The following is a 115,946-nucleotide window of genomic DNA, read 5'->3' as shown; positions in this document are numbered from 1 at the left end:
GGTACAGGAACAATGGTGGACGTTTTGAAGCATGTGGGGACCACAGACAGGGAGAGGGACAGGTTAAAAATGTCCGTGAAAACTCCAGCCAGTTGGCGCGCGCACGCTCTGATGACGCGGCCGGGAATCCCGTCTGGACCCGCAGCTTTACGGACGTTCACCCGCCGGAAGGATCGGGTTACATCCGCTTCAGATACGGAGAGTGCACTAACCTCTGTATCTTCAGCCGCGAGCTCTCTCTCCGCGAGGGCGGTGTTATTTCCCTCAAAGCGAGCATAAAAGGTGTTGAGCTCGTCCGGGAGAGAGGCAGCGGTGTTCACGGTGGAGTTTGTGTTCCCTTTATAGTCTGTGATGGTGTTAATTCCCCTCCACATGCTTCTGGAGTCGGTGGTGTTGAACTGTCCTTCAATCTTGTCCCTGTACTGGCGTTTTGCTGCTTTGATTGTTTTCCGGAGGGCATAACTTGCTTGTTTATGCTCCTCCGCATTACCAGAGTTAAAAGTGAAGGTCCGCGCATTGAGTGCCGCGCGAACATCCCCATTTATCCACGGCTTCTGGTTTGGGTACAGCCGAATTGTTTTGGTCGGAACAACGTCATCTACGCACTTCCTGATGAAACACGTTACGCTATCAGCGTAGACCTCGATGTCGTCATCAGAGGCCGACCGGAACATCTCCCAGTCCGCGTGATCAAAACAGTCCTGTAGCATAGAGTCCGATTGGTCTGACCAGCACTGGATGGTTCTGAGGGCGGGTGCTTCCTGTTTCAGTCTCTGCCTGTAAGCGGGCAAAAGTAGAATGGACGCGTGATCTGATTTGCCGAATGGTGGGCGAGGGAGGGACTTGTAACCCTCCTTGAAGGGGGAGTAGCAGTGGTCTAAAACACGGTTCCCTCGCGTGTTGATGCTAACATGTTGGTGGTATTTGGGTGCGATGCGCTTGAAGTTGGCTTTGTTAAAGTCCCCGGTCACAATAAACGCAGCCTCAGGATGCGCGGTTTCCTGCTCACTCACTGACCTATACAGTTCCTTTAGTGCCCGGTCTGTGTCGGCTTGTGGGGGAATATACACCGCTGTGATGATGACCGCGGTGAATTCCCTCGGTAGCCAGAATGGTCGGCACAGAACCATGAGAAATTCCAGATCAGGAGAGCAGAAAGACTTGATAGAGTGTACGTTCCTCTGATCACACCAGGATCGGTTGATCATAAAACACACACCCCCGCCTTTGCTTTTCCCGGAGAGATCTTTTTCTCTGTCCATCCGATGCACGGAGAACCCCGTGGTTTCGATGGCTGAGTCTGGAATCTCAGCGGACATCCAAGTTTCTGTAAGGCAGATAATGCAGCAGTCCCTCGTGTCTCGTTGGAAAGAGATCCGCGCTCTCAGCTCGCAGAGTTTATTGTCCAGAGACTGAACATTTGCCAGTAAAATACTGGGAAGCGGGGGTCGGTTTGCGCGGCGTCTTAATCTGACGAGTACGCCAGCTCTACAGCCCCTTCTCCGGCCGCGTCTCCGCGGCCGGGCCACCCAGACAAAGGGTTCCGCTGCTGTGTTTGTAAACGGCGTGTCGTCGTTGATGAATTTAAAGTCCGGTTTTCGGTGTGCGATTGCCGAACCAATGTCCAAAAGTGTCTGTCTGTCGTACGTAGTAAGGCAGACAACATCCAAGACAAAAAACACAAAAACTATAAACAGAACAAACAAAAAACTACAATGCTTCAGCAGAGCTTGCGACGTGAAGTCCACGTCGAGTGTGACTGAGTGTCTCAATGACTGGACTGGCATGAAACTCAGTGAGAAGATGTGAAAGAGGCTTCAAAAGTGTACCTACAGTGATGTGTTTTGTTGATTGATGTATCTGTGTGGTCAGTATTCTGCTGAGCTGTCTCATGGGATGCCCCCACCCTAAAAATCATTTAAATTTTTTTATTTTTTTTAAATGATAACTTAAAAAAATGTAAAAGACAGACTACTGTGAGTTCAGTGGTATCAATCAATACTGTATATGGTATATTTTGAAGCCATCTTCAACTTATTTTAAAATGAATTATGTTTAACAGTGGAATTCTTGGTTACGTACGTAACCCTCGTTCCTTTTAGGAGGGAACGGAGATGTCACATCGGAACATCACTAACGTATTGGGATATCGCATGAGTGCCAAATCATCTTTGAGTGTCAAGTCATTCGCTGCTATTCTGCATGACCCAATCAGCAAGACTTGTTGGATAAAACTGGAAAGGAACGCTACGGAGGTCACATCCTGGCCATAGGTAGGTAACATGTGGAAGTTACACATATGGACTAACCATCAGGGTAGTACTACATATGGAAGGTCTCTGGGGTAGCTTCAGAGAAAACTCTGTCGAAGAATAGACACAGGCTCATCGAACAGGTTCCACCAATGCATACAAGCGTTAGGCCGCGTTTCCGCTAAGGAGCTTTTAATCAGCTGAAATTGCTAGGCGCTCTGCTGAAAAAGCCTTGCTGAGGGTGCTTGAGAGCGTTTTGGCAGCGCTGCATTTTTTTCAGTTGAGACTCTTTGCTTGTTATGATACGGAATATCCGCAGAAGTGTTACTAGTATCTCATTTCACATTCACTCTGGCTCTTGTTTTGAATTATTTTGTTCGGTTATTATGCTTGTTGTTGTCATCTGTTGACATTGTACACACAGAATGTGGTGGTTGGTTGGTGTTGTATTTGTCCCGCCCCTCCTCCAATGAGATTGGTCGGCTGGGTAAAAAGTGACAGTGATGAGCGATGCATTTTATTCAAAGTTGAACATTCTTCAACTCTCGGCGACCGGTAAAAAACACCCAGCGCTCAACGCTTGAGTGTGAAATACCTGGTCCCTGAAGGAAGTGGTGGGAACCTTGGGCACATAGGTCACAAGATGAAGTGAGAGTCAGCCAAAAATCGACCAAAAATGCATCCAGGTCCGCGACCCTCATGTAGTGGACAGCACATTCCAGGGCCCAGTTTATGGCCGGGGCACTCTCTGTCCATAACAGTGGACAAAGGTTTGCTACATTTTGATTGGATCTTGGTAGACTGAGACAAACAAACTGTCCAACGCCATCAGATAAGATGCTATGACAACATCCAGACACCTCTTAGAGGCCAAAAAGACCAGCTCTTGTACCAAGCCCAGGAAGGACAAGACATCTCATTGGCCCAAATGCAGTACCTGCCCTTCATCCACATCGCTAGTGTTCTGGTCTATGACTGCCATAAAAATTCCACAGGACCTTAGCAGTACTGGGTGAAAGAAAGACCAAAATGATCTATCCAAATCCAGTCATAACTATGTTTGGAAACCTTAAGACTGATGTAAACTACACACATCCATTTCATACTTATTCAGAGAAATAAGTATTCTCAGTGACAGCTATTTGTCATGCAACATCTTACACAGAATCAGCTGTTAATGAACAAATTAATGAACAGTTCAATCTTTTCCCATCATATTTGGTTTCTATTTGTTTAGAATATTGCCAAGGGTATTCTGATGGTGGTTTGGAAAGTGAGAAATGCATTGGTAACTTTAAAGACAATTTAAAGACTTCTAACTGTGTACAGTATGCAAATGAGTTCCACAGGAGAAAGGAGGGAGAGTCTCACTGTGGACCCCCTCTGATGCCAGCAGCCAATCGCAACACTGGAATGGGGAAGTGACAAATTGCAATCTCCTCCTATTCGGAAAAGGATAAAGGTACCCATTACACAGACACACCTTGTTCTGAGTCTCCCTTCAAGAGAGACATAACAGATACACCGTAATGTTCTGAGTCTCCCCAGCAAGGATGAGACTGTAACAGTTCACCACGTTCTGGGTCTCCCTTCAAGAGAGACATAACAGATACACCGTAATGTTCTGAGTCTGTCCGGCGAGGATGAGACTGTGACAGAATGAAACCACGTTCTGAGCCTCTGGTTAATCCAGAGAGACAACAAAAGATCCAAGGATCTGAATCTACAGCTTGTGAGGCAGCAACAGATACGACCACGTTCTGAGCCTAAAGCCTGTGAGGAAAGAGACATTAACAACCACTACGTTCAGAGTTTTAGTCCAGCGAGACGACTACAGCACGTCCCGAGTCTCCAAGCCAGAGAGACCAAAGCGGATTGACCAAGTCCTGAGTGTCTGACCCACAGAGTCAGAAGACACACAGAGACATTTGCAACAAGGTTGAGCTCAGGAGAGCAAACCTTCACTTCGAGGTTCCTTCGTCTGCGTGTTCCAGATTAAGGACCTTCTGCACCTACTTCAGGGCCTCATCTGCGTGTTCCAGATTTTAGGACCCTTTGGTGCTCCAGGAGATCAGCATCCCACAGATCTTCGTGTTCAAGACTGTTGAAACGGATTCCAGCTCCTTTCCCACTGCATTTGTCACCCAGCACAACCAGTGGAAGAAGTCACCTCCATCGGACTGCTTACTCAACCACGTGGAACGTAAATATCACTTAACCAAACCTCTTTCCAGAAACCTTGGCATTGTTGTATATTATCAGTATATGATTTTCAAATTTACATTAGAGTTAATTTAACTGATGCTAGTTAATACCAAATAACCTTTCGTTATTTGTTTGATGCATACATATAAGGTTCTTCACCTTAGTTTCAGAGAAACAACAGTTTATCTTTCCATAAGATAACGCAACTCTTCCATAGCCACACTCAACTTAATCACATGTATTTTAGCCACACTCAACTTAATCACATGTATTTTATGTATCTTATGCACTTTATTCCTTTATCATTCATTGTATTCATTTAGTAGTTGTGTTAGTTATTCTTGTTTATCTTTTGTTAATAAAATCTATTTTATCACAATTGTGTCTTACTTGTGCTGATAATACAGAAAAGGCTCTACAAGTTAGAAATCTCACCAATCTTTCAGATAAATCAGCTGACCAACTCTCCCCACTTTACATTCAATATAAAAGGATTGAATAGCCTCCCATTTGGAGTGTTCTCATAGAGCCAAGGTAAAAGACCTTGACTAGTGTCCAAACTAAGAGAGGGGGAAGGTGGTCATCTGATGTACTCATAACCACACCTTAAGTGACGTGTGATCCAAAAATCACAAAGTCAGCGGTGACGTGAGTACCAATCACTACCTTACTTGACGTCCTTGGATGGACGAAGGTAAAATCACTACATAATTGGCGTCCCTTGTTTGGGCCCAAAAGTGAAATTATTACACTCTTGATAGAAGCCAATGAAGTCAGGAGTACTGTCTTCATAGAAAGGTTCAAAGGGCACTCTCAGCAGTGCTGTGAGCACCAGAGACAAGTCCTAAGAGGGTACGGGGTGAAATCGAGAATTTAACCTTCTCACACCCCTCAGGAACCTGGCAATCGGGTTGTGCTTTCCAACAGATTTACCATCAACTGCATCGTGATGTGTGGCAATAGCAGCAACATACGCATTTATGGTGGAGGAAGACAGCCTTCGCTCCAACTAGGGATGAAACGATTACCGGTTTCACGGTAAACCACGATAAAATTTAGTGACTGTTAGTAATATCGTTTAAAATTTAATTATCATTAAAACTGCGTGTGATTATCACGATTTTGAAAACTCGCGGTAAATCTTGTCCAGTCAGTCTGACGCAGGCACAGTGCACCGCTGTTTTTTGAATGAGAAGAAATGGCAGAAGGCAGTGACAGCACTGGGGGGATTGTTCAGACTTCTAAAAGGACCAAATCTGAGGTGTGATCATATTTTGGCTTTTACAAAAGTCCTGAGGGAAACTTAATCGAAGATGGTCACCCTGTCAGCAGAACATGCCAGAAGAAAGTCGCTGTAATAGGGGGAAACACTTCCAATCTGCGAACCCAAGGCAAGTGGACTTTGACCTCAATACCAAAACTATGTCTGGCAAATATTAACGTGAAGCGAACGAACAAATTAAGTCAAGACTAGGGTGACATTTAAGGGATAATAATCAGGGCTTGACATTAATAACCGCCATTTGCGCACGACACTAGTCACTTTGGCGGTTGAACTTATTATAGTCTTCTCAGAAGCCATCTGTTATAATCGCCTTGCGCATTATAACCACTCACACGTGTTTCTATTGAGTTTATGAATGCAATGTCTCATAATCAGAGGAGTTCAGATTAGCCGGAGTTTCGTTCAGAGCACGCACCGCTCTCACTCGCTGAAATCTTCACTCAAAGCAGAGATAAACATGCGATGTATGCAGGAGATTCATTCATCATACAGTGATTGACTGTTTTTGTTCTATTTCAGCAGCGAAAATAATTTCAAACAAACACAGCAGAACCACAGCGCATCTGATATGACTGGAATAAAGTTGGCGAATTTTGGGACCGTCTCTAAAGTTACATACAACATTGGTAACGTTATACACGTTTCAAACTTCAATAGCATTTGAAGGGAATGACAGTCATAAAACTGACTGTAAAGTGTTCATCTAGGTGTCAGGTATGATGCACACATTTTGATATTTAATAAAATAAACTGTCAAATCAAATGGAAATATGGATATGCATTTTTTCACCAGGATACTGTTTGGGATCTTACACAACATATGCTAGATTTAAATGCATCATTGCTGAACACTGATGAGAACATTGCTTGAGAATATATTTACAGAGATAATATTAGAGATTATATTTACACCAAATTATTATTATTTATGCGTTGCTATTGACGACAGCCATTATAATGAAGGAAATCCCACAGAATTGAATCTAGCTTAAAAAAGTCCATAGAGCTGCTTGATTTATTTGTTGTTTGTTGATTTTCAAATATAAAACTTGTTTAAATGTTTTAAGTGTGTGCATCGGTTCTTTTTTAACACTTTCATCTCATTTGAACAAAACCGTGATAATATTGATAACCGTGATAATTTGGGTCACTATAATCGTGATGTGAAATTTCCATACCGTTTTATCCCTAGCTCCAACCCATCTTGCAGGAAGGACAGCACGTTTCTGATCGGGCATCTCCATGGGTTTTCCTGGCAAGAAGAGCACCATTCAACAAACAGGTTCCACTTAAACGCATAGAGACGCCTCGTGCAGGGACCGACTCAAAACTCACAGCTCCAAGATTGGCTGTAACCCACCGCCTTTCTTGGGTACAATGAAGTAGGGGCTGTAAAAACCTGTCTTCTAATCGGCTGAGACCTGCTCTATTGGGTCCTTTGCGCTAGCCAGGCCCCTAGACTCCGTGCAAGGGGGACCAACAGGACCACTGACATACCCACAGGCCCCTTAGTTCCAGTGAAAGGAACTCTTAATGCTTCAACATACTAAGCCATTTTGGACAGTTTCATGCTCCCAACTTTGTGGGAACAGTTTGGGGATGGCCCCATCCTGTTCTGACATGACTGAAAAACAAAGCAAGGTCTATAAAGACATGGATGAGCGAGTTTGGTGTGGAGGAACTTGACTGGCCTGCACAGCGCTTCTAGAAGTATTGTCAAAAATTCCCATGAACACTCTCCTAAACCTTGTGGAAAGCCTTCCCAGAAGAGTTGAAGCTGTTATAGCTGCAAAGGGTGGGCCAACTCCATATTAAACCGTACGGATTAAGAATGGGATGTCATTAAAGTTCTACCCGAAAAACATTTGAAATATATTTATTTACAGTTTGTATACAATGAGTATCAAACAGATGAAATGATAAAGTTCTTTGCCGTAGGCCCCGTCCATAATCTGACTACTATAGTAGTCAACTGTACCATGTATTCTTCATTGTTCCAGGTAAAGAGGTCTGAAGCTATCACCTGCCATGGTCTGGTTGGTATTTTGTGAGGAATCATGGGCTCCTTGGTGTTTGAACAATGTCTCTCCAGGCAAGTATCGCATCTTTCGATCATGTGTTCTATCTGTTTACACATTCCTGGCCAGAATACACATACACATCTTGTGCTCTTTTTTTTCTTCTTTCTTTGACTTCTTAATACCCATGTGACCGACATGAATGCGTCTGAGCATATCTTCTCTGAGTGAGGTAGGTATGACTATTTTCTCACCTTTGAGGATGATTCCCCGTTGATAAATGAGAGTTTGTCTCAGAAATTCCAGAAGTCACTGATGTCTGCTGGGCATTTTCTCCTCTCTCCAGGCCATCCATTCAGAATCACCTGTCTGAGCTGATCTAGCTGGCTGTCTGTCTCAGTCTCTGCATGGAACTGTTGCAGCTTTGTGTCACTGACGGGTAAGCTTTTGTATACCATGTGTACCTGCATGTCCATTCCTTCGCTGAGATTGTCGTGTTCTGTCTCTATGAACTTTCTAGAGAGGGTGTCTGCCACAGGAATCTCCTTTCCTGGCCAGGGTGTGATGTTGATATCATATTTCTGGAGTTGCAGAATCATTCTTTGAAGTCGCGGCGGAGATGCAGCTAGAGATTTTTTCATCACTGCTTCAAGCGGCTTGTCATCAGACTCCACTATGACTTTTTGGCCATACACGTACTGATGAAAGCGCTTGCAGCCGAATAAGACCGTGTAGAGCTCCTTCTCTATTTGAGTGTAGCTAACTTCACATTCGGTCAGTGACCTTGATGCATAGCTGAGCGGCTTCCCGTCCTGCAGCAGGACTACTCAGAGGCCATATTTCGATGCATCCACTTGAAGGTGGAGTTCTTTGTATGGATCATAGTACGCAAGTACTGGTCCAGGTTCCTTCCTTGAGATCTTTTTTTGAATCCGGCATCGTGCTGGGAATCCCATATGAACTCGCTTGACAGTTTGAGCAGCTGACGAAGTGGTGCATTAATGTCCGCTAAGCAGGGTGCAAATTTGGATAGGTAATTTACCATTCCCAGGACTGTTTTGAGCTCCGCTTTGCTCTTTGGTGGCTCCATGTGCTTGATCACTGAGACCTTCTCAGGGTCTGGCTTGACTCCTTCAGCAGATAAGCAGTGACCAAAGAAGTGAACTTCAGAGGCACTCACAATGCTTTTATCAGGGTTGAGTTTCACACCTTTATGATGGGATTTGTCGTCATGTTCCTGTTTGGTTCACCCATATACCAGAATATCATCGACGATTGCACCATTTAGACTTTAATATGTCTTGTCGATTTTGCGTTGAAATTCATCCTGAGCTGAAATTATGCCAAATGGAAGACGCCAAAATCTGTTTCGTCCAAATACAGTGTTGAATGTCGTCAGCTTGGATGATTCCTCTGTTAGTTTTATTGCCCAGTACCCCGAACGGGCATCTAAAACACAAGTATTTTGCACCCGTTAGCCTGGGGCGTGATATTCAATTCAATTCAATTCAATTCAATTCAATTCAATTCAAATCAAATTTATTTGTATAGCGCTTTTCACAATACACATTGTTTCAAAGCAGCTTTACAGAAAGTACATTTCATAAATGTACATTAAAAAATGTTAGAAAGAGAATGTTAAAGCAAAATGTTAGAATAAGTTAATCAATCATGTATTTTAGGCCATAACAACGCTGGCGTTGAGTCGTCTCTTCACAGGCGTCGAGTCGTCTCATCACAGGTGTTGGGGCATCTGAAGTCTCCATGAGAGGCTGGATACAAACTGGAGCTGACAAACTAGTTACCTCGGGACTAGTGTCCCGAGATAACAACAGAAAAGCAGATGGGAAATAATAAGCATAGCTGCTGTTCAGAATATTAATGCTTTTGATCCGATTTAACTGTAGTATAAAAGGTAATTATAATGTGAATGCTTGGCTAAAGAGACGCGTCTTTAATCTAGTTTTAAACTGGGACAGCGAGTCTGAACCTCGAACAATATCAGGAAGACTATTCCAGAGTTTAGGAGCTAAATGTGAAAATGCCCTCCCTCCTTTAGTTGACTTAGATATCCTAGGAATGACCAGAAGCCTCGAGATTAGTGATCTTAAAGAGCGCGATGGATTGTAGGGCGATAGAAGATCCGTTAAATACACTGGAGCTAAACCATTTAGGGCTTTATAGGTCAGTAGCAATACTTTGTAATTGATACGGAACTTAATAGGTAACCAGTGTAGAGATGATAAAATTGGTGTTATATGATCATATTTTCTTGACCTAGTAAGAACTCTAGCAGCTGCAACTGTAGATTGTTAATTGAGTATGCAGGACAACCAGCTAATAAAGCATTACAGTAATCTAGTCTCGAGGTCGTGAATGCATGAACTAACTTTTCTGCATCAGAAATAGATAGCATGTTACGTAGCTTAGCAATGTTTCTAAGGTGGAAAAATGCCGTTCTTGTAACATATGAAATATGATTTTCGAAAGACAAGTTGTGGTCTAATATAACACCCAGGTCTTTTACTGTAGTGGATAAAGTGACAGGACATCCTTCCAAGTTAAAGTTGTATTGTGAGAGGTTTTGTGGGCAGTTTTTTTGGACCAATAAGTAATACCTCCGTTTTATCTGAATTTAATAGCAGAAAATTACACGTCATCCAGTATTTAATATCTTCAACACACGCTGTCAGTTTAGATAATTTAGCGTTTTCATCTGGTCGTGATGAAATATATAATTGAGTGTCATCAGCATAACAGTGGAAATTAATTCCATGTTTTCTTATAATATTACCAAGTGGCAGCATATATATTGAGAATAGCAGAGGGCCTAACACGGATCCTTGCGGCACCCCATAGTCTACTGACGTTATCTTTGATTTTTCCCCATTTAGACAGACAAAATGGTAGCGGTCTGATAAGTACGATCTAAACCAGTTTAATGCCTGTCCCTGAACAGCAGTGTAATTTTGAAGTCGATCTAAGAGTATTTTATGATCTATAGTATCGAGCGCAGCACTAAGATCGAGTAGAACTAGTATTGAGATACAGCCTTGGTCAGAAGCTAGAAGTAAATCATTTGTGATTTTAACGAGCGCAGTTTCTGTGCTATGATGCGGCCTGAATCCTGATTGAAATTTTTCATAGATATCATTTTCTTGCAAGAAAGAGCACAATTGAGCGGACACAACTTTTTCTAGTATTTTAGACATAAATGGAAGATTTGAAATGGGTCTGTAATTTGCTAGGTTATTATGATCTAATTGTGGCTTCTTAATGAGAGGTTTTATGACTGCCAACTTGAATATTCTTGGAACATGACCTAAAGATAAAGACGAGTTAATAATATTGAGAAGAGGCTCTTCCACTACAGGTAACAACTCTTTCAGTAGTTTAGTGGGTATTGGATCTAATAAACATGTTGTTGGTTTCGATGCAATGATAAGTTTATTTAGCTCTTCCTGTCCTATAGTTGTAAAGCGGTGTAGTAGTTCTTGAGGGGCGATAATTGAGGTTGAATAATAAGACATCATTAAAGATTTCATAAAATCATTACTACTAAACTGTAACGGAATATTTTGCTCAGGCGATGCTTGTTTATTTGTTAGTCTAGCCACGGTGTTAAATAAAAACTCGACCAGACTCCTGTAGTCCTTCTTCAGAACCTCCGTCTGCCGCAGCCTGATGTCGTTCGTTCCCGCGTGCAGCACGACAGCTCCGATGCGCTCGTCACCATTCAGGATCTCGGCAACCTGCGCAGCGACATCGAGAACACGAGCACCAGGAAAGCAGTGAGTGCGCACCTTACCTGAGGTAGCGTGGACATGCCGGACGATGGAAGTACAGATGACCACAGCGTCGCGTTCCGTTTCGCGAAGAGGGGAGAAGCGGTTCCGGGTGGAGATCTCGAAGACCGGGAGGGGCGGAGAGGTCCTTGCTCTGGTCCTGGCTCGCGTCTTCCGCTGTGGAAACACCCAGGGTCCATGGTGCTGTGTCGGTGCCGGAGTGAACGAAACCAGGGATGATCACGTCCTGGGTGCTTGGGTCCTGTGCAGAGAAACACACGGAGTAGACGAGGTGGGAGTCAAAAGGTTACTAACCACTGACTTGTGAGCATCGCCGCGTGATGTTTCAAGCGCTGATCGTCGCTCTCTCAGCATGGCTCGTCTGTCTAGTAGGTCGCGAATCTGCTTGTCCAACGACTCCAACTCCAACTGCACCGAATGCAGCTAGAACGTGTCCTCACCTGCACTCAAAGGTAACATTAGACACACATCCGAGTTATTCGCCATTGTAGCAGATGTGCTTCAATGGCGAATTGTAGGTTTCAGTGGTTACGGGTGTAAATAAGTTACCACGCGTGCAATGCTAGCGGGCTACGGCTAGTAGCGGAAGTTCGGATATAAGTAGCGATATCAAAGCAATCCGATTGTTTTTTATAGAGAATCGTATCGGAGATATGTTCACACGCTGTAAATAATAGAAAGTATTCATTTGTAAGCGAGTGTTAAGAAGAAACTCAAGGATTATGAATCAATTCGACAGAGCTCCAAACACAAACAACGCGCTCACAACCTGCGCATGCGCCGTCTCATGCATCCATGATATCTTCTATTGTTGGCAAGGGGTAGTGTGAAGGTTTGATTCATTTATTGAGATTAAAAAAAAAGTAAAATATATTGTTACATATAGACTATTGATATAATCAACAGCATAAAATGAATACTTTTATATTTCATCATTGTTTTTAATTCAATTATATCATTTGTAATGCATCATTGGATTGTATTGCTTTCTCTCACTAAAGCCTTAAAAGTTAAATCCCTATAGCAGGGGTTTTCAAAGTCAAAGACTGTGGGCCTCCCTTTTGACACAACATACACAATGCCCCCCACCCTCATTTTTACAGTAAATTTTCAATTTAAAAAAATTATATTCATAATTAACAGTGTATGTCTATAGTGCGACAACAAAAACTGTGAAAGGAAAACATTTGTAAAGCATTTTTAATACAAATAAGCACAAGTCAAGCTGATATACCAAACAAACCACAGGGAGATGGCAAAACACCACTAACCCAGCTGCCTAGTCTTGACTGCATTTGATACGGATACATTCAGAATTACTAATCCACAGACGCATACTCTAAAATACACCTCTTCGGCCATCATTCATTATAAAAAACTCATGAGACATGAATTTTGACGGCTACACAAATATACTATTGTGTTCATGCAAAAATACGATGTTATAACAATCAGTGCACAGAAAGCCCACATACACAGTTTGTTTGCACATCAATAATAATGGACTCTCGCTTGCCTAATGTACAACTCATGTATATCACTGTAATCGCCTTTACCTTGATTACCTTGAACAATCACAGAATACGAGAACTGTCCTGCTTTGAAGTGAAATACATGCTGAAATGAATCATTTACTAAACGTGAGTCACTATTCTCTCTGCCATCTCTGCTGTAATCGTGCAAGTTTTTCTCTGCATTAACAATGTTTTGAACTCACTGCTTGAATACATTCGCTTACTGGATACTTGGACTGAAAACTTACCAGGAGTTTAACAGTTTAAAATGATCTGATGGCAAACAGTCGAACGGAAACATAATGATGTCTCTTGTCTAAAAACCTGCTTCTTTTCACTTTTTAAAGTATTATTTCTGCTGTAGGCTAATGTAGGCTATTGATTGAAATATATTACTGCGAAAGTGCAGAGGATAGAGCAAAACAAAACACCGGTCATGAATTAGAAGTCTAAAACGAGAATTTTTAAAGAGGAAGTCTGGCAGGGTGACTTAGTGTCTCGTTCCCTTCTCAGGAAACCATAGTTATAGTCGTAAACTGAGACGTTCCCTTTCGAGGGAACTTGTGCTCTTTCGGAAGCAGCGATGCTATAGGAATGATAATACGCACTCCGCCATGCTGACAAGTGCCTGTCTAGTGTGAATCATAGCGAGCACAAATCTAGGACATGAGCACCTGGGGTCCTAGTGTTAAGTCCAGGGGTCCAGATGAATTAAACAGGGCAGATTAAAGAGCAAAACAAAACACCGGTCATCAATTAGAAGTCTAAAATGAGAATCTTTAAAGAGAAAAGAGATTTCGAAGAGAAGAGGGGCTTGAGTTTGTTGCCCAGGCCTATTTGTTTGAACCACGAGAGGCATCAAAAATTGCGATACTCCTATACATTGCGTCAGGTTATTCTTTTGTAGTAGTGGGAAGTTCAGATCATTTTACGGACTCTGATCTTTGAATCTCGTTCAGCAAAATGAACAAATCTTTTTTCAAGTCAGAATTCGTTCATTTCAGCCGAATATAATTAAAATGTCACATAAAGTTCCCCAACACATCTAGTAATTACGCAAACATTGATCACATTTGGATTTTTTTTTTATTATAAGCTAATGCAGCCAAGGCCAAACTTTGAGAAAGAAATTATTAATTAATTGCTTAGCTGGGTCTTCAGGCTATGCAGTCTGTTAGTTCACCTCACCTCTGAATCCGGGTCATTATTTCTTTTGTCACTTCATTTTCATTCATGTCTGTTCCCTGGAAAGATTTGTACACTTCTTGTGTCTTCTGATTCGAGTCGTTGGTTCCGGTTAGTTTTTGGGTGAACTATCCCTTTAACACAGCTGAAAAAGTGGGGAGGCACTAATGCACTCTAATGTGATTTCATTGGTATATTGTGTTTTGAAGTTACTGACTCTTAAATGTTTTGTAAGCACATTTATTTTAAGACATGATTACAGATAAAGCAAATGTATGTCTTACAGGTTCTTCTCAGTTAACATAATCCATAGCATAAAAATAAATGCTGGTTTACAATTCAGGATAAATGTAGATTCCTTTGCTGTAGTGACATGGAATAATTAAATTCCCCCAAATTACAGTTCAGACTACATGTTACACCCATCAACTTGGTACTCTTTCACAAAATCTTTCAGTTCCTTGCAGTAAATCCTGTTGACTGATGCTTTGCATGTTGAGATTGATAGCTTCTGCTCAACCCATGTCTTTGAATCCAGCAGGTACTGCATGCTGAGAGAGAAAGAGTTCATGTCTATTAGCTTTAAGTTTTTCTATATGCTAGTGCAGCTGTTTTCAAAGTTTTTATGCCAAGGACCCCGAAATATAATAATCTTAATTCAAGGGGTCCTACATTCTCTGAGAAGGGAGAGAGACGCTGCTTCTAAAGTAGCCATGCTAATGGGAACGTCTCTGTGTGATTGCATTTTGAAGCATGCGTAAAATCAGTTCAATGGCATAGCGGAACGTCAGCCTGTAGGGCCTGTAGGGCTGACTTCATGACCAGGAAGTCAATCACAAAAGTCAATCACAGGCATGCAGGAAGTATGGCAGGGTGACTTAGCGTCTCTTTCCCTTCTCAAGGAAACGAGACTGGGTAACAGTTGTAACCCTAGTGTGAAGTCTAAGTCCAGGGGCCAGATTTATTAAACAGGGCAAATTAGCGTGAGAGCACAATTCCAAAAAAGCACCAATGGGAGTGGAAAGTTATGTGCCTGATATACGAATTACATGCAAATTAAAGAACACAGACAGCCATATCATTTTCATAATGACCAACGCAATTTACTAAGAGCAGCGCAAATTTGCGTCTGGTTTAAAACGTTCTTTTTTGAGGCGGTAAATGCTGCAAATACCAGTAAATCGACTAATGCAAACCTTAGTAAATCACCTTGCATGATTCATTTAAATACTCTCCTCCCATACATTTTCCCCTAAAAGGAAGAAACTTCTACAAATGCTTATGCCATAAGGTCAGCAACAAAAATTACTTTGTCCACGCCTTATCAGTGCTAATTTTTCACTGTGTGTCTTTAGTAAATCCTGACAGTAGTTTAATGATAAAAGAGGGTTTGCGTGTGCCTTTTGAAAAGGTACCGCCCCAGTTATAGCTTTTTTTCTGAGAGTGCATGACGGGAAAACCGACAGAGCCTGAAGATCTCATATTCTTGTAAGGTGGAAAATAATCAAAGATACAACAAGATAGAACAAAATCATCTGCTTTGCTGTTAGCAGCCATCGTCGTGATCAGGATATTGAAATTGACTCAACCCCCTCCCCCTTAACGCCATCAGAAGGGCCAGTTGGAGATAGAACAACAAAAGAATGGCTGGCTGGCAAACAGGTTCTTACACCTTTGATACAATGGGGGAAGTTTTGTCTGATTGGTTATTTTCAAATGTCTCACGGTTTGGTCTGATTGGTCAGTTTTACAAGAGTCAGGTTTGAATTTGGTGACATCAGGAAAGAGGATAAAAGAGAATTTCAACTGTAGCTCGCTCTCTTTGGATTCTCTGGCTTTCTCTGGAGAGAGCTGTTCTTTAGCTCTCTCTCTCTCTCTTTCTCTCTCTCTCTCTCTCTCTCTCTCTCTCTCTCTCTCTTTCTCTCTCTCTATCTCACAGGTAACATTTTAGGCAGAGGCCTACAGAGCATAATTAAGGGTTTATGTTTTACATTTATTTGAAACTATTTTAAGTGTAACCATAACTAGAATTTGTGTTTCCTTTTAGAAGAGATTTATGTCTATTATGTAATTGACATTTTACATTTACTTGATTGTTAATAAATTGTTACATTTTGATCCTTTCTGAATTAATCTGTAATTATTAACTATCTCCAATGTGGAACGGTATAATTGTAACAAAGGGTTAAAACGGAACGATCAAATGTATGATTAACTATCAAATATAGATGACCAAACAACCGGTTGGGATTCTCTTCTAAATGCAATAACTATGATAAATGGAGTCAGATAAAGAATATTATAATCAAATCCATTCTTCCAGCTGAGACACTGAACGCGTGCGGCCTTCACCGCGGTTCGCTACCGATCCTTGGAGCGAATTCATGCGGTCTTACATTCTCTTAAGAGATGTGATAGCCAACAGGAACATAAGGTGCCTCCAACACATGACCTTGAGACAGGACCATCACCATAGTACGAAGATACTTGAACGCAATCTTGATCGGGACTTGCCCCTCAGGGAAAACCCCTTGGTCTTGAGCCACCACTGCAAAGGTTTCATGTACAGCAAGCCAAAAGGTATCACTTTGGATGCCATCAGACCTAACAGTCTCTGAAGCTGTTTCACAGTGAGCGACTACGGCTGCCAGGATTGATTCAACACCCGCTTGTAGAAAACGAGGACTGCTCCCACCCAGCAGCCCCTGAGATGGGTTCAGTGAGGATGGTATCTTTGGATTATTACCACCTGCTGTTTTGTCTCCTGAAACCTTAGCATCACCGAAGAGGCCAGGAGAGGACAGCGGGGTGTCCAACAGGAAGGCTTTGTATTTCTCTTTGATTCCAGACAAATTTAGTCATAAATGCCTCTACTGCCATAGATCGACCAGGGCTGCAATAGATCTACCAATGTCTCTGGCTGTCCCCACTACCTTGCCTTCATCAAAGTCTTTTAGTAGGTCGGCCTGGTATTCCTGCGGGATGGCCATGGTATTCAGACACGCACCAGCCTGACCTGCTGCCATACATGCCACCAAGGCCGAGTTGTTCTGCATGGCCTGGTTGGGTAATGTCAGGGCCTTCAGGGACGATGTTGTGTCAGGGGAGAGATAGCTCACAAGTGTCTGCTCCACCTTAGGCATGGCCCCATATCTGTGCTTCTTTCAATCCTATACTAGATGAAAAGTTTGAGACTTGGGGTAAGGAGCCTGGTGGAAAACGGTTTCCTCCATGACCTCGGCAACTCACTGTGGAGATCAAAAAATAAATAAAAATTGGGCGCAGACGTGGAGGTTGCACTTTACTGGGCAAGAAATGCTCATTGAACTTGCTTTTAGGACTAGCATCCTGCCTCTCGGTCAGCGAGTCAATGTTTTTTTTTGGCCACGACAGTGACAACCTCCCCCAGCTCCTCATAAGCAGGAGAATGAGGTGTAGAGTCCTCAATCTCGATGCTGAGTACATCCATCTCCTTAGAGCTGGATAACTGCAGCACCTGGCCTTCACTCAGGGAAGAAGAAGCTGCAAAGCATGCTTCCAACATCTGAGAGAAAGCACTGTATCTAGACAGTGAGGGCAGAGAAAGCACAGCACCCATCTCTAACCCCTCCACTAAATCCATCTGAGATCGCTGCTCTGCCTTGGCAGCAGACAAACAAAAATAAATATGAAAGACAGTTCACATAGAATGCTTGCTGAAGGCACAGAAGCTGACATTGTTTGGTCCGGGTGTGCTATGTAGCTTCCTGGTCGTGATATCACAAGCTATGGGCTGACGTCCCGCCATGCCATTAGACTGATTTCACACGTGCTTCAAGACGCAATCATCCAGAGGTGTACCCATAGTGTCGCTACTTCAAACTTTTGCTGTCACTTTTAATTAATGTAATGTATCCTTGCTGAATAAAAGTATAATTATTATTATTATTGTTAAAAAAATATGATGAAGCAGTTTTACAGAAAACAGCGCAGTGCCTACCAATAAGTTAAAAGACAAAGGCAAAGAGAAAATCTGTAGAAGTATACAGAAATATGACGTGACATTTACAACCCCAAAAACAGAAAAAATTGGGACATTTTGAAAAATGCAATATATCAATAATTCAAACATTTATTTAACTGACAAAAGTACAAAGAAATGATTTCCAATGTTTTCACTGAACAACTTAATTGTATTTTGTAAATATTAAACAAATTTGATTTTGATGACTGCAACACACTCCAAAAAAGTTTTGTACAGAGGTATGTTTACAACTGTGTCACATCACCTTTCCTTTTAATTACACTTTTTAATAGTTTCGGAATTGAGGATACTAACTGTTGTAGCTTTGCTAGTGGATTTTTTGCCCCATCTTACCTGATACAAGGCAGATGCTCGATAGTCATTGAGGTCATCCATGTCTGATTCTCCTTTTCATGATGGGCCATACATTTTCAGTAGGAGACAGATCTGGACTGCAGGCTGACCAGTCAAGCACATCCACACTATGGTGTAGAGTGTCTACAAAACCACTCTGTTGTAGCACATGCTAAATGAGGCCTGGCATTGTCTTGCTTCCCAGGAAAGATGTGATCTTGATGCCATTAAATGTCTCTGTACAATCCTAATAAATGCCACGTCAGTGGTAAAGTGGACTGCAGCACACATTTCCACTGTGTTTTGGATCATCTGAGATGAGCGCAGGCCCAGAGAACTCTTGGCATCTCTGCATAGAACTGATGTATAGCTTTCTCCTTGCGTAACAGAGGTTCACGTGGCATTCCTTGATGCAGCAGCAGACTGTTAATTGGCAATGTTTTTCCAAAGAACTCCTGAGCCCATGTGGCTATATTTAACGGAGTAGCATGATGGTTTCTCATGTTGTGCCGTCAACAGGTCTCAAAGGTCATGCACATTCAACAGAGGTTTCCTGCCTTGCCCTATGTAGCGACTATGAGTCAGATAAAATAATAACTCAACGGGGAACTGAATTAAAATGAAAGACTCGAATGACACTATGTATTATAAATAATTCAGAATTAATGTTTACACCTTAACTTATTCGTCCGCCGATATGTAAGGACTTAAAGGGGGCTCTGTTAAAGGGAAACATGTATATTTAGCTCGAATGAATGAATTTAATGAATTCATAGGGAATTTTGAGAGTCTATTTTACAGCCGAGCAAATGACTCTTCTAGCGTTCATTTGAACGGGCCGTAAATATCAACTCTGCAGCGGATATTAATATCCGAACAATAGTGAAACACTATTTAACAGCCAGGTAACTTAGATCGGCAGTTCAAGACATTAAATTGATAAGCACATAACACAAGAACAGTTATCTTTGAATACAAACGGAACTTTATTGATTAATCTAACACATCAAACTAATATCTAACATAAACACACACGCACTCGCACATTCACACGTTGCAGAAAGGAAGAAGGTGAGGAAAGAATAAGTTCTAAGAGAGAGAAATTATGAAATCCTAAGCAATCCATGCATTTATGAAACATGACCTGAAGAAACCATTGATCAGTAATTTAACCTCCTATCGTTTCTTAGGCAGGGTTATTACATTTGATCTAATGCACCAGTTCAGCTTGGAATCAAAAAGGCGTTACTTGCGTTTGGGTTTCGCGTGTCATCTTACAAGGGGGATTCCCTTCTCCTGGCTGTACAGGGATTTTCCCGGATCTTTGATTCGCTGAAGGTCTGGTTGACGTCTGGAGAAGCCGAACACGTGGCGTGTTGGTGGCTGGATGAAAGTCTTGTGGGCGTTGTTTGAAGTTGGAGCGCGCTGTTAGAATCTCGTTGTTGAGAGACTTTTGCGGCGTAACTTAACAGACCCGAGACTTAGCGGAAATAAAATAAACTTTAAGTAAAAGAAAGGAAAGTGAGAGAAAAGCAGATGGCCTGAATGAAATCGTTGTTAACCCATTTTCTCTGAAGTTGGTCTGTCACGATCGTCAGATCGTCTCCTGGGAGCTCCGTTCAGAACTCTCTCTGGTCAAACTGCTAGGACTTAGATCATCTCTGAACTGCGAACAGGCCGCGAACCAGCTCGAACCGAACTGGAACCGAACTTGAGCTGAACTCTGCACTGCTTCTGGTCTGAACTGTACAGAACTGTAGACAGAACTGCAGACAGAACCGTACACAGAACTGTAGACAGAACTGAAGACAGAACTGAACTTTTCGTTCGTGTTCTGAGACTAAACTCAAACATTTGCCCATCCCCTGGATGGGTTCTGGCCAATTAGGCTTCAGGGGTGACTGTGTCTCCACCCCTCCCACAAAATTGGGTTATCTATAGAATTTAGTTTCCTGCTCTTAAGCAGAGAGTAAATTTAGACCTAATTTCTTACTATAAGGACATGATCAATTCTATAAAGATTTCATTCAGCTCATCTGTTGGATTATACCCATACGAACACACCGGTATCAAACACAATGCTTTTTCATCCACTCATTCAATAGTTACATAATTGCATGAATTGTGAGTAATATACATGCCTAATAGTCTAACTAACGTGTATTAGTTGTAAACACACTAACAAGTTATGTCGAAGGCTATTTGAATGAAAGTCCAATAATCAGTTATTTGATGTACTCCATAAGCTAACAGTTTCTGTGAGCTTACTCTGAGTTTTAGCTGTCACGTGGAGTTCATTTGCTGGTCATGCAAAGACAGAGATCTGGTTGTTTCTTTGTCTTGTGACAACCACGAGCCCTTTGTCCTCCTTTAACTGAATTTGGTGGCGAGTCCATAGGAAGTCAGAACTAGTAGCTCAGGGGCAGAATCAAACCCCCATCTCCCTCGTGATGATGATGATTTCCTGGAGCTGAATTGTGCTTTGTTGAAAAGGATGTTAATTTGATCGAATCATTGGAAGATTAACTCATCTATATGTCTGCGTCCATAATTGCTACACCTACATGTACTGAGATTTCCCTGGATTCCCTTAATCTTTTCACAATATTATGGTAGATGGTGAAAGATCTAAATTCTTTGCAATCTTGCATTGAGATTGTTTGACAATTCTCTCATGGTATTTGGAGCCATGACCCATCTTTCCATGCAAAGACTGAGATGCTCCTTTTACTCGATCACAATACCCTCACCTATTACCAATTCACCTACTTATTGTGGACTGTTTTAAAAGAGTTTAACTTGGATATTCTATAAGTTTTCACTTTTATTTAGCCTCTGTCCCAACTTTTTTGAGGTGTATAGCAGCCATCCAAATCAAAATTTGTTTATATTTATGCGGTGTTCAGTGAAAATATTGGAAATCTTTTCTTTGTACTTTTGTCAGATAAATAAAGTTGAAAGAGAATTAACAAATCACATATTCTTCATTTTATTGGATTTTAAAATACTGTCAAAAAAGTAAAACAATTGCTATTAATCTCATGATTTCCATATTTTGAAAGCAAAATTAAACTATAACTCAATTTAGTTTCAAATTAGTTGGCATTGTCTTGCTTCCCAGGAAAGATGTGATCTTGATGCCATTAAATGTCTCTGTACAATCCTAATATGTGCGTCAATGGTAAAGTGGAGTTATAAAGTCCAAATTGTGAGATACAAACCCAGAATTATGAGGAAAAAGTCAAAATTTGAGATATAAACTCGCAATTACTCACAATTTGTATTCCCTGGGGGAAACAAGCTTCTATAACTTTGACTTTTCTGCTAATTGAAAACTGCTAATTGAATAAATGTACTTACTTTCCATTCGAGTCTTTGGTGGGGCCATCATTGCCCATGATTATGTACGTCTCGCCTTTTTTCAGCTCACCCTTGCAGTGCTTTCTCTTGGCAAACACCCGTGTGCTGTCTGGGCTCACATCCAAGTCTCCGGCTGAGGTTTAGAGGTTAAACTCTTAATTTATCTGAGCATTTCTAATAAAATAACACGCTCAGCACAGTGTCCTTTCTTCATTTATTTTTAAAATGCTAATTTCTTGATCTGTATCACTCATGATTACTCATGCAACACTCTTACTATAATTCTCAGGATAAATCATAAAAAAAAGGATTACTTACTATTTCGGAGGACCACATTCACAGATGTTGAATACAATATAAAGTTGCTCTCTTCAGTAACTGAAACCACAGTGACTTCAAGTGCTGTCAGAAAAAGAATATGAATTAAAGCTGCGAGCAGCGATGACGGGCCCAAGCCGGTGGCACCGCCACCCCGGTGGCATCAGTTTAACTGTGCACGGCAGGCAATAGGCATTTAAAATGGGAAAACATAAAAGGACTATGTCAAAGTCATCTGAATTCACCACATTAACTGCAGCAGTTGGTGCTGCTATGACCACAAACCACAACAGCCACATCTATGAGATCAATTAAATTTATATGAATTTCATGTCAGATTATGTCAAAGGTCAAATTGGAATGAGTTCAGAATACCATTCGAATGCTGATGTTGTTTTATTCTAACACTTCTCTTCATGTGTTTTTGAGCTACCTTAGCTACCGTTTGTGCACCAATCTTATGCACCATAAAACATGCTTTCATTTCAATATGGGTGGTCCAATACATTTCTTTTAATAAAAAATGTATAAATGGAGCCAAATCACAGAAACTGCAAAGATGATTTTAATATCAGTGTCAGGTAAGAGTAAGATGCGTGTCTACATTTTATGGAAGTTTATTATAAATAGCCACTTTTATAAAATCATGTGAAATTTATGTTTTAATACATTTATATTATATCAGTAAATAATTAATTTAAAGACATGTGCATCATACGTGATCTTGGCAAACACATCACATGACGTTTTTATTTCAAGTGATAGTTATTTGTGATAGCCTATATGAAAGGGTTAAATTATGATCAAGAGAGAAAGTCACACACACACACACACACACACACACACACACACACACACACACACACACACACACACACACACACACACACACACACACACACACACACACACACACACACACACACACACACACAAACACAATGATAGAGTGAGAGTGAGGGGGAGGGTAAGGACTGAGAGAAAGGCACACACACAAACTCACAGGGTGAGAGAGAGACCCCCCCCCCCCCCACACACACACATACACACACACACACACAGATAGAGAGGGGGAAGGGGAAAGACAGGCAGATGGCATTCCATAGACTTAATGGTTTGTATACTGTACAAACTGTACATTCTATCCCCCTACACTACCCCTAAGCCTACATATCGCACACACACACACACACACACACACTACCCCTAAACCTACCATCACAGAAAACATTCTGCATTTTTACATTTTTATTAAAAAATTGTTTAATATGCTGTTAAAGCTATTTTGATTTACGGGGACACATGAAATGTCTTCATAAACCATGATTATGTTGTAATAAACACCCCTCCACCTATATATGTTATATATATATTATGTTATATATACCATGATTATATCCCAAAATAATAAATGTTATATTTACCCATGGCCTTCCCTGTTATACAGAAATGTAATAGTTATCAAACCTTCCTTAACTGCATAAATAATAAATGAAATATAGATGAATCATCATTAAAGCTACAATTTTCTCTATTCCCGTTGTTCTTTGATGAACATTAATGACAGGCATCATCAGTGCTCCTGTCACTTTAAGAACAACCGCGGATCTCACGCGCGGTCCCGCGCATCTCATTTCCTCACAACTCTTTAAAGTTCATTTAAGACGTTATTTAACTAATTTAAGACTCTAATATGAGAATACTCAAAATCCTCTGTGTTATTGTTTGTTCAAGAGCAAAAGAGAACTCGATGTGAGCAGGAAACTGACGCGAGTCTATCTATGCGTCGAGTGTGTGTGTGTGTGTGTGTGTGTGTGTGTGTGTCAGTGTCCCTTGATTAGCTGACATGAGACGCATCCACACAGATAGGACACTGACAGACACACACACACACACACACACACACACACACACACACACACACACACACACACACACACACACACACACACACACACACACACACACACACACACACACACACACACACCGCAGCATAGCCATACAGTTTAAGTTCACCCACACTATATATTAATAAAAAGGTTTACAGTGCAAATACTGTTGTTGCAAATACTGTGCATAAAATTTGAAAACATTTGCAAAAAACACCACTGTATCATTACATTTTTTTTTAAAACCTTTAAGTAACCATTTTTTAAACATCTATAAACATTACATTTACATAGATAGACGGACCAGATATTCCTAACACTTTGGGAATACTTTAGGGTTACTAGTTGTTTTGTAAACTGTCTATAAACATTATCTGGATGGTTATTATAAAGTTGCAACCGATGACTATAATACCTTGTTAAATAGTTTAATAAACAGTACCAGTAAAACGTGGGCAGTACCAGTAAAACATGTAAACAGTACCAGTCAAACATGTGGGTTGTCCTGATACTGTACTTCAAAATGTAATAGTGTAAAAATTGCCACAGAATAAAGTAATTGTTCAAGATCTATTGGTAACTCATAAAAATAATGTCATATTTGCATAAACTGTCACTACCGTATATCCCGACACTAGCACATTAAGATAAGCTATGAAAAAAATCATGTTCCTCTGCCTCTTTCTGGTTAAATAATGTTTATAATAATTGTTAATATAGCATGCTATATTAACTATTCCAGGTTATTTATGCATAGCATAAATAATAGTTAGTATAGCATGCTATGCCACTTTCATCAAAACATATTACAAAGCTATAGCAATCTCATGTCATTCCGTCTGTTCGAAAAAAAAGTTGCACTAACTGTTCGTTACAAGCAGCATTTGCCATCAGACAGGTAACGATAGCTAACATAAATATATTTTTGCTAGCCTACCTGCTGCAAACTTACACCATTTTTGTACAAGACAAGTAGAGCTATTTTATCCAGTGTAATTTATCACATACCACTATCTTGTTTTTTCTTATCCTCCTCTTCCTTTCTCTTTTTTCTTTTCTGGCTTCCTGAAGCATAAAATTCCGCTTCAAATCCGAAGATTTTGTATTTTGCCGACAGCAGAGATCGCGTTGTTGGCTGGCTGCTGTCAGCGACTTCTGAGAGGGGCCCCTTAAGGGGGATCCCGATAACAGTGTCATTGCACTTTACTGCATTGACTATCAATGGGGCGCTCACACAGTTTGTCGTTTCATTTTATTCTTAACCTGTCGCTGTCTTGGTGCCCCAGGCCAGCTCGAGGCCCCAAGCAATTGCTTGGTTTGCCTGCCTTGTCGCGACGGGCCTGCACACACACACACACACACACACACACACACACACACACACACACACACACACACACACAGACAGGACACTGACACACACACACACACACACAGGACATTGGCATACAGCGTGTTCTCTTGTGTCTTGTCGCGCTTGGAAGCATTTACATGAATAGGAGCGTGATCATGTAACGCTAAGCAAAAATGGATATAAAAACGGACGCTGCGTTATTTGCGTTAAATATTTTTAATGCGTTAAGCTTCCGTTTCACGTTGACCGAGTTTGGTGGAGATTGAATAAATCGCCTACGAGGAGAACGTAAAAACTCAGAAACTGAATTATACAAATATTCACGTTCAAACAAACTTTCTGTGAAAAAAGACACTTATAAACAGACACTTGTAGAAAATAATGTGAATTTTTTTTTTTTTTTATAAATTTGAACTATGTCAGTAAATAATGAATTTAAAGACAAATGTGTCAAAAGTGATCTTTGCAAACACAGCACATGACCTTCTGTAAAGCACATGTATAGAAAACACACTCACACTCCTCTGTTTTAAAAAAAAGAGTTCTGTCTGAATGAGTACATGAAATCACGGCTGTCAGGTGAAAAGAATTGTAACTCAAATGTCATTTAGAAAATGAGTTCTGTAGTGATATAGTGTCATAGTTCATGTCCACATTAACCACTACGTTGTAATACCAATAGCCATGTCATCATACACATTTGTGTCCTCATAAATCACATAAGCAAGCACAGAGAGAGAGAGAGAGAGAAAGGGAGTTTCAAAAATAATACAACACTGCCCCCTTTTGGTGATAGAGGGGAGGGCACACAAACAGTCAAAAACATTATTAAACTTTGACATGTTGCCATGGCAGCATTATTTGAAATATCAGGAATTCATTCATATGTCTCTATCTGTCATGTTTTCACATTATACTGATGAAGTTTGAAGTCAATCGTGTGAAAATAAGATGGTGATTCAAAGCATTTTTGAAAGTGACACACTTCCTGCTGCCAGTTGGTGGCGCTATAACTTTGACTCACAAAAGTCATATCCATGTGATCGGCCTCTTACAACGAACACACAGCTGAAGTTTCATCCAAATCAGTCAATGTTTTCACAAGTTATTACACACTTCCTGTTTACCTTTTCTCGCCATAAATTCGTTGCTTCGCCACGGCCAAACCGTTTAAGATATCAAAAATCCGTTCGCAATTTAGCATCCTCTGTGTCTTGACTTCATGCTGACCGAGTTTGGCACTGATTGAAACAATGGCCTCGGAGGAGTATATTAAATTCCAGAGCATGTGTTTTCAGAACAACCCATATTAGCTCACTTCCTGTTGGGCTGACACGTAACTTAGAGCACGAAAGTTGTTTGGCCCAATGAGGTCTATATGTGTACCGAGTTTCATACATGTACGTGCAAGTGTGTTTGATATATAGACCAAGTTTTCAGACACCACTTTAGGGGGCGCTGTCGAGCCCCCCTGCCACGCCCGGGTACCAGCTTCAGCCCGGCTCTGATGGCCGCGCATTCCGATGTGTGTGCAAAGTTTCAAGAGTTTTTGAGCATGGTAAGGGCCCCAAAAGTGCCCGAGAAGTCGATAAAATAATAATAATAATAATTAAAGCTGCGAGCAGCGATGACGGGCCCAAGCCGGTGGCACCGCCACGCCGGTGGCATCAGCTTAACTGTGCACGGCAGGCAATATGCATTTAAACAGGATAATTTTTTTAAATCGCTCGAATATGTCACATTTACTGCAGCAGCTGGTGCCACTATCACCACAAGCCACACCCATGATGTAATTTAAATGTAGATGATTTTTAATGTCATGGGATGAAATAGATCTCTTTCAAATATGTGAAAAGTTATCTTTTCCTGCTCAAAATGTTATAAGTCCAGAAGGCCAGTATTTAATTCAAGGTATTTGTATAGTTCTTTTTTTACTTATTCACAAGTGATAGTTATTTGTGATAGTCTATGATATGAAAGGGGTAAATTATCATCATCAAGAGAGAAAGGCACACACACAAACTCACAGGGTGAGAGAGAGACCCCCCACACACACACACCCAGGGTGAGCCTGAGAGTGAGGGGGGAGGGGAAGGACTGAGAGAGAGGCAATCTGCACATTGAACAAGATTCACAAGATTTTAACAACAAAAAGAAATAAAATCTAAATGGTGGGAGAAAGTTTTTTTTTACTTCAATCTCTGAAAACATTATTTTGAATATATTTGAAATCACAGATGTTGGGTGATGAGAATTGTAACTCAAATATAATTTACAAAAACTAGTCCTGTCTGAATAGTGATATGTCAGTGAGATCAGCTCGGGCGCGCATACCGTCTATGGGTGATGTCACGTATTTTGCGAAATGCGCAGTTAGGTGATGTGTCGCCCTCCACACGTTGCGAAACAGACTCCGAAATGGGGAAATGTAAATTTGTGGACTCCGGGTTGGAGTAGGATGAGTTTAAACAATGACCGCAGGGTTTTTCTATGGTTTTTCCTGCATAGCGGCCGCCTCCGTCACATTTCGTGCCACCTCCGTCTGTCGACAAAACTCAAGACAGGCAGTCACTTGCTCAGATTAGGCATGTCGTGGTAATTAAATAATCATCAGAAATATATATTGTCACATGATCTTTCAGCAATCATTATTAGTATTTTATGATTTGCTAGTACAAAGTCATCTAAAGCCATTCCATAGCTGAATGTCTTTCCTCCGCTGTAGCTGTCCATCATTCTCCGTTCAGCATTCAAACTGCGCGTCATGTTTGGTTACAGTCAGTCAGCTGCTCGGTAAAGCTCACTCCAAGATGATATATTCCCGTTGTAATACTTGATATGCAGATAAAATAATTTATCTTCCTGGAGTTTATCTAGCGGTTTCTGAACGATGTTGTGCTCCCTACCCGGGTGACAACACAAGGCATCACACGCACAATAACCGGAATTTAAAACTGTGAAGAAACCGACCGATATACATAGTAGACTAGGATTTGTGCGCTCAACGCTCATCGTCTCTTTATGCCGTGAACTTTTTAATGTGCACTCGCGCTGCACTGCGCCCTCTGACTCCATGTTGCTTTAAGCGCATCATTCTGCACCCGGGATGCGCATAAGCGCATTGTGCCACGCCTTCATATATTTTCATAGTTTTGTGCACTTAAAGATGATTAAAAAAAATCTTGTTCTCACGTATCTATCATATATTTGTTGCCCCTTTACAGAGCTGCACATTACGTTTACAATAAACTATAAATCTTGAAATGTTATATTATTTGTGTAGGCCCATATAATTATTTACATTCATATATAAATTAAATATAAATTGTTTTTTTTATAAATGTATTTAATAACACAAAGTAATTTGTACCTTTTCATTAACATTTTTAGATTTTATAAAATTAGTCCAGAGATGTTTTTTCAAGAATTACTTTTTGTAATTGCAAATTTTTTTAACTATCCACTCACCTAATTTAATATATATTTTTGTTATAGCTTATGATTATATATTTTTATTTTATTGCTCAACAGTAGTTCTCATCGCCGATGAGGTCTTTAAATATTTTGAGAAGGTCTTAAAAAAGTATAGTATAGTCATTCCGTTTCATGTTGACCGAGTTTGGTGGTACTTTAGTTGAGTATTTGTGCACATTTATGTGTGTGCGTGTGTGGTCAAACTGCAAACACAAAACAATTCACAATTATTATCTAGTAATGTTCACATCACCAAATACGTTTCTAAAACATTGTAACATCAGCTTTGTGTACTAAGCATTAAACTTTGTTTAACTAAATGCAACATATTTTACAGGCAATACAAACTGTAAATGTCTAAAACAAAACAAATATATAACATATAGGCGTTTAGGCGCTAATCGCAAATAGCGATCTTCATAGTGATACACAAACCATCACAACACTTAAACAACATAACACTACTCACCACGCTGGGAATATAATGTAAGATAATAGTTTTAGCTGGAATTATTAAATGTTCAAATCTTCATTTGAGATCAACATGGCTTTCTCACTCAGTTCTCTAAGTTCAGTTTGTTTTTCCCTGCACTTCTTCCTGCACGATCACATCACTTGGGCTCACCGGAACAACGTCCTTAAAGGGGCAGCACCCAACATCAGGGATTACCGGTCCACACACACACACACACACACACACACACACACACACACACACACACACACACACACACACACACACACACACACACACACACACACACACACACACACAGACAAATCCCTGAAGAGATGGAATGTTTTTTTTTTATCCTGTTTCAAAACTAACACAATGCTGCCATCTTGTGTTCATTGAGGGGAGGGCACACACAGGCACAATACATTACAAATAAATATTTATAAAATATATATATATATATATATTCATCTGAAAAATAGTATAGTCATTTAAAATTAATCTAAGTTCAATTGCCAAACATACAATCTTAATTTAATTGAAATCAAAATATGATTTTACAAGATATGAGAGAATTTCTGTTCCCCTTTTTTGTCCTTATTTAATCCCTCGCCATGGCAACACCGTTTGAGATATCCAAAATCCGTTCGCATTTTAGCATCTTCCGTATCTTTGTTTCATGTTGACCGAGTTTGGTGGAGATTGAATAAATCGCCTACGAGGAGAACGTAAAAACTCAGACCCCGATTTAACCAAAAATTCACCTTAAAACCAAAATATCTGACTTCCTGTTGGTCGGAGCTAATGACTGTAAATTAGAAAGTTGTCCGGCTCGAAGAGAACAATATATGTACCGAGTTTGGTGACTGAAGATAAAACTAACCCCCCCACTTTTGTCAAAAGGTGGCGCTAGAGAGGCCCTCATCCCCGCCCATTTCTGATGCTTTGCCAATGTGTACTGACTGACATCTCTGATGTGTGTGTTGAGTTTCAAGCAGTTTCAAGCAATTTCAAGCATGCTAAGAGCCTCAAAACAGCCAAAAGATTATTAAACTTTGACACGTTGCCATGGCAACAGTATTTGAAATTTCAGGAATCCATTTCATACGTCTCTATCTGTCATGTTTTCACATTATACTGATGAAGTTTGAAGTAAATGGGGTGAAAATAAGATGGTGATTCAAAGCATTTTTGAAAGTGACACACTTCCTGCTGCCAGTTGGTGGCGCTATAACTTTGACTCACAAAAGTCATATCCATGTGATCGGCCTCTTACAACGAACACACAGCTGAAGTTTCATCCAAATCAGTCAATGTTTGCTGACGTTATAACACACTTCCTGTTTCCCTTTTCTCGCCATAAATTCGTTGCTTCGCCACGGCCAAACCATTTGAGATATCAAAAATCCGCTCGCAATTTAGCATCCTGGATATGTTCACTTCATGCTGACCGAGTTTGGCGATGATCGAAACAATGGCCTCGGAGGAGTATATTAAATTCCAGAGCATGGGTTTTCCGAACAACCGATTATAGCTCACTTCCTGTTGGGCTGACGCATAACTATGAGCACGAAAGTTGTTTGGCCCGATGAGTTCTATATGTGTACCGAGTTTCATACATGTACGTGCAAGTGTGTTTGATATATGGACCAAGTTTTCAGACCCCACTTAAGGGGGCGCTGTCGAGCCCCCCTGCCACGCCCGGGTACCAGCTTCAGCCCGGCTCTGATGGCCGCGCATTCCGACGCCTGTGCGAAGTTTCAAGAGTTTTCGAGCATGTTAAGTGCCCCAAAAGTACCCGAGAAGTCGAAAAAAAAAATAAAAAAAAAAAAAAAAAAAAAAACAAAGAATAATCTGAGGAAGAACAATAGGGCTCTGCGCCCTTTCAGGGCTTGGGCCCTAATAATAAGAAACAGAGGAAGAACAATAGGGCTCTGCGCCCTTTCAGGGCTTGGGCCCTAATAAGTAAATGTCATATCTGCCCCAGCTTGCCACAATTTATTGAGTTAATAATATTTTATTGAAAATACTTGACCCTTAAAAATCTTTTAGGTTTCATTATAATGCTTTCTTGTATAAATATGAGTCACAAACCATAGTCAATGTTTGAGTGGTAACAAGCAAAATCAAAACGGTGCTTTTTGATGATTTTCATCTCAATTGTTTTCTTCTCAGTGAAACAACCCCCTGATGACACAGAGATCATTCATTTTATAGTGGCATAAAACTCAAACCGATTCTACAATAAATCATCAGATTTAAAATGGTGTATGTTTGTTTGAATGGTAAACGAATAACTGAGAACCTACTTTCTGCACATTGGCACACATCATCTGAGCACAGGACAGAAACCATGTTGTTCCTCTTGGGGGCTCCGTAGAGCACAGAACATCTCCTGTCTGTGAAAACGATGGGGGTTATGTCTTAGAAAAGATGCAAGCAACAATGAAATAACTCACGAACATACTTTTATTCAGACTTACTCTTCTCCTCGTACACTCATGTACCTTTTATCTAATAGTGCCACCCACAGGACAAGCGGTGACACCACATCTCGCTTTCTTTTAACAATTGTACTTGGTATTCACTTCTGTTCTGTACAATGACCAAATTATGTTTTTTTTTTCAATGCCATCATAACAGTACCAACATTTCCAACGTGAACTTAACATTTTACCTTGAATTCCACAAACACATAACATGCATTACAGAACATCAACTTACTCTATATGTATTTGTACCTAATCACTCCCCCATGGAAAATACTATTCACATGGAATCAATGAACTACCTTTAGTTCATAACATAGTCCCGAGCCCATACTGGTGCTCGTCTAACTCTAACCTGTCTTTCCTGAGTCACTGGTACGGGTTGTATTGTACAGTCATCATCAAAGTTAGCCCGTTCCCCACTCTCCTCCTTCCCATAAGAGAAAGGTTTGAGGTGAGATGCATTCCAAGTACGTCCATCAGAAAGTTTATAAGTGTAAGGTCCAGTCTTTTGCAGCACTTCCAATGGTTTGGAAAATGCAGATTGGAGCTTAGGAAAGACACCTGGTCGTTTCACCCGGACAAAAGATCCTTGTTTGAATGACACTTCCGTTGCCCCACACTTGCGATCAGTGTATGTTTTTGAGCTCTTCTGCATGTGTTTCACACGATCCACAATTTTCTGCACACATGGTTGCTGAAGACGCTGCATTTTCTGTAATCCTGAGATGTGAAGTTTAGTGCGCATCGGTCTTGCATGTAACAATTCAGCGGGTAAACGCTGAGTAGTCGAATGAGGTGTAGCACGGTATGCTTGTAAGAATTCCCTTGTGAATTCTTTCCATCCTTTGCCTTCCAAGGAAGCAGTAAGTAACGCGTGCTTCAAAGTACGGTTAAAACGTTCAACCTCTCCATTGGCACGAGGGTAATACACAGATGACGTTCGATACATAATTCCTCGGTTTTGGAGAAACACCTCAAACTCATGTGACATGAATTGAGAGCCGTGATCTGAGATCAGCTCCTTCGGGTTCCCTTCACGGCTGAACACAGTCGAAAGAAACTGAACAACCGCTGAAGAGGTTACCTGGGGCATGAAAGCAATCTCTGGCCACTTACTAAAGTAGTCCACTAAAGTTACAGCAAAACGACATTCTGCTGGAGCTTTGTCAAAGGGCCCCACAATGTCTATGGCGAGTTTCTCCCATGCTCCATCTGGGAGGGGTACAGGCTGGAGTGGCGGAGTGCGGACAACTGCTGACTTGTCATGCGTTTGACAAGTTATGCATGATTTGATGGCTGTCTCAACCTGGGCATCCATACCCTGCCACCAATACAGTTCTTTGAGTCTTTGCTTGGTTCTAACAATGCCTTGATGTGTATCGTGAGCCAATGCAATGAACTTCTCACGCAAGGTCTCTGGTACTAAAAGTCTGTGTGTGCCTCTCACCACGCAATCATCCTGAAGAGAAAGTTCATGTTGAATTTTGTAATATGGTAACAGGTCAGGTCCTAGACCCTTCTGGGTTTTTGGCCACTTGGTCGTCAGTAAGTCATGTACTTTACCATATATTGGCTTGTACTGGATGTTGTAGTCAAAGGCCATCAACCTAGCTGACCACCGAGCAATCCGATGTCCTGCTCGCCCTTGTCCCTTCGAAGTGAGCAGTGTTGTGAGTGGGCTGTGATCTGTATGTAATGTAAAACGTCGCCCCCACAGATAAGTTCTCCATTTCTCCATTGCCCACACACAGCCTAATGCTTCCTTCTCAATTGTGGAGTACTTGCGTTCCGCCGGTGTGAGGGTGCGTGATGCAAAAGCAACTTCTGTCTTTTGAGACCTGTCTGGGTGCATTTGGGTGAGAACGGCGCCCAGACCGTAATTAGAAGCATCAGTTGTAACGATAGTATGTAGCTCAGGATCGAATAGTGTCAGTGCAGGGCTATTAATTATAAGGTCTTTTACCCGCTCAAAACTTTTCTGTGCCTCAGGCGTCCAGGTGAATGGAGCAGATCCACGATTCAACGCTCTAAGGGGCTCGACCACTGCAGAATAATCGGGTATGAATTTTGAATACCACGATGTGAGCCCAAGGAAAGAGCGTAAGCTGGTGGTATCAGTTGGTGGTGGAGCTTGTGAGACTGCATGGACATGAGAAGCATCTGGCTGAAGTCCTTCAGCCGAGATTGTGTGTCCCAAGAAAGACAGCTCTGTCTGTCTGATGTGGCATTTGTCAAAGTTCAATTTGAGTCCAGCTGTTTCTAGACGCTGAAGTGCTGCGTTCAAGCTCTTGTCATGTTCCTCAACGGTCTTTCCTGAGATAATGACGTCGTCCAAGTAACATTGAACATTTGCAAGTCCTTTAAGTATGGTCGACATTAGTCTCTGAAAGCAACTCGGCCCTGACGCCAGTCCATAATGTACTCGCTTATAGCAAAATAAGCCTTCATGAGTGATAAATGAAGTGAGGCTATGGCTATCCTCATGCAGTAGGACTTGGTGATAGACGCTTTGAAGGTCTAGCGTTGAAAAGACAGTTGATCCCCTCAGTTCTGCAAACATTTCTTCCATGTGGGGAAGTGGAAAACTGTCCACCACTACGGCCTAATTTGGTTCTCGCAAGTCCACACAAAGTCGTATGTTTCCATCTTTTTTCTTTGTGACTACAATTGGTGAGACCCATTCTGATGATTCAATCGGCTCAATCACATCCTGCTGAATGAGTCGCTTTAATTCCAGTGACACGGCGTCGCAAATTGCAAATGGAAGGCGACCTAGTTTCTGCTGTATTGGTTTCACGTCGGCACGAACTTTGACTAGGTGTGTAAATCCTTGTGCGCAACCCAGTTTCTCGGGCTTCGTACTAACGTCAGCTGAATTTATCATGAGGCATGACGATGTAACTATACGGCCATCCAACAGCTGCAATTTTAATGCCGCGAACAAGTCTCGTCCCAACACCGCAGTGCCAGTGTTCACAACGAACAGTTCAGTTGTAGCACGCTGCTCGCCGTATATGATCTCAGCTTCTATACATCCCATTACCGATATGGCGTGTCCACCATAGCTCACTAAGTTCACTTTCGCTTTCACAAGGGTAGTATCAGGAAAATACTGATTACACACTGACATTGGAATAATTGATACTGCTGAGCCCGTTTCCAGCATTAACTCCACGTTCTGTGTTGCTCCACATGCGCTAATTTGAACAGTACACATTATCTTGCTTGAGTCGCGATAAGGGCTTTCTACCGTTAACACAGTCACATCAGGAATTGAGATCTCACTTACGTTTTTGTGTCCACGACACACTTTAGCGAAATGTCCTTCTTTCTTGCATGCGTTACAGATAGCGTCTTTGGCGGGGCATTTTTGAAAGTTGGCAGTATGCTGTTTTGAACCACATCTGTAGCACGTTTTACCTTGGGATGAGTGCATCGCCGTCGCTCCTTGTAATGTCTGTGCGTTTTTCCCCATTTCGCGGCCAGGTCTGTTTTGCTGAAAACGTGACTGTTGAATAACTTGTACATCCGCCGCTTTGCTCATCACGTTTGCCTCTGCCACTGCGGTTTCTATTTGGCTGGCAATTGTGACAGCTTTTCTCAAAGTAAGATCCACTTCTAGGAGTTAGCGTTCCCGTATGCGATTTGAATTAGTTTTTTCAAGAAGTTGGTCCCGGATCATTTCCTCCTCCATGGCTCCGAATACACACGTAGCCGCAAGCTCCTTTAGCGCCGCAATATATTGATCCGTAGTTTCACCATGCCGTTGTCCTCGCTGGCGAAATCTGTACCGTTCAGCTACCACATTCACTTTTGGCTCGAAGAATGTGCAAATAGCTTTCAATGCCATGTCGTACTTATCATCTGCAACCGTGAGCGTGTAAAATAGTCTCTGGCCTTCTGCCCCTAGGCAGTGAATCAGTAGAGCGCGTTTTCGGCCTTCCGATAGCTCTTCGTCCATGGCCAAGACATAATTCTCGAAAACACGAATCCATGCCTTAAATGGCATCAGCGGCTCACCCACATTTTGTAGAAATGGCGTAGGTTGACTTAAATTCCACGGCATCCTCGTCGCCAATATGTTATGTCTTAGAAAAGATGCAAGCAACAACAAAATAACTCACGAACATACTTTTATTCAGACTTACTCTTCTCCTCGTACACTCATGTACCTTTTATCTAATAGTGCCACCCACAGGACAAGCGGTGACACCACAGATTGATAGTTGCATCAATGACAAATCAGAGGATCCAAAATAAAAAAGGGGGGGAAACTTGAAAATCTAGTTTAAATCTAATGTTTTTAGAAATGTACTCTGTATTCATGTTGGCTTCAAATGTTTTTTTTTTTTTTAATACCGTTTTAAAGAAAACTTTCAATGCAACAACTCCAAATTGAAAAAATGCTGTAACCATCATTTAAAATGTAAATATATCGTTTTATACACATATAAACACATTTCACATGGATGTTTCTTTTTTTTCATAATTTTCTTTAAAAAACCCTTTTACATATGTTTTTAAGTGAAAGTAAATGAACTACTACTACTACTACTACAACAAAAGTAAAAGAAAAATGTATGGTTTTCACACCGGTTCTCCCTCACTCTCAGTCACCCTCACACAATAGCCTGAGTTTTAATCATACACACCACTTCATTACACGATCTAAACCTCTCACGCTATCACACAGTTAGCATCTTGCCTTGTTGAAGGTTTCTTGGACTTACTTGCTATAATTGTTGTGTTTTTGGATTCCTTTCCTAAATAATGGGATAAGTGACTTTTCTTGACTACTTACCTGAGATATTAACTGTTTTCCTTGGTTTTTGGATGTTTTTGCATGTCTTGTAAAATTCCTGTTTAAAAAGACTCTACTTACCTTGGATATTACCTGTTTTTGAGATGTTTTTGGAGACTGTGAACCTGAGCTCTCCTGTATTATTTAAAGGCACAATTAAAATATTAGATTAAAATATCCAAAAAACACTAGAACAATGTTATGTATTTTGTTAACCTGTGTACTTGCATTATCCCAAACGTTTCCAAAAATGTTTAAATTAAGATAAATCAGCTATTTTACCAATGTTACGGACCATGTCCTTGCGTCGCCTGTCAATGCCATCATCATATAGAGACCATGGAAACACCAAAGACGCTTTAATATAGTATGTATTTTATTAGACAGGCAAGCAACTGTTTGGATATACATTTATCAACAGAAAACAAATAATTTTTATACAGCGCAACACAGTTAGTCTTATTGTTTGAGTCACTTGTTTTCTTGATTCACCGCGAGTAACATTTTACCATGCCTCCGAGACAATACTATTTTGTGAAGTGGCTAACATTTCATAATCAGAGAGAGCTTTCTCCATCATACAATATTTTAATTTAATTGCATGTCATTTAATCTTCCTGTTTTTATTAATAAGATATTCTAATATCGATCTAGATTACTGCAAAGTGCAACAAGTCTCACCAGCCACTGAGCGAACTCACAGGGAGTAACAAAATACGTACTCTTTCCTCACTTTCTTTCTTTCTGCAACTTGTGTGAATGTCTGGGTTTTTGTGTTAGATATTAGTTTTGTGTGTTAGAATAATCAATACATTCTCATTTGCATTTAAAAAGAAGTGTTCACTTACACCTGTTTTTGGATCTGTAGGTTGGTCTCTATTCTGAGTTTTCCTGTGATTCCTAGTATTTGAAAAGACCCTATTTAGTTTAGACTATTTACTATCTGTTGGTGATCTACGCGATCTTGGATCACTTCCCTCCTATGCTTCACGCCCTTATCAAAAACTGTTTATCTCGTAATATCTCATGTCTGCGTACTACTTACCTTTTGTTACTCATCTGTTTGGTTCCTGTGTTAACTCCCGCTATGTACACCCAGACATATTTTTATATTATTCCCCCTTCAATATTTATCACACAAAAAAAAGTCTCACAAGTTACGTCATTAACAAGTGTAATTGTTATGGTTCTGTAAAATACATTTAAATTAAAATAGAGGAATAACTTGCCTGGTTCATAGTAATCATAAAACGTAGCAGGAGCTGGTTGAATTAATCCAATGGGCACACTTTGCTTGGCTCCGAATGCTATACAGGTGTCACCTTCATCTATCTGAGGGGTGAGAGAGACAAGTTTGAATTTATTTTTTATAATAGGGAGATATGAATAACTATGACTGTGTTTGTGCTCATGTCACCTCATTGAAGTACAACAGCACTCTTCCACGGGTGAGTTCATAATGAGAAATATATCTGTCCACCAGGTCTTTCAGCTGTTGGAGAGAATTTTGCAGAAAATTAGAGAAAAATAGAGACAACAGAAGACCACTCAGTCCATCATACAGTGCAGACAAATAAATGTTAAAATGCAGGATAAAGACGAGGATTACACATTTCAAATGATTATTACAATCACGACAACTCTCAAAATAGTTTTATAATGAATATAAATAGTTTCATAATAAATGGCAATGTTACTGTATTTGATCTAAAGGCCGGGACACACCAAGTGGATCGGCCGTTGCGCATTGTTGGGCCATTTTTGAACAACTGATATAATTTTGGCTGATATAATTTTACATCATCTTACCTGAGCTTTCAAATGCACACATTTTCATAATGACATGTACCGAAATAAAGAAAGTGATCAGCGTGATTGATATGCAAAATGGTAAGCAAGCGCTGCGTTGTTTACAGTTTGTAGTCTTAGTTACTGAGAGTTTCCGAATGCATCGCGATTCTCTCTCAAATCGATTCTGAGCTTATAGTTTTTAACAGCAGATGGCACTAAGTGCTTTAGAAACAGCCATATTGGCTCTGCTTGCTTCCAAATCCTTACACACATAAACCTTCTATAAAATAATAATTCATAAAGTTCAAAAAGTTTTAAGCTAATTACAAGGGTGTTTGCAGTGGGCTGTTTACAATAATCGCACGTCATAAAAGCATTCTGAGGTGCAACCATAGACCGTAAAAAATTATGGACAACACGTCTTCACTAGGCTACCTTTCGCTACCTTCGGTGTGAAATAAACAGTTATGGAAATGTATAGATTAAAGCTAAAGCTCCAATCTCCTCCCGAAAAAAGTCTGTTGGTGCCTCAGTGAATACTTCACTCAGAGCAGCTGTCCATCTCAGCTGTCAATCATGATGTCACACCCTCCGTTTTTATAGCATCAAATAACTAACTAAGGCCCTGTCCCATATGGCACCCTAAACCCTCACAGTCTTCCTCTGAGTCTGCACTTTTACAACGTAATGTTGCTTTGACTGCCGGGAAGAAGTCCGCTGCACACCAGTGCGGGCTCGGCAGAATTGCGCATCGAGGGCGCATATCGACCTCAAAGGGGGCACTCGCGAGCACCCTTCTGAGACCTAAAATGACAAATGGGACACCCCGCGGTCTTAACAGACAGCATTGTAAGTCCACAAGACCGAAAGTGCACATTGTGTGCCATTTGGGAGAGGGCCTAACTTTTTAAAAAGCGCTCTTAAAAACTAAGCTCAGAATCGATTCGAGAAATCGATCGCTTGGAAAGGCTGCTTCACAGAGCGTGCTCTTGCAGTGTTGCTATGTCCACTTATTATAAGCGTTTTTGGCTTGTTATTTAAGCTTGGCTCATAAAGCGATCAAGTTAACAGAGTTATTAGGTTTTAAGTCAGTAGGTGCAGGTATAATATTTAGGTACAATATTTTGGTCTTATTTTCAGCATAAAGCATTTTGGATTTATTTGTTTCGCTCTGTGTTACTAGCGAGATCTGGCAACATGAATAAGTCAAGGCTGGTACTGTTTTCCCTGTGATTTCTTGCACCACACATAAAGGAGAGAGAAACATTTCTGATGCAAGCTAAAATACATCATGAACAACCTAGTTGTTCTGTTCAGTTCAGTTCTGTACAGACTGCGTAGAATTTTTGTAATTTTTGTAATTTTTGCAAATGAAAGTCAAAAGTCATTGGATGAGATTATGGATGACCTTTTCCAGATCTGTATTGATTGCCTCAAAGCCACTAAGTAGCGTGATGTCAGCAATGGCCATTCCAGAGAGGTTCCTCCCTTGTGTGTGCCTATGAGAGGAGACAGGTGTTAAAGATGATATACAATAGTTTTTAATTATAACAAGATATGCAATATCATGATAATAACCTTCAAAACCGCAGATTATGATGTGTGTCATAGGTGTTTGTCAGAATACTTACTCACCTAACACACACCGTATAGACCACATCATTTTGCGTGTTTTGAGTGGTGTCTCTTCTTTGTCTGCTGCGAGCATCAAACCATTCAATGCCCGACTGGGGAAGATCTTCCTCCTCCTTCCTCTCTTCTGCCGGTTCATAGTCCTCATAGTAATTGTAAGTTTTTTGTACTTCAGCTAAAAAAGAATAATTACACAGTTATTGCACAGTGAGATAATATGTATATTATCCCTAATAATCTTCACAAATTAGATATAAATATATCAATAAAGTTATGTATAGATAAATTAGGCCTGAATTTTGAACTCACTTGTGTATTCCACTTTTCCTTCTACAGTTACATTTATTGACAAATCGGCGCAATTGGAGTCTTTCTTAAGAGCATAATAAGCTTTTGACACCTACAGTAGAAAAACAAAAAATATATATTCATTACCTTAATACATATATACTACCGTTCAAAAGTTTGGGGTCAGCATTTATTTGATCAAAAATGAGTAACACCAATTTTGTTGTACATATATGAGACACTGCATTGTGGCACTTTGGTAACATCAATAGCAATGCCACCACACTGAGGGAGTGGCTGTGGAATAGAATAACTGGATCAACCCAGAAGGACCTGTGATCCCATGGTTGAATCCTTGTCCAGACTATACATTTTTATGAATGTGTGTGGAGAGGACTGCTGCAGCACAAACATCTTGCAAGGACACACTCTTTCAGGACCCTCTGAGACACATTGTGCAAATGATCAAAGTCTGACAGAGAAATAATTTTAGTAATCAATAGTATCAGTCTCTTCGAGGCCCTGAAGCAGCAAACTGGCATGGCCTGCCCAAACTAATCGAAGGGAATATTCATTTGTGAGCGAAGATGGGGGAAATGGCCCATCGGACCCCTGCACCTTCCAAGAGCCCCCAAGAAAAAGTAGTACACAATATTGAGGTGTGTCCAGAGTCCCAGGAGGGGACACTCTCAGGGACTATGGATAGTGCTTTGGAAGATGTTATATGGATTCTGCGCACCTCATAAGCCAGAAAATTTGCATCTGTTATCCGAAATGCTATCTGTTATGCGAAAGTTGCAACTAGGTGACCACAGACCTCTTGCTGCGACCTCCAAGCAGAACAATAGTTTATTGTATTTATGCCACTGGCCTGAGCGGTGGACATAAATCCTAAGAGTGTGACTAGGTAAAGCCTTTCTTGCTCCGGTGATTCATGCGGCGAAGGAAGAAGGCCTGTAATGACCTAAGTATGACCGAAGGAGCAGTCACAGAAGGCTGTAACTGCATCAGGCGTGACCATCTAACTCCTCAGAACCAGATGCAGACAGCAATGGATCCTCATTTGGATCAGAAGAATTAGCAAAATAATCTTCCAAATCCAAAAAAGGGATCCTTGAAGTTGGTGGATATGGCAAGAGAAAGCGGGATACTTGTCTCAAGCTCCTCCAACTCTACCTCCGACCCCCATGATCTAAGCCTCTGTGCTGCCTCAGTAGATGCAGAACCAGAACCATGGGTCACAGAAGCCTGACTCCCATCCCTCGAGGAGAGAGCCAGGCAGGAACAGTACACCTTATGGAGAAATGTTCACAATGAACAGTCAGCCTCCTCAAGGACTGACCAAGCATTTTTTTTTAAGGTAATCCAGTCTGGTGTGCAAAATCCAAGCAGGAGGAGGCTCCGATAGGGTCTCCAGATCTCCTGCTCTTCTAGAAAAAGTCAATGCTAATAGAAGAGTCTGCAACTTAAAGAGTCAGTAACTACTCTGAGGCTGACTCTAAGGGTTGAAATGGAGCCTCTGATAAACCGTCCCGGACCACAGAAAGGACCCAAAAAGGAACTCTCTGTCTGTAGATAGGCTTCAGCCATCTGACACAGTGAAAAAATGGGGACACCACAGGGTGCCTCCCCAAAAAAGCACTTACAGAAGGTATGCAGCCAGGGGAAATAGCAGACACATTTACCTTAAGGGCAGCAGCGGCTAATCCTGCTAAGAGGCACTCCAGCACTGTACCAACCGGGCAGTGGACTGGGTTCAAGGGGTGTTTTCCAACCACAAAAACTCAAAGAGCCGCCATTTTAGAGCATACAATTTTCTTGTACACTGTAAAAAAAATCTGGTCTCCAATTGAACATTTTCTAGTGACCGATTTATGCAATTTAATTCAAAGAAATTCAATTGGGCCAATTAAAAAATGCAGATGTGATCAGTCACTAGAAAATTTTCAATTGGAGACCTTTTTTTTTTACAGTGTAGAGGGAGCTCTGGAATTCAGAATTGTCTCAACCTCAGTTGAGAGACTGGAATCTATTTGGAGGAAATGTGTACAGACTAAGCCTCAGCCCTGTCTGTACCATGGCATCCAGCCCCAAAAGAGCTGGAGATGTGAGGGCAAACCAGAGGGGACAGTGGGTCGACTCCTCTGAGGCGAACAAGACCACATCCTCTTGGCCGTACCTCTGCCATCTGGAATCCACCACCTGAGGTTGGACAACCAAACACAATCGATTGGAGACTCGTTGAGAGGGGATGTCATGATTAGAGGGGCTACTGTCCTAACAACCATTTATGTCTTTATATGTCTGGAGGGTATTGCCTAGAGAGAGGTAGATGCCACACTCCAGCAGAGTTGCTGAGTGAACCTCGGGCAAAAGAAACTGCTGCTTCCCAAAACACAGATTGTGGCAGGTTAGCGAGACTTAGAGCGAGAGTAATAATGAGCATCCAATATTATGGTGTGACACAGTCTCCTCCAAGACTTACTTTATGTACTAGATAAGAGAGAAAATTGCTCCTTTCAGTGCCCTGAACAGCTCACTGGCAAGGAACAGCTGAACGTTGCAACCATGGGACTGATCCAAAAGACAGTGCCTGGTATTTTCCAAGTGAAAAAAACTGCTGTAACAAACTTAGGTGTTCTGATATTCTCTAAAAATGGAAGGCAGACACCACACTCCGGCAGCATTGCTGAGCAGAGATTGGCAGAAAACTCATTGGAGATTGCTGCTCCCCAAATCACCATATGTGGCAGGGATTTACATTTCCTTATGGTTGGTACACTCAATGTTGGTATGCATTGCCTCCGAAAGCGAACCTTAGATACTTTCTATGCTAAATCCATAATTGGACATAACCCCCTGTCCCCTTTCAGTGCACTGAAACAGCTTGCTGGCAAAAACTACTGAACGTAATAAAGAGGGGACTAGTTAAAAGGAGGAGATGTTCCTTATTTTCTACAGGGGCAGACAGCCCTAACAACCTAATACCCTCTGAAGAGGGGTGGGCGCCACATTCTCTGGGCAGATTCCCACAAAGGACAGCTTCTTCCCAAAACACGGAATGTTGCGGGATAGCAAGACAGCTCCTTGACGTAATCAAGGAAAAGTGAGTACACATTGTATTGTGGTGTGTTACACTCCTCAGAGTGGGCTTTCCCCAGGCCACTAAATGTGCCACACTTCGGCAGCAGAGCTGAGCGGACCCCTGCAAGAGACTGCTGCTTCTGAATACAAAGGTGGTGATTTAAAAAAACAGCCCCAAATTTATACCACAGAATCTGCTTTGTGACTACATATCAGCTTAGAGAGATGGCTGATAGTGTTAGCAAGCTCTGTCTGCTTGGTGGCACGGAGGGCCAGAACTGTGGCAGACGAAATTTATGTTTGCAAATCCAAATCCTCAAAGCAAGATACATTTTTACATGGAGATCTGACCTGCAAGATTGCTTTCGGAGTCGGTAGAGAGGGCAAGAGACTAGGGAACACCCGTCTCAAGTTGCGCCTTTGCCAACTCAATTGCGATCCCTATTATTGAAGCCTCCACGCACCCTCAGCAAACACAGGACCCGAACCATAATGTACAAATGCCGTCTCTGATCACTCAAGAAGAGAGCCAAGCAGGAGCGGAGCTTCTTCTATCGTGAAACACTTAAAAAGAGGACAGTCAACCTTTTCGAGGGCTGACTGAGCATGCTCCGCTTCAAAACACACAATACAAATCATGCATGTCATCCCCCTTACTAAACTAGGAGCACAGCAACGCACACTCCTAATCTTAGCATTTCTAACAGTATCACACAAATGCAAACAGACAAGCGACTTCCTGGAGACAAAGAAGATGTAGGTTCTGTGATGTAGGTGCCCTTTTATGGTCTTGTTGACACTCTACGTTATGACCTCACATTGTATGTTTCCCATGCAATATGGAAATATTTTTTAAACAGCTTACTTTCATTTTAACCTTTCCATTTCCTGAAAGGCTTACATGTATTTCTCTTCCTACTAGTCTCTGGAAAGACAAAAGAAATAACATGATAAACAGATCAGAATGAAAAAATACCAAAACTAGTCATAGTAAGTCATAGTGAAACTATGTTTATAAGAATGTGAATTTACAATGGCACCTGGAGTACAACAGGCCAAATTATCGTTGGGGGTTTTAGAAAAGATTTTATAATACTTTATATATTTTATATACCAATAGTAGCTGTCCCAGTGGGGGTCATAAACTTTTAAGCAGCAATAGCTGATCTGGCTATATTAGCCAGCTACAGGTTCAGACTGTTTACCGGTAAATCTTTTTCCACTTTATTTTCATTTTTGTCCAAATTCAGCTTCTCCATCTCAGGCCTTCCTGGAACGGTGAACTGTGCATTGACTATCGTGATGGTTTTTTGTGGTATATTCAGTGCATACTCTGAGAGGGCTTCCAAAGCCATGATAGTGTCCTAAAGTGTGAAAAAATGTTTTCTCATTTTATAATGTCTTCTTCAAAAACTTTGGAATTAGAATAACATACAGTTTCATTTAGTCTCATTAGGCTCACCTGTGTTGATTTGAAACCTCCTTCATAGTTCTCTTGTGAAGACAAGAAGCATGCAGCAGCTTGTGCTGTTATTAAGTCATTCTGTGCAATTGCAGTCAGGAGAGCGTATGCCGTGGCCTCTACTGTTAACGCCACTCCAGGGGGCACACGGATTCTTTTAGCCTCATTTACCAGTCGCATATCGTCATGATCTTGCCACACAAGACACTCTCCCTCTTACCGGTTCAGTTGAGCAGGTGAGAGGAAATAATTTTTACATTAATGAATGACTAAAATGAATGATTAAACATGAACATTTCCATAACGAAGTCAATACTTGGTGTGATACCTGGTTTTGCAAGATTTCTGAGTTTGCTCCATGCTGAAATTGCTTGAGTTCGGTCAGCGAGGCAGGTAGACAAACAGTACGCCGTAATGGATATTGCAAAAGGTCTTTTAAGATCATCAACCCGTTTAAGGAGGAAGTCGGTGGCACGAGAGATGCTGTTCTCCTAGTGAGCATTAAGAAATAGTATTTGGTTTCCATTATTCATTAAAACATTGTAATGTTTACACTTTACAGAAATTTATTTTTATATTTACATATAATTCCAGAGGCTTAGTTTCATTTTACTGCAGTTATGTTTTCTGGATGTGTACAGAAATGTTATTTTCTATGACATTGAAGAGGTATTTTTTTTAAAAATTGTATATCAAGTTACCAGTTGTACAGTTCATTTTTTGCATTTTGAAATAAATATTTCTATGTTCTGTATCACTCCGTGTTGTGTTTGTTTCCTTTTTCTGTTTATAAGAAAACCGAGCATTTAAATCTCCTTTGTAAATGCTTTAAGAGGCATACATAGTCATCACTTTAGATGAGCTCACACAAATAGTTCACTAACAACTACTAAATGTTTTATAACTACCTGAATTAATCATGAGTTACAAAAATAGTTGCACAGCATGTTAATAAATGCTTTATTAACATGTATTTCACATGTTAATAAAACATGTATTAACAGACTGAGTAACTATTTCTATATGTCTAAATAATAAGATGTATAAATGCACATTTAGATACTATTTACTAATGCTTAACTAATGCTTCATAGCGTGCAGTTATTATAAAGTGTTACCTATATTTCTAAGCTTTTACATTCCCCTCGCACTTTGCGTTGTCTTGAAAAAGTTTTTCGTTCCTTTAAGAAACTGTGTTCACTCGCAAAAGTTTGAGTGAATGCGAAACCGGTGATGAAATAATGTTTTTTTTTTTTTTTTTAAAAAGCAGGGAGCACAAAAGTTTTAAGAGCAATTAACTCAAATACTTCTTGAGGCCAGTGTAAATGATACAATCACAGGTTCTTACCACATCGGTTGTTTCTCTGTCCAAAAAAGGGAGGGAATGTTTGAGGGCTATCGTGATGAAAGCTGTTAAAGAAGCATCTTGTTCAACTCCTCCAATACCTCCCTTCAACAGAAACACTGTATCAGCACATTTAATGCAGTACCACAGGAATGCAATTCCTGTTTATACTATTTTGCAATGTTTGACATGTTGCTGGACTGTAAAGCTTTTTGCAAAAATTCCTTGGTTTATTGGAAAATGATGGATGGCATTCAGACCTGCATTTCCCTGTGTATGACTGGATTAGCATCAGTGAAGGACCCATCTGTGCTCTGTGTTTCAATCAGATATGTGACTGATTGGCGGATGTCCTCCTGTGAAATCAACCTTTCTGTTGTTCCATGCTTTTCAAGAGTTTCTATCTGTCGGTCAGCCACGATAGACAACACTTTCACCACCAGCGCAGTCAACCTATGAGAAGTGAAAAGCCATTTGATACTTCAAATTGTTTGGAATTTACAAAAATATAAAAATATTTAATTGGGTAAAATAGATATAATAATAATAATAATGATTATTATTATTATCATTAAAATAGATAGCAAGTGCTGCACGGACTTTTGGCACATCAAATTTACCAGGTACTTGACGGATGGTCTAGCCAAGCTCCATAGGATCCATCAGGTTTTTTGAATGTTAAAATTCGTCCATAAGCTGCCAGAATAAAACGTGGCACCACAAAATTTTAGAGTCAAAGCAGGGTACAGCCTGACACAATAAAACTGTTAAATCATAGACCTTAGTGAGAAAAGACTATATATATATTTTTTGTTAATGCAAACAGGACTGTAAAAGATATTTAATGCTGACTGAAGAAAATTCATTCAAAAATATTCCTTTTTTTTCACCTTCATTTCAAACCCATATGATTGTCTTACTTCTGAGGAAAATTAAATTCTAAAGACTTTTTTTTCCCAGAATTTAATTTCCAAAAAAAAATTTCCACTGGAAAAATTAAAAACTTAAAATGTCTTAAAATGGCATCTACCCCGACTAAGGTCTATTGAATTGGCATTTAAAAAAATAAATAAAATAATCTAATATGTGGCATAACAACCTAATCTCACAGGAAAACATAGATGCTACTAAGTTACTAAGTGGCAATTTCGTATGAATAAGCAGGGACATGCACAGGGCCTCAACACTGAAGGGCCCTCTCGACCGGTCCGGACCCCCACCCCTGTGTCTGTGCACGTTACTGTGAATTTGTACAATTATTCGAAAAAAGTAAGTGTGAAGGTCCACACCTAACCCCACCCCTTCATGATATACCCATCAATGGGGTGTAAGCAGATCATACGAAAATGTATGAGATCGTATGAATTCATATGAATTAGCCCCCAATCCACCAAAACGTCAAATAGTTACAAATTGTCATGAGATTGTGTTGGGCATACAGTAAACCTTGCTCAATGAAATTTAATGCTTTGTCCCTGGATCCTGCTTCCAGTTCCAGCCAGCTTTGACTTTTGTCCAGGTAGCGGATTGACAAAGCAGTGGGAGACATAAAGAACATAGTCTGCTCTGCACAGCCCATAGGTGCCTGGATGAGACTTTCCACTTTGGATGGTGAGAGTAACGGAATAGCAGTAGACTGGGCAAATACTTCTCCTGCATTAAAAACAAAAACAAAATTCAATAAAAATTATTAGGTTTGATTTTGACCAATAAATAATGATTATAATAAATAAGCAATATAATAAATTGAGAATTTGAAAGCATTCACAACAACTTAGTTTTTGCTTTGGACCTTCTAGTTTGACAAACATGTTGACATTCGTTTCAGGAACTGTGTTGTTTGGGAAAAATCCATCAATAAATATGCGCCGGTCACTTCTACCTGATGAGCAGAGTTCACAGGTTGAAATTACTTTGTCAAAGCTTTTAAAAAACACAGCCACCATATGTGTATATCTGTATCGATCAAACCATAAATAACAATCTCACCATCCAGATTAATAAAATAAGACTGCTCTTCTCTCATTTCCACTCCTTCATTCTGAGACAGGAAGAGAAAGACAAAATATAGATTTTAGAATCACTGAAATCCAATTGTTCCAAAAACAACAAAGGATATGAGTCAAATTTAGGTATTTTGTCATCCCACTTCCCCTTACCTCGACCAAGAGCATCTTTTGAATGGCATCAAGTTTTGTTTTTTCGTCGTCGTCTTCTTCTTCAAGTTCATAAAGTGCAATAGTGATAGGAATTTGACCTGTTACCATGGGAACGGCAGGAAAAGTTACAGTTTGAGATGACTTTTGCTCCAGACTGATTCTGACAATGGAAGAGGAAGATGCTGACCCGGGTGAACAAAGACCATCCACTTGTTTCATTTTCACAACAAGCTAACCATGGAAGGGAAAAACAATATATATTAATCTCAGAAATAATTTATCTACTGATGCATTACAATGTATAATGTAACCAATACTCTTATGATTATTTAAATTTAGCTTTATTTCATAAATAATAATAATGCAACATGTCCTGCAACCAATACGCCTATATAGGTCGTTTGTCACTTCCCGGAAATACAACCCATAGGAGCGTTTACTAAAGTTGCGCCCCTATCGACAATAGGACACTTTCATTTTAATTCATGAAATATGACCCTTAGGAGCGTTTACTAAAGGTGTGCCCCTATCGACAACAGGACATTTTCTTTTTAATGCTTTGTTTCCTTTTATTTACATCATATTTCAGGTTCCCTTTCAGTCGGTCACGTTCGACGTACGTCGGAACTGACCGACGAATTGGGATCTGATCTCAGAGACCAATCTACTTCGAGTAGGGGTGTAACGATTCATCTACTACATCGATGTATCGATTTATTTTCCTACGATCTAACTACATCGATCTGTGCTCGGCAAGTTGGCCTTCCGGACGACATATATCGATCTAACATCGTTTTAAAAGGTAATCAATCGATTGTATCGATCATAGGAAATAACGCATTGGATTTAAGCACGTCAGACTTTAAATGGATGTTTTTTCTTAGCACTTTTAATGATAAAGGCGTTAAACGTTACTCGATTCAGTCTGCCTATCTGTGACATCATCGCAACGCACGCACCAGCAGCAGCGCTAAGAAAACAAAACAGCATGGCGGATGGCAGAGGAGAAGCCAACCAGCGAGAAATTATCAAGTCACCAGGAGAAAGAGCTAAGTTAGTAACGTGTTACCTGTACTTTCAACCCTTGCTAAATGTTACCTGTGCATTCCTGACACCAGTGTGCCAGCAGAGCGAGTTTTTAGTACTGCTGGCGACATAGTGAACGCACAGAGAAGTGTTCTGCGGTCAGATCATGTTGATATTTTTGAAAAAGAAATATGTAGAGTCATTGAAGAGTAGTTGGTTACATTTTATCTTTTGTTAAATATTGTTTGTTTATTAAACTGAGAGTAGTAGCAGGTTCAGCCAGTTTATTCAAACTGAAGAAATGTTGGTTGCACTTTATTTTTGATATTAATATTGTATTTGTATTATTTTAATGTTGAAAAACAACAGCAAAAGTAACAGGTACACCTACTATTAATTAAACCTGAAGAGAAGTTAGTTGCACTTTATTTTTGATATTAATATTGTCATATTATTATGTTGGATAACAAAAGCAGAAGTAGCAGGTTAACCTACTGTTGAAATGTTGGTTGCACTTACTGTGCTTTTATTGAAAATGTATTGAATATTGAAAATGAGAGCAGAAAAGGTTAACTTCCTGTTAATTCAACCTAAACTGTTGATTGCACTTTATTCAAATAAAATTTGAATGCATTTGCCATTAATTGTTGTTTACTTGTTTGTTTATATCCATAATTAATTGATACCTGATTCCCTTACAAGAAACAACAGGAATCTTGGAAATTTCACCTGCACTGACCAGTATCCAGATATTTATTTCAGTCACACAATTTTTGGCTAAAAAGTTACTGAATCGATTTCAGGTCACTGAATCGTTTCGGATCGTATCGTTCTAAATGAACCAAAATCGTCCTTGAATCGTATCGACAACCTCAAATCGTGATACGAATCGAATCGTTGTTAAAACGAATCGTTACACCCCTAACTTCGAGTGTATTAAAAACGAGCCAATGGAGATTGGCATGCGATCCACGCATTCCACGCACCGCCCCGCAGCGCGGGTATAAATAAGGAAGTGGAATGCTTGATCATTGCCTTTTTTTTCAGAGCCGAACAGCGTCATTGCTGTGTCTACAAAGAGTGTTATTCGAGTCTCGTGAGAAGGATTGCTGTTCCAGTGCGGGTGTGACGGCGCTTTTCAGCGGGTGGCCGCTTCAGAGGAGATAAAGAGCTGGTTTTGTTGGTTGGCTGGGCGTTTCCATTTCTGAGTGCTCACGCAGGCTTGCACTATCTGAACTGCGTGAGCTGCGGTCATCTCCCTGAGTGCTTCAGCACTGAAAGAGCGGTTTTCCTTTTCTAAAAGAGCAACACGGTTTGACCCTGCGTCTTTTTCAAGATGTCATTCAAACCGTGTGTTTCTGGATGCGGTTGTTTCCTGTCCTCATTTGACGGCCACGATCTCTCTCACATATAAACATGTGTGATTGCGTTCGTGGGTGATCCATGCTCTCTCAGGAGAGCATGGTAACGTCGGCGCGTTGTTCGTCTCACCTTTCTCGTAAGGGCTTGAGCGTTCAGCACGCCGTGTGCCGTCGAGCGCCGGCTGACAGCGGGGGTTGCCATGGCAACCCAGCGCGTTACTCGGCACTCTCTAGATGCGCGGTCCAGACTATGAAACCTCAAATGGGGTTGAGTCACATTCCTTATTCCCTGATCTAGTTTCTTTTCTGGTGCATCAGAAAAGGACTACTTTAGCTAATAAGCTTTGGTGGACCTGAGGATTACAGTGGGGCATCCCCGCCGGGTACATCTCTTCGGGCCCCCACTCCTCTATCGCATCATGAGCATGCCGAGACTTTGTTCGTGGGTGGTTCATGTTCTCTCATGAGAACATGACCACGTCGGTGCGGTGTTCGTCTTGCCTTTTCATAGGGCTTGAGCGTTCAGCGCACTGTGTGCCGTCGAGTTTGACGGCCACGTTCACTGTTTCACATGCCTGCTGGTAGCTTACAGATGGGATTGCTGGTCCTTTTAAAACAAGGAGACCTAGTGTTTCATTTGGGGCTCTGGCAGAGGACAGATGTCAATTGCTGCATCGGAGAGAGGGCTGTTATGCACTGGAAATGATGATGCTGAGTTTCCCACTATAATGGTGTGTGCTCTTGCTGAATCAGATTCAGAGTTGACAGCCATGCTTTCCCGGGTGGCTGAGGCGTAGTGCAACGCTTAAATCGCCTTGCCTACCCCCGTGCCTTTTTTCCCGGATGGGCATTGGAAAAATTAGCAGTATGGAACTATTGGGTGTCAAAATATGGAACACCAAAAGGGCCGAAATCTGTATAAATTTTTCCCTCTCTCACTACCCTCTGTCCTGCATGTACGAGGGTAGTCCCGACCCAGGGGTTATGCAGGAACTGCGTGCGGCGGTGGACCTCGCTCTCTGGGCGACGGAAGTCACTGCACGCTCCCTGGGTCAGGCGATGTCCACACTAGTGGTCCAGGAACCTGGGGCTAAACCTGGCAGATATGCGTGAGTCCGACTAAGTTCGGTTCCTTAACGCCCCTGTCTGTCAGGCAGGCCTCTTCGGCGACGCCGTCGAGTACTTTGCCCAGCAGTTCTCGATGGCCTAGAAGCAGACAGAGGTGGTTTAAAAAAAAAAAAAAAAAATCCTAATTCGCAACACCTCTGCCTGCTTGTCGCCGAGGGCGCCCCCCCTGCGTCCGCCTCCGCCCCTGCGAAACCCAGGCAGCAGCCTCCATCTGGGAAACAGGGTGCCGGACGTAAGGGAGGCGCCCAACCCACTCAGGGCTTGCTAGTCTACAAGCAAGCGTAAGGGCAAGCGGCCCTGAGATGGGCAGCCCAGGGAGAACAGGAGCTGCTCCGAGGGAGTTGCTGTCTGCACCCCCCCTCACTTGCGGTCAGAGATCGATGTCCTACTGGCGAAGGACGCGGTCGAGCCGGTTCCTCCAGCTGATATGCACAAGCTCCCGTTCCGGATGCTAACGCAGAAACGCATCTTCAAATGCATCCGTCCCCAAGATTGGTTCGCAGCGATCGACCTGAAGGATGCGTACTTTCATGTCTCTATCCTTCCTCGACACAGACGTTCCTACGTTTTGCGTTCGAGGGGAAGGCATATCAGTACAAAGTCCTGCCCTTCGGGCTGTCCCTGTCGCCTCGCGTCTTCACGAAAGTCGCAGAGGCAGCCATTGTTCCGCTCAGAGAACGCGGCGTTCATATCCTCAACTATCTCGACGACTGGCTCATACTCGCCCAGTCTCGGGAGCATTTGTGCGAACACAGGGACATGGTGCTCAGTCACCTCAGCCTGTTGGGCCTTCGGGTCAACCGAGAGAAGAGCAAACTCTGTCCCACACAGAGGATCTCTTATCTCGGTATGGAGCTGGATTCGGTCAGCCAGACTGCGCGCCTCACGGAAGAGCGGGTCCGGTCGGTGTTGAACTGCTTGAATTCGTTCAAGAGCAGGACAGCGGTCCCACTGAAATTTTTTCAGAGGCTCCTGGGGCATATGGCATCTGCAGCCGCGGTAACGCCGCTCGGATTGCTTCATATGAGACCGCTTCGACACTGGCTCCATGGCCGAGTCCCGAGGTGGGCGTGGCAGAGCGGCCAGTACCGGGTCCCAGTGACTCCTTACTGCCGCCAAACTTTCAGCCCATGGTCCGACGCTTCGTTTCTCCGGGCCGGGGTGCCCTTAGAACAAGTGTCCAGGCATGCTGTGCTCTTCACGGATGCCTCCTCCACGGGCTGGGGGGCCACGTACAACGGGCATGCAGTTTCAGGTCTGTGGACGGGACCTCAATTGCATTGGCATATCAATTGCCTCGAGTTGTTAGCGGTACACTTGGCACTGTGCCGCCTCAAGGGGCCGCCATGTGGCAAGCATGTACTGGTCCGTACGGACAGCACTGCGGCCGTTGCGTACATCAACCGTCAGGGTGATCTACGCTCCCGTTGCATGTTCCAACTCGCCCGCCACCTCCTCCTTTGGAGTCAGAAGCATCTGAGGTGGCTTCGTGCCATTCACTTCCCAGGTGCGCTGAACCAGACAGCCGACGAGCTCTCTCGCCAGTCGACACCTCCGGGGGAGTGGCGACTCCATCCCCAGGCGGTCCAGCTGATATGGGACCTCTTCGGAGCCGCACGGGTAGACCTGTTTGCCTCTCCGGACTCGACCCATTGCCAGTGGTACTATTCCCTGACCGGGGGCACCCTCGGCACGGATGCACTGGCGCACAGCTGGCCCCGGGAGCTGCGCAAATATGCGTTTCCCCCAGTGAGCCTTCTTGCACAGACCCTGTGCAAGGTCAGGGAGGACGAGGAGCAGGTCTTGTTAGTTGCGCCCTACTGGCCCAACCGGACCTGGTTCCCAGAACTAACTCTCCTCGCGACAGCCCCTCCTAGGCCGATTCCCCTGAGGAGGGACCACCTTTCTCAGGGACGGGGCACTCTATGGCACCTGCGTCCAGACCTCTGGAAACTCCATGTCTGGTCCCTGGACGGGACGCGGAGGTTCTAGGTGGTCTACCACAGGCAGTGGTGGACACCATCTCTTCTGCTAGAGCCCCCTCTACGAGGTGCCTCTACGCTTGAAGTGGAACCTGTTCGTTGAATGGTGCTCTTCCCACCGGGAAGACCCCCGAAGGTGTTCAGTTAGTGTCGTGCTTTCTTTCCTGCAAGACGGGCTGGAGCGAAGGCTGTCTCCCTCCACCCTCAAAGTGTATGTCGCAGCAATAGCGCCGTATCACGACGCAGTCGAAGGTAAGTCCTTGGGAAAGCACGACCTAATCGTCAGGTTCCTCAGAGGTGCGAGGAGGCTAAATCCTCCTCGTTCAAACTCGTTACCCTCTTGGGACTTGGCTCTAGTGCTCAGAGCACTTCAGAGCCCTCCCTTTGAGCCTTTGCAGTCTGTGGAGCTTAAAATCCTGTCAATGAAGACAGTGCTTCTGACGGCATTGGCCTCCATCAAGAGGGTAGGGGACCTGCATGCACTTTCGGTCAACGAATCGTGCCTAGAATTCGGGCCGGCCAACTCTCACGTTGTCCTGAGACCCCGGCCTGGATACGTGCCCAAGGATACGTTCCGGGACCAGGTAGTGAACCTGCAAGCGCTGCCTTCGGAGGAGGCAGACCCAGCCCAGGCTTTATGTCCCGTCCGCGCTCTTTGCGCTTACGTCGACCGGACTCAAAGCTTTCGGACCTCAGAGCAACTCTTCGTCTGTTACGGAGACCAGCAGAAGGGAAAGGCTGTCTCCAAGCAGAGGTTAGCCCACTGGATAGTGGATGCTATCGTCTTGGCTTACCAGTCCTAAGACGTGCCTTGCCCGTTCGGGTTGCGAGCACACTCAACAAGGAGTGTTGCTTCTTCCTGGGCGCTGGCTCAAGGCGCCTCGCTGACAGATATATGTAGAGCTGCGGGCTGGGCGACACCTAACACGTTCGCTAGATTCTATAGCCTCCGTGTAGAGCCGGTATCTTCCCGCATCCTCGCCCCCAGTGGCCAGTAGCGCTAAGTGCCCGTTCTAAGTGTCGGCTTGCAACGCCACTCCCGCCCTCTGGGCCGGATACGTGCGTCTATTTTTCTCCAGTTGTGTTCCCCGGAAACGGCTAACCCTGTCGAGCTCCTCCGGCACCCCTGCGGTGCCAGACGTTGCGGCCGTCTGACGCCAGGCCTGCACCCGTATGCTTGTGAAACGTGTGTGTAGGCTGGGTTCCATATGTAGCGGTCCCCTCACGGCTACCCCATATGTGTATTCTTCCACGGTACCAGCTACCCTACTCGGCTAGCCCCGTGTCTTTCCCTTGACAGAGCCCGCTCTGTCGTCTCTGGGCATGTTCTTTCCCCCCTGGAACCAGGCTGGAACCACCCCAGAGACAGCCATATGTTGCACTACCCTGCCAGGTTAGTCCTTATGTGTATTCTGCCACCAATCCTTCCACTGAAGGACGTGGCTCCGCAGCGTACCATCTCCCGAGACGGGCACGCTTCCCAGCGTTATCCAATAGTCACACTGGGTGGGTCTTGCAGAAACAGCAGTGACTGACCTCCCTGCTTGGAGCCCTGACTTCCGTACCATCTAAGACGGTCCAGTGCGCTCAAGCAGGACGCTGGAAGGGCCAGCGCCCTGGCGTTTTGGTAGGGATCCCAATTCGTCGGTCAGTTCCGACGTACGTCGAACGTGACTGACTGAAAGGGAACGTCTCGGTTACGTATGTAACCCTCGTTCCCTGAAGGAGGGAACGGAGACGTACGTCCCGTCACCAGGTGCTGTGCTTCCGCTAGGGGGCCGAGTCACTAGTTCGGCTCCTCAGCAGAAAAAAGCAATGATCAAGCATTCCACTTCCTTATTTATACCCGCACTGCGGGGCGGTGCGTGGAATGCGTGGATCGCATGCCAATCTCCATTGGCTCGTTTTTAATACACTCGAAGTAGATTGGTCTCTGAGATCAGATCCCAATTCGTCGGTCAGTTCCGACGTATGTCTCCGTTCCCTCCTTCAGGGAACGAGGGTTACACACGTAACCGAGATGTTTTGCCTAGCTCAATTGATAGAGCATTGCAAAATACAACATCATGTGATCATGCAATCGTGGGTTCGATCCCAGGGAACACATGTGCTCTTGAAGTGTAAAGGCACTATAAATCACTGGGTAGGTTTAGGGGTGGGGTGGATGCAGTTGTTAATAAAAAAGGATTTTTGCTAAATGGAAATATGACCACACATTGGGGCTCATTCATGAAACACGAGCAGAACGAATTTGTGTGTAAATTGTTCGTAAAGCCACTCTGACGTAAATTTTCGGATTCACGAAAATGTTCGTATTTTCAAAATGTTAGTTGGTACGAAAGAAATGTACACCTGCTCCCTACCACGTGTAATGGTGCGTAAAACATTTGAACGGTCTATGTTCTAATTTAGGAAAGCTGACGACATTGCATTTTGATGCATTATGTACCATAATAATATTTCAAGAGTTGATTTGCCCCGGGTTTTTTTTTTTTTTTTTTTACTGTTCAACGTTGGGTAATAGGCAGCGCTCGTCACTGTCACTTTTTACGTGGCCGCCCAATCACAGTGGAGGAGGGGCGGGACAAAAACTACACCGACCAATCATCCCACTTGTACACCGACTGAACAACAATAACAGTGAAGTTAATAATGCTTTTTACTGCATTTTTTTATATACAGTGATATTCTTCAAAATGAGATACAAGTAACACATTACTGCCATGAATATTCTGTATCATATTCATAGCAATCAAAGTATCTCAGATGGAAAAACGCTGCCCTTGCAAAGCGCTTTCAAGCGCCACCAGCTGGCCGTTTTCAGAAGAGCACCAGGCGTTTTTTAGCTGGCTAAAAATGCTTTGATGGACACATGATAATTTAATATTTATTGCCAGGCATATGTCCAATTAGTCTCTTTAGCATTTATGCAAAATACTGGAGCCAAACCTGAGAAAGAAGTCCAGAAGATTCCACAGCGTACCTGGACACGTCATGGGCGGGGATTATGCTAATTATGAATGAGCGCGTCCTATTTACGAATGTTTGGAATTCATTAATATACTCATGTTTAACTACTGAATCCGTGGTATACGAAGCGTTTGTGAATCTGGAGGAGAGTTTTCGTCCATTTTACGAGCAAATTACTCATAATTTGCTCATATATTTACGAATGTTCATGAATGAGGCCCATTGCATTTAAATGAACACACATTTTGATTGGTAACGACAGTCATATCTCATTTCATGACGACAGACATAACAGGACACTGTCATTATTTTTAATGCCAGCTAGAGGGCGCATGACTTTAAAACGTAAATAAAGGATTGCTTGAAAAACGACCCATAGAGTCTGTAATAATAATATGACTGCACCAACCTGACTTGCACCAATTAATCATTTTTAAAGGACAAGTAGAAATAAATTAAGTTAATAACTTTCTAGTTTCATATATTAAATAATAATTTATATTAAGTAAATTAATGAATTGCTTTATAATGTTCTCTTTTTAAAATAAATAAAAAATATTCATTTCATGCACTAGAAAATGTACCTACTGTAAATCTATATACCAGTTATTATTGTCAAAGTGGTACAATAGTGCAGTGAATAGTGCAAAAAAAAAGACACTGAAATGTTAATTTCAACAAACCTCTCTTTGCTTGTTTCCATAATTAAAGATCACCACAACTATAGACAGTTGCTCAAAGCGTTTGACTGAATAGGGAAGCCTCAAGGAAATAAACACTGGCTTAAATGCAAGAAGGTCAATTGGTTCCGCCACACAAAAACCTGTAAGCAATACAAGTAAATGGTTTAGTTCGTTGGATTGACATTAAATTTGATAGAAGTGAAATGAGCAAATTACCATGGGATGGAGATAAGCTAAGAGCCTGGATCTCCCATGTTGTGATAGAGTCAGGTAAACTGATTGTGTGCCTGGAAGACATATAGTGCAATTAAATCATTATACAAGACCTTTGTAAATCTTCAAAGGAAATTCAATGGAAACATTTTATTTTGAAATAAATGTATATGTATGATATTGTAAAATGTGTGAACAGTGAACTTAGACTTTTGCATCTTATGTACTTAAATGTAATATATATATGGACATGCCTACTTTATAGACAGAGAACCTACTCACATATCTTTTCTGTTCACATCAATTTGCTTAAACTCAAAGCTCGGAGGGAAATATTGCCGAATTGTTTGTATGTCAAAGTCAAAGTTATCCTCAAATTCATTAGAGTCAGCAGCTGTGGGAATTAAATAATGCAGAATAAGTCGTGTTAGAAACAAAATCAGATGTCTTCATTGCAGATTGTGGCACAACCGAATTTACAATTGCCTTTGATGGCACTTTTATGACTAGCTTTTCATTAAGATGCTATACTAACTTCTGCCATGCCCTTTCTTCAGGTCCTCGTTCCTCTTTTTGTCTCTTAGCTTGGTTGCAAACTCACAGCACTTCTGGAAGGCATCCACACAGTCTTTGCTTTCCGTTTTGCTCACTCTTTTTGCTCGGTCCTCGCAAGTGAACTTCATTGGAATCAGGGTGAAACCATGGTGACAGCATTTCTGCAATTCTGCTTTCTCAAATTCAGCCTCTACAGGACAAAAGTGATGAGCAGGAGAAGTTGACAGTAATTACATATCTTCAAAAGCATATCCAGCCAGGTCATGCATTCCACTGTGTATGGTAACAATAATTGAAATAAGAGAGGATATAAATAGTATATAAAGACAAACTCTGTAATTTATCATTACATTTTTAATTCGACCCTATAGAAATGAATCGTACTTGAAAATGTTTTATTAAAATGAGACTCACATTGTTTAATTGTTAAAAAAGAATTAAAAATGAAACAATATATTAAAGTTGCTTTATGGGTAAAACTTTACAATACGGGTGAATTAATATACATTAATTCATGCTTAACTAATGCACAGATAATGAACAAGAAACATGACTATTAACTAATTCAAAATGAATTCAAAAGCCATAACCACAATGACATATTACTTAACAATTAGTTAATAGTCAAGTTTACTTAACAAGTAAAGTCATAACATAATGATACCTTTGTAAATCATTAGCTAATGATTAATTAAAGCAGACAACTGGAAGTTGAAATGCATGGCTTTGACCCATTGTGGTAATTAACACATTCATTTACATTATTAGTTAATATAATATGTTATGAGGGAATTAAGACATGATGTCATATTTAATTAATAGCAAGTTAATGATTACTTAATCTATTAATCATATAGAATGTTCTTTAGTTGCTGATACAGTAATCATTAATAAATGGTTTAGTTCTTCATGAGTCATACATTAACTCATGATTAACTGTGCATTAGTTAAGCATGAATTAATGTATATCAGTGCACCCGTATTGTAAAGTGTTACCATTTTATGTTATTGAAATGCATCTAAAATAAAACAAAACAAAAGCTTCATTAAAAAGGAAATGTTGGCAACTAATTAAATAAATAAGTTAATAAAATACAATAAAATGAAAACAAGAAAAACATTTTTTATAATGATAAAATATAATCTTAAATATAATAAAACTGACAAAAGCACATAAAATTTAAAATAGCATGAAATATAAAAATGAAAGCTAATTCTAAATAATAATTAATAATATAATAGTATATAAATAATACTAAAATAACACTGACTCAGATGAGCTTTGAGAATTGATATCAAATATTCAACTGAAAATAATATACCTTTTTTAGCCATTTCTGTTTGAATATCGCGTTTGTTGCGTCTAAAACCAGACTCGCAGCTGAAACCTGGAAGTACAATTAAAAATAAAATTTGCATTTCGTAACAACTTTTTCAGGTGAAGGCAATAAGCACAGTCCCTTTTTTTAACAGTAAGTCCAGATTTAATTTCCATATTTTTTCAATTTCTCAAGTAGTAGATAAAAGTTTGGAATCATTTAGCACCTTTTCTCATCATTGAACGGATTGTGGTCGAGTGTGAGATGAAGGCCAGACCAGCATCATTAAAAACAGCAGCTGTGTTCTCTCCACCGCCATACGAACACCCCAGATCATAAGACTTCATGGAGGTGAACACCTTCACACAGGAAAATGAGAAACAGATTTGAGTTTATCTTATATGTATATCTAATATATATTTTCAGAAACCAGTAGGTACTGTTAGACCGTACAACACACCTGTTTTGGAGTGAGTTTGTTTTGAGAACCCAGGGCGTAAATGGCTTTGTCCACAACTAGTAAGGCTACTTTTGCATTCTGTGTTCCAACATCAATGTCAAGCTTAGCTGAATCTCCTGGCTCATAATTATGAAAGCCGTTCAGTTTTATCTCAAGCTAAACGGGAGATGGGATAGCAGAACTGTAAACATGTGGCAAGATTTTTACTGTATAATTTTGACAAAATTACTAAACCATTGTAAGCTGTTAAAAAATCATTTCAAAGCATTTTAGTGTCTGTTTACCTTTTCCTCACAGCTGTCCTCTACATCTACCCACACAGAGTCTGCGATGATGTCACCATCCGTGCCATAGTAAAAGGCGATCACTCTGAAGGACGGGGTCATCTCTGGGCTGATACGGATAGATATTTTTACTGCAGAACCTGATTCGACAGAGCTCGCTGTTCTCAGCATGCCTCTGCTGATAGTCTGAAGAGATGCACACAATTTCTCAAGAGTTCTCATACAAACATTCACTTTAAATATATTACATTTTAATACATTACTTACCATATAATATATCCGCCCATCTACTGGATTGTCATTGAAATAAAGTGAAACATCTAGAGAATCTTTTGATGACAGGACTTTATTAGTCACACTCATGTACAGGAAGCTGTTTGTGGATATCACTGGGCGCACTTCTCTTGTTGACTTGAAACCATCCACTGTTGCCTGTTGAAATAATAGGTCAAACATATACAGTATAATATTGTATTGTAGGGGTGTAACGGTACACAAAACGATACTCGGTTACTTAACGTAACCTCGGTTCTCTCTAGAAGAGGGAACGAGTATTGCGTAAGTTCCTTACGCTACGGGAAAGTATTCTTTCTTCGAGATTTCTGAAAAACCCAAAATTATCCTTAATTTTGTAACATTGTCAACGCAGTGCGGCAGCCTGGCAGACCATAGCAGGCTATTCCAGCGTGCTATTGGCTGCTCTGCTGGCAACTGCAGCAGCCTATCGGTGAGCCCGCGTGACGTGGCGACCAATGAGGGCGCTTCGCGCCCACCTGGCTTCATTTGCCTACAGGTGGGGCGTGGCCACGTGTATATAAGCAGGGCTCACGGGCTGCATATTCGGTTTTCTTAGTTCTGAAGCGTAAAAGCCAGCGGGGCGCACGGCAAGGAACGCAATACTCGTTCCCTCTTCTAGAGAGAACCGAGGTTACGTTAAGTAACCGAGTATCGTTCTCTTACGAGAGGTTCTCTCGTATTGCGTAAGTTCCTTACGCTACGGGAACATATTGTCAACGCCGTGCGCGCCTCGCATACAGCATATGTATCCCAGGGAACCGGGGACCATAACACTGCTCGGGCAGGGTGGCCGGTAAAGAAAAAACGGGCCACCACATATACAGACACTTCATTCGAACTGACGGGTGGTTTACGACGGGTGGTTACAACACCCTGTCCCATGAATGAGGGAACGGCACCTGCCGGTCTCCTTCAAATTCACCACACCTTGTCTCATGAATGAGGGAGCGGCAACGCCGGTCGCCTTCAAATTCACAATATCTTGTTATATGAGTGAGGTAACGGCACCGCCGGTCACCTTCAAACTCACAACAGCTCGTCTCGTAAATGAGGGAACGGCACCGCCGGTCTCCTTCAAATTCACATGAGCCTAGTACCGAACTTACTACCAGTATGTGAGCTATGTCTGCGCAGAATCACTGGGCAGAACCAACGGCCCTATTGAACTGATAACACTTTCGCCTGTAAGGCAGGAACTTCCAGATTGTAAAATCTCACGAACGTAGACGGGGAGGCCCAGCCTGCCGCCATACAGATATCGCGGATGGAAATCCCTCTGGCCCAAGCCCACGAAGAGGCCATGCCTCTGGTGGAGTGTGCTCTGACACCTAGCGGGCACTGCAGGTGTTTGGAAGCGTATGCAGTTGCAATCGCGTCCACTATCCACCTGGACAGGGTCTGTTTCGAGGAGGCGAGACCTTTAGTGCGCCCACCAAACGAAACAAATAGCTGCTCAGAACGCCTGAAGGCGGCGGAGCGTGTGACATAAACCCTCAATGCCCTGACAGGGCAGAGGAAATTGCCACCGTCCCCCTCATCGGATGCTGGCAGAGCCGAGAGGGAGATAATCTGCGCCCTGAAGGGAGTGCCGATCGCTTTGGGGACATAACCATGCCTCGGTCTGAGAATGACCTTAGAGTCATTAGGACCGAACTCCATACACGTCGGGCTCACTGAGAGCGCGTGTAGATCCCCCACGCGTTTCACTGAAGCCAGAGCTATCAGAAACGTGGTTTTCAGCGAAAGGAACCTTGGTTCCACAGTCTCGAGCGGTTCAAAGGGATGAGCCTTCAGGGCCTCTAGGACCAAGGCCAGATCCCATATAGGAACCGACGGGGGCCGCGGGGGATTCATCCGTCTGGCTCCTCTGAGGAAACGGACGATGAGCTCGTTCCTTCCTAGCGTGCTACCTAGCGTCGTCTGAGCGAACGCTGCTATAGCCGCCACATACACTTTGAGCGTGGAAGGGGACCTGCCCAATTCCAAAAGCTCTTGGAGGAAGGAGAGCACCCGCTGGACCCCACATTGCTGTGGGTCCAATCCCTTGGAAACACACCACTCAGTGAACACCGACCACTTAGAACTATATAACCGCCTCGTCGAGGGGGCTCTAGAGTGTGAAATCGTGTTCATAACCCCTTCGGGCAGGTCAACGGGTATCCGTTGGTCACCCATACATGCAGAGACCATCGCTCTGGATGGGGATGCCAAACTGAGCCTCCTGCTTGAGAGAGAAGGTCTGCTCTCAGCGGAACTGGCCAGGGGGGTGAGTGCGACAGCTTCACCAGCTCTGGGTACCAAATCTGGTTCTCCCAGCGCGGTGCTATAAGGAGCACCGGACGGCGCGTTTCCCTGATTTTCGCTATGACCTGGGGCAATAGGGAGATCGGCGGGAAAGCATACAGCGGGAGGCTGGGCCAAGTTTGGGACAGCGCATCCTCGCTTTTGGACAGAAACGTCGGGCAGCGGGCGTTCTCTTTTGTTGCAAAGAGGTCGAGCTCCGCTCTGCCGAACAGGCGCCATACCAGCTGGACTGTCTGGGGGTGCAGGGACCATTCTCCTGGGAGAATGAGGCCCCTGGACAGCTTGTCCGGGCCCACATTGAGGTGGCCCGGCACGTGCGCAGCTCTCAACGAGCGCAGCGAGCTGTGTGCCCACACGAGCAGGCGTTCTGTCAGATTGCCCAGACCTCTGGACCTGACACCGCCCTGCCGGTTCACGTAGGACACCACTGTGGTGTTGTCCGACCGGACTAACACATGGTGTCCTCGTATAAGCGGGAGAAACTGCTTGAGCGCGTTCTCTACCGCTATCATCTCCAAACAGTTTATGTGTAGGAGTTTTTCCTCGCTCGACCAAAGGCCCGAGGCTGATCTGCCCTCGAAAACGGCGCCCCAACCCATGGTGGAGGCGTCCGTCGAGATGACCTTGCGGTGTGAGATGGCTCCCATCGTCACTCCCCTCTGGTACCAGTCGGCTACTAACCAGGGCTCTAGGGCTGACACGCAGCCCTGAGTCACTCTGATCCTGAAGCCACCGGACGCCCAGGCCCTGTGAGGCACTCGGGCGTTTAACCAGCATTGCAGCGGGCGCATGCGCATTAAGCCCAGCTGGAGCACAGCTGCAGCTGAGGCCATACGTCCCAGCATCCTCTGAAACAGCTTGAGAGGTGCGATTTTGCCTGGCCGAAAATACGCAGCCATGCGCCGAACTTGGCGCGCGCGATGGGGTGACAGGCGGGCTGACATTGCCACAGTGTCCAGATTCAAACCCAGAAATGAGGTTGATTGCGTGGGCACTAATGAGCTCTTGGTCCAATTGACCGTGAGCCCTAGGCTGTCCAGATGGCTGAGCAGCATTGCCCTGTGGGCGAGGAGCTCGGCCTCCGACTGCGCCAGGATGAGCCAATCGTCCAGATAGTTCAATACTCGCATCCCTCGATTTCTCAGAGGAGCGAGGGCCGCGTCCATGCACTTCGTAAATGTACGGGGTGCTAGTGACAGGCCGAACGGAAGGACGGTGTATTGATAAGCCTGGCCGTCGAAGGCGAATCGTAAGAATGGCCTGTGACGCGGCGTTATCTTGATTTGAAAATATGCATCTTTCAAATCTAGGGAGATTAGCCAGTCTCTCGGGCGAATATGCGCGAGGATCTGCTTGGTCGTGAGCATCTTGAACGATCTTTTCATAAGAGCTTTGTTCAGACGCCTCAGATCCAGAATCGGTCTGAGCGACCCATCCCTTTTTGGCACGAGAAAATACCGGCTGTAAAAGCCTGACTCGCTCATAGAGTGGGGAACCGGTTCTATAGCCCCTTTGCACAGCAGCGTGGCTATTTCTGCTCGAAGTAGATGTGCTACTTCCTCGCTCACTCTCGTCTCTGTACGCGCACAGAAGCGCGGAGGGCGGCGAGCGAACTGCAGAGTGTAGCCGTGCTTCACTGTTTTCAGCACCCATTCTGATACACCTGGAATGGCTTCCCACGCTCTCGCGTGCGCCACACGGGATAGAACGGCCTCCGGGCTCGAAACGCCGCGCTTCGCGGGTTTGACGGCCCGTATAGGAGGGGCGGGCACAGTGCGCGCGCTCTCTGTGCTGTGGGCCAGCCGATCGCTCGCGATGGCTGGCCGCCCTACACACTGCATCTCTGCCGCTTCGAGCGGGGAGTGGCTTGTGTGCGGCCCTACACTCATCGCTCCGGCCACCCTGGGCGGAAAATAAATGGTGTGTGGCGTGGCGCGTGGCGCCTGAGGCATAATGTTCGCGAAAATGTGTGAGCGCGTTTGAGCGGGCACAACTCTTACGCGTGGAACATGACCGGTTAAGAGTGGCTGTGTGACAGCGCGTGTGGTGGTTAGTCGTGGACGCAAACAAGCGGACACGTGACCTAACTCTAGCACTCGAGCGGCCGGTGGCCGCTTTATGTGAGTGGGGGACACAGGGTTTATAGTGCTTGTGTGCAGGGGTGAACACAGAAAAGTGGGCACATTTACTGCATTTGAAACACATACGGCGCGAGCCGTGCGACCAGAAATAATGCAACTTTTGTGATTTCTCTGGTTCGCCGTAAAAACGGCGGTTATTGACAGGCGAGAAGGCATTTTTGCCGGCTCGTTGGCTGCGTGAAATCCATCTGCAGCAGCCACAGTGGTGGGGGCTGACAGGAAAAAGAGTTTTGACGGTGGTCCGGCCGCGGCGGGACTTAACCGTCGTTTCTCGCCTCTTGCTAGGAGGACTTTGGAGGCTCGGGCTTCAGCGTGATCCTAGGCCGGGGGCCCCGAGGTGGAGGCGGCTTACCACGGCTGGAAGAGCGCGATCTGGGGCGGCCGCTCGGTCTTCTCTGAGACGAAGGGGGCCGCGCTGGGCGCTGCGCGGAGCTCGTTGCTGGCTGGTCACGAGGACGGCGAGCAGCGGAGCTATTGCTAGCGCCGGGGCGTCGAGGCAGGAAAAGGTTCATGGCCTGCGTCGTTTTCTGCACTTCGGAGAAACGGTCGACGATCCCCTTGACCGCTGGTCCGAAAAGCCCAGACGGAGAGAGCGGGGCGTTTAGGAAGGCCGCGCGCTCTGTTTCTCGCATGTCCGCGAGCGTGAGCCAGAGGTGGCGCTCAGCTACCGTGAGGGAGGCCATAGAGCGTCCGAGGGCCTGTGCTGCGGTCTTGGTGGCGCGAAGGGAGAGATCCGTCGCGCTTCGCAAATCCGTGATTAACTCAGCGTCACAGCATTTCTCGTCCATGTCGCGGAGGAGATTAGCTTGGAGGATTTGCAGCACGGCCATAGAGTGCAGAGCGGACGCAGCTTGACCGGAGGCAGCGAAAGCGCGGCCGATCAGCGATGACGTCACTCTGCAGGCCTTAGACGGGAGGGCAGCCTTTGAGCGCCAACCAGAAGGCGGGCAAAGGTGCGCTGCGACCGCCTCTTCCACCGGAGGGATAGCGTTGTAGCCTTTCTCGGCCGCGCCGTCAACTTGTGAGAGCGTCGAAGAAGCCTGAGACGAGACCCTCGCGGAGAATGGCGCATTCCAGGACTTTGCGAGCTCCTCGTGAAGCTCCGGCAAAAAGGGTGCAGTCCTGGAGGTGGGCGCACGGCGGCGACTGTTTAGGAAGCATCCGTCAAGTCGGTTCGGCGCTGCCACCTTGGGCGGGGCCCATTCGAGGCCTAGCTGCTCGACAGCCCGGGTGAGAAGGCGCAAGAGTTCGGCGTCCTCACCCGCTCGAGAGCGTCCGGAGCCCCGGACTGAAGAGGACGCGGAAGACCAGTCCTCGCTGTCGGAAGCCATGATGGAGCAGCTGTCGGCGCGTTCCGCGGCCGCATCCGCCTCATCCCCGGAGGCGGCAACAGAAATGGCGGCCTGGGGTGGGGGCGGGGAAGGCGAGAGTGAAGCGGGCGGGAAAGGTTCCGGCGAGCTTCTCTCTGCGAGCTCCGGAGTCCGCTGCGAGCGGCGCTTCTTCTTGCGCGGCGTGGCAGGGACTGGAGGGATATCATCTTCGAACAGGACGAGTCGAGCCCGCAGGGTCGACATCGTCAGTTCTTCGCACTCTTGGCATCCGCCAGCGTGGAGTGCGGCGGCGGCGTGATCACGGCCCAGGCAGAGAGCGCAGATCACATGGCGGTCCCCGGAGCTGAGCTGCGCGTGACACGAGCCGCAGGTGGAACGAGACATTTGTATCAACGCTCGGCTCTTTTTGTGAAAAGTGTGACGCAGCGGCGACAACACTTTGAGCGTAAAAGGATATGGGGCTGCCGGATAGCAGAGCAGGCACGGAAGGCTGAAGGTGGCGCGATGCTGCCGGCTTCCTCAGGCGCTGTCCTCTGCTTGCTTGTCTGCGCGGTCACGGCGGCGGGTTCCAGATCCAGCGATGCGAAGGGCTTCGCTGAAGAAAAGAAAATCGAATATGCAGCCCGTGAGCCCTGCTTATATACACGTGGCCACGCCCCACCTGTAGGCAAATGAAGCCAGGTGGGCGCGAAGCGCCCTCATTGGTCGCCACGTCACGCGGGCTCACCGATAGGCTGCTGCAGTTGCCAGCAGAGCAGCCAATAGCACGCTGGAATAGCCTGCTATGGTCTGCCAGGCTGCCGCACTGCGTTGACAATGTTACAAAATTAAGGATAATTTTGGGTTTTTCAGAAATCTCGAAGAAAGAATACTTTCCCGTAGCGTAAGGAACTTACGCAATACGAGAGAACCTCTCGTAAGAGAACTGGCGGTTCGGTACGGGTTCGGTTCAGTTTTACAAAATTGCTTTTTATTTATTTTTATTAAACAGTGGTTTACTGAAAAAAAGGGTCTGTCCTTAAATTAATTAAATTATAACTAAAAGTTTATTGACGATATTGCTGTAAATTATATAGGGAACCCTTACTTGCACATTACTATAATATTAAAGGTTAACAACAGAGCCCAAACTATTAGCCAAAATTCAGTTGCTATTTATTTTTAGGTAGAATAATCAACTCAAATAACAGTACGCATTACGCAAACATGTAAACTTCACATAAGGCGGTTTTTGCAATAACTTTTAAATCTAATTATAAAATAGTTTTTTTTCCAATTTGTGGTTGAAATATAATCATTTATACACAGGGGCTGTCATTTTCATGACAGGTTTATTTAAACATACATTAAATAATCAAGACATCTCTAACAGGTTAAGAAGAATATAATGAATATATATATAGGCTGATATAGTGCATATATTTATTGAAAGAGTTGATTTCTCTAGTGAATACAATTCTGTGGACACTGAATGACTGCCTGAGGTAAATGTGATGCTACCTGACATTGTTTACAAGCAGGTCTTTCCGCCGTTGAGACCCTGATTTAGCGATTATTACACCACATATGATACGTGACAGTAAGTTGTAATGTATCCTCAACATACCTTCAGATGTTCATTCATGTTTATTCTTTAGGAAGAGAAGATCGATCGTTCACAGATGATCGCGTTCACATGCGCATCGCGCGGCCACTTGAACTGTGATCAGTGATCAGTCATGCCACATTAAAGAACGTCAAAACGGCATTGTTTGAATTTCGTGATAAAACTTAATATTTTTTATATTCGTGTGGGAACTCGGATTGAAGTGTGTTCCGCGCTTAAAACAAGCCGAGCCCCGTACCGAAATGGTTCTGTACGAATACCATTACACCTCTATTGTATTGTATTAAATACTTATGCAACTGAAAGTATTTTTTAGTAGGCCTGTCTCACAATCAGTTTAAAGCATTATAGTAAATACTTTTGCCAGCATTGTGAAACAGGCCTTACAGGTATTAAAAAAGCTTTATTCTTTGGATGTTTGACCTGAATTAATATGGAAGATGGCGTTCCTTCCAAGTTGAAATGGTGAAATGCAATTCCATCTTTATTAGTTTTAATAGTTATGGACTTTTCTTTGGTGCTTGGGACATCTAAATTCACTTGAATGCCTTCAGCTGGAGAACCATTTGGGTGACGGACTGTGACCTAGTCAAAAACAGGGACCACTGGTAAGCTATAGCACAAAGTCATCAGCAAAATGTTACTATTATAACGTGAAAGCTACCATTATAAATCACTGCAAGCATAATCCTCAATGACTGACAGCATCAATATTATACATTGGGTAACTTTATTTTAAGGTGACATAGTTACACGTTACTACACGTACTTACTAACAGTAAATTATGCATAATTACAAGTAACTAAACCAAACCCTAACCGTAACTCTATAGTAAGTACATGTAGTTAATTAATATCACTCAGTACTTATTTGAGTATGTACAATGTAACTTCGTCACCTTAAAATAAAGTGTAATACATTGTATTATGAATATAAGCGTTTTCTTTACCACAGCTTGAAAGGGATATTTAGGTTTGTAGAACAATCTTGTCCGAGACAGATCCACATTGTACGGATTCAAAACGATGGGAAAGAAAGCTGCTGATTCCTGTACCTCACCACCTTATGAGAGGTTCACAGTCATTTTAGGTCAAGTCAACATCAATTAAGAAATGTTGTACATTTTAACTATTTTCAGATCTTTAGGCATTATAACATTACATAGCACATTCAGACAAATGACATTTGTTCGCCTTTTAAATCAATAGCCTTTTCAGTTAATCTTGCATTTTTGGGGCCAGATTTACTAAACAGGGCAAATTAGCATAAAATTCAGGGAGTGGATGGGAGTGGAAAGTTCTGTGGGTCATCTAATGACAATACGACAATTAAACAACAGACACAGCCATGTCAAGCCCTAGGTTAAGGCATGCATCAGAGTTAAATAATGCTACAAATACCAGTAAATTGACTAAACTGATATATTGGACATAGATGATGTAAATTAGATTATGTTAATCTATAGATGTTACATTTGTTAGAGCACGATGTCAGTAAATCTGGCCCATAGTCTTTAAAGTTGAATTAACTTTGACTGAAAAAATGTCATGTCTTGTTCCATGATTGATTACTTAAAATATCCGTGACTGTGACAGCAATGTAGAACTGGGCCTGAGTCAATGCCAAATCTTCTAATGTTGAATTCAGTTTTTGCTTGATATCTGAAATGTTAACTGTAATCTCAGCATGGCCTCTCTTGACCTAGAAAAAGGGAAAAACACCATGAAAGAATATTAAAGTGTTATATACTCATCTTGGAGATTCAATAAATATGGTAATACTTACAGATCCCGTTTTCTCCAATCCCTTGATGAATTCGATTTCTCCAGCATTAGTATCTGACTTATCCTTTTTCATCCCAAACCGACAGTGGAAACCACCATCAATTTCCTTACCATATGTGTATCTTTCAAAAGATTAAAACACATTTAATTCTGTTTTCTCAAAATTAGTAAGTTCATATTGATACCATTAAAGGAATAATTCACCTCAAATATAGGTTTATAATGGCATAAGCATGAATAAATAATAACTGAATTGTTATCTTAGCTGAACTACCCCTTTAAAAGTATTTGATCTGATGTGAACTTACGAGGCTTGAATGGTGAATGTGAATATCTCCGCATTCACTAGCAGAAAGGCTTTCTCTGACTGAACAGAAACCCCAAAGCTCGGAAGAACTGACAAAAATGCATTGTATTTGAGTTAGATACAATACAATATCTGTAAACAAATTTTTTTTCTATAGATATTTATAATAGTATGAAAATACTCATTCATTTACCAAACTTCTGGACCTTGAATTCACGCACGGTAGGATTTTTCTCGTCACCTTTGTAATGTGCTGCAATCTTCCATACACCAGGTCTGGAGAAATTGAATTAAAAAGTTCTATATGAACTGCTAAAAATACAGCAGCTTTAGAATGGTGTCAACTTAAAGGGGACCAATCATGAAAATCTGACTTTTTACGTGTTTAGGGGGGGGGGGGGGGGGTGAAACACTCAGTTTCTGTCAATCTCATGTCAATCTTGAGTACCTATAGAGTACTATTGCATCCTTCATATCTCCGAAAGTCTTTAGTTTTATTATATATATAAAAGAAAGATACGCTATACCGAGTCTTTCTGGAAAAAAAAATGAGTGGCTGGAGGCGTATTGTGTGGGGGCGGAGCTAAAGAGCCACTAGTGTGCGCAGCCATCCCGTGGAAAAGAAAACGTTATCCGTAATAAACGATACTCGGTTATTTAACGTAACCTCGGTTCTCTCTAGAAGAGGGAACGAGTATTGCGTAAGTTCCTTATGCTACGGGAAAGTATTCTTTCTTCGAGATTTCTGAAAAACCCAAAATTATCCTTAATTTTGTAACATTGTCAACGCAGTGCGGCAGCCTGGCAGACCATAGCAGGCTAATCCAGCGTGCTATTGGCTGCTCTGCTGGCAACTGCAGCAGCCTATCGGTGAGCCCGCGTGACGTGGCGACCACCTGGCCTCATTTGCCTACAGGTGGGGCGTGGCCACGTGTATATAAGCAGGGCTCACGGGCTGCATATTCGGTTTTCGTAGTTCTGAAGCGCAAAAGCCCGCGGTGCGCACGGCAAGGAACGCAATACTCGTTCCCTCTTCTAGAGAGAACCGAGGTTACATTAAGTAACCGAGTATCGTTCTCTTACGAGAGGTTCTCTCGTATTGCGTAAGTTCCTTACGCTACGGGAACATATTGTCAACGCCGTGCGCGCCTTGCGTACAGCATATGTATCCCAGGGAACCGGGGACCATAACACTGCTCGGGCAGGGTGGCCGGTAAGGAAAACGGGCCACCACATATACAGACACTTCATTCGAACTGACGGGTGGTTTACGACGGGTGGTTACAACACCCTGTCCCCTGAATGAGGGAACGGCACCTGCCGGTCTCCTTCAAATTCACCACACCTTGTCTCATGAATGAGGGAACGGCAACGCCGGTCGCCTTCAAATTCACAATATCTTGTTATATGAGTGAGGTAACGGCACCGCCGGTCACCTTCAAACTCACAACAGCTCGTCTCGCAAATGAGGGAACGGCACCGCCGGTCTCCTTCAAATTCACCTGAGCCTAGTACCGAACTTACTACCAGTATGTGAGCTATGTCTGCGCAGAATCACTGGGCAGAACCAACAGCCCTATTGAACTGATAACACTTTTGCCTGTAAGGCAGGAACTTCCAGATTGTAAAATCTCACGAACGTAGACGGGGAGGCCCAGCCTGCCGCCATACAGATATCGTGGATGGAAATCCCTCTGGCCCAAGCCCACGAAGAGGCCATGCCTCTAGTGGAGTGTGCTCTGACACCTAGCGGGCACTGCAGGTGTTTGGAAGCATATGCAGTTGCAATCGCGTCCACTATCCACCTGGACAGGGTCTGTTTCGAGGAGGCGAGACCTCTAGTGCGCCCACCAAACGAAACAAATAGCTGCTCAGAACGCCCGAAGGCGGCGGAGCGTGTGACATAAACCCTCAATGCCCTGACAGGGCAGAGGATATTGCCACCGTCCCCCTCGTCGGATGCTGGCAGAGCCGAGAGGGAGATAATCTGCGCCCTGAAGGGAGTGCCGATCGCTTTGGGGACATAACCATGCCACGGTCTGAGAATGACCGTAGAGTCATTAGGACCGAAATCCATACACGTCGGGCTCACTGAGAGCGCGTGTAGATCCCCCACGCGTTTCACTGAAGCCAGAGCTATCAGGAACGCGGTTTTTAGCGAAAGGAACCTTGGTTCCACAGTCTCGAGCGGTTCAAAAGGATGAGCCTTCAGGGCCTCTAGGACCAAGGCCAGATCCCATATAGGAACCGATGGGGGCCGCGGGGATTCATCCGTCTGGCTCCTCTGAGGAAACGGATGATGAGCTCGTTCCTTCCTAGCGTGCTACCTAGCGTCGTCTGAGCGAACGCTGCTATAGCCGCCACATACACTTTGAGCGTGGAAGGGGACCTGCCCAGTTCCAAAAGCTCTTGGAAGAAGGAGAGCACCCGCTGGACCCCACATTGCTGTGGGTCCAATCCCTTGGAAACACACCACTCAGTGAACACCGACCACTTAGAACTATATAAACGCCTCGTCGAGGGGGCTCTAGAGTGTGAAATCGTGTTCATAACCCCTTCGGGCAGGTCAACGGGTATCCGTTGGTCACCCATACATGCAGAGACCATCGCTCTGGATGGGGATGCCAAACTGACCCTCCTGCTTGAGAGAGGAGGTCTGCTCTCAGCGGAACTGGCCAGGGGGGTGAGTGCGACAGCTTCACCAGCTCTGGGTACCAAATCTGGTTCTCCCAGCGCGGCGCTATAAGGAGCACCGGGCGGCGCGTCTCCCTGATTTTCGCTATGACCTGGGGCAATAGGGAAATCGTCGGGAAAGCATACAGCGGGAGGCTGGGCCAAGGTTGGGACAGCGCATCCTCGCTTTTGGACAGAAACGTCGGGCAGCGGGCGTTCTCTTTGTTTTTTTTTTTGTTTTTTGTTTTTTTTGCAAAGAGGTCGAGCTCCGCTCTGCCGAATAGGCGCCATACCAGCTGGACTGTCTGAGGGTGCAGGGACCATTCGCCTGGGAGAATGCGGCCCCTGGACAGCTTGTCCGGGCCCACATTGAGGTGACCCGGTACGTGCGCAGCTCTCAGCGAGCGCAGCGAGCTGTGTGCCCGCACGAGCAGGCATTCTGTCAGATTGCCCAGACACCTGGACCTGACACAGCCCTGCCGGTTCACGTAGGACACCACCGTGGTATTGTCCGACCGGACCAACACGTGGTGTCCTCGTATAAGCGGGAGAAACTGCTTGAGCGCGTTCTCTACCGCTATCATCTCCAAACAGTTTACGTGTAGGAGTTTTTCTCCGCTCAACCAGAGGCCCGAGGCCGATCTGCCCTCGAAAACGGCGCCCCAACCCGAGGTGGAGGCGTCGTTCGAGATGACCTTGCGGTGTGAGATGGCTCCCATTGTCACTCCCTGCTGGTACCAGTCGGCTACTAACCAGGGCTCTAGGGCTGAAACGCAGCCCTGAGTCACTCTGATCCTGAAGCCTCCGGACGCCGAGGCTCTGTGAGGCACTCGGGCGTTTAACCAGCATTGCAGCGGGCGCATGCGCATTAAGCCCAGCTGGAGCACAGCTGCAGCTGAGGCCATACGTCCCAGCATCCTCTGAAAAAGCTTGAGAGGTGCGATTTTGCCCGGCCGGAAGTACTCAGCCATGCGCCGAACTTGGCGCGAGCGTTGGGGTGACAGGCGGGCTGACATTGCCACAGTGTCCAGATTCAAACCCAGAAATGAGGTTGATTGCGTGGGCACTAATGAGCTCTTGGTCCAATTGACCGTGAGCCCCAGGCTGTCCAGATGGCTGAGCAGCATTGCCCTGTGGGCGAGGAGCTCGGCCTCTGACTGCGCCAGGATGAGCCAATCGTCCAGATAGTTCAATACTCGCATCCCTCGATTTCTCAGGGGAGCGAGGGCCGCGTCCATGCACTTCGTAAATGTACGGGGTGCTAGCGACAGGCCGAACGGAAGGACGGTGTATTGATAAGCCTGGCCGTCGAAGGCGAATCGTAAGAATGGCCTGTGACGCGGCGTTATCTTGATTTGAAAGTATGCATCTTCAAATCTAGGGAGATTAGCCAGTCTCTCGGGCGAATATGCGCGAGGATCTGCTTGGTCGTGAGCATCTTGAACGATGTTCTCATAAGAGCTTTGTTCAGACGCCTCAGATCCAGAATCGGTCTGAGCGACCCATCCCTTTTTGGTACGAGAAAATACCGGCTGTAAAAGCCTGACTCGCTCATAGAATGGGGAACCGGTTCTATAGCCCCTTTGCACAGCAGCGTGGCTATCTCAGCTCGAAGTAGATGTGCTACTTCCTCGCTCACTCTCGTCTCTGTACGCGCACAAAAGCGCGGAGGGTGGCGAGCGAACTGCAGAGTGTAGCCGTGCTTCACTGTTTTCAGCACCCATTCTGATACACCTGGAATGGCTTCCCACACTCTCGCGTGTGCCACACGGGATAGAACGGCCTCCGGGCTCGAAACGCCGCGCTTCGCGGGTTTGACGGCCTGTATAGGAGGGGCGGGCGCAGTGCGTGCGCTCTCTGTGTTGTGGGCCAGCCGATCGCTCGCGATGGCTGGCCGCCTTACACACTGTATCTCTGCCGCTTCGAGCGGGGAGTGGCTTGTGTGTGGCCCTACACTCATCGCTCCGGCCACCCTGGGCGGAGAACAAATGGTGTGTGGCGCGGCGCGTAGCGCCTGAGGCATAATGTTCGCGAAAATGTGTGAACGCGTTTGAGCGGGCACAACTCTTACGCGTGGAACATGACCGGTTAAGAGTGGCTGTGTGACAGCGCGTGTGGTGGTTAGTCGTGGACGCAAACAAGCGGACACGTGACCTAACTCTAGCACTCGAGCGGCCGGTGGCCGCTTTATGTGAGTGAGAGACTTTTTTTGTGGTGCTTGGGTGCAGGGGTGAACACAAAAGTGGGCACGTTTACTGCATTTGAAAACACATACGGCGTGAGCCGTGCAACCAGAAATAAAGCAACTTCGTGATTTCTCTGGTTCGTCGTAAAAACGGCGGTTGTAGACATGCGAGAGGGCAGTTTTGCCGGCTCGTTGGCTGCGTGAGAGCCATCTGCAGCAGCCACAGGAGTGGGGGCTGACAGGAAAACAGAGTTTTGACGGTGGTCCAGCCACGGCGGGACTTAACCGTCGCTTCCCCCCTCTGCTAGGAGGACTTTGGAGGGGCTTCAGTTGGAAACAGGCGAGAGGGCGAATTTGCCAGCTCGTAGGCTGCGTGGAAAACATCTGCAGTAGCCACAGGAGTGGGGACTGACAGGAAAACAGAGTTTTAACGGTGGTCCGGCCGCAGCGGGACTTAACCGTCTTTTCTCTCCTTATGTGCAGACGCCCAAAAATACTCGAGCACCATGTGGTGCGAGTTAGCTTTCTGTATGTAAGAAAAGCTGGCCGCGAGCCCGGGGAAGCGGACAGTAAAACATTTTTATCTGCCGCGAGAGCTGGGCTCGAACTCGGGTCTCCGACGTTTCAGCCGCTGATTTTGCCACTGTGCTACCGGGAGGGACACATTAGTGTTCAGTTAGCGCGAGCATACGGCAGTACGTCCTCGTGCTTGTTGGCAGTCGTGCGTGCATAAAAGACAGGCTCGTTACTGCAATAGTAATATTTCCAGCCGCCTGAACTGGAGAGTGGGCTGAGAAATGCTAGAAAATGGCGGTTCATCCGGCCACAGCGGGACGAAAACACCCTCTGTTAATTTCCCGGTGAGTGCGGCGCGCGCGCGCGCTGAACGTGCTCGTGACCGTGCGCACTCTCAGTCCTTGTGAACGGCGCAATCTGCGCTGTCCAACAGGGGGAAGTGCGGGTTCGTTGGAGAGCATATGTCAGCGTCATGTCTCATGACGGCGTTTGTTTGCTGGCGTGCGTGTCTTAACAGGCTCGTGTACAGCAATATGAACAATTCCAGTCGCCTGAACTCATAAGGGGACTGAGAAATATGCGCGAGGGTGGAACAGCTCTCTTGTAACGTAAAGAGAGCTGCAGGACCGTCCGTTTCTGCCATCCCTTGTATGTAAGCATGAACAGAGGGGGGAGGAGGCTCGCTTCGAGACCGTTCATTCCTACCATCCCTTGTAAGCGGCGCGGTGGCGCGGCTTGAACAGAGGGGGAGGAGGCTCGCTCCGAGACCGTTCATTTCTATCATCCCTTGCAAGCGGCGCGGTGGCGCGGCTTGAACAGAGGGGGAGGAGGCTCGCTCCGAGACCGTTCATTCCTACCATCCCTTGTAAGCGGCGCGGTGGCGCGGCTTGAATAGAGGGGGAGGAGGCTCGCTCCGAGACCGCTCATTCCTACCATCCCTTGTAAGCGGCGCGGCTTGAACAGAGGGGGAGGAGAATCGCTCCGAGACCGTTCATTTCAACCATCCCTCGTAAGCGGTGCGGTGGCGCGGCTTGAACAGAGGGGGGAACAGCGGAGTGATGTCGTCATAAAACTGCTCGAGTCGAGCCCGCAGGGTCGACATAGAGAGTTCCTCGCACTCGGGGCATTCGCCCGCGAGGAGTGCGGCGGCGGCGTGGTCACGGCCCAGACAGAGAGCGCAGACACATGGCGGTCTCTGGTGCTGAGCTGCACGTGGCACGAGCCGCAGGTGGAACGAGGCGTTTTGATAAAAACGCTCGTGCTCTTTTATGAAACGTGTGACGCAACGGCGAGAACACGTGCAATGAAAGGATATAATGCTGCCGGATAGCAGAGCAGGCACGGATGGCTGAAGGGGCGCGATGCTGCCGGCTTCTTCAGGCGCTGTCCTCTGCTTGTTCGTCTGCACGATCACGGCGGCGGGTTCCAGATCCAGCGATGCGAAGGGCTTCGCTGAAGAAAAGAAAATCGAATATGCAGCCCGTGAGCCCTGCTTATATACACGTGGCCACGCCCCACCTGTAGGCAAATGAGGCCAGGTGGGCGCGAAGCGCCCTCATTGGTCGCCATGTCACGCGGGCTCACCGATAGGCTGCTGCAGTTGCCAGCAGAGCAGCCAATAGCACGCTGGATTAGCCTGCTATGGTCTGCCAGGCTGCCGCACTGCGTTGACAATGTTACAAAATTAAGGATAATTTTGGGTTTTTCAGAAATCTCGAAGAAAGAATACTTTCCCGTAGCGTAAGGAACTTACGCAATACGAGAGAACCTCTCGTAAGAGAACCATGACTATCAATCTGATTCAACCATACATATATAATCCAGAATCTGATCTGGAGGCTGGAATTGAACAGGAGCAGCAGCAACAACGACTGCATCTCTATGTGGTATGTACTGTAACTGTATTTTCTTAGCGGCTTGTCATGCGCGACTTTTACAACATTTGTGTGTGTTTACTCATGGTTTATAAGGACATTATTTGGTTCATGGACTATTGTATGCGACTTAACGTTAGCAGTAGCAAGCGGAACGGTTTTGCACGTCATGTTGTTTACTGAGGTGCACTTACACGCCGATAGGTAACAACACGAAGACATTTGAAGCAGTTTTACGCACCGCCTGTTTCCAATGCACGACTGTGAACCTTTATCGCTGGGACCGTTCCATCTTTCAGCATTAGACGAACTACAAATCTGGAGTTGAACTGGGCCTTGTTTTTAAAATGATCATCGCCGAAAATGCAGGGAACAAACAAAAACACTTGCACAACTTTGTTGCTGCTCCGGAAAAACAAACTCCATCCACTGTCCCATTAACGCTGGTTTCTTTGGGAAGCTGTACAGGGTTGTCTTGCCCTGACAACCAAAAACACACTTCTTTTGTGACATTGTTGATTTCGTAAAATCCTTTGACTGCAGCGCAGCCGGTTTCCCTAAAGCCGAGCACAGCGCGTTAATAGATGTGCATTTGCTCTCTCGCTCTGGTAGCGCACGCGCCCTTCGGCCGGTACAAGGACATTCCGCCTTTGTTGACGTCACGCAGACCCATACTAGAAAAAAAAATCCCGAAACTTGTGAAAAAACGGAAGTAGTATTTTTGGCACAGAAAACTCCTTAAAATGTCCAATTGATTTTTTTAAAAACTTTGTGGGAATGGGAATCCAAGTCTTTAACAGTGTGAAAAGCTCAGTATGTAGGAAACAGCATTTCACCCCCCCCCCCCCTTTAAGTGCTATAATCCGGTCCACGGTGCATCTACCAACCCCAAAAACGTGAATAAGGACCACCCAGTAATTTTCTTTTGGTAAGCCTTTCTCTGAAAGCACATGAAGAAACGAGCCGCTTCTGACGTAGGAAGGGGATCTTACTATAATATTACCGCCCATTAAACTGCACGTTTCCATCGACTCCGCTATATTTTTTTTTTTGCGCAATCAACAACGGTGAACAAGACCCTTCTGTGTATTTCACATTTTAGACACAACAAAAAATGTGAAAGAGAAGTTACTCACGAGACTTGATGTCTGACAGCCAGTTGTCTGTGTGCATGTGCTTAGATAAGTGCGCTCAGAAAATGATCCATTAGAAGTTTAAACTAAAATAGCTTTAAAGCATGGAAATAATCAACTTTAATGATGAAAGAAAAACGATGCTATCCGTGAGAATAAACGCTATAGATGATAATCAAAACCAAGCAGATGTCTTGTTATTATTTTACAGAGAACCATTGAGGAAGGAACTGTGTGGAGAGGGGGGCATTTGGCAGCTCATTTGCATTTAAAGGCACATGCACGAAAACTGCCTGTTCCCTTTCAGTCGGTCACGTTCGACGTACGTCGGAACTGACCGACGAATTGGGATCTGTCTTCAGAGACCAGTCTACTTCGAGTGTATTAGAAACGAGCCAATTGTATTGGCATGCGGTCCACGCACCGCCCCGCACCGCGGGTATAAACACGGAAGTGGAGTACCGCATATTGCTTTTAACTTCGGAGCCGAACGGTTTGCTGTATCAAGATGTTTCTGCGAAGAGTGTTTAAACGAGTCTCGAGGAGGATCGCTCTCTTACCTGGGTGCTGGTGTGACGGCGCGAGTCAGCGAGCGGCCGCTGCAACATACACTTGTTCCTGTGTTGGTTGGCTGGGCGTTTCCGTTCTTGAGTGCTCACATGCAGGCTTGCAATCGGACTGCTGTGAGCCGCGGTCATCTCCCTGAGCGCTTCAGCACTTCTAAAAGAGCATTTCCTTCTAAAAAGAGCAACACGGTTTGACCCTGCGTCTTTTTCAAGATGTCATTCAAACCGTGTGTTTCTGGATGCGGTTGTTTCCTGTCCTCATTTGACGGCCACGATCTCTCTCGCATATTAACATGTGAGATTGCGTTCGTGGGTGATCCGCGTTCTCCCAGGAGAACGTGGTCACGTCGGCGCGTTGTTCGGGCTCGAGCGTTCAGCGCGCCGTGTGCCGTCTGGCGCCGGCTGACAGCGGGGGTTGCCACGGCAACCCAGCGCGTCACTTGGTCCTCTGGTGCGCGGTCGAGACTGTGATACCTCAAACGGGGTTGAGTCCCATTGCTTATTCCCCGATCTAGTTCCTTTTCTGGTGCACCGGAAAAGGTCTACTTTGGCTAATAAGTCTTGGTGGCCTGAGGATTATAGTGGGGCTTCCCCGCCGGGTACATTCCCCGTGGGCCCCCACTCCTCTATCGCATCACAAGCATGCTGAGACTTTGTTCGTGGGTGGTTCATGTTCCCTTATGAGAACATGACCACGTCGGCGCTTTGTTCACCGTGCCTCTTCTTGGAGGCTTGAGTGTTCAGCGCGCCGTGTGCCGTCAAGTCGGACGGCCACGCTCATTGTCTCACATGCCTGCTGGTAGCTTACGGATGGGATTGCTGGTCCTTTTTTGAAAAAAGGGGGGACCTAGCGTTTCATTTGGGGCTCTGGCGGAGGACAGATGTCAATTGCTGCATCGGAGAGAGGGCTGTTATGCGCTGGAAATGATGATGCTGAGTTTCCCACTATAATAGTGTGCTCATGCTGAATCAGATTCAGAGTTGACAGCCATGCTTTCTGGGGTGGCTACCCGGATGTGCATTGGAAAAACTTAGCACTGTGGAACTATTTGGTGCCAAAATATGGAACGCCAAAAGGGCCATAATGTTTAAGTTTTTTCCCTCTCTCACTGCCCTCTGTCCTGCATGCACGAGGGTGGTCCCGACCCAGGGGTTATGCAGGAACTGCGTGTTGTGATGGACCTCGCCCTCCGGGTGACGGAAGTCACTGCACGCTCCCTGGGTCAGGCGATGTCCACACTAGTGGTCCAGAAAGCTGGGGCTAACCTGGCAGATATGCGTGAGCCCGACAAAGTTCGGTTCCTCAACGCCCCTGTCTGTCAGGCTGGCCTCTTCGGCGACGTCATCGAGAACTGTGCCCAGCAGTTCTTGGTGGCCCAGAAGCAGGTGGAGGTAAAAAATAATAATTAAAATAAAAAAAAATAAAAAAATAAAAACTTCCTGCCACGACGACCAGCTGCTGCCTCCACCCAGTCGTTGTCCACAGCACCTCCATCTGCTTGTCGCCGAGGGTGTCTCCCTGCGTCCGCCTCCGCCCCTGCTAAGCCAAGCAGCAGCCTCCACCCAGGCAGCAGGTGGCCGGGTGCAAGGGAGGCGCCCAGCCCGTCCAGGGTCCTGCAAAGTCCGCTGGCAAGCACAAGGGCAAGCGGCCCTGAAACGGGCAGCCCAGCAAGAGGGGAACTGCTCAGGGAGTCGGTGTCCGCACCCCTCCCTCCCCCGGAGGAGGACCGGGGGGAGAATATATTTTTCGGTTTCGGTCCTGCCGCTGGCTCTCCGGAGTCCAGCGGTACCCACGTTCTCAGAGCAGTTTCCTTTGTCCCTGGGCCCTGAGAGGCTCAAGCCGGCTGTGTGCGACGCCCCCGGGCCTTGCCACTCCTGGCTTCCCCTCTCTTCTTCGCCAGGGGGTGGTGTGAGGCTAGAGGACGCCCCCGGGCCTTCTCTCCCACACACTGCCCCACCCTGGAATGATCAGATCCACTCCGGGTCGCCTCCGGGCCGTCTGGGTTGGGTCTGAGCGTTCCACCTCGCTGCCCAACCCCGGGTACGTCTGTGGTGCCATTGGTCCCGCTTGCACGGCTTCTGGGGGCCTGGCTAAGAGAGCCCCCAGACCGTCTCGCTGGCTCATCCGTACTATCAGACTCGGCTACGCGACTCAGTTCGCGTACCGGCCTCCCAAGCACAAGGGCATCCTCTTCACCTCCGTGCGGAGCAGTGATGCCCATGTCTTGCGTTCAGAGATCGATGTCCTACTGGTCGGGGTTCTACAGCCCCTACTTCATTGTACCCAAGAAAGGCGGTGGGTTACGGCCAATCTTGGACATGCGTGTTCTGAAACGGGCCCTGCACAAGCTTCCGTTCAGAATGCTAACGCAGAAATGCATTTTCGAATGCATCCGTCCCCAAGATTGGTTTGCAGCGATCGACCTGAAGGACGCGTACTTTCATGTCTCTATTCTCCCTCGACACAGACCGTTCTTATGCTTTGCGTTCGAGGGGAAGGCATATCAGTACAAAGTCTTGCCCTTCGGGGCAAGCACTCCGGCCGTTGCGTACATCAACCGTCAGGGTGGTCTGCGCTCCCGTCGCATGCTCCAACTCGCCCGCCACCTCCTCCTGTGGAGTCAGAAGCATCTGAGGTCGCTTCGTGCAATTCACATCCCAGGTGTGCTGAACCAGACAGCCGACAAGCTCTCTCGTCAGTGTCCACTTCCGGGAGAGTGGCGACTCCACCCCCGGAGCGTCCAGCTGATATGGGACCTTTTCGGAGCCGCACAGGTAGACCTGTTTGCCACTCCGGACTCGTCCCATTGCCAGTGGTACTATTCCCTGAACGGGGGTACCCTCGGCACAGATGCACTGGCGCACAGCTGGCCCCGGGACCTACGCAAATATGCATTTCCCCCAGTGAGCCTTCTAGCACAGACTCTGTGCAAGGTCAGGGAGGACGAGGAGCAGGTCTTGCTAGTTGCGCCCTACTGGCCCAACCGGACCTGGTTCCCCGAACTTACACTCCTCGCGACAGCCCCACCCTGGCCGATTCCCCTGAGGAAGGACCTTCTTTCTCAGGAAGGGGGCACTCTATGGCACCTGCGTCCAGACCTCTGGAAACTCCATGTCTGGTCCCTGGACGGGACGCGGAGGTTCTAGGTGGCCTGCCACAGGCAGTGGTAGACACCATCACTTCAGCTAGAGCCCCCTCTACGAGGCGCCTCTATGCTCTGAAGTGGAACCTGTTCGTTGAGTGGTGTTCTTCTCGCCAGAAGACCCCTGGAAGTGTTCGATTAATGTTGTGCTTTCTTTCCTACAAGATGGGTTGGAGCGAAGGCTGTCTCCCTCCACCCTGAAAGTGTACGTCGCAGCAATAGCGGCGTATCACGATGTAGTTGAAGGTAAAACCTTAGGGAAGCACGACTTAATCGTCAGGTTCCTCAGAGGTGCGAGGAGACTAAATCCTCCTCGTTCTATCTCGCTACCCTCTTGGGACTTAGCCCTGGTGCTCAGAGCACTTCAGGGCCCTCCTTTTGAGCCTTTGCAGTCCGTTGAGTTAAAAATCCTGTCTATGAAGACGGTACTCCTGACTGCATTGGCCTCAATCAAGAGGGTGGGGGACCTGCATGCGCTTCGGTCTACGAATCGTGCCTAGAATTCGGGCCCGGTAACTCTCACGTCATCTTGAGACCCCGGCCCGGATACGTGCCCAAGGTTCCTACCACTCCCTTCGGGACCAGGTGGTGAACCTGCAAGCGCTGCCCTCGGAGGAGGCAGACCCAGCCCTGGCTTTGTTATGTCCCATCCGCGCTCTTCGCGCTTACGTTGACCGGACACAAAGCTTTAGGACCTCAGAGCAGCTCTTCGTCTGTTATGGAGGCAGCAGAAGGGAAAGGCTGTCTCCAAGCAGAGGTTAGCCCACTGGATAGTGGATGCTATCGTCTTTAGCGTACCAATCGCAAGACGTGCCTTGCCCGTTCTGGTTGCGAGCGCACTCCACAAGGAGTGTTGCCTCCTCCTGGGCGCTGGCTCAAGGCGCCTCGCTGACAGACATCTGTAGAGCTGCGGGCTGGGCGACACCTAACACGTTCGCTAGATTCTATAGCCTCCGTGTGGAGCCGGTTTCTTCCCGTGTACTCGCCTCCAACGGCCGGTAGACGTGAAGTGCCCGTTCCTGTGTCGGCTTGCTACGCCACTCCCGCCTATGGCCGGATTCGTGCGTTTATCTTCTCCAGTTGTGTTTCCCAGAAATGGTGAACCCTGTCGAGCTCCTCCGTCACCCCTTCGGTGTCAGACGTTGCGGCCGTCTGACGCCAGGCCTGCACCCGTATGCTTGTGGAACGTGTGTGTAGGCTGGGTTCCATATGTGTTGGTCCCCTCACGGCGACCCCATATGTGTATTTCCACGGTACCTGCTACCCTACTCGGCTAGCCCCGTGTCTTTCCCTTGACAGAGCCCCGCTCTGTCGTCTCTGGGTGTGTTCTTTCCCCCCTGGGACCAGGTTGGATCAACCCCAGAGACTGCCATATGTTGCACTACCCTGATAGGTTAGTCCTTATGAGTATTCCACCTCTCCTCCCTTGGAGGACGTGGCTCTGCAGCGTTCCATCTCCCTGAGACTGGCACGCTTCCCAGCGTTATCCAGTAGTCACGCAGAGTGGGTCTTGCAGGAACAGCAGTGACTGACCTTCCCTGCCGGGAGCCCTGACTCCCACTCCAACATAGGAGTGGTCCAGTGAGCTCAGGCAGGGCGCTGGAAGGGCCAGCATCTCTGGCGTGTTGGTAGGGATCCCAATTCGTCGGTCAGTTCCGACGTACGTCGAACGTGACCGACTGAAAGGGAACGTCTCGGTTACGTATGTAACCCTCGTTCCCTGAAGGAGGGAACAGAGACGTACGTCCCGTCGCCAGGTGCTGTGCTTCCGCTGAAGGGCCGAGTCACTTATTCGGCTCCTCAGTTGGAAAAGCAATATGCGGTACTCCACTTCCGTGTTTATACCCGCGGTGCGGGGCGGTGCGTGGACCGCATGTCAATACAATTGGCTCGTTTCTAATACACTCGAAGTAGACTGGTCTCTAAAGACACATCCCAATTCGTCGGTCAGTTCCGACGTACGTCTCCGTTCCCTCCTTCAGGGAACGAGGGTTACATACGTAACCGAGACGTTCCTGACTGTAGTCAGAAATGGGTATTTACAACAGGGATTTATAAATTATCTGTGACGTATTTGAAGATTAAAACTTCACAAGCACAATCTGGGGACACCTGAGACTTACATTACATCTTGTAAAAATGAGCATAATAGGACCCCTTTAAAAGACTGAATGACATGCTAATATTTATCTCCATAAGCATCACAAATGTTATACTACAAGGTTTTTTACTACATATAAAATGAGATTGACTATACTTTGAAACATCGGGGATGTGGTAGGACTTTGACAGAATTCCATCTTCAACTTTGATATTCCATTTCATGATCTTGTTCCCATCAGCATTCTGAGGAGATAAAAGTCAGTTTGGCAGGGCACGCAGTTTCTTGATTTGTTTAATAAATGATGGTGAGAATTTAAGCTGCAGAAAGAGTCCTATTGCATGAGATAATCTTAGAAATAAAAATTCTGAGAATGTGTTAGTATTCATTATATGATCTATAGAGGGGCATATTATAGGTACAAAATAAAAATAGAACTTTCTTACTTACATATATAGAGACATAAACTGTTTCAGATTTTGGCCGCATAGAGTGGTCCAGAGTGAAGATCCTGAACCGAACTGAGAAACACAGATAACCAGGTTAAATACACTGTAGTAATATACAATCATGGAGTTTTGACTTTAGACATGCTATATTTGCATTATGTGAGATACAAAAAGGGGGGAAAAAAACTAATTTTCACACTACAGAGCCATTTAAATTTACTATATGGCAGTAGAGACAGTTAAAGGACCTAAGATAAACATTCATTGAAAATAAATTCTGTAATATTTTGATGTTGATGAAAAAAAAGTTTCAGGTTACGTATGTAACCCGGTTACCCGTGAAGGGAACAAGATGCTGCGTGGTGTTGATGCTATGGTAACGCTTCCGTGTGAGCCTGTGACTGTAGCAAAGGCGATCTGATTGGCCAAACATATGGACGTGAAGTAGCACAGCCATAAATAGATGCCAGAAATGTGCATCAACAGATACTAATTGTCTAAAGACACACAGGCGTAACCAAGGTGTAACCGAGGAGTGAAAACATGAAGCAGCGACTCGTTCTCAGCTATTTGCTCAAAATGTTGCTTTTTTATGAAACGTACCCATATTCAAGTGTTGATAAAAAAAGAATACATGAAGCTAGAATAAAACGGATGCTTGTTTTTTTTAACCCTATCGAGTTGGCGGTCGCGCCGGTGTGATCGGCTCTTTTTTTTTCTTATCAGTGCCAAAGAGACTCAAATAACTATCGTTTTTTATTGTTCAGGCAAGTGTTATACATCATTATAATCTGTTAAGTTTCTTTTTTTTTTGTGTACAGTCACAATAAAAATAAATTGTTGTGCTTTAAATTGTTGCAAATTAAAGAAAACACACATGATGCTCAATCTTCAGCCTCTCTCTCAATGATGTCTAATCTGATTCTCTTCAGAAAATGACCTGTTGCTTAGTGAAAACTTATCACACAAATATGAGACATATGTTTAAAGAAATGTTGAAATGTCATGTTTTAAATAAATTAAATCTAAACGAAAACAAATATTCTGTGTTTATGTAATCTATGTGAAAAGTGGGAGATGTCAGTGGACTCATTATATGACTCATTATCCGCTAATGCGTTTTGTATAAATTGTGTCTTAATTTTAATCAATTTTTTTATATATTTGATATAATATAACAGACTGGTATAATAAATATATTGGTATATTTCATACCAATATAGCAGACAATAGCCTTAGCGCTGGTGATCATGCATTGCACGCGTGTCTCATAAATGAACTGAAGCTCGAAATGATATTTGAGTATTGTGTGTATGATAGTTTACAAAATCAAATGATTCCGAAAATGTTTGCCATTGAAATGACTGGGAAAAGTGTCCCAATCAACCTGAATTCACCCAATACTATTCCAAATCATAATTGCATTGCATCATGTTGTTTTAAATCCCAAATATTTTACTTATAACATTCGTCATTACCAATTATTCAGTTATTTGTATTTGTTGAATACTGAATTGGGTTCAGTGTCACAATATTACTTTTTTTTTTGCTGCATTAGACTTCTTTCAAACACATTTCTGATTTAAATCTTGTTTCTTGTTTTGGCAGATAATTTAGCTTGCTTTAAGTAAAAACTCACTTCATTTTGATTTTTCCCCCCAGAAAACATTTTTGTTTGTTTGTTTTACGGTTACTGTACTTATCTAGCAAACCTAAAATCTAGTACCTGTAGCTCATTCATTATGCAGCTCATTATGCAGCTCATTATGCATTCTTTGTCTCTCAGCTGTGAATCACAGCATTATTCATGGTTCGTTCACGCATCCTCGCATACTGGGTTAGTAAGGATAAAGTGTTTTACAAATTGTAAATTAATGTATTGTTTTATGTGAATGAGTATGCTCAGTGATTCTCACATCAGTTCAAAGCAAAAACTATCGGCAAATGCACACAATAATCAAAGGTCTTGTGAACACATATCTATTGTGTGTTTTGAAGCCTTAATTTAAAACAATTATTTTACTTTTTTCAAATATCATGCATAAACATTATTCTCTCAAAAATACAAGCATGTACATGCCCAGTTTGTGCTGAATACAGTGTAATTACACTTTTGCCATTGATGTGTTTATAAGCAACAGAAAAAAGCACAAATGTAAGAGCATGTCAAAACTTCTAAGGGGGCCCAAAACAGCTCAGACTCCTAGGAATTAAAGCAGAGGTTCTGTTCTTTGATATATTGCATGTTTTGATATATTCATGTAACAAAATATTCTGGGGGCCATGACATTTTTGTGAAAATGATCAAAAACACTGACAGTGGCTGGCAACTTTAAAAATAAATACAAAACGCTGGTGGGGAAAGAGTTAAATTGATATTATTTTATTTCATTAAAACAGACGGAAATGTGTGGGATTGACGTCATTGACAGGCGACACAAACACACGGGCCATAACACTGCTTAAAACTGCTGATTTCTCTGGATTTAAACATTGTAGGAAACATGGGATGGGTGATTCTCACGAAACCATTAAAACACCACGGCACTAATGATTTTAAATATAAAATGTGTAATATAGTAATATTAAAAAGCATCAGAATAAAGACAATACCTTTCTCTACCTTGCACAATGTGTGATTTCAACATAAGAATTTATTATTTTTCAATTTTATTGCCTTTTCTGCTGAAATTCTCATTACCGCAATGTGTCCGACTGTGTTTGAATGTGTGTTATGTTGTAATTTAAACAAATTAACATAAAAATATTTCTAAAAAAATAAATAGATGTTTTACTAGATTATTTCAGATGACAGAAAAATAATTTACTGAATATTCATGTATAATAATAATGAAAAAAAATTAGGAAAATGATGTGTCCATGCCAAATGTTCTCATCCTCCGCAACACATTTTGAGGACTGTTTAAGCGCACATACAGAATTTAAATAAAGTTTGATTTTGAGTGACCGAGCACATGGAGCAGTTACTTCAAGATGGCTACCAGGTAAGATCATATCTTTATATCTCTCCAGTTAAAATGTTCAATATTGTCTTGTCTGAATGTTTACACGACATTTTGATTATCATTACCGAAACAGGTAGTTTTCTACATTTTTTAAATTGTTAGATTTACAATTTTTTATGAAAATGTGCTTTATTAAAGTCTAATTATATTCACTGAGTAAAAAATTAGCAAAGCCTTCATAGCTTCTCTATTATTAGCAAAACATACCGAGGTACCTCATCCTCCGCAACACCATTCTCATATACCGCAACCATTTAATGGCAGTTGCGGTAAAGAGAACTTCTGTTTCGGAAATGAGAATTCAAGCATATTGTTTATTACTTTTAAATATCTTTGATGAATTTAATATAATTTTAAAATGTAATAACTGTTGATATTTTGCTTTATGATGTTTCTTTGTAGACAGTCTGCAAGTGAGAAAAAAAAAGCTTTAGCAAAGGCCAGGTTGACAAAGTTCAGGGAGAAATTATACAGCAACCCAGAACTGCTCGAAGGGTACAGAAGGAAGGAGAGAGAGAGGTTAGGTTTGGAGATGTTTCAGCAAGTGTAATTAGCAAAAAACACCCAAAAGTGTTAGGAAATGTACATGAGAGTACACACACACCTTTAGCCTATAACAGGTGCTGGATTGAGTGTACTGTTCATACTGTAGGAAATTCCCACCACACTCGCAGGTTGTGTGACTTAAAGTGACAGCAACCTAATCATTTTATTAGTCATTAATATTATTTAAAAACAAACTTCAGTAAATTGTTAATAATTTTGTTATAACTTAGTTATAATTTAAATAAATAATAAATAGTAATTTGTGCTTCTGTTTGTAATTGGTTGTATTTTTTATTTTCTTGTTTACTTATTTTTTTCAATCAATTTAAATTAATTTCATATAGTATAAGTCTATACTATATGAAGATGTGTACATACATCCCCCCCCCCCCCCATGTTGTGAGACAAGCTAATTTAATGCTATGCTTTCTTTCCTCTTCCAGGTATCAAAAACTAAAACAAACTAGCAAAATAAATAAAACTGAAGAGCTGACTAAGAAGCAACATGAAACAATAAAAAGACAGTGGCGGGAAAGCTCAAAACGTTATTATAAAAGAAAGAAACAGCTTAAAGCTGTACTAGACACAACACCATCTAGTGAGGAAGATGATTCACTTCAGCTTAACCAAGTTATTGAAGAAGCAAATGAAGTTCAAGAGAATCTTCAAGAAGCTGCCCCAAAAGAACAGCCATTCTTGTCTCAGCAGGTAAATGTATGTATTAATGTAAGATTACTGAATTTAAACATTATTTTTAAAGCCAAACAACAGTTAAAAGATAAAATAACTGTATAATTATAATTTTACAACCCTCTAAGCACAACAGATTATTATTTACATTAGCGCGTCGATTCTGCGTAGTATTTAAGACTCTCTCTCTTTGCTTGCATGTGTGTGTGTGTGTGCGCTTGTTTATGTGATTTATGAGGACACAAATTTGTATAATGACATGGGTATTACACTGGTATTACAACATAAAAGTGGTTTATGAGGACATTTAATTTGTCCCCGTAAATCAAATAGCTTTAAAAACATACTAAACAATGTTTTATTGAAAATGTAAAAATGCAGCATGTCTCCAGTGACGGGTAGGTTTAGGGGCAGGGGCAGTGTGTGTGTGTGTGTGTGTGTGTGTGTGTGTGTGTGTGTGTGTGTGTGATGGGTAGGTTTAGAGGGCAGGGGCAGTGTAGGGGGATAGAATATTCGGATGGTACAGTATAAAAACCATTACGCCTATGGAGAGTCCTCATAATGCTGTTGCACCAACGTGTGTGTGTGTGTGTGTGTGTGTGTGTGTGTGTGTGTGTGTGTGTGTGTGTGTATGTGTGAGCGAGAGAAACACAGCGCTCTCTGCAAAGCGACGTCGAGTTGTGCGCCTTCACACTAGAGTTTACGGTATGTCAGATACAGGTATGCTCGTATCCGTTGAGCTGAACAGAAATAGACATATCGCTTGACGGAGAGCGAAACTGTTTTTCTGAGTGTTCAGCGAGTGAAAATATATCTATGCTAAACTTATTCTTAACCTCTAACACACAATGGCGAGTAAAATCTAAGCATTTATTAGCCAATGGCTGATGATAGATATTATTTAGTCGCCCAGAGTGAAATATACTCGCATATGCAAGTGTTTTACTCTCATTGTAGAGGGTTGTTTTAATGTAATTATGTTCAACAAACACAACATACACTATTCTCAAAAGTTCTAAAGCTCTTTTTTTGTTTTGTTTTTGTTTCCAACTTGTATAAATATTAGTGCTGTCAGTTAAACGCGTTATTAACGGCGTTAACGCAAACCTATTTTAACGGCGTCAATTTTTTTATCGCGAGATTAACGTTCTTTTTGGTCTAACAAACTTTGTAGTTTTTTCACATGCTGTTGCAACAACTAGTAACGTTAGAAAAACTACAACACCACTCCGGATGTAGCTAGACCGGAAACAAAACATCAGGCACGCTGCGGCTGGCTGCCCGCACTCGTTTGGGCCATTAAAAGAGTAGACGTGGATGGCAGGCGTGAGACGCCGAAATGAGAAACGTATTAAGCCATGGTTTAACTCAGGGGTCTTCAACTAAAAGTGCTTGTCTTGAGCGCTGCTTTCTGCTCTGATGGTGCGTAGCCTACACACCAGACGCGAATGAAGCGTTTTGCGCGAGTGATTTAAGTCAATGCAAAGACGCAAATAGACATTCTGCGGCGCGGATTAAGCGGTGTGCATGTCGCGTCATTCGCGTCCGGTGTGAGCGCACCATCAGTCTCTTCTTCACTGCATGCTTGACCGCGCGTCTGGGTCTGAACGTAGTAACAGTGAGCATTGCAACGTTAACTGTTTCATTATGTCAAAAGGCTTCGCGGTCCGGATGGACGCATCTCGCGGTCCGGATTCGGACCGGAGTTCACTAGTTGGCGACCCCTGGTTTAACTGCACTATAGGCGGAGTCCTAGTTTACCTTGCATGTGCACTTTGTAATTTTATTTTGTATCACCCTGTTTTGATCCCTTAGAAAGGGCTGTTGAAGGGGCTGTTTGTGCAACAAAGTATTTGTTTCACCCTTTTATTGATGGGCAGTGTTACATTGTGTGAGATTATTTGCTCCAAGTGAGAATGTTGGTGTGAAATCGAACACTAAAGTATGCCAATGTTGTTTTCAATAAAACAAACATTTGAACAAAGCAAGCCGATCCACTTTTCTATGTTGATAAGAGCATTAAAATAAGAAAAAATAATGGGACAAAAAGAAATCAAGGGACATTTAGAATAAATAAAAATGTGCGATTAATTGTGATTAATTGTGAGTTAACTATGACATTAATGCGATTAATCGCGATTAAATATTTTAATCGTTTGACAGCACTAATAAATATCTCTTTTTTTTACAGCAAAATGACATCAACTTAATTCCCCCCAAAAATGAGATACAGACAGCAAGAGATATAAAAACATCGACCCCAAAAGAATCACCCAAAACGAAGAAAAGAAAAAAAAACACTATCAAAATTGAGGGCAAAGTTGCGTAACACAGAAGAGAAGCTTTTAGACAGGACTAAAGAGATGTTAAACCTAAGGAAAAGACTGAGAAGACTTGAGAAGAGAGAGAGAAAGCAGGGACTTATTAACTTGGTAGGCAGAGAGGCCAAACAAAAAGCTAGACAGAGAGATCAGAGAATATTACCCAACAGCCAGAGAAGATTAATGCGCAGAATTGTTAGCGCTTCTTTCACCAAGATTAAGTTTCTACTGTAATTAATGGCAAATCTGGTGAAATCCGAAAAAAGGGCCAGGTTAGGGCCAAAGGGCCAAAAATCAGTGAGTCGATTCAGCGGTTTGAATCGCCAAATTTCAGCAGTTTGGCGGTTTGACACGCGATCCGGATCATCATTCGGCTCACTGATTCATAACGCTTCGAAGCTTCATGATGCCGTGTTTTGAAATCGTCAGCACTATGCAAGTCGTTATTTAGGGTTTTTTTGCACACAAAAACTATTGTCGCGATTCATAAAGTTATTGTAGAACCACTGTAGTGAGATGGACTTTGTAATGACGTCTTTAGTACCTTTTAAGGGTCTTGAGAGTGTAAAGTGCATTGAGCCAATGGAGGCCTTTCAGAGCATCAGATTTACACTAAAATATCTTCATTTGTGTCTGAAGATGAACGGAGGTCTGACGGGTGTCCAACGACATGAGGGTCAGTCATTAATGACACAATTTACATTTTTGGGTGAACTAACCCTTTAACTGATTGTCTTCTATTAAATGTTCCTGTGTGCAGTTAATTAAATACCATGCCAATGTAATTAATTCATATTTGTTTTAATGAATACTAAATACTTTCACTAATCTACATTGGAAGAAAAATGTTTTAAGGCACACGTTGATATGTTGCCCTGTTTATTCCTGTTCTAATGTTTTTCTTTCTTTCGTTTTTTTTTGCCGTATGTATTTTTCAAACACTACACAATAAAACTGTTTTGAACTTGAATGAATGGTTGTGCAAATATTATCTGTTTTTTCTACTTTACAATTGGTTTTTTAACAAAATCTCACACTAGTATATGTATTATCATTACCGAAATAATTAACCTCATTTCCGAAACCTATGTATCATTACCGCAACAGGCGTTCATTAAATGTTAATTTAATTAATAGAAACATGGTACTTTGATTTTAAATGCATGCGCAGTATCTACAAATTATGTTCTTTCAGGTTTGTCATGTCATTTTGAAAATATGTCAGCTTTCATGAAAATATATGAAAAAAATGGTTGTAAATTGTGGAAGGTGTTGCGGTAATGAGAGAAATTAATCAATAAAAAAAAAACTGTTAAATTAAAAATAAATATTATTTCTGAATTTCAAGTAACTGTGCATGTGTATTAATAAATGATTTTTAAAAATGTGAAAATATATTAGCTTTTCTAACAGTGTTGATGTTTTCAGACTGTTGCGGTAATGAGATTTTTTAGGACTTATTTTCGAAATTATGTAAAAAAAAGTGTTAAATGATAAGTAAAAGTTTTAAAATTAATTTCCAAAAATACTCCAGACTTTGTTTCTAATGTCTGGGGGGAAAAAAAGTTAATTTAAGCATCTTTTACATTTTCATGTTTGACATTTTTAAAACCAAGTTTTCGTGAGAATCACCCGGATAATGTAAGTCCACAAAATATTTTTTTATATTTTATTTTTATATTTTTATATTTTTCACTGTTTTAGTTGTTTTTGGATATTTTAATCCAAAAATCTTACATATTGTGCCTTTAAAGAAGTTAAATACCAGGGGGCGTATTACAGAAACATCTTAACTTTAGAATCCTTTCTTATCTGTTTGGTAACCATGGCAATTTCAGTTAGGACCGCATTTAGGACAAAAGCTATTACAGAATGACATTTCTTAAGTGCATAATCTTATCTTAAAGAATTACAGAATCATCCTAACTCGACAAAAAACCCTAAAAGCTGTCTTAACTTTAGGACAACCCCACTGGTGTCCTAACTTCAAAACTTTTTGAAATACAACGGTAAAAATCACAGTACCAAATTCCTTTGTCAAGAGAGCGTTACATTTATTAATTAGCCTATACAAGACGTAGAGCAGCGACATTTGATGGTGGAGAGACTTTTGGAGGACCCAGAGGATGTGCTGTGCTTTGATGATAAATACTAGGGGTGTAACGATTCGTTTTAACAACGATTCGATTCGTATCACGATTTGAGGTTGTCGATACGATTCAAGGACGATATTGGTTCATTTAGAACGATACGATCCGAAACGATTCAGTGACTTGAAATCGATTCAGTAACTTTTTAGCCAAAAATTGTGTGACTGAAATAAATATCTGGATACTGCTCAATGCAGGTGAAGTTTCAATGATTCAATGCAGGAATCAGGTATCAATTAATTATGGATATAAACAAACAAGTAAACAACAATTAATGGCAAATGCATTCAAATTTTATTTGAATAAAGTGCAACCAACAGTTTAGGTTGAATTAAAAGGAAGTTAACCTTTTCTGCTCTCATTTTCAATTTTCAATACATTTTCAATAAAAGCACAGTAAGTGCAACCAACATTTCAACAGTAGGTTAACCTGCTACTTCTGCTTTTGTTTTCCAACATAAAAATATTACAATATTAGTATAAAAAGTAAAGTGCAACTAACTACTCTTCAGGTTTAATTAATAGTAGGTTTACCTGCTACTTTTGCTGTTGTTTTACAACATTAAAATAATACAAATACAATATTAATATCAAAAATAAAGTGCAACCAACATTTCTTCAGGTTGAATAAACTGGCTGAACCTGCTACTACTCTCAGTTTAATAAACAAACAATATTTAACAAAGATAAAATGTAACCAACTACTCTTCAATGACTCTACAGATTTCTTTTTCAAAAATATCAACATGATCTGACCGCAGAACACTTCTCTGTGCGTTCACTATGTCGCCAGCAGTACAAAAACTCGCTCTGCAGGCACACTGGTGTCAGGAATTCACAGGTAACATTTAGCAAGGGTTGAAAGTACAGGTAAAACATACTAACTTAGCTCTTTCTCCTGGTGGCTTGATAATTTCTCGCACGTTGGCTTCTCTGTCATCCGCCATGCTATGTTTTGTTTTCTTAGCGCTGCTGCTGGTGCGTGCGTTGCTATGATGTCACAGATAGGCAGACTTAATCGAGTAACGTTTAACGGCTTTATCATTAAAAGTGCTAAGAAAAAATATCCATATAAAGTCTGACGTGCTTAAATCCAATGCGTCATTTCCCATGATCGATACAATCGATTGATTACCTTTTAAAACGATGTTAGATCGATATATGTCGTCCGGAAGGCCATCTTGCCGAGCACAGATCGATGTAGTTAGATCATAGGAAAATAAATCGATACATCGATGTAGTAGATGAATCGTTACACCCCTAATAAATACTCATAAATAATTACAGACTCCCACAACACATGGTTAGTTGACGAATTGCGACCAACATTACAGAGGCCAACGAGCCGTCACGGAGCATTACCAGTCATTCTTCAAGTGACTAATGCCTTAATTTTTTAGTTGTTGTTTTTTTTGCAAGAGACGATTTATAAAACAAGCTTTAACTTTTCAACTGAGCTTATCAAAATTTAAACCTCTGCCTCACTGAAATTAAAAGCACACCGATGTTTCTCCATTTTGATTTTAGGTTTACCTCAGAAGCAGTTTGCTTGGTAACAGACCTGACAGTTGATTACTCAAACGGTTTAAGATTTCCTAACTACAGATACGATTTTGTAAGATAGGATAAGAATCCTAAATCAAGTTAAGATTTGCTTCTGTAATATGAAATTGTGAAAAATCCTATTAATTTATTATATCTTAAGTTAAGACCTAAGATAGAAAGTTTCTGTAATACGCCCCCAGAAGTCTTTCACAAAAAGTCGTAGAGCTTTTTGTGGCTTTGGATAAAGGCTTGAAAAAGGCTTTGGATAAAAGCGTCTGCCAAAATGCATAAATGTAAGTCTCATTCTCATGTTGATAAGTTTCAAACAGCTCCTCCCCTAATCTCCTCAATATAACATTCTGTGCAGAATTCAAAGGATCCGATACGTTTTCTGGTATGTGCCGACTCGCACATATGATCCGCTCTGTGCTATCGTGCCTCTGTAGACTGTGTGCCCGCTGTGGCAGTTTGTGTGGCACTAACGTGAAACCAGACTTCATTCGCCCCAATGGAAAGCATATTTACACTGTCTAAATTGTTCCCCATCCCCTATATAGGCTAGTGCACTTTGTGCCAAGGTGACAGATTTTAGCTGCAGCTTCAGCGTCTATTTATAGGGGGTGGGACGCTTTAGATTCTAGAGAGCATTTGATTGGACAGAAAATCTGATGAGAAGTTGAAGTACAGCATGATGTCATCAAAATCCATATTGGCGGAAGTGAGAGACTGTAAGTTTTTAATGGTTATATTTTCTAAATACGAATATTGTTATTGTCTTGGAGCACACAAGCTTATAGATAACAGTAAGGCTAATGTATTCATTCTAAAAGCCAAAATACTTCCATTTTGATTTCATGGCAACTTTAAAGGTCCCATGGCATGGATTTTTTATTTTATAATGTTTCCTGAGGTGTACTTATATTTTTAGTATGATTGTTACATCATAAAATGTCATAATTTAGAAATCAAAGGCATTTTTTCTATACTGATGTTTGCCCTCTGGCTGAATGCCCTGTTTCAAAGGGGCGTGTCTGCTGTGAGACTTCAGTAAAAATGCCCACTGTTGTGATTGGCTGACATCTTTGCATTTGAAATGATTAGATCTTGTAGCGTAGGGGGCGTGGTTTAACGAGGTCTACGAGGCACAAGCCTGCCTGAGAGATGGATGTCACTTCTCATCAGTTCTCTCAGCACGGCTCAGTTTAGTGAACTGTTGTAGTTACTAGCATATACTTCAGGTTATTAGTTTACTCTAGTCGGAGGGACTGTCACTCATGTCAGAAAGTTAGTAACTTTAGTAAATGATGGATCAGAGCTGACTCGAGACGCGAACCGTTTAGAGCGATTCAGTCCGATTTGGTGAACTGGTTCGACTGGTTCACTAAAAAGAACCGGTTCAAAAAAACGATTCGTTCGCGATCCGGACATCACTTTGGACCAGAGACAGAGCGATTGCTAACAAAGTTATATTGTAACTACTGAGTTGTGAGAGCGCTGTCAGCGCAAGTTTTTAGTGTTTTTTTATCTGAGAGTTCTAAATAAACACGAGTCCCAGTCACGCGACCCTATCTTCCTCCTTATTCTACCAACTTTGTAACACATGTAATGTACCATTACAGCTGTCGAGATGACGAGTTACGAGTAAGTGTTGATTATAGCATTATTTTTAGATATTTTCCTATCATATGAAAAGCGTCCGTGACGCGCATTGAGTACACAGTGCAAACAAAGACACAACAGCGCAGTAATCAAATGTAATCCAGTTTATTGTGGGGATAGCTGGCTAGCCTAGCCCGGATACCCCGCGCTTACCCCCCTTCTGCTTAATCTCACTGTGGCGAGATGCAGTACTGGGGTTCGGTGATGTTGAAGGCCAACCGGTCAGTGCAGCCCGAGCTTCGGCGTGCATGAGGTTTATCTCTAAAGATGTGGCTCTGCCAATGTTGAGCAGAAACTCACGACTGTATGCACATTTTATGAACAAAAACACTTACTCACAAGATAGAAAACACGAAAACACCGTTCAGTTGGGAGAGAGAGTAGCCGCAGCATGAATAATAAAGTTCTGTGTGAACTTGAATAATTAGCTACACATCAGAAATCACTGATCACAGATCAGAAGGAACTGAAAAAAGACTTCTGTTTTCATTTGTACATCCAAACACTGAGAAACTGCCAGCATTCACTCGTACACAAGTCATTATCTCTCGAGGACAAACAAATATGGCGTTCGCATGGGCATGTCAAATTCTCTGGGCGGAGGAAAGGGAGGTAACCGTTCCTGTTATGACGTCATTTTCTCAAAGGCAGAGAAAGACACCCAGAACTCGGTTTACACCGATCAAAATTTCTAGCCACTTGGGGACAATATTCAGGCTAGGGGAATATTAAAGGAACACTCCACTTTTTTTGAAAATAGGCTCATTTTACAATTCCCCTAGAGTTAAATAGTTGAGTTTTACCTTTTTTGAATCCATTCAGCCGATCTTTGTATCTGGCGGTAGCACTTTTAGCATAGCTTAGCATACATCATTGATTCTGATCAGTCCATTTGATCAGGTCAAAAAATGACCAAAGACACTTTCAATATTTTTCCTATTTAAAACTTGACTCTTTTTTTACATCGTGTGCGAAGACAAACTGAAAATGAAAAGTTGCGATTTTCTACACCTATATGGCTAGGAACTACTTTCTCATTCCTGCGTAATAGTCGCGGATCTTCGCGGCCGTACCATGGCTGCATCGGCGCAATGATTCGTTGGTATACTGTGAAACATGGTGGTAGTCATGGGCAAAAACATGGTGGGTGGGTCCTCAGAATTTTTTTACTGGAGTAGATGCCAATTACATTAAGTACAAATATACCGCTTTGCTTGCTAAACGTATAGTTCGGAAAGACAAAATTACGGAAATCGCCATATCATTGAGAGTGGCAGTAGTGTAGGGGTAAGACGCATGGCATCTAGTTTTGACACAAATCAACCCACGGTTCGAGTCCGCCTTGCGCCGAGCTCAATCTTCTCCCTTTTCCCATCACATATCAGATCGGAAAGGCATTTATTTTCAATAAAAATGAAGAAAATATTAGAAAAGGGGAAATAAAGCATCTAACGTGTTTAATAATAAGTGTTTATCGATTAGGGGTAGGTAAACAGACATGTGCTGGATGTTAGAGATGACAAAAGTGAGTGGGTCCAATATCATTGACCGTAAAAAGTGGGTGGGTCTTGTCCCACCCACATACAATGGTTCCGATGCCCATGGTGGTAGTATACACCTTCGACTTAATAGCACAGCCCTTTACAACACACAGAACCATGGCTAATCACACAGGTAAATCCACAACACAATTTGTCGGCTGCAAGCCTGAAACTTTCTCTGCAACTACACAAACTTAGTGCCGGTCACATTGAAAGTTACCTAGTTGGGGGCTACTTTCAGGCGCTGCGTAATATCATTGCGCTGCTGCAGCCATGGTACGGCCGCGAAGATCTGTGACTATTACGCAGGAATGAGAAAGTAGTTCCTAGCCATTTAGGTGTAGAAAATCACAACTATTCATTTTCAGTTGGTCTTAGCATACGATGTAACTGTAGAAGAGTCAAGTTTTAAATAGGAAAAATATTGAAAGTGTCTTTGGTCATTTTTTGAATGAGATGCTAATGGACTGATCAGAATCAATGATGTATGCTAAGCTATGCTAAAAGTGCTACCGCCAGATACAAAGATCGGCTAAATGGATTCAAAAATGGTAAAACCAACTATTTAACTCTAGGGGACTTGTAAAATGAGCCTATTTTGAACAAAAGTGGAGTGTTCCTTTAATGTTGAAAAACCTCATAAAATGAAAATTTCATGCCATGGGACCTTTAACGCCCAGAAAGCATGCTAAACCAGATGCTATGCACTGCTCTTGGTAGATTGCTTTGGTCATTATGGAAAAGATCCGACTGTGTCTGTGTTCTTTAATCCGCACATCGTCAGTAGATCACTCTGTCCACAACTGTCCACTCCCATCTGCACTTTTTTGGTTTTGCGCTCTCATGCTAATTTGCCCTGTTTAAGGTAATCTGGCCCTTAGACTTAGCTACATTTTAGTTTTCTTACTGTTTGCTCATTAGTAAGGTGAACAAAGTGTTTATTGTACCTTTCTGTGTGGGGTTGTAAATGGGTTGGTCAGTCTGAATAAAGATGTAGCCACTGTGTTTGGAGACCAGGATGCGGGTCTGCCTTTTCTGACCATCAACTTCGCATGCCAGGTTGAGATAAGGAGGCTCTCCATTGATCGATTTCAGGTTTGAAACTTCATTTGCAAATATCTTGAATAGGACATACACAGAAATGAGCCTCAAACACAGCAACTATTTTTAAATGTTGAATATTTACAACCAAATATTTACAACCAAATCCAATAAACTTGTTTTATTGCCTGTATACATTAAAAGCTATTCATTTAGATATTTATTTCTTTACCTTAAGCTTCACTGCCCCAAACTGTCCTTTGTTGCTGATTGTTATGGTCTCCTGTGTGGACATAGGAATACGCATCTCCGTTTCTAACCGACAAGACACAGGTCTGCCAACAAATGCCTCTCCCACCTGAATCCATATGGGTTCTTCCACACCAACATGAAAGACACTCGGAGCAGTGATTAGGAATCTGAAACCAAGAGATTTTTCAAGACTTAAAACTTAGTTAAAAAAGTATTTATAAAAAAGGCAACAGCTTTCACAAATAGTTTATTTTCAGTAATATGATACTTTTAGTAAAACGAAATAATCAACAAAAGAATATGTAAAGCCTGAAAAGTTTTGGTATAAGTGGATCTAGACCCTGAATGTGAATTTGCAGTGGATTGGGAACTACACTTTCTGAAAATCCACTAACAACTATTTTTTTGAGAACCAGCTTACAGAGAACATAAAGTTAATCCTCAACTTGATGTATATTTATGCTTCTTCAAAACTATAGTCATTAGCTATTATGGTTGTGACATTTATTATATTAAAGTCATCTCCCATTAAATTGCATTAAACTACTGAACATTTTTAAAATAAGCAGATTTTCTAAAATAATTACTAAATACCTACAATAGTGCATGGCCAAAAGTGAAATCTGGCCATCTGGAAAATTTACATCTTCCTTTTATTCAAATATTATTAAAAATGCATTAAATATTTTGTAAGCATATTGCATAGTTGTTCAAATATTTATTAATGCAATGAAATACGCCAAATTATGTAGACATAATATTTTGCTAGGCTGTCATACAAATAAATTATGAACAAGTGCAAAAACAAGAGAGAACATTAATATTAATAACTGATTATGTTGTAGTCAAATATTTCCTGTGAGCTTCTATTAATTTTTTTGCATAGTAAAATTAAACCTGTAGCTGAAGATTGCCTTTAATTCTTTCAGATGAATACCTCAACCAAGTTTAGTTTTTTGTTCTTCCCTCATATTTATATAACAATAATATTTGAATATACTGCTTACCTCTTGTCTCCCTGAACAGCACAATACATGCACAGCAGCAGATAGAGAAGAAGGCGCATATGCACCTCCATGATGAGAATAAGTCCTGTGTGAGCAGCAGAAGATTCCAGACAGATTTTGGTCTCTCAGCTCTGCTATACAGATGTTGCACAATAGCAACCGAGTAAATGTTATTAGGGGTTATTAGAGTTCTGTTATTGCACAACAGGGTATGTGCTCTCTCATTGGATACACACTTAAAATGCCTTCTCCAAAGTCATGTGATTTAAAAGAATTTCAAACAAAGAAGACACAAATCAATGATTTGATGTGCTTTGGCTCAATTCTATTTGGATCAGTGGTCACTTAGAAAATGTATTACAAAATCACTATTATCTAGGTCCGTAGACTTTCATTAGATATTAGTGAAACATTCTCTAATAATCAAGAAATTGAAAGAAATAAAACAAAAGTTGGCACAAAATGAAGATTTGAAATAAAAAAATAACATTACATGCAACTCTGTAGAACAAAAGGTCAGATGTTCTTGCTTCATTTGAAAGACAAAATGTTCTTTGGAACATTCTCAAACTATGCTGGATAACATGATCATCAGCTCTTTCACAAATTTGTGGAGCCCATACAGAACTGTGTTGAAAAACAATCATGTGTGATTAAATGTCTCTTATGCGCCAAGGCAGCATTTATTTATTCGATAATAAGTAATATTGTACAATACTACAAATTAAAATAATAGTTTTCTATTTTAATACATTTAAAAATGTAATTAATTCCTGTGATGGCAAAGCTGAATTTTCAGCATCATTGCTCCAGTTTTCAGTGTCACATGATCCTTCAGAAATCATTCTGCTGATTTGCTGCTCAAGAAACATTTATTATAATTTATTATCATTGAGACTGTACACAAATAAAAGTAAAAACGTAACAGATTATAATGATGTATAACACTTGCCTGAATGATAAAAATTATAATTTTTCAAAATTTAGTTATTTGAGTCTCTTTGGCACTGATAAGAAAAAAAGTGCGTTGATCGCGCCGGCGCGCCGGCCGGCTCGAGGGGGTTAAAAAAAAAAAGTTTGGAAACATTACAGCAGCATATCTAATAAAAAACACACTTGAGGTACTCTTTGCCTACTGTTTTATGAATACTATGTATTCAGACATACTACTCATCATTTCATATACATTTTTCACCTTCTATGCAGTAGGAATAGGAAATCTTCCACCCCTGCCCAGAGTTATGGATGTTGTGGGTGTGGGTGTATAACCCAAGTCAGAGATGCTGGTCTCTCAACTGAGGTTCTTCACTCCAGAGCTCCCTCCACAAGGAAACATTATACCTTCAAAAGGAGATTATTCTCTTCATGGTGCGAGAATCATCAGTTACTGCCTGGTTGGTACAATGCTGAAGTTCCTGCAAGAACAATTTTCTGCAGGGTTATCCCCATGCACTTTAAAGGTGTATGTGGTGGCCATAGCTGCTTACCACACTTCTTTGGGTGGTAAGTCTTTGGGGAGAGACCCATTGGTATCTCACTCTATGGTACTTTGAGGCTGAGGCTTGCAGCTCACACAAGGTTTCCATGCTGGGATTTGGTTGTGGTATTGGAGGACCTTTTGACTGCCCCGTTTGAGCCTATCGAGGAGGTTTCAGAAAAGTTTCTGGCCTTGAATGCTTGCATGGTAAAGTCCTTTCTTCATCCTAGGCCAGGTTATGTTCCTAAGGTCCACATTAATGTGACTAGATCTATAGTGTTGCAGGCCTTCTGTCCTCCGATCCCGTAGTCAACAGACCAGGAGAAATGAAATCTGCTTTGCCCAGTGAGGGCACTACATGCTATTTGTATGCTTTAGGTCACCCATATGCAAAGGGTCACTCGGGTTCTAAGCAGAGATTGAGCAAGTGGGTGGTTGAGGCTTGCTAATGAATCAGCCGGTTAGCTTTCACCTTTGGCTGCTCAGGCCCATTCGACAAGGAGTATGGTGGCTTCTAGAGCCTTGTTTTTTGGGGCTTCTCTTCAAGATGTATGTGCTGCGGCGGGCTGGTCCTCTCTGCAATCGTCAGGTTTTATGACCTTGACCTGGGCTCCACACCAGGGTCCCAGCTTCTGCAGTCTTAGGCCCAATCCCAGTTCTATTTTATACCCCTTCACCTTCACCTTCACCTTCCCCTACCCCTACCCCTACCTGTTCCCCTTGCCCCTTGAAACAGAGTGGCAAGGCGTAGGGGTGAAAATATTCCCCTAAGTAAAGGGACACCACTACTATACCATTACACATCATCACACGTCATCATACCCCGTTTCTTTTATTAGTGTCCTGTGACATTTAACCAGTATGAACCGCAATAAAGTGCATAGGCTATATCTAACAGAAATCAGGCGTGAGCACGTTTAACAAATTGCTCACTCCCAACAGAGTTTTGAACTGTATTTGGACTTAATAAAATGGCGCTCGTTTTCAATTCAAAAACGTATGAGCCAGAGTTTCCTAAGATGATACAGAATGATACAGAACATACAAGACTGATGAAGCCGCTTTTCCATCGGGCCAAACTGTTCTCTTTGTTTATTAACCGTTCTACTCCGTGCTGATCCGAGCTGGCCGGTACGGATATGGTTTTGTTTTCTACTGCGGGGCTGCGATAATGTTCATACATTATACGTCAAGTCAGACGTTGCCTTGGTAACGCGAGAGTTTACAGACAATATATGTGATGTAAATATCGACTGGGTTATGAAGGATGACCATATTTTAATACGTGTTCACATCACTCAAATAGTGCGTTTAGCAAGCTACCGAGAAACGGGAAGCCAGGCAACACGCAAGTGATCGATCCCGAGTGGCAACATACACACATTCTAGCAGCACGGTAGTCGGTGCAGGGAAACTTAACGCAGCGTTAGTTCCGTAACCTCGGTCCCTGCAGTCATAACCGAGGTGTTTTGCATTTTGTCTGATTATTATGCAATTATAATTAGAGAATCCAAGTCTCTGATCATTGATTCTAGTGCCATAAATTTGATGATGCGTTAAAATCTCGTCTTATCTCAGTCAGTCTATCACTACTATCTTTTTGCCACCTTTGGCTATCTTTGCAAAGAGTTTTCTGTTCTTTTTGGTGCCTTCTGAGAGAAACGTCTCTGCATTTTGATGCTGAATGGGCAAAACAACTTGTGGTTCAGTACGGTTTTTAGCTGCTCCATATGCATCCTGTGACGCAATGCCCTTTCAGCCTCCTCTTCACCGGAGTGTGCGTGGACTGCGTGTTGTACACATACTCGCCCCCACCCACCACTCGCCTGCAGATGTTACAGAGTTTACCGTGAGCACAGTAGCCCCTCTCACACATTCAACTGCCAAGTGAAATGAGCCTTCAAAAAAATAAATACACGTATGCTGGGAAGCTGAATCACCCCATTATAATGAATCAAGTTTCAATGACTGGACCGGCATGAAACTCAGCGAGAAGATGTGAAGGAGGCCTTAAAAGTGTACCTACAGTGATGTGTGTTGATTTATCTGTGTGTGGTCAGTGGTATTCTGCTGAGCTGTCTCTCTAAACATGGGATGTCACAGGAGAATGTAAGATTTACCTGTCTCTCATGATTGCTTGTGCAACAGTTGGGTTACGGAATAAAAATCTCCATTTTCTACATAAAGTAGGGAAAATAGTTTTTTTAAAGTTTAAAGTCAGACCTGTGAGTTTGAGGTTTTTAACTGCTTTTGTTGAACCATCTGCTTGCATCATTTCAACTTTTTTAACAATGGAATTTGTAGAGAACATTACCCATGATGCTGTACAGAAAATTCCACCAATCAGGGAGACGCATGAAGCAAATCGCGCCAAAAGAGCACTGCAGGGAACACACACTCCTATGAAGCTCTGCGTATCACGTAATCAACATGGTGTCCATGCTCTTAAAAATCTGAAAATATGTCACCCTAGGTCTTAATATATAGGCTGTCTGTTTCATTAATGTTAATAAAACAATTGTGGTATCATGGAAAAAAAAAGTTGAATATATTTTTCCTATAGATACAGTATTTATGTTTTGACTTGGTATGTGCCAAATTTGGTGTTATTACCAGGTATTTAAAGGTATGGTTGCTAGGTAATTTCATTGTGGAACCTTCAGAATACTTTAAAATTTACTTTGCTGACCCTATCGACTTCAAACAGGTGTTGATCATTCGCTTTTTGTCTGATTCAAACAAATACATCATTTTGAAGGTATTTTAATAGAGAATGTGAAAATAACAATAACAATTTTTTAGAACATTTTCGACTCATTTTGCCAGCACAGGTCACATAAATATGCATATTTTTAATACACTTAAAATGTATGGTTTCTGTAGATAATCAACAACTTTCTATAGATATAATCAACAACTTTTATATTTCATCATAATTTTTAATTTGATCATGTTATTCACAATGCTTCATGGGATTGTAGTTCTATCCCTCATTAAAGCTGTAAGTACACAGTTTTGTTAAGTACACAGTTTTTGTTCTTTTTGTCCAATTTTCAACTACTTATTTTTGCGTCAAATAAAAGTTTGTAATATTGTGATTCTGTTTATGATTTTTTTTATGACTTATAATGCTTTAACAAAGACTTGTTTGGATATATAGGACTTGTATAGGACATTTTGGACTTGTATAGGACCAAATACTGAACCCATGAACTTGGTACATTAAATCATGTTGAATGATGCCTTGCATGTTATGGTTGATGGCTTCTGCTCAACCCATGTCTTTGAATCCAGCAGGTACTGCATGCTGAGAGAGAAAGAGTTCATGTCTATTAGTTTTAAGGTCGTTTATATGTTAGTGCAGCTGTTTTCAAGGTTTTTGATGCAAAAGACAGCAAAATATAATATAATCTAAATGCAAGGGATCATTTTTTTATTTATAGGCAGCTATTGTATATCCATATATAAAGAACTGGGAACACTTTCTATGAACCCAACCTGTATTCATAATGCATTGTAACATAATACTTACATAATACTTGCCTATTTGAGGTTATGACTTATGCTTAACACAAGATCATCAGGGTATTCTTAATGCATTATAATGCACGCATAATGCCTTATAAACAACCTTATACACAATGTATAAATATTAATCTACCTATTAAATCGACATGCCTTTTCCTACATATATTTTAGATTTGGTAAAAGCCTGCAATTAATTTTTTTTTTTTAATGAATAAAACATGATTTGTATTGTGAATCTATTGTTCTTTTGTACTTTTCCACACAACTTAGATTTTACCTTCAGGAAAATGTCTTATAACCACTTCATGAAATCTCATGTTTAAGAAGACTTAACTTTTGTCAATATTATGACCACATTATAAAGCTTTTTAAAGATGTTTTTGTAACTTTGAAAATTCAGCTGTGCCATCACATGAATAAATTGCCTTTTTAAAAATATTAAAATAATGTAATAATGTTTCACAATATTAAAGTTTTTACTGTATTTTTGATCAAATAAATGCAGTCATGGTCAGCATGAGACTTAAACATAGAACATAAAAAAATCTTACCCCATATTGTGTGTGTGTGTGTGTGTGTGTGTGTGTGTGTGTGTGTGTGTGTGTGTGTGTGTGTGTGTGTGTGTGTGTGTGTGTGTGTGTGTGTGTGTGTGTGTGTGTGTGTGTGTGTGTGTGTGTGTGTGTGTGTGTGTGTGTGTGCGCGTGCGTGTGTGTGTGTGTGTGTACAAGTGATCTTTCTGGTCATTGGGCCTGTTGTGCTTTGACTATACTTTCCTCTTTCTAATTTCCTCTATCTCTTCTACTTTATTTATCTTCTATTTTAAAACTTCTTCACAAATGTCCTTACCCCTTTCTAAAGAAACCTTACCTCACATAGTTAACTTGACTGCTTTTGTTAAAAGATCTTTCATACACATTCTATTTTTTAGAAATAAATACATTTTTAAAATGTGAATATGATTCTTATTGGAATTTTTCTATCATAATTCATAATCAGGATCCTGGTGGGAATGCCCAGTCGCAAGATATAACTCTAATACAAGGAGGGTTCTGTTAAAAATAACACAATATCCAAGCAGCTGGACTGTAAAAATCAGAATCTAAATATTTATAGGAATTTGAGTTCTTCCAGGAGGATCCTATTTAATCCCAAAAGGATCTTTTAGGATTGGTTCCCAATTCTTTCACACATTAGGATGTTACTGTAGTAATCTTCCTTCATCATGTCTATTTTCCCTTTTAGGACATGTATCCCAGATTGATGAGGGTGGCTAGCCAGAGGCATGATGTCCATCCACAACTCCTGCACAATGATCAGGAAGACGCAAGAATTGCGTTTGGACAATCAGTCTCTGACTCCCAGATGGTAGAAGACAATGGAGAAAGGCCACAGAAATCCAACTCAATCCAGCTGCTACGAAAGACAACAGGATGACACCAAAAGTCTCCTGAAACAGACAGTAAATCATACATATAGATCATGAACTTATATAAAGGACCACCACACTGATAAACATTATTATATTATATTTATAAAATTATATGAAATATATTATCATAAAACTTTTTAGAGAGTAAAATGTATTCATCCATTTTATTATAATCCTGACATATTTTCTTCCCAGTGATGCCAAACCAATCAAAATTAAATGACTGTATTGTTTAATTTACTGGAAATCCCATGATACTGCTATTCTTTTCCAACTTACCGTACCTTTAGTTGTCCAGTTTCGTCACTCATGAACTTCAAATGGTGTTGATAAATCCATACAGGAGTTTTGTGGTCAGTGACCGTCTTGGTCAGCGTCCTGTTCTGTCTCTGTCGGTATCTGTGTGTGTCCACATCTTTCTCTCCCGTTTCCTTCTATCCATCTCATTACATGCAGCAGTGGGGTTGCCTAAGAGACCAGGCCTGAAAAGAGAACATCTCTTGTACTACAATACATGGAGAAAGTGACATAAGATTGGGGGGTCGAGGGGTTGAGAGAGAGGGAGAAAGAGTGAGGGAGAAGTATAGATGACAGGTGGATGGATGCAAGAATAAATACATTGGATTGTGTGACTATGCTGCAGATAGTCAATCTGATGGAGAGAGTGTCTCAAGCCCTTGAGTCTGATAAAATATGGCTTGACAATATGCTAAGCAAACTGTTCTTTTTCCAAGACTTTAAAGGCATCTAATGGCTACAATTTGCTTTTAAAGTTGGCCTTTGACATATTACAGATGAACAAAGAGAACACCTCTGATTTCAAGAATCAAACATCAAATGAAAATCAAGCAGAAATTAGAAAAAAATGCACTGTTTAAGACAAACAAGCAAAAAAAGAATAGAGAAACATGCTTAAATTGACTATATATATTTAATATTATATGCAATTCATGACAAATAAATGACAAACACAACAATAAAATGATAATAAATTAATATAAATTATATCAACATTATAATAATATTATATAATAATATTAACAAATATAGACCTGAAGTGTGCACACACATATTCAAGGTGTGTGGGAAATATGTTATTACTTTTTACTTAAAGGTGAACTATGTAGGATTTTTGCAGTAAAATATCCAGAAACCACTAGGCTAGTGTTATATATTTTGTTCAGTTGAGTACTTAGAATATCCCAAATGTTTTCAACTATTTGTAAATCGTGAGAAAATTGCTATTTTAACCAAGGAACCGGGACGTGTGAGCCATGCGTGTGAGGGAGTCGCCTGTCGATTGCGTCATATCTGCGTCACCCTCGGTCTCCGGTTTTATTCAGTGAAACACTTTACTCTCCCTGCATTGTGAACAAGTGTCATAGCAGCCGCCGAGCGAACGTCATAACTTCCTTTTCAACACACTCAGATATATCTAATACGATAAACAGAACTGCGTTACCTCAAACTCATGACTGGAAAAGAGGAAGTGGCGCCGTCAACCGTGTCATAATAAAAGTCCCGCCAGCGACTATGCCATAATAACAGTCCCGCTCTTCAATCGCTCCTGCGGCCTTGCTCAGCTCCACAACACTCGGTCCTGCTCTGCTTCAGACTACAGTAATGTTAATAATCGCATCCATGAACATGATTTCTGCCCGAGTCCTATCCTCACTGTTTCCCACCGGCTGTGAGGTGAATACCACATGTCCCGAGATTCTGCGCTCAAACGTGCCGTCATCAAACTACGCCTTTGTTTTGAACAGGCGACCTCTAGTGGACGGAAAAGTTACATAGTGTAGCTTTAACATTTTTTTAATGTCAATTTTAGAGTCAATAAATGAACATGAATACAAATACATTTCTGACAACTTGGTAAGTTTAGATTGATTGAACATCATTTTTCAATCATTTATGTCATTGACCCAGGCTTCACTTTTACTGATGCTCACAAGTAAGCAGACTTCTAATTCTAAGTATTAAACTTTGGTGCACACTGTGTTTTGATTGATGTAAGGTGTAAAGGGTGTAATTATACTTATCTGAGATTTGAGGAATACAATTTTAGCCTGGCATATGGTAAAACGAGCAAAAAAAAAACACAGATTTACATTGAAGAAGGAGCCCAAGCCATATAGGGGCCAAAATATCAGAGATACTTATGTATGGGCCCTTTTGGTCCATAAAAAAAACCACCTAGCGATGTTGTTGTAACCACCCAGAACACCATAGTAAAGCCTTATCAAATACTGGTGGGATGTAATGTAAAAATCTAGTGTTACTTCCTTCACTTTTTTTTTTTTTTTTTTTTTTTGATATCTTAAAATCTTTCTCAAGCACATCTAATGTGTTGACTCTTTGGGCTTAGTGATTCTGCTCCATGTGCTAAGTCAAATAATTTCCTTTATGAAATGTCCCTTTAGCAGGATAGTGCATATATTACCACTGACCACTGTGTTGCCATAGCAAACCTCACACAAAAGGGTGTGGCGTGGGAAAGACTCGTTGAGGTCAGGAGTGAGGGTCAGGAGGTCAGGGATCACCAGCAGCTGGACAACACACAAGGGGAGAGAAGGGTGAGAAAGGAGCAGGGGGCGGTGGGACTGCAGCTGCTGACACAGGGGCTTCAACAAGACATTAACATTGAACTGCTCAATAATAAAGGATATTGATGAGGGTTTGTGTAAAATCTGTGGACTGGTCTTTAGCTGACATGCCCAGATCTGCTGAAAACACACTAATGTGTAACGGTCCATGCCTATTAACAAGAGTGATTTTGTGACATCTGTTTCAAACTCAAACTCAAAATCTATCTATCTATCTATCTATCTATCTATCTATCTATCTATCTATCTATCTATCTATCTATCTATCTATCTATCTATCTATCTATCTATCTATCTATCTATCTATCTATCTATCTATCTATCTATCTATCTATCTATCTATCTATCTATCTATCTATCTATTTCATGCCTGAAAACTAATTTAGATTTTTTGGGGGATTCAATTATGTAAGTACTTGAAAACAATAGTTGAAAATAAACTATTATAATTGATTTCTAATTTAAATGTAATAAGGGAATTAATATGTCATGGCAGGATTGATTATGCAGTTTTAGGCAGAGATGACTGTGGTCTGAGGTACAAATCCCGGTCCAGGCTGCTTTCTTTCAGGGAGGAGTGAAGGTGAGGTCAGCCATGCTAAGGTCAGGTTGACTTGTTTGTGGGGTTTGTTCTTGGGGGTCAAGGGGAATCAGCCAAAAGAGCAACTAAGGGGACAATGGCAATATGCAAATGCGTTGTGGGATGGCCCATTTGGCTGCTGATTTACATTCCCATATGTCCTCCATGAGAACCTGCATTGTTGTCTAAGAGTAATAAGATTTCTATAAAATGTCCATACATGTCCAAAAATGCCTGTTTTTCACTCAGAGGTTTACAGTAAAAGACACTGAACTTCTGATGGCCTATATACTATAGATATGTTAGAAATGGCTAACGAAGATAATTATAAAAAAGAGTTTGTGTTATGCAATTTGTGCTTTTGTTTGGCACTGATGTGTACTTTGTAGTTATTTTCCAGTTTCCTGTTCCTCTTGTTAATCCCTCGTTGTTTGCACCTATTGTTACGGAGATTCAGACAGGAACATGGCATTTAACCCAAAACAGTTTAATGAACAATATGGGAATTGATGGAACAACACAGCACTGAGGAAAACAGGCAACAGGTCAGTATGCAAGTTGAGATCAAGAGTCTTAAATTGAGGAGTTATGGCAAGCGGGTGAGAATGGCAGGTTTGAATTACAAATTCAAATTCTATTTGAATTACAGTGTCTTTGAGGAGAGTAAATTCGGGCTCAGACTATAGGAGTTTTTTTTAAATCTTAACCAATTGTGAAATCTGGTTGCATCACGCACATAAGGAGAATCTTCACATAGTTTCTTCTTTCAAATGCACACACTACAAGATTTGAAAATCGTGGTGCATATTCTTAAGATTATCATGCCAGATTTAGCACCTCAAGTGATGTAGACAAAATGGATACTGTGTCACGGCAACTTACTGTATCAATACTAATTCTTTGTAGCGAGAAACAAAAAGAAAGTTAAACGACTGTGGATGAGAAAATGTTCAGGGAGACTGGGTCAGCACTGGGTCAATTTTCTGTTCTTCATCGAGAACTGGAGGTTAGACTTTAACTGCAAATTTGAATCTGTTTAAAATAGTGTGCTAGAAAATTTCTACACTCTCAACCTGTACATTCAAAACCGATGCGATGTGTCCCCAGATTATCTCGCTGCAGGTGTGATATACTTTTGAGGAGACATTATAAAGGCGCTCGTGTTGTTCCCACATTTCAACCAGCTGTTCCTCCATCTTCGCTGTCTACCGAACCCATAGAGCTGCTTGTTGTTTCGTGGTCGCCATTTCAAAAGTCCTGTCTCCTTGTAGACCAGTCTCTCATTGGCTATATTGTGGAAGTACTGACGTAATAGTCATATTCAACCTGATTTAAAATCCTAAATATTAAACATGTTTATTATTGTTGGGGAGGCTCTGATGAGTCCGCGAGCAGATCAGGAGATTTAAGATTTGATCTGTAAACACCTTAAGTGGTGTGCCAGGGAGTTTGGTGTAAGTATCCAGGTAAGTATGAGGGGAAATTAAGACAAAACAGAGACTTTAGGTAGACAAAAACGAGATCGCTGGAGACTGGAGAACAAAGGAGATGTTGGGAAATAGGTAAGTAATCCACAGGCAGACAAATGAAGGAGTGAACCCTTTCAAGTCAGAAAATAGGGGAAGTAGTCTGAGTTTCAAGGTTGGAGTCAAGACACAAAGTGAGGAGTGAGAGGAGCTTTTGAAGCAGTGCTTATGAGGGTGGTGATGACTTGCAGGTGGAGGTGATCAGTATTCCGAGTAAGCGCTGTGTGTGAGTGGAGGGTAAGCCTGGTTTGTCCATGGGTGCGTCTCAATCAGCTCCCTAGTTCAGTAGTCAGGGCACTGATCAGGGAGTCAGCCCATTGACTGAAATACTGAACTACAGTCCTGACTACTGAACTAGGGAGCTGATTGAGATGCACCCCATGACTAGGTCAACCCTTGCGGCACAGGGAGTCCATGATGGAAATCCCACTTCTCTGCCTTGAGGAATAGATGGAAATTCTTGATGGAATCCTTTCCAACACAAGGCACGACATGGTGAAGATGTTCAATCTCATTCAGGGAGTACACAAGGATTTCGACGATGTAGATGAGGACGAAACAGTGGAGGTACTCCCGGAATGCCTCATTCATAAACCCTTAAAATACGGAAAGGGTGTTGACCAGGCCATACGCCATAACCCAGGTGTAACCCAGGTTACCAAAAATACATTATAGAATTAAATAAATGAATCAGTACATTTTTCCTTTTCAATTTATAATTTATTTTCATGAGTATTAGGACATCCAATTAAATTATTTTGTGTTTGTAAGAACCGACCAATGAGGATCGAGGATGTTGTCTAGCGCATTTTTTTTGTTTTCCGGATTTCGCACGCGGCTAAAGCTCTCTCTCTCATCAGCTGATCAGAAGAGCAGACGTGATTCGAGTCTCTCCAAAGAAAAGTAACACATTTGACAAATCAAACAGAAATATGTGATTTTAATCGAAGTTATACATGTCCAGAGACTATTTAGACTGTGAAGAAGTGAAGTTCATGTGAAAAAGAAGTTTGAGATTTATAATGTGTGACGCAGCTACTGAGAAGAAGCCTCGTAATGCATAGTGCAGTGCATTGAAAAAGACGTTTTATGAGGAAACAGAGTTCATTTATTTCTGAGAGCTGGATGAGCAGAAAAAGTCAAGTTGTAAGAAATCTACAGACCTAAAAGAGATTGAGTGTTCAAGTTCATCGTGTTTTGGTGAGTTAAAATTCTCATGTCATGTATACAAGGATTTCTCGGCGACGTCATCACTGCTTGCGCACGCACCCGAGAGGCAGAAGGAAGAAACCTCTCGTGTTGTAGGTTGGTAGCGGCGTGTCTGTAAGTCAAAATGCCAAGGAGTTGCTGCGTGGTTAATTGTACCAACAGAGCCAGTGCTGGGTGCCTGATGTTTAACATACCTAGGGGGAAGCATGCGTTTGCCAAAAAATTATTTTTGTTATTGCAGATACATTTTGATAGGTAGACGTACTCTGCCATGCATTTGCAGTTAGCCGTGAGGATGTACCCAAGGGCCTTGTGGACATACACCCAGGCATCATAAGGCTTGGCTTTAATCCCTTGCCTTTGACTAGGGAGCACACCTGACCTCAACACGCAAAAATACGGTGCAGCATCAAAGTATTTAACAAGCTGCACATGACCGCACTTAGTTGTATGCATCGAGGGATTTGTACGCTCTAATACTTTCTCTAGTATACACACTTGGTGTCTGAATTAGATAATTGTATATATCAGGCGATTCAATTGCTGGCCATTTTTTGTCACCCACAATCCACAGATCGTCATGTATAGCGTAAGGATCTGGCAAGATCTCACCATTGCTGAGAGTAAGTTTTTTTATGTATATAATCGGCACGGTCGGAGGTACTAAGGCTTCCCACGTAATCCATTGTCAAATATTTTATTTACAGTTTAGTATTTTGTGTATATATGTGCAGTCATGAAATGTGGCACGTAAATAAAAACAAATTCGCGCTGTCCATTAGATGCGGCTAGTACATTACTAGCCTAACATGATCATTCATACATGTATCATAGCAACACTGCAAAATTAAAGACAGACAAACAGATCCAACTAAAATCACGTTTTATTGAGTCAGCAGTTATATACAAACAATAAGGAAAGCTTCAATACTTAAGGTTGTTGCAGTAGCGGACCAGCTCAGCGATCTGTCTTTCTGCCTCCAGGATGCGCACGCACCCTGTAATGTTTGTAAACAGGAAACCTGTGTATTAATCTGGGTAAAATATTCCTAAAAATGTTCATACTAGTGAAATGTAAAGAAAAAAAGAGAACGATGTATTGTAGTTTTCCTTTAATCTGTATGATATAAGACCACATGTGGTGAACGAATGTTGAACGTTCATATATAATGCGATCGGCATTTTGATGCTGTGTTAAGTAAGGAATAATTGACGACGGGCCGTTCAATTATTAGAATGATAATGCACACCCGAGGTGGTGATGCGGTCACGACGCAAAGCGGAGTGGCCGTTACACCTCGGGTGTGCATTATCATTCTAATAATTGAACGGCCCGGAGTCAATTATTCCGCTTATACTACGGTTCGCGGAGGGAGTGGGACTGGCGTGCCACACGGACCTAACAGCGAGCGTGATTTTGTGATACTGATCTTGTCATTGCCGATTTGGACGGTAGGATTGAACTAACAGCACTTGCACCTGATTCATTTTTCTTCCAAAAGGATTCAATCGCAGAGGATAGACTGAGAAATGCACACAATTGTCGTTCATTCCATATTCCCAAAGTTGTGAATCATTTGAGAGACTGAGCTACTGAACAAAACTTTGAAAACAGGTTTAAATTTCTGTGAAGGAAATTAAATGTGAATTTATTGTTTTTGATTGATCAATGTAATTTCTTTTATTTATTTATTTTTCTTTCTTTTATTTCTCCGGTTTTTTTATTAATTTGGAGCCAGAAATAAACACATTTCAAAAAGGGATTTAAATTTCAAATTTTATTTTTCTCATTTTTCAATATTTCAAGTTTAATTCATAAGGTGAATTCCTCAATAACTGGGTTAAATTGATTAATTCAGAAAAGAAAAAAAAACTGAAAGAGACTAGTGAAACCTAGAAGAAAAACAAATGAGAAGTTAATTTGATTGGTTTATAGAAATTATTATTTTTTTTTATTTATTACACTTACCTTTTGAGTCCTTTGAGCTCCCTTGAGTCTTGAATCCTGTAAGGGAAATAAGAGAGAACAGAGTTTAGGATCACAGAGAATTTTTGGGTTTTAAAGAAATTGTTGTAGTTTTATTTGTTTGGGAAATATACATTGTATTTTATTTCACTTTCTTTGTTTTGTGTTTTTTTTATTTTTTTATTATACTTGTATTTCCTTTCTTTCTTTTTTTTCCCTCCATGTCATACATTCCAATTATCACTTTTAAATTTTGAAATTTGGAAAGAAATACATCGAGTTAAACCTTACCTGTTTGATGAGTGGTTCATTATTGTGACATCCTTATTCTCTGCAGACGAATCTAGCCCTTCTGATCTAACTGGTCCATACGCAGACTTTGTGTCTGTACTAAATTGAGTGGAGTGTTACACAATACTCATAGTGATCAGTAGGGGTCACAAACATGGTCTTCCAATTCATCCCCTTTGCGCATCCAAATGAGATTGTATGCACTGTTAAGGTACAGCTTGGTGATGTACAGATGTTGGCTCCTTTCACCAGTTCAAGACAAACTGTTTCAAGAAAACTTGAGCACAAACAAGGCTGCAGATAACTGTTCAAGGCTAAGCACGAAAATGTGTTTATCAAAAATAGCAAGCGTTTCCTTTAAAGGGGTGGTAAAACACATTCTTTTGAAGGCTTGATTGTGTCTGTGGGGTGCACTGTAACACGTGTTCATGCTTCGTTTTTAAAAAAAAAAATAATTATTTTTCATATATTTGACCTTTATTCTACACTGCTCTGTCCCTCCTTGTAAAACGGTCTGATGCTTTCCGGGTTGTATAAAGCCAGTCCCTCAAAAATACGCAATGGGCTCAGATTGGTTATTAGCTGGCCCAGTGTGTTGTGATTCGCTAACCGCCTAGTGCACGTTTGTCGGAA

At 42.6% G+C, this 115,946-nt stretch overlaps 1 protein-coding gene across 1 annotated transcript; it reads right to left on the bottom strand.

The window, feature by feature from the left end:
• Positions 1-7,602: 7,602 nt before the first annotated feature.
• c4b (complement C4B (Chido/Rodgers blood group)) lies at positions 7,603-100,943 on the bottom strand. The gene is made up of 42 exons (XM_079837564.1): positions 100,702-100,943; positions 99,675-99,861; positions 99,349-99,520; positions 84,925-84,995; positions 84,631-84,719; positions 70,477-70,559; positions 70,285-70,372; positions 69,978-70,098; positions 69,764-69,893; positions 69,142-69,254; positions 68,615-68,776; positions 60,780-60,944; positions 60,513-60,698; positions 60,229-60,384; positions 59,995-60,127; positions 59,772-59,837; positions 58,430-58,639; positions 58,177-58,288; positions 57,898-57,968; positions 57,682-57,821; positions 48,532-48,762; positions 48,362-48,413; positions 48,165-48,254; positions 47,819-48,025; positions 46,993-47,068; positions 46,633-46,825; positions 46,376-46,477; positions 45,356-45,518; positions 45,028-45,242; positions 44,771-44,929; positions 44,431-44,490; positions 40,503-40,593; positions 40,197-40,368; positions 39,970-40,060; positions 38,188-38,262; positions 38,000-38,102; positions 31,787-31,876; positions 31,572-31,664; positions 22,301-22,384; positions 21,983-22,115; positions 11,569-14,816; positions 7,603-9,209 (listed from the first exon to the last, which is right to left on the bottom strand). Exons 1-41 carry the CDS (start codon positions 100,770-100,772, stop codon positions 14,675-14,677), a joined length of 5,148 nt encoding a protein of 1,715 aa, XP_079693690.1. The 5' UTR covers positions 100,773-100,943; the 3' UTR covers positions 7,603-9,209; positions 11,569-14,674.
• Positions 100,944-115,946: the final 15,003 nt, after the last annotated feature.

This window comes from Gobio gobio, assembly GCF_949357685.1.
Source record: "Gobio gobio genome assembly, chromosome: 15".
Lineage (NCBI taxonomy): Eukaryota > Metazoa > Chordata > Actinopteri > Cypriniformes > Gobionidae > Gobio > Gobio gobio.
Note: the sequence above shows the minus strand (reverse complement) of the source record. Positions and strands in the feature narration are given on the sequence as shown.

What these genes read in the sequence shown, in the direction of transcription:
- c4b (XM_079837564.1), bottom strand. Translation starts at nt 100,772, where the DNA reads ATGGAGGTGCATATGCGCCTTCTTCTCTATCTGCTGCTGTGCATGTAT. An exon ending in ACATTCACCATTCAAGCCTC is followed by an intron (nt 70,099 to 70,284) that starts GTAAGTTCACAT and finishes ATCTTTTGAAAG; the next exon opens with ATACACATATGGTAAGGAAA. An exon ending in CCACTCAAACATTGACTATG is followed by an intron (nt 22,385 to 31,571) that starts GTTTGTGACTCA and finishes TTTTTCTGACAG; the next exon opens with CACTTGAAGTCACTGTGGTT.